Below are 141,191 nucleotides of genomic sequence, written 5' to 3'. Positions count from 1 at the left end.
AATGTAACAAAATGATTTTAAATGACAGTCATACAATAATTAGTAATGTTATTTTCTTGATGGTTATTTAGTTCTAAAACAACAAACAATTTTAAAAAGAGCCCTGCCCTGGCTGGTTTGGCTCAGCGGTCAGAGCATTGGCCTGCAGACCAGAGAGTCCTGGGTTCGGTTCCCGCTAAGGGCATGTACTTTGGTTGCAGTTTGTTCCTGGCCAGCTGGGGTCGTATGTGTGGCCACCAGTAGATGTGTCTCTCTCACATCAATGTTTCTCTCTCTCTCTTCCTCCATCTCTCCCTCCTGCTCTATCTGAACATAAAAACAAAAACAAAAACAAAACTCTGGCTGGTTTGGCTCAGCGATTGGAGCGAAGGCCTGTGGACCAGAGAGTTCCGGGTTCAGTTCCTGCTAAGGGCACGTACCAAAAAAAAAAAAAAAAAAAAAAAAGAAATATCAATGTTCGATATATTTAAATTCAGCAAAATAGTTTATTTAAGAATTAAAATTTTTCACTTATCAAACAGCAATACTACACCTCTTGGCTGGGAAGTGTGCACGATTCGGAACTGTTATGAACTTCCTTTCCAAATACACACACAGAGCTGAGTTCATGTGCATTGGGTGCAAACCGCTTAACTGGAAGTTCTTTGAATTAACTTCTATGTAGGATACAATATTCAATAAAGGGTAAGTAATAAAAATGTGCTAATTTGTAACTTGCCTACGTGTTATTAAAACTCAAATGTAATAGCAGCAATTACTTAGAAGTTAGACCAACAAAAGATTTTTTTCCAAGAGGAGTATTTTATTACGAGCATTATTTAGAATGGCCAATGTGTGGTGTTAATAAAAAACAAATAAACGTTTAGTTTTATTATTGTTTTAAAATTATCTAGAGACAATTGCCTGCACACAGGGGGACAACTCTCATGGGCACACACTTGACACGTCTTCATAGCCACGGACTTGGATGTTTCCTTTGAAAATTTTCATCTTAGTTGGGGCTCTCACTTTTGAATTTCAAATATACTGTATCTTTGAGCTTTATTCAAAATTACCTATTTAATATTTATCTTTCTATCCATCCATTTAAAATGTGTATATGTGTATACACACACACCTAAATGTATAGTAAAGAGATCATTCTAAAATTTAATATCATGCTATATGGCTTTTAAAAACTTCCCCTTAAGATTTAAAGAGATTTCCAAATTAGTACATAAGGGAAAGTTATCTCATTAGAAATGATTACATGCCCTGGCTGGTTTTGCTCAGCAGTTAGAGCGTCAGCCTGCAGTGCAGAGAGACCGGGGTTCGGTTCCAGCTGGGGGCACGCACCTCGGTTGCAGTTTGTCCCCGGCCCAGGTTGGGGTTGTGTGAGTGGCAGCCACTCGATATGTCTCTTTCACATGGATGTTTCTCTCTCTCACTCTTCCTCCCTCTTCCCCTCCCTCTCTACCTGAAGATAAATGCAAAAAACAAAACAAAACACACACACACACACACACAAAACCGTGGCATTTTATAGTGTCAAAGCACCCTAACTGTTAAGGTAATTTAAAAATTGAAGTGTAACACACATAAAAAAACATATGCAGACTACAATCATTTAAGTGGATGAATTTCTGGAAAGCCAGCCCATTTGTGTAACCATCCCATATGTCAAGCAATAGAAAATATTCAGCACCCCAGAAGCACCCTCGCGTTCCCCTTGCTTTCCCTCAGATGTCACCTCCATCATGACTTCTATCACCGTGGCTTATTTTGCTTGTTTTTTGAGCTTTGCTTAAATGGACTCTTACATTAGGTAGGTGTTTATATCTGACTTTGTGAGATGTATCCATATTGTTGCAGTTTGTCCCTGGCCCTGGCTCATTTTATTTTCTCATTGGTCATACCACCATTCATTTATCCACTCTTCTATTGATAGGTATTTGGGTTGTTTCGGGGGTGATCGTGAATAGTGCAGCTATGCTCAGTCGTAAACCTGTCTGCACGTATTTACAGGTCTGCCGAGGAGGGGATGGCAAGGTGACATGGATTCCATTTCAGACACATCCTCGCCTTGTTTCTACTGTCCGGGGGAAAGCATTGTCTTTTACCACTGAGTCTGATGTGAGCTATAGTTTTTTTTGTAGATACTCTATCAGGATGAGAAAGTTTGCTTCTATTTGTAGTTTGCTGAGTTTTTAATCACGAATGAGTGTTGACTTTTTTCAAATGCTTCTTCTGCAGTTTTTGAAATGATCAGGTGGTTTTTCTCCTTTATTAATGTGGTAAATTACATTGATTGATTCTCAAATCTTAAACCAACTCTTCATTTCTAGTTATAAGCTCTTCTTGGTTAGGATGTATTTTCATCTTTCATATTGCCAGATTTGATTTGCTAATATTGGTTAACAATTTTATATATTTTCATAAGGGGTTTGGTTTATAGTGTCCTCTTCCTGTTGTGTCTTTTTCTGATTTTGATACCAGGGCCTCAGAGAATAAATGAGGAAATATTTCTTTCTTCCTTGTTTCTGAATGTGTCTGTGTACGATGGCTATTATTTATTTCTTAAATGTTTGATAGAAATCACCAGTGAAGTTGTATTTGCCTGGGCAGGTTTTTTTGGGTTTTTTTGGTGAGAGGATTTTTAGATTACAAATTCAAGTTTGTTTGTTTTTTTATCCTCACCCAAAGACATTTTTGCATTTATCTTTAGACAGAGTGGGAGGGAGAGAGGGAGGAAGAGAGAGAGAAACATCGATGTGAGAGAGACACATCGAGTGGCTGCCACTCACACGACCCCAACCGGGGCCGGAGACAAACTGCAACTGAGGTACGTGCCCTTAGCGGGAACCAAACCCGGGACTCTCTGGTCCACGGGCCGATGGTCCAAGTGCTGAGCCAAACCGGCTGGGGCACAAATTCGAGTTCTTGAATAGTTACTAGGCCACTTGTTTTGTGTTTCTTTTTGAGTTATTTTTGGTAATTCATGTCTTTCAAAAATTAGATAATTTCAGCTCGGTTGTTGAATTTCCTGGCGTAAAGTGGTTTACGAGTTGGCAGGATTTTTATGTTCATTTGTGTGAGGGCTAACTGTGCATGCGGTGACGTCACTGACGGCAGGAAGCCACCGTGGTGGTAGTGGTCACACAGGAAATTGACAAACACTACAAATCAAACCTGCCCCTGCCAGAGACAGCTGGTTGACCAGCTCAACACTGTTTTGGTATCTGCTTAATGTCTGTGGGACCTGTGGCTGTATCCCCTTCTCATTCCTGGAATGGATAATTCTTTCTTTTCCTTTTTTTAATCTTTATTGTTGAGAGTATTACAGATGTTCCCCATATTGTCCCCATTGTCCCCCTCCACCCACTTCCTGCCCCACCCCAGGCCTTCACTGCACTATTGTGTGTCCTTGGATTAGGCATAAATGCATGTAAGTTCTTTTGTTGATCTTTTCCCGTCCCCCTCCCCCTGCTCTCTGAGATTCCTCAGTCTGTTCCCTGCTTTCATGTCTCTAGACCTATTTTGTTTGTTTGTTTTTTTCATTAGATTCCACATATGAGTGAGATCATGTGATACTTGTCTTTCTGTGGCTGGCTTATTTCACTTAGCATAATCCTCTCCAGATCCCTCCATGCTGTCTCAAAGGGTAAGACATCCTTCTTTTTTACATCTACATAGTATTCCATTGTGTACATGTACCACAGCTTTTCTATCCACTCATCTACACATGGGCACTTGGGCTGTTCCCAGATCTTAGCTATTGTAAATAGCGTTGCTATGAACATAGGGGTGCGTATATTCTTCCTGATTGGTGTTTTGGGATTCTTAGAGTATATTCCAAGAAGTGGAATCACTGGGTCAAATGGCAGTTTGATTTTTACTTTTTTTGCAATCTCCATATTGTTTTCCATAGTGGCTGCACCAGTCTGCATTGCCACCAGCAGTGTACTAGAGTCCCCTTTCTCCACATCCTCGCCAGCACTTGTTGTTTGATGATTTGTTGATGGCGGCCATTCTGACAGGTGTGAGGCGGTACCCCATTGTCGTTTTAATTTACATCTCTCTGATAATTAGTGACTTTGAGCACTTTTTCATATGTCTCTATGATAATTATTTTCTGGATTACTCGAGCTAGAGGTTTATCAATTTTATTGATCTTATCCAAAGAGCAACTTTTAGTTTCACTTATTTTCTCTATTGTTTGTTTTTTATTCTGTTGTTTTCTGCTCTTTATTATTTCTTTGCTTCTGTTTACTATTATTTTGATTTTTTTTAAGCTTTTAAAAAACACAGTAGCTTAACAGCACAGACTTTAGGTTTTTTATGCTTATGTGCATTTGGTAACCTTGTTAACTTCACTTACTATTCACTTCAATTACTATTGGGGATCAAGTCTGAAACCCGGGCATGTGCCCTGACTGGGAATCAAACTGGGACCTCTCAGTGTATGGGACGATGCTCAGTCCACTGAGCCACACAGGCTGGGCATCATATATTTCAATTCTTCTATCATTTAGTTATTTTCATTCCTTATATTTCTGTATAGGATCTCCAGAGCAATGTCGATAGAAGTGGGGGCAGCAGGATTTTTGTCGTCTTTTCCATATCAGAGGGAAAGGATAGGGTGATGATAACTTATAATTTTTATACCCACCTTTTTTAAAAAAAAAATCCAAGAATGAAAGTTTATTTCTAGGAATTTTTAAAAATTATTTTTATTGATTTTTGAGAGAGAGGAAGGAAGAGGGAGAGAGAGAGAGAAACATTGATGTGAGAGCCAAACATTGATCGGCTGCCTCCTGCACACCCCCTACTGGGGATTGAACTGGCAACCTTTCGGTACACAGGACAACGCCCAACCAACTGAGCCACACTGGCTAGGGCTAAGAATTTTTTTTAATTAGGAAAAGATGTTGAAGTCTATAAAGTGATAATATCGTTTTCTGCATATTGTGAAAAAGTAGTGAGTCAAGTCGTTAAATTTTCAAATATTAAACCATCCCTACATTTTTGAAATTATCTGTGGTTATGATATCTGTATCATTTTTATAAATCACTTGATTCATTGTGCTTACGTTTTTGTCTAGGTTTTTGGCATCTATCTTCGTGAGCGGAACTGATCTGTGATTTTCCATTCTTGTTATGTCTTTAGCAAGAGATTATGTTGGTCTCATAAAATTAGTTGGGAAGTATTCCCACTTTTTTATTCTCTAGAAAAGTCTGTGTTATATTGACATCACTTCCCACTTAAATATTTTAAATAACTCATCAGAGAAATTGTACGTGACTGGACATTTCTTTTTGGGACGATTTTAAATGAAAAAAATAATGTCAAAATATTTATAGACTAGTCACATTTTTCATTTCTTCTTGCGTCAGTTTTGAAAAGTTGTATTTTTCTAGGGCTTTGGACATTTCATCTAAAACATTCAAATGCTTTGGACAATGGTGTTTATACGAGTCCACAGGATCTTAAGGGTGCCCAGTTTCTAGTTCTAAATTGGTCATTGATTCTCTTTGTTTCTTGACTGATTTTTCTGAATGTTTATCAATTTTCATAATTTTTTCACAGGAATAATTTTTGTCTTTGTTAATTTTCTCTGTTACACATTTGTCTTCTTTTTCATTTATTTCTGCTCTTCTTTCTTGGCTGTGTCTTGCATTTGTCTTTCAGCCTTTCCATCTTCTGTAAGGACCGTATATTTCCCTGTAGTCACAGCTTTAGTTCTGTATCATTTTTTTTAATCCTCACCTGAGGATATTTTACCATTTATCCCCAGATAGAGTGGGGGGAGAGAGAGGGAGAGAGAGAGAAACATCGATGTGAGAGGGACACATCGACTGGCTGCCTCCAGCACGACCCCGACCAGGGCCGGGGATGAACTTCAACCGAGGTACGTGCCCTTGACCAGAATCAAACCCGCGATTCATTGTTCTGTGGGCCAACTCTCTACTTCTGAGCCAAACTGGCCAGGGCCTGTATCACTTTTTTTCTAATTTATTTTATTGAATTTATTGGGGTGACACTGGCCAATAAATTATGTGTTTCAGGTGTACAATCCTACAAATACATCTAATTTAAATCTTATAATAATCATGTGAAATGTGTACTATTTTTATTTTCCCCAATTTACAGATGAGAAAACTAGGGTAGTTCTGTATCATTTTTTTATATGTTATATTTTATTATCATTTTATTAAAAGTTCTTCTAATTTGTATTTTGATTTATTCTCGACCAAGTGGTTATTAGCAGTATTTTGCTTCAATTCCAAATACTGGGAGATTTTAGGGGTGGGTTTCCTTTTGTTGTTGGTTTCTGGCTTAACTCCCCGTGGTCCCAGAACAGAGTCTGAAGGATTTCAACCTTTTCCGATTTGGTTGACTATTGCTTTATGACCCAGCCTATGGCCCTGATGTCTTAAAATTAGAACAACAACAAAAACAAAAAAAACTTTATCTAAATGTTTTAGTTGTTCTTGACAGGCACGTTGGTCTCTTGGAGGCTCCTCTGTCCTAATTGAAAGCAGAATTCCAAGCATCACCTGTTACCCACTCTCCTATTGATAAAAAAAATGTCGTTAATTTCCAGTGCTCTGTGATATTAAAAAATCCTGCAATGGACATCCTTATAACTACCTTTGTTACTTTTTTTATCCTCACCCGAGGTGATTTTTCCATTTTTTGTTCAGATAGAGTGGGAGGGAGAGAGAGGAAGAGAGAGAGAGAAACATCGACGTGAAAGGGACACATCGAGTGGCTGCCACCCTCACGACCCAACCAGTGCCGGGGACACACTGCAACCGAGGTACGTGCCCTTAGCGGAAACCGAACCCGGGTCTCTCTGGACCGCAGGCTGACGTTCTAGCCGCTGAGCCAAACTGGCCAGGGCCCTTTGTTTCTTTTGTGATGCTCTCAGAGAATCAGAAGATCGTAGCATAGTGGTGAAGGGCTTGGGCCCTGAGCTAGAGAGAGAGGGAGAGAGGGAGGTGTTTTCTCTGCTACCTCAACTTCCTTGAGTCCCTTTGCCTCCTCCAAGTTGCTCCCAAACTTGAGTTGTAAGTTGGCCATTCTGGAATCTCCCTTTGCCCTCCGGTCATGCCCACAAAGAGAAGCACTGAATATACTGAGAGATAATGTTTGGTCTGGGGTCTGACGCATCTTCGGGGGTCCTGGAGGCTGCTGAAGAATTGACTTCCATTTCTCCCCCGGGGGCCGAGGCGTTGCTCTCGGGGTCACACTCACTCCTGTTGGAGGTGGGAACAGACTCATCCGAACCAGGTTGGGTTCACAGCGACAAAGCAAGTTTCAGTGACCGGCTGTGGGGGAAACCCTGGGAGGTCCTCTGATGACTGTTAGCCTTCCAATATTAATCTGGAGCCCACAGGAGCCAGCCCTCGCCTGGGCAATGTCCTGAGGGGACCTCACCGTTCAGATCCAGGGGAAGGTTCATTTTATCCCACGAATTCACTCAACAAATAGACATTAAACACAACGCAGTGAAAATCATTTACTCCACAGATATTTATCGTTCTATACCGATCGATCGCTAGTCGTGGTGACACAGCCGCGAGCAAAATAGATTCAACTCTATGCCCTCATGAGCTTATATTCTGGCAGATGAAGGCAGACCAGCCAAAAATAAGTAAAATCTACTACAGGGTGGGGCAAAAGTAGGTTTACAGTTGTGAGTATGCGAAACACAGAATTGATTCTTGTACCATTGGTGACTAATTACTGTATTATTTTCCCTGGGAACAACTGTAAACCTACTTTTGTCCCAGCCATACACTGAGAGCTAATAAGGACTGGGAGGACAGAGCCCAGGCAGAGAGTCAGGGAAGGCCCTGTGACTTCCTACAGTGCCTGATTACTTGACTAACAGTGTCAGACTAACAGAAAAGTTTCGAGAACAGTACAAATAATTTTCAGACTCTCTTTTTTCCCCCTTCTTTATTAATTTTAGAGAAAGAGGAAGGAAGAGAGATAGAAACATCGATGAGAGAGAACATGGATTGGTCGCGTCCTGCATGCCCCGCACTGTGCCCTGCCCGGGAATCGAACCAACGACCTCGTGGTGCATGGGTCGACGCTCAACCACTGAGCCACACCAGCTGGGCCAATTTTCAGGTACTCTTCATCCATACGTCCCAGATGCTCGTCTTTTACTGCGTTTACCTCCCACCCTCACCCCGAACTACTGAAAAGTAAGATGTAAGCACGAGGTCTCTTCACCTCTAAGTATTTCAGGGTCTGAGCTTCCTTAAAACAAGGGTTTCTGTTAGGTAACCGCAGTCAGGGCATCAAAGCCAGGGTATTATCCTTGGTGCAAAACTATTATCTCGAGTATAGTCCTTATTTGGGTTTTGCCAGTTGTCCCTATAAGATGATTTATACTAGACGAAGCCTCACGGTCATCTGCTGTCTCCGTGTGGCATGCTCTTCAGTCTGTCTCCCAGGTCATGGGACATCCGAGGAGCACCGGCCAGTTCTTCTGCAGACGGGGTGTGGATGGCGGCTTACGTTTGGACACAGGTGCTTCTGGCCGGAAACCATGGCAATGGGGTGTGCTCCTCTGTGCGTCGCATAGGGTGCCTGCTGCCAATTGGTCCTATTGCTGGAGATGGTAGCTCGTCATTTGGTTAAGATGACATCTGTCAGGGTTCTCTGATGTAGTCACTTTTTTACCCTTTGTAATGAAAAAGTATCACATGGGAGACGCTTTGAGACTATGTAAATACCCTGCTATGCCTTGAAATTGTATCTGAAAGGGTTAGTGATGTTTTCAAGGGTGAAGGTAAAAGTTTGCAAAAGGCGGAAACTGTGGAAATTGTGTTGCTTGCACGGCCTTTGCTCAGCCTTCTGTTGAGTGTGGATAAGGACTATCTGGATTATCCGCAAGGCAATGGGTCACCCAGCAGATACAGACGAGATGCCAGACCGGCCCTACTGCAAGGTGGACAACGGGCCAGGCAGTGGTCAGCAGGAACTGCCAGAAGATAGAAGTAGAGCATATCACCTACACCCCAACTGCTGTTCGAGGCTGACCCCTTCTCGGCTCGGCCCGCCTGCACACAGGTGCGTGCAATAAAGCCATTTTGCTCTACATCGGCCTTGCGTTGTGGATGTGATCTCCCGCCAGCTCAGACCTTTGAGTATCCACTTAGTTTCAGTACCCATAGATGACTCTTTCCTGGAAAAAAAAAAAAAATTATTGTTATTGCCAAATGGTGACTTGGCATGTCATCCCTTCTCCTTTCTTCTGTAAGGAAGAGTCTGTCGTCTCATGTAGTCACTATTTATGAGTCAGCATGAGCTCACAGATGCTTACTTTATTCTATAGGCTACAATCATGTGTTGTCATTATTTATTTTGATGCTGAAATTGTCCCCCCTTCGCCCACTGGAAGGCCTTTCAATCTGAGCACATCCTTACGTTTGGCCACAGAAGTGGTTCCAAGCTCATCCTGTACTTTCCCTGCCCGGCCCTGGGATCAGTCCCATCCCTTTGAGTGGAGAATGGCATTTGTAAACCAAGATCTTGTCTGTACATGTGCTCATTGCTGCTCAGCCCTGTCAGCAGACAGAGCTAGAAATGTTGCACGCATGCACACACATGCACACACACACACATCCACTCACATTTATATTTATTTCTAAACCTAGCTCTTCTCTCTATTAAAACCTATGAGCTCACACGAATAACTTCTATTCCAAATGAAGCCTCACGATCTGTTTATCTTTCTTCCTTTTTATGTTTGTGACTTTCTTCCTGACAGCAAGAAGCCTGGCCCCTAGGTCCGTGATGATGTTCACATGTTTGCCCCCTAGAAGAGTTTCAGAACGGCACCCCTTCCTCTGCAGAAAGCGAGCCCACTCATTAGAACTCGAGAGTGGCTTGCAGATCGTTTTCTATCGTCTGAGGGCGTGTCTTGCAAACACTGTGGTCACAGTGACTTCTCTCCCTTCAGTGTAGTTATCAATGTGTTTGAAATAGAGCTCTGTCCTCTGTAATCTCATTGAGGTCCCCTCTCCCATCCTTCCTGATTTTCTTTTCTTTTCTTTTTTTTTTTGAGTATGTACAACATTAACATGGTCAGGATTACACAAAACAGAGTCAGGAAAGTCGTATTCCACCGCCACCCTCTCCCTCCATCCTTCCCACCCCCTTCTCACCCCCTTCTCACCCAAGCCCTGAAGGCAACTGTTAGGGACCGAAGTGCGTTCCTTGCAAATCCGTATGCTGAAGCCCTGACCCCGAGGGCCTCCGAGTGGGGCTGTGTTTGCAGCGAGGGTCTGTAATTAAGGGGGGCCCTAATCCAATCTGACTGGTACTCTCTCAAAAGAGGAGACTAGATCACAGACAAGCACAGGGAGAAGGCAGCCGTCTGCAAGCCAAGGAGAGAGGCCTCAGGAGAAGCCAGCCCTGCCCGCACACTGATCTCGACCTTCTAGCCTCCAGAACTGTGAGAAAAACAGTTTCAGTTGCTAAGTCCCCTGCTCTGTGGTACTTTGTTATGCAGCCCGAGCCAAGTGATACAGTAACCAGTCTCCCTAGCCCCTGACTTATCTTTCCCGATGCTCTCCATTCAAATGAGATGTATGCACATTTTAATTTTTATTTATTTATTAAATTTTTTTTCTTTATTGATTTTTTAGAGAGAGAGGAAGGGAGAGAGAGAGAGAGAGAGAGAGAGAGAGAGAGAGAGAGAGAGATGGAAATATTGATGGGCTGCCTCCTGTATGCCTCCCACTGGGGACTGGACCCACAACCTGGGCACGTGCCCTGTCTGGGAATGGAGCTGGTGACCTCTTGGCTCATGGGTCACCGCTCAACCAGTGAGCCACAACCGGCCAGGCTGCATATTTTTATATTTCTTCTTTTCTTCTATACCAAATGCAATATACTATAGATACTCTTGCACTTTTTTTTTTTTTTTTTACCTGATACTGTACTCCAGAGGTACATTAATTGCTGAGTCATAAGTTGACCAAGCATTCCTGGTCATTTCTAGTAACTTGTCTAAGAGTTTCACTCAGTGTTCATGAGGGATAGAGGTCTGTGATGTCTTCTCCTGTGACCTCCTCGTTAGATCCTGGCTTCACCGTGACTTGTCCTCGTGAACTGGGTTGGGAAGTGTTCCCTCTTTCTCTAGTTCCTGGAAGTAGTATGCAATTGGTATGATGTCTTCCTTAACTGTTTGGAAAGATTCACCAATGAATTCATCTGTGTGGGGAGGGCGAGGAAAGAGGAGGGGAGGAAGTTTTCACATTACAGATTCCATCTTTAACAGACATGACTGTTAGGATTTTCTTTTTCTTCTTATGTAACTTTTTTTTTTTTAATCCTCACCCGAGGATATTTTTCCATTTATTTTCAGATAGAGTGGGAGGGAGAGACAGAGAGAGAGAAACATCGATGTGAGAGAGACACATCATTTAGTTGCCTCCCGTATGATCCCGACCGGGGCTTGAACTGCAACAGAGGTACCTGCCCTTGACTGGAATCGAACCCGGATGTCTTTCATTAATGGCCGAAGCTCCAACTGCTGAGCCAAACCAGCCAGGGCGCTTCTTATGTAACTTTTAACAAGTTGTATTTTTCAAGGAATTAGTCCATTTCCTCTAAGTTTTCAGTATTTTAATGTCAAGTAGGCTGGACCAGGAGGGCCTCACTGAGAAGGCAGTATAGGAGCAGAGAGCTGAAGGAGGGGAGAAGCACGTCACACAGGATCTCAGGGAAGAGGGCAGCAGAGAGAGGGGGAACAGAAGGTGCAAAGGCCCTGAGCCTACATGTGCCTGGTGTGTTGAAGAACAATAAGCAGGGTAGTGGAGAGTGAGAGCGAGAGCAGAGACCTGAAGAAGGGGAGGAAGCACGTCAAAGGTCAGACTGACCACTGAGAATAGGGTCAAGTATGGGAAAGGGAAGACCAGACAGGAGGCTCTCGGTCCAGGGAGGTGGCAGTGGACGTGGTGGGAACTGGTCACATCTGGAAAGACATTTAGGGTAGAATCAGTAGGCTGCACTGACAGACTGGACGTCAGGTGTGGGAGACAGCAAGGCCAGGGAGAACTCTAAGGGTTCTAGCCTCAGCCAGACCATGTGCTAAGTTAGGGAGCATTGTGGCAGGGGCAGGTTTTAGGAGAGAGTTCAGAACTCGACTTTGGAGAGGTATTATTGGTTTACTTTAGGCACCCAGTGTTAGGTTGAGCAGGTGGTTGGGTACATAGAAGCAGAGTTCAGGGGTGAGGATATAAATTTGGAAGTCACTGGCATATTGGTAGCATTTAAAGCCACTTGAGAGGTTGAGATCAAGAAATGAGTGACAGCCCTGGCCAGTTTGGCTCAGCGGTTAGAGCATCAGCCTGCGGTCTGGAGAGACCTGGGTTTGGTTCCTGCTAAGGGCACGTACTTTGGTTGCAGTTTGTCCCCGGCCCTGGTTGGTCGTGCGGGTGGCAGCCACTCGATGTGTCCCTTCACGTCGATGTTTCTCTCTCTCTCTCCCTTCCTTTCTCTCCCTCCCGCTCTATCTGTACAAAAAATGGAAAAATATCCTTGGGTGAGGATTAAAAAAAAAAAAAGAAAAAAAAGAAACGAATGACAACAAATTGGTATCCTATGTCCAGAGACTGAGGGATGAAGAGAGTGGAGAAGAGCTTGCTAACTGGTGAGATGGGAAGAAACAGCCAGGGGCGTGCAGCCCCCTCAAAGCCCCCCGAGGAGGAGGGCGTGCTCAGCGGGGTCACAGGCTGGTAGGGCTGAGTGCCAACCATTGGATTTAGCTACACGGAGGTCACTGGGCACCTTGACAAGAACTTATGGATGGAGCTGGAGAACCAATGCTGATGAACAGGCTTCTAGAAGACATGGGAAGTCCGTCATTCGTCTGAGTGCCCAGAATTTGCTCTTCTTGGAGAAATGGGGTGGCCTGGAGATGTGGGAAAACTATAGAGTGCTGTAATCAAAGCCACTAATATTAGAGCCATTTTGTCCGTGCTTAAGATGTGTCAATGCTGTGGCATTCTGGGGACTCAGAGGTGGAGACACCGCTCTTGCCCCCACGGCTCAGCAGCGACAGGCTTACAGAGCTCTGTGCGCTGTGATGGATGGAGGCCGGGCCCACAGGAGCTCTGCAGAGGGGTCTGGCCTGGCTGAGCTGCCCGGGGACTCCTCCTGGAGGAAGTGTGCTGGCTGAGCCTTCAAGGGACGGTGAAGCGACCTTCAGCCTCAGGGAGCCTTCCAGGGTCTGCCTAGTCCTAGTTTTCTTGCCTTGTTTCTGCAAAACACCCATCGCCATCTCCTTAGGACTCGCTTCATTCTGCTGGGTATTGGTCAAGTACCTGGATTCCATTTATAGGGGTCAGGCACCTTCCACGCCCAGATGCTCAGCTTGGTCCCTTCACCTGCCTCCTCTCCGTGAGTCCTCAGAGGTCCTGCCCGAATTCGCGCTCTCGTGCCTGGACCAAGGCACGGCCCCTTGTTGGCCTCTCCCCTCCCGTATCAACCTCTCCCACCACTTCTTCAGGCTAACTCCAGATGGTCCTACCATGCTGCCCCACCTCTGCCGACACCCCTCAGGGGCTTAGGATCAAGTTCAGTGAAATTAGCCAGGCTCATCTCCTTCCCGTCTTTTTTTTCCTTCCTCCTTCCTTCCCTCCCACCCTCCCTTCCTTCCCTCTCTCTTCTTTTTCCTTCCTCTCTTTTTTCTTGCCCTTTTAATCCTTTCCTTCCTCTTTTTTTTCTCTCTCTCTCTCTGTTCCGTTCATTCTTTTCCTTTTATTAAAAATACTATGAGCCCTGGCCCGTTTGGCTCAGTGGTTGGAGCATCGGCCTGCGGACCAGAGAGTCCCTGGTTCGGTTCCCGCTAGGGCCACGTACCAAAAAAATAAAAATAAAAATAAAAAATAAAAAAAAATAAAAATACTGTGCTATATCTCCGTTTCTCAGCTGAGATCGCGCTGCTTGCTCAGTTGTGGGTTCTGCCGTCCCACCTGGAGAGGAAGCCGGTCACCACCCTCTACGGCAGGCCCCGCCCAGGCGTCTGCGCAGGCGCACAGCCAGCCGCTCTCCAGTTTGTGGACTCGCTGCTGCCATCGCGTCCGTGGACTCACCGGTCCAGGCACCGACCCCTGCAGCTGGGGGTGGAGGTGGCGGCACACAGATGTGTCTGTGGTCAGAGGACAGAGGATGGGGTGGGGGCCGCTGGAGCAGGGGCAGGACTCAATGGTCCCGGAGCGAGAGGACAGAGCGAGTGCCACCAGAAGGAGGTGGTGACAGAGGCAGACTTCCTGGACCAGGGCCCCAAACAAGAAGTGGCAGCTTGTCCCCTGCTGCAGGGACCAAGCAGAGCCCCCAGGCAGAGGCACACGGTGTAAGGACGGCGGCCACCGCGGGCTGGCACTCAGACTGCAGAGACCCACCGTGAGCCGCCAAGGTGGCCGGCTGGGGGTGAGGCGGGCCTCCGGAGGCCCCTGCAGTGGGCCTCAGTTTCTCATCCACGACCGATGGGGCTGAGCCGCCATCCTCAGGGTTCCTGGACTCTAAGTGCTGACCTGGAAGCGTGTCTGTTCCGACCGTTGTGCCAGTCAGGCCCTGGCTGATCAGTGTTTCTGTTGGCCATGCCCAGCGGTGTGCATTGCCTCATGACCCATGACAGCGCGACAGAGCAGCTAAGACACTCCCCTGGCTGCTCCACGAGCCACGTGAGGTCCCTTGGAGAACGGCCCCTCTGCACGGGGAGCCCGCGCGCATCAGGGTGGGGCTGGACAGTGTTCGTTACCAGCTGGACGTCCACTTCCCGGAGTCAGTCCCCGGTTTCTCTAGGACCTGGTGGCCTTCGTGGAGTGGACACCTAGTCCAAGGTGAGGGCTGGCCTCTCGGGCCTCGTGCAGGGCACGCGTGGCAATGATGCGGTGTGGAAGGAGAGAATTGCCCCTTTCTGTTCCTGACAACAGTCCCACCTCACCCGCCATTTCCCTGTCACCCCATGTCGTCCTGGGTGACTGGCAGTCAGGAGCCTTTGCAAGCCTTTGTCAGGCCTAATGGAGACAGAGTCCTGTGATTCCTCAACGGCTAGTTTCTGGTATGATATTGACCGAATGAAAAGGGATTTGGGACTGTTTGGGGTGCAGCCATGGGCCTGGAAGTCAGGTGTCCCCTCCACTGGCCTCAGACTCCCTCGCGAGGTCGGTGGACAGTCGTCTCTCAGTTCCCCCAGCTGCAGAGTCCTCTGTTCCAAACCCATCCATCAAGCGGGAGTGTGAGGGCTTGGGAGCGAAGCTGGGTGTGTCCCATTATCCCACACACCTAGGCACCTTCCGGAGCTCGGAAGTCTCCTTTGATTGGCATGTCAAATGGATGCATTTCTGGACTGGAGGGCCTTCGTCTGTGAACCCCTTCTTCTTAGGAGCTGAGTTGTCACCCCAAATCCTGCCGGCAAGATGCACATCTAGAGGAAGAGCTCCAGGTTACCCCGGAGGCCCCCCCTCCTTGGTGTGGCGGGGGCAGCGCAGACAGAGATGCTTCAGGAATCAGGGAGCCTCCGAGGGTGGAAAAACCCACTGGCTCAGAAGCAGAATCCGAAGTAAGTTATGTAACAAATCAGGTGTGTCCTCACGGTCACAGAGCCACCGTCTCCCTCCCCAAGTGGATTGCTGAAGATATTTCTAGCTAAGGCGCACTCACCCTTTAAGTCAAGGCACAGTCTCCGAGGGACACGCTGTCTTTGCATCTGGTGGCCGCCCGGCGTGGGTCCAGCCCTCCGGTGTTCCAGGAGCTCATGCACATTTCCCAGCCTCCCCTGCAGTTTGGTTGGGTCACATGGCTAGCTGTGGCCCACGGCCGGGGCAGAAGTGCCGTGTGTCACTTCTGGGCTGAGGCAGTTAACAGCCAGTGTGACTTGGCTGTCCCTCTTTCCCTGCTGTGCGCCTGGCGGCCACGAGGTGTGGCGAGAGGGGCCGACGGGCTGCCAACAAGCGAAGCAGAGGGCGGCAGGTAAACTGCGCTTTTCGCGTGCAGACCTCTCCAGTTAGGGGGCACCAGTCGGGGACCGCAGCGCAGCCTGCCCGTCCTGGCTGACGTGCGGGTGCAGACAGGGGTGGTGCCCGCGCCCCTGGCAAACCTGACTCGGGATCCTGACTCAGCCGGGACCGGCTGGGCAGTGCTGGGCAGGTTGCATGACTTGTTTCCTCCTGTAGGATGGGGTACCCATGTCTAAGCCACAGGGTGGGCATGGGGAGGAGTGGGTGTAAGATGTCCAGCCAGTGCCTGGCACCAGGAGGGGTGCAGACCGTGTCAGTTCTCGTCCGGAAGCCCAGCCCATGACTCCATTCCCTCTGGAGGGTCAGCTCTAACAGGGAGACGGACCCTGTTGGCTAAGTTACGTCGACTAGCCATACACGGGGCCGTTGGGTCAAAGTCGCAGACACTTGACTGGGTGTGAACCCAGCACTGCTCAGAAGTGTGAATTCCCTGCTCACTTTCCCACGCTGCACACACAGGACCCAGGCTGCTGAGCCCCCCAGCCGATCCTGCCCCAGCCGAGCTTTCTTACAGGGTGCCTGGGGCGGGGCAGCTTCATTTGCGTGAAGGCTTTGACAGGTGGGGGGCGCGTTGTGGGCAGTGCTTCTCTTATATGCAAGATGGCTTCAGGACAAAGCAGAGAGACCTGCCTTTCATCCACTTCCATTTTCTTTGACACTGTCATTTACGACCATTGCGACAAAGTAGTCAGTTCTTTGTTGCGTCTTGTTTTTTATTCTTTGTTTATTAAACCCCAAAATGAAAATGAAACCCAACCACAAACCGAGCTGACACCTCGGGCGCTGAGGACTGTGAGGGGTGCAGGCCCTTCGGCGTCAGACGCGGAGATGCTTACTCTGGAGGGCTCTGCAGCTTGCATGGAGCCCAGAGCTAGGATGAGAGGTCGGCGTGGGGTCAGGATGGAAGGATGGACCTGTGATTGTCTTGGCCTCGTGACACTCACAGTCCAGTCATTACTGCTCTTTTTGAGGGTGACAAGGAGGACCGACCGTTCTCGTCAACATCCTCTTTGCAAGCACAGAAGCCGTGGGCTGTAGGAAAGGCCTATGGCCTCTGAGCCTCCCGAGGGCAGGGTGCTCCTCTGTGCTGCCCAGCTCTGTGGCTGTGCCTCGCTCATGGCCGGCACATAGCAGGGGCATGTGTTAGGTTCCTGGGGCTGCCGTGACAGGAGGACCACAGAGTGGGTGGCTTGAAACCAGACCTTTACTGTCTCACAGTCTGGAGGCCAGAGTGTGAAATCAAGGTGTCTGCAGGGCCACTCTCTCTCTGAGGGTCCTTCCTGGCCACTTCCAGCTTCTGGTGGCTGCTGGGCATTCTCAGTGTGGCTGGTCTCTGCGTCCTCTCCTTTTCTTAGAAGGACTCAAGTCACATTGGATTAAGGGAGCACCCTCATCCGGTGTGGCCTCACCTTAACTAATCACACCTGCAAAGACCTTGTTCCAACTAAGGTCACACTCACAGGTACAGGGATCAGGACGTCAACATACTTTGGGGGGACACACTTCAATGCACAGCAAAGCGCAATCCATATGTGCTAGGGGAGTGACCAGATGCCGGGGAGCAGAGGCCACTGGAAATGCAGGGGGAGGTGGGCAGACCTAGCGGTGCAGGGGGCTGCATGCCAACGGCGAGGCTTTCGCCCCTCTCTTCTGAGTGCACCCCTGGGGTGCTGCACTGAGGCCAGACCCCAAGCTGAGTCTCGATGAGCCCTGGCGGTGGAGGGCGCGGGTTCCCCCATGGGGCGCATCCGGCCAGGCAGGGGACAGGCCACGGCAGCCGTCACCGGGACTCCACGCCTGGCAGACGCCCATTTGGAACCCCAGGAGAAACCTGGGGAAGATGCGCAGAGCAAGATAAAATAAAACAACTTCCTTTTTTTTTTTAGTTTTATTTTATCCAAGTCAGGATTCCTGATTTAAAACATGCTTGAGTCTGGCTGGTGTGGCTCAGTGGTTGAGCTTTGACCCAACCCATGCACCAAGAGGTCACTGGTTCGATTCCCGGTCAGGGCACATGCCCAGGTGGTGGGCCCGATGCCCAGTGGGGGGCACGCAGGAGGCGGCCATTCAGTGTCCTCTCTCATCGATGTTTCTGTCTCTCTCTCCCTCTCACTTCCTCTCTCTGAAATCAATAAAGGAAAAAAATAAGAAATAAGACCTGCTTGGCCTCATGACTGTGAAGGAGAATGTGGGCACCCTGAGCGGGGTCCGGATTTCTCCACAGCTGTTGGGCGTGGGTGCCAGTGACAAGTGCGCACGCGCAGCTCCAGGCGGGTTGCAAGGGTGCCAGGGGACAGTGTCCTTTGCAGGAAGAATAAGAACCATCCCTGTCGCCTTCCGTGTCCCAGAAGCCTCCATGGTGAATGTATAATTAGGCCCCTGTAATTACCAGTTTGAATCTGCCTAGGACACTAGGGCTCCCACCCCCTAATTTACCTTATAAATTTATTCTGCTAAAAAAGTCGAAAATGTCAGTCTTCTGTGAAAGCTGCACACATGCATTATCCCCGGATGGCAGAGGTGGGAAGGAGGGGGAGCTCCAGGAGGACATTCTTCCCTGCGGGGGTCTAGCAGCCCCCCACTCCGGGTGCACCCGCACAGGGCCCGAGAGGCTGCCGCCTGGGGCCAGTGCCCGGGGGGGCCGGGCTCCACCAGGGTGAAGAGTCCCAGCTCTGTGTCCCTGGCCAGTGGGGAGAGGTGGCATTTAAGACCAGCCCCTTTGGACATTAGAGAGTCTTGCTTGGGGGTGAGCAATTTGAGGGGTTGGAGGCCCCATCACAGAAGGAACGAGGAAGAAAACAAAGCAGCTTCTTTCAAAGGGTCCCATCCAACCCCGCCCTGCAGTCCCATGCGCCCAGGACATCTCTAGGCTGGACACCCCCATGGAACTGTTCGCTCCCTTGATTCTTTTACAAAACTTTATAAAAAATGTGTGGCTAGTCTTTGAGGACATTTATTTTAGGAGGCTTGGGAATAAAGTTCTTTACGAAGTGTCTGGAATCCCATGATGCTAACAGACAGCGGCCATGATTCTGGCAACTCCGTCCAGTCTCTTTTCATAGGTGGTCTGTGTGTCACCCCTCCCCCCCCCCCGCCACCGGCTGGAGTGTGATGACTCTTGGGTCCCCATCTCTGAGATGACGCCTGATAACATACCAGGGGGCTTTGAGCTTTCTCAGTGCCCCGTGCCGGTTGGCAGATGTGTTAGATCCTGGGTGCGGCCTAGCTGACTCGTTCATTGACAACCTGCTACCTGCCGCCCTGGGCACGGAGCAGGCGGACTGCTGTCTGCTGTGAGGCGCTCCGAGCCCAGGGACGTGCTGCAATCCCCCGGCAGCCAGGACCATGCATCTTCCTCTGGGGATTCCCAGAGGCTGGGCTGGTCCCCGGCACACAGTAGGTGCTTCATCGATATTAGTTGAATATGTTTGCAGATGAAGTCTGGGGAGAGTTACTGAAATGGAAGTGCGGAAGAGCATGTCCGAGATGGGGTTGGGTGTGTGTGTCCTTGACCCCAGCATAAGGCTTCCATAATAGTAATAATACTATTTATATTTTATTAAATGCCTACGAGGTGCCAGGCCCTGTGCTGGGGGCTTTTTGATCGACAGTCTGATGCAACCCTCACGACATCTCGGTTGTGATATAGACACTAAGGCGGGAAGCAGCGCATGGAGGCACCGGCTTGTGCGTGTGTGCGCTTGTGTGTGCGTGTGTGTGTGCATGTATTTGTGCCCTGCCTTGCATACTTCACAAGGTTGCTGGAAGGACAAACTCAAGTCAGAGAATAAAAGGTCTTTGTGCTCTGTAACAGTCTGCACCAATTTGGGTTATTTGTCCCAAATTTAAACGGCAGACCCTCTGCCTACCCCGCTGCCTGTCGCACCCCAAGCCCATCGCTTCTGCTCAGCCCCCTCTGAGGCCCGAACTTCTCTATCTTTTCTCCTTCTCCCCCTTTCTCTCCGCCTCAGTTACTGGGCGTCAGAGCTGTGGTCACATTCCCCTGGAGTTTGCTGTCCCAGATGAAAAACCAGCTCTTCTCCTAACCCTCTGTTAGACCTCTTCTCTCTTTTATTCCCCTCTGTCCTCTGTGCCCTGCACTGTCTTTGCCTCTGCAGGTTGGTGGCACCACCACTGGGATCGCCAGTGGCCACAGGGGCCTCGCGGGACGGTGACCGGAGTCCGGGAGAGACGGGGGTGGCGGCTGTCTCCAGGCTGTCTCTGGCCCTGCCCCTTAGCCCCTGCCTTGGGCTTCTGGGCATGACGGTCTTGCTCCTTCCAGGATTAGGTAGGATAAACCTGACAGGGTGTCAGTCCATCTCTCTTTGACCGAGCAGGCCTTGAAGGCCTCGGGGGAACTGTACAGTCCGTGACCAGCACCCCTGCCCCTGCTCCTCTGCTCCCACGGCAGGAGTCCACGGGAGGGCTGACTAGCTGCTCTGGTCCTGGAACTGCGTCATGGACTTCTGCTCCACCTTGCACGTTCCTCGGAGCAGGGATGGTGTGGCCAACGCAGGTGTGTCTGAGTGAGGATCCTGGGCCTACCCACCATCTCTGGGCCTTGGCACCCCACATTGTGCTTGGCACAGAACAGGCACCCCGTCATTGGGTGTTGTTGAGAGAATGAGACGTGGCGACGCTTACGAAGTGATTGCTGGGCATGAGAACTGGGCCGGGCGCCAAGGCTGGCTTCCCACCGCCCAGCCGGCGGCCCGCAGGGAGCGCAGAGCCCAAGAGTGAATGCCCTCTTCCCAAACCCGGACCGCCCAGCCCCCGACGCCAGCGGAGCCCCTGGCTGCTTTCGGTGGCAGGACTTTGCAGGTCAGGGGGAGCACTCTTGGCTGGTGGGGAGGGAGCTGACAATTGGCCTGGCTGTCACCCCTCACAGGCAGGGTGTGGGGGCTGAAGCCCAGCCTCCATGTTTCCTTTTGAAATGACCCTTGCTGGGCACTGTGGTGGCTGCTGAGGCTAATGCACGGCCTGGGAGCCAGCACAGCGGTCCTTGTCCCCTCCAACCCCTCTGCGGGAGCTGCCGCTGGGTTACGGGGTGATCAGGGGCTGTGAGCATCAGTGGCAGGGTCACCGCCAGAGGTCGGGCAGGGCACCGGTGCAGCTAGGGAACGCAGCACCGCCTCGCTATGTCATTAATTACAGGAGGACCCTTGTGGCCACTGCCCAGCCTCATCGGTCGTGTTCAGTCGCAGTGAGAATTGCCCTTCAAGACCTTGGTGGGAAGCAGCAAGTGGAACAACGGAGCTCACCGCGGGAGGACACCACCTTTCCTGAGGGCTTCTGGGGAGAAACCGCCACCTGGCATGAATATTCTAGCTGTGCGGGTCTCCCTGCAGCCCCGTCCGGGGAGTCTGGGGCTGGCCTGTGTTTGCCCTGACGTGGGGACCGTGCCCCTTGGAGATCAGGAGGAGCATGGGAATAAGACAATTCAATAAACTCACAATAAAACATCCACAGCCTTTCATACTTTCTCACTTTCTTTAACTCAATTTATTTTTCATTTTGTGGACAGAGATTTAGTCCGGGTATTAGTTTATGATTTTTTGCTGAAGGAATTACTCAACACACACACATATAAAAAGGAAATATTATTTTTATCATTTATTTTGTGCCATGTATACCATAGGAGAAAAAAACGGAGTGAAATCACTTCAGTACCGCTGTGTTTTTCATTACAAAGTTATTACATATAGAAATTACTCCAAATTATCTGAAATGAATGGAAATTATGAGGTTTAAATTCCCCAGGTTACTGCAGGCACAGCTCTGGAAATTTATTTTGTCATCTTGCTGAACATAATTGCTACAACAAAATTTCTTCCATTTTACAACTGCAGCATAACTTATTTATACCGGTATAGCTGTAATTTTACATCAATAAGTTGCATGGGAAGGAATACACAGGTGGTAATTGAAAACAATAATTTGTACTGAGGTCCAGGTGGAACGGTTGGCTGAGGAAAAGACTCCAGTTACCGTCGGCAACAGCTTTGTGTCACTGTGGCCTCTTCCCATCCGGTTAGCCAACAACCTGCAAAACGTCCAAACACCCTCAATCACGTCCCCAGGCAGCCAGGGCGAGAGCCAGGGCTCGTCCGACTTCCCACCACGGCCTGGGCGTCCTGGTCCAGAAACTGAGGCCACGGGCCCTGGGGGACGAAGGAGGCCCTTGCATCTCTGTGCAGACCCTGTCCTTCCCCTGTCGTGCCTTCCAACCTGCCTCTGGGTTGGGCGCATTTCGGTACCCGGAGCTAATTAAGGTGTTTGATAGATTTCAATTGGAGTATGAGTTCTTGCCAGAAACATCAACAATTCGATTCCCTAAACACGACGCGAAGTGTTAAATCCACTAATGCTTTATACATTACTGTGTTCCTTCCCAGCCGGAATGTGTGGTCTGGGTACAATACCGAAACGGTCCCCAAACAGGCGTCCTCACTCTTCAGTTCTCTAATTGTTCCTGTTAAGCAGATACAAATAATGAAACTGCAGATGCCTGTGCTAAATCCCCACAGCTGATGAATCCACCCATTTGAATCCGGAGATCCAAATTCACATGTAAAAAAATGGACCGTAAATCCACCCTGTTTAGATCGCAGACCATCGGAGACAGGTCAGAGATGGGTGTCCGCTCCTGTCCCCTGTTCCATTTCAGGACCCATGTGGGAGGAAGAGAGACCGAGGGAGAGAGAGGCAAGCAAAAGGGCTTTGTAGCAAGTTCAAATGGAAAGTGTTATTACCACATCCATATTTTAGAAGCCATTGTTGTTTCAAAGATCCCAAAGGCTTAAAATCACAGTGAAATCATTTTTTTTTTAAAGGATCAGATTAAACGAACACACTGTACCAGAATGCACAGCAACCCAGCCTCTCGGTTTCCCTGGGTGATATTAATTATCTTTTGTTGTAGCAAATTGTCTGCCTTGTAAATTGAGCCGAAAGTGTGTCTTCAAGCAGATTCAATGTTTTAATATGTGAATAATGAAACAACTTCTATAACTTCCACGTCCTATCGATCTATGATTCCACCCCCAACAATGTGCCCACCGTTCACGCTGGGTGCTGTGGGGGCTCGTTTGCCGGCTGGCAACCTTCGCCACTGTCTGTTAGAAGAAACACCGCTTAAGTGTTTTCTAGGATACAGCTACCTTTGTTGAATTCACTCGAAAGCATACATGGCTGTTTCTAGAATTACAAAACAACAGATGAGATCTCCCAGAACCCTTTTCTTTTCCAGCTCTGGAAGGCATATCTGCAACAAGGTGTCGGCTGGTCTTTATTTTTACTTTTCAGGAAGCGGCCCCTTGCAGCGTTCTCATTGGCCGTGCCTTCGGGAGGGCGCCGGCCTGGCCTCTGCTTCCCGGAGCCCGACCGCACCGCGCTGTCCTCTGCCATTTCCTCGCTGAGCATCTCAGCACAGACAGGCATTTCCAGGGCCTGGGTTGGGGTGTGGGGGACAGAGCTCGAAACTGAGTCAGGTTCATCTACAACTGCAGCTCAGCATTTACTGAAACTTCCTCCTTCTCAAACTGCTTAAGGATACAAACTAATTAATCCTCACAGTCTCATAAAACCCTTGTTAGAAGGTGATCTTGTTCCCTCCACCCCAGCCCTTCCCGGTTCCTATTACCAGACACCTCATCGCTGCGCAGCTCTGACAGCCGGAGTCAGAACTGAAAATTCCCTTCTGCTTCTCAGTTCTTTCCCCAAACGAACCATTTTAACCTTCTCTTCCCTCGTTGTCTGTGCTCTCAGGAGGGGAGATTGATGGTCGCTGGACCACTGAACTCAAACTGGTGTGTGTGTGTGTGTGTGTGTGTGTGTGGCACATTCAGTCTTACAATTTGGAGACTCAGTGACAAGAGAGAAATCATCAGAGAGACCCTTTCTGTCGATCACCCCCCCTCCCACCCCCCACAGTGCTCTGATCTTTGTGCGCATGGGGGGTGGGATCTGGTGCAGTTGGATAATCTTCATGAACAGTATTTCTCCCAAGTCGACCAACTGGGTGATGCCAGTCCCTACCAAATTTGAAATGATGACTCAACTGAAGAATTAAAATTAGCAAGGCAAGAAAATTCCAAATGAGGTGAGAAAGCTGTAGAAATAGTTCCAGATCCCCTCGTACTGAGCCATTCAATATCATTTCTGATGACAGGGACAGAGCGAGGAACATTCCATGTGGGTGTGAATCTTTTTCATATATGGAGAGCTGGGTTAAGTATTTTTTTTTAAAGGAAAATAATACATGATTCAGAAACAGTGACTTTGGTTTAACCCCTTGCAGGCTGCAGCGGTAAAGGCTGCAGGCAATGGTACCTCTTAGGTCCCCTAGAACTCACTACCTATGCTCCACACAGAAACCTACCCTATCAAGCCCAAGTGCTACAGAAACAAATAAGGTACAAATAGCGTCATGTTTGAACAAAGGCAATGTTGCTAAATTTAGTACCTGCAGAGAACCAACCAAATTGTTGGAAGGTGACCATGCGAACCCCCCTCCAAACCTAGCGAGCACAGCCTTCACTGACTACTTCTGGCATTTAGAAATTTGCTGTAATTTTCAGAAATGATATCAAATAATTCTCGAAGATATGCCAGGAAGCCCAAAAGACCTCTTTTGTCTTTTTATGCTTGGGGATTTGATAGCTCCTAGAGATTCTAGAACTGTAAGGAAGGCGATCAGGCCATCTTGGGAGACTTACTAATATGTACACGAGTCGGATTTGCTTATACCTCCACTGCAGTTTCCTCGAAAGTTAAAACAAGTCAGTCCACCGATCAGATCAATGCATTTTATTTATCTTCATCTTCTCAGTCAATAGCATTTATAGATCCCGAGGAACAGAAATCAGCAGACAGTTCGCTTCTGCATTGGCCCTATATCTGTGACTACGCAAAGACTCACCTCCTCTTTGCACAGATTTTATGCAGAAACGTTGGGAGTTGCCATTTCTTCGGACACTACTCATCTTGATTCTTTCCAATTTTTTTGTAAACACGTAATATAAAATACAACAGCCCAGAAGGCAAAGATAACACTGTAGAATCTAGAGACCCACCTCAGCTAAGAGTTAAGGATGAGAATCCTTCAAAGAATCTGAACAAGAATCCCTGCTTGGGGGCAGGGTGTCAAGGTCTGTTCATCTGCCCCCGCTGCATGGTGTGTTACAGGCAGCATACTGGGAGTCAGAGTCCCCCATGAGATTCATACAAATGCACCCCGATTTAATGAAATGATTTCTGAACTGTTCTATAAAAAAATTTAAAGTGACTGAGAATATGGGGGATTATCTGCTGGAATGCATTGCGAAGCTAGAAAGAGGAGAGCAGGGAAATATTTGTGAGTTCAAAAAGCTTTTTGACATCTGCTTCCCCCCCCTCTTTTTTCTCAGAGATAGTGCAGAAAGTGTGGCATTTCTTTACATCTGATTCTGGTCTGCACAGAGCCTCAGCTCCGGGTCCAGCACACAGTAGGCCTGCTGCAGGTAGGTGCTGAGAAATGAGTGTGAAGTTCTATACTATTCGGGACCACATAAGCACCTGCACTTTTTCCTTTATATTTTCTATGTTAAGCACCTGACCCCCCTCCCCCCCCTTTACTGGGGATGGATTCTAAACAAAGGCTTGGTAGATCAAGTTGTGATGTGTGTGTGTGTGTGTGTGTGTGTACATGTGCGCGTGTGCTGTGACCTTCTCAGAAGGGTACAGGATCCCCTGCCTGCCTGGGATCCTGAGGAAAAGGTAGAGACAGGGCTGTGGCCCCAGCCTCACCACCCTCTTCTCGCCCATCCCGCCTGTTGTCTGGGCATCAAGAGAGTGGAGAAACATTAGTGTGGGCCAGCTGCGGAAGCCGGGCGGGGTCTAGGGAGAGGTCAAGGTCGGCGGAGAGGCGGCTATTGATCCGGCCTGGAACGCGAGACAGGAGCGCAGCAAGACTAAAGGGGGAGCTGTGCGACCAGACATTAACAGCTTTCTGCGCTAATGATGCCCGTGCCAGACGGGCAGAGGGAAAAACAGGAGACTGGAGCGGCAGCTGGGATTGCTCGCAGCCTGCGCCCGGCCGCCTCTCGGGAGAGGAGGAGGAGGAGGAGCAGGAGGAGGAGGAGGAGAAGGAGGAGGAGGAGGAGGGCAAAGGGGCCAGCGCCTCCTCTCCCGGGCCGCCGCGAGGTGGAGCGCGCCGGCGGGCGGTGGCTTGTCCGGCCCTGCGCTGGCCCGCCCGCGCGTCCCTCTTCCCGCCGTCGGGGCAGTGCCGGGCCAATGAGGAAGCGCTTCTCTGTCAGTCGCGGCCCGTGCCGCCCCCTGCCCGCTACTTCCTGCCGGGGGTGGGGCGGAGGGTGCCCCTTCCCCAGACCTCTCCGCCCCGGCGCTCGGGCGGTGGCAGCTGCAGCTGGGGCCCCAGAGCGCCCCATGCAGTTCGCGGAGGGGTCTGTTTCTTGAGGGGGGCTACCCCATTCCCCCCAGTCCCAGACCCTGTTCCCGTCCTTGTAACCAACTCCTGGAGGGCGAGGGTCGACGGTCGGGATTTCGGGCGCCTGAACCCAGGTGGCGCGGCAGTAGGCATGCCGGGGTGATTTGAGTCCAGACCTGCCCCATGCGCTGTGTGACTTGGGCAAAACGCTAACCTTCTCTGGACTTCACAACGCCAGTTCTCAGAAAGAGAACGAAATGCTTTCCCAAATTTAAGAATCTGGGCGAGTTGGGATAGCCGGTTTAAGGTTTTCTCAATAAGTTTATTAAAGGTGCGTGTGGGCATTTTTTCTTACTTAGGCCACTTTTCTGGAAAGATTTTCGCTGTAGGGCGGCGTGCGAGGAGAGGGAGGTGCTTCTAGACTTTGGACCACGTGGAGGTGGGGTGTGGGCTGGGGGTGGTGGGCAGCTGCTTGTAGTACCCGGCGGTGGGGAATGCCGCCTCGCCCCACCCCATCCCCCTCCGTACGCTCGGCCGGCGACCCTGCAGCCCATATGAAAAACTACATGCTAGGGCACATTTTATTTTTATTATTCTTGGGGGCGGGTGGTTTGGGCAGAGAGCTCTTTCTATTCTCGCTAATGGGCGCTGCGCTCTGTTAAGTTGGTACCGTCGCCCCCCCGCCCCCAAGACCTTGGGGGCGAACTAAAACCTGGTGTGCCCCCGAAGGAAAAGGCCCTTAGGGAGGCGGCGCGCCCGGAGGCGTCCCGGCCCAGCCCCTCGCTCCGGTGAGGCCGCAGGAGCCGGGCCTGGGGGCGGGGTGGGGTGGGGTGGGTGCAGCTCCCCTAGCCTGCCAAGCCCAGCCCCGAGCCAGGCCCCGACCCGCCCTGGCCGCCTCCTGGCCCTGGCCAGAGAAACCCTGAGCAGGGAGAGCGCTGCAGCCGCGTGGCGCGCCCAGCCCGGGAGTTCAGGTCATCAAACAGACGAAGTTGGCCTCGGCCTGGGCAGGGAAGGGGGATGTCCACAAGGACCACGGCCTGGGGCCTTGTACCCCGGCCACGGTCAGGCCCCCACCACTCCTCTCGTCCTCGCTGGCTGGAGATCAAACGGGTGATCAGGCAGCTGTGTCCTTCCCAGTCTGACCGGCGATTTCAAGTTCTGCCCTGGGCGGAGGAGCACTGGGGTTGGGGGGGATTTTTTTTTTTTTTCAGGTTGTAGTAATTGTAGGGGGTGGGAGGGAACTGGGGGACCAGAGTATTTTCGCATATCCGGCCATACCTACTTCTGTGTCAGCATGTACAAGTTCCTGCCCCACGTGGAGCACCCCTGCCCCAGTACCCCCCCCCCCCGTTTCCACAGACCCTGGCTTTAGGGGGTGGGGCCCATTTTTTACCTGGAGGAGTTAAAGGGGTGAGGTGGTGGGAGCATAGAGATTTGGGTGAATACTGTTTCCGGAATGGGACTCAAACAAGGTCTCACGTTCCTCCTCCCCCCAAATGTGCTCTTAATTCTCTTCTCTTAGTACTTTTATTTTATCCACTTCGCTCTCCCAGCGTTTGTAATATCAGGATTTATATGAAGATACTTTTCTGGAAGTTTAACCTAGATCTCCCAATAAAACAAAAAGTAAAAACAACCAAGATCCTTTCCAGGGCGATGAAGCAATTGACCATAACCCCCAGTCTTGGTGCCCACCCCAACTCTCTTCCATAGCCCCCCTTCCCACGCAAGTCAGAAAGAGCTTTTGGTGGGTGGGGATTAGCCTTGATACAACTCACACCGCACTCCGCCCCCTTCTCAGGGGGTCCTGCTCCCTGGAGGAGAGGAGGGACAAGAGGATTTTCTTTTATTTTAAAATGTCCGGCCCATCAGCCCCCTGGCCCCCTTTTGCGCTCCCAGTGCACGGGGAAGAGAGTAGTGCAAAAAACGTCTTTTGCACGTGTGACCTGCCTGGACTGCGGGTGTGCACAGGGGCGAGTGTGTGTGTGTGTGTGTGTGTGTGCACGCGCGCGCGCGAGTGCGTGTGTGTGTGTGTGCTTTCTTGTTCTTACAGGGTACAATGTTAAAAAGCCACCGCTAGTCGCCCCCAGTGCTCCGACTCTCTGGGTCTTTTTGTCTCTCTAGTGCAGATTAAACGTCACGTCCGCACTTGAACTTGAATTTTATCCCATTGTACAGAGGCAGCCCCAGCCATAGAGAGACCGAGAGCTCCCAGAGAACCCGGACTCCGCCATCTTCACGTTGCAATCTATAGCTCCCAGTCCGCGCCCGCACCGACCCAGGCGCACTGGGCGAGCCGCCCCTCAGCCCAGCTCCCCCCGGGCCCGCGGCGCCAGGGGAGCGCTGGGGAGCGCTCGCGGGGACCCGGCAGCCTCTCCGGCCGGCGCCAGCCTGCCAGGTGAACTGGGAAGGAGCCGCTCCTGGAGTCCCCCCAGAGCCTCGGAAGGGTCAGTCTCCGAGAAAAAAAAAACAGGCAGCCCGCAGAAAACCCAGAAACAACCGAACCCGGGCAGTTTTACATTGCTTTGGGTTTTTTGAGGGGGCGGGGTGAGGGGGTTCGAGACAAGTCCCCAAGTTTTCTTTGCTTTTTTTTTTTTCGTTTCTTTTTCTTTTATTATTATTATTTTTTATTTGTTTGCATTTTTTTTTCTCCCCCCTTCTCCTGGTAGAAGTGCGCTTTCCACCTACCAGACCCTGAAAGAAAGTGTCAGGAGCCGGTGCAAAATCCGGTTTAAGTCCAAGAAGACATTTGGAAGTCCAGGAGGCCAAGCAGTTTGAAGAAGTGCAAAGGATTTTTTCCTTCTAAAGAATATATTTTTAAAGAAACCAGCCAGTCCGCGGCAAGCAACAGCAGAATTTTTTTTGGCCTCTTTCTCCTATTTTAGATCGAGATTTTTCTTCTCTTTTTCTTTTTGCAAACAAAACAAAAAACAGCATAGAAGAAAGAGCAAAATAAAGAAGAAGAGGAGGAAGAGAGGGCAAGAGAGGAAGGGGGAAAAAAAACAAACAAAAACAAAAACCAAAACAGCAACCCGGGCAGAGAAGGAGGCGCGGCGGCGGCAGCAGCGGCGGCAGCTCGGACCCCCTCCCCCGGCTCCCCCCATCAGAGCAGCTCTCCGGGCGATGCCAGAATAGATGCCGGGGCAATGTCCCGCCGCAAACAGGGCAACCCGCAGCACTTGTCCCAGAGGGAGCTCATCACCCGTAAGTGTCTGCGGCGTGCGCGCGAGGGGCCGGAGGATGGGGCTCCGGGCGCCCGGGGCTGGGGACACCGAGCCGGGCGCAGCCGGACCGGGTGCCGGGGCGGCCCGCGAGCTCTCAGAGGCAGCGGCGTTGGCCCAGAGCATGGTGGGGGGCGGGAGGCCATAGGAAAGTTTCTTTGCAGCGGGGGGAGTCGGGGCGCTGCGCAGTCAGACGCACCCCGGGCTCAGGGGGCTGCGGAGCGGGTGCCCGGCCGGGGAGGGGGCGCGCAGGCTGTAGGAGGTGTGTGTGTGCGCGCGCGAAGCCGGGCTGGACGCTCGCCCCTCCGAGCGGCGTGTGTGGCGGCGGCGGCGCTGGTGGCGGGGTTTGGAGAGGAGGGGGAGGGGGTTGGGGGAGAGGAGGGGGAGGGGGGAGCCGGGAAGTGGGGAAAAGTTGGCGAGCGCGTGGGTCCGCGCTGACGGCGCGGGCGGAGGAGAGCGGGGTGCGCTGAGGACCGGGGGAGACGCGGGTCGATCGGCGGCCGCCAGCTCCGAGTCCCCGGTCGCTGCACCCAGCCGGGCAGGGTTCCGGCCACGCCGGTCTTAGGATTCCGCAGCCGCCTTTCTCGCCACTTCTCTCGCTATTTGCAAAAGAATCCAGCTGCGCGGCTGTTTGCCGGGCTCATGCCCCCCCTCCCCATCTCCCCACCTCCGCTGTCTCCCGGGATGATCTTCTCTTCTTTCCCCCACTCCAAAAAAAAGGTGGGGGGATTTGGGGTTGATGAAAAATCCCCGCCACGGGGTGGGGGGAGGTAGATTGTCAGCTAGGAGTGGGAAACGAGGGATGTACTTGTAAAATAGTAGTAGGGAAAAAAAAAAAAAAGAGGAAAAAAAGGAAAGAAAAGGAGAGAGACCTATCAATCTCTTACCCATCCTTCTAACCCAGTATCTTTCATCTTCTCTATCTAAATAAACAAGGCAGGTCGCAGTGGAAATCCAGCGGCTGAAATCGTGGGATTTCGAGCCAATGGCAGGGCAGGCAAAGTCTGGCAGCGGGGCAGAGGCAGCCGCTTCCAGCGCCCGAGTTGGGCGCATTTCGAGAAGGGAGAAGCGAGCGCGAGCGCCAGGTACGGGCTGGGCCGCGGAGCTCGCCCCGGTGCCCGCACAGTGGCACCGGGAAGGTCGGCTCGCAGCACTGCCGGCCGCTGCTCGCGGCGCGAACGTTGCCCTGCGATCCTTTCTCTCGCGGTGCCTGGGTCGCTGCTGCTTTTTTTTTTTTTTTTTTAATTTATTGCAATAGAAATAAAACATCCTCAGGGTGCCACTGAGACTGCCGGCAGGTTGTGTCCCTGCAATCCTCCGGGCACCTCGTCGGGCTGGGCCGGGCTGCCCGCGCCGAGCGCGCGAGGACTGCGCGCCCAGTGGCTGCCGAGGACTGGCTGCGGGGCGGCCGAGAGCCGAATATTTATGTTATATTTTAAAAAATTTAAATAAATAAATAAATAAATAAATAAATAAATATATAAAGGGGTTCTCTCCTCCCCTGAATACCCAGTATAGGAGCCATCTGCTCGGAGCAGTTGCTGCTGCCGCCTCTCCTTTGTTACAGCAGATACCTTAGTAAGAATTTGTGGATTTATTATTATTTGGGGGGGAGGGTAGCATATAGTAGAGTGGGCTTCGCTTTGGGAGAGGGATGCCTTTGGAGGGAGGGACAAGGACTTCTCTTTTATTTTTCATCATTCTAACACGAAAGAGGACTCACTGGTTGCATTGAAAACAAAATGTTTTGCAACCAGATTTAAGCCTGGTTTGACCCAGGTCCTCCTTTATGCCAGTTGACATTTTGTCCTTTACCAATAATCAATAGCATATCCCCCTCAGCCCCCCACCTTTCTATGGTGGAGTGGTGGTTAGAATGTCTGTACTTGCAGAAGCCTAATTTCTCCAGGAGGCAATTTGCCCCAGATAGCTTCTGTATAATTGCAAGAGTTGTTTTTGAGGAGGGGAAAGTTGGGGGAGGGTTGGGGAAGGGGGAGTCGTGGGGGGTGCATTGCTAAGCTAGCAGCTTCAAAAAAGCAGCCAGGCGTGTTTGCAGTTGTGTGTCAGGGGGAAGAAGCAGGTAGGTTTGCTTGGCTTTTGCTTTCTCCTTTTCTGGCATTCCTGGGACGTCAGGAGAAAGCCCGGACCAGAAGGACTGGTGGCAGCTGGGGGTGGGGGGCGAGGGGTGCCTGGCGCGACATCCTTCCAGGTTTCATTTGTTCTGAGTCTCTTAGTCTTGCTCAGAGCGGTGCTGGGGAACGCCAGCCCTGGAGCAGTGGCAGGGAGGGAAAAGAGAGGCCAAGGAGAAGGGAGTGGGGCCAAGGAAACAAGAGGGCAAAGGGTATCCCGCCTGTCTCTCAGGGCACAGGGAGCCCAAAGCATGTGCAGGGGTTTAAGCAGCGAGAGTGGTCCAACCAGTTTCCAGACAAGGCTATTTATTATAAAAAAGCAGCTGGCTTTTCTGTCTGTCCTGTCACCCGGGAGGTGGGAGAGCAGGCAGGGGAAAGGCAAGAACTGGATGCAGTTTAGACTGCACGGCCTGTGGATGTGTCCCTCCACGAAGATGAAGGAGGTGGGGGTCGAAGGTGCTCTGGGCCCTGGTCAGCAAAATGGGTGCTGTCCCAGGCCCCTCCTGGAGTTCACATTTGAGATTTTAAATGTGAAACAAACCACCTAAAACGTGGTACAGCTTCAGTTGGGTGGCAGCCGGCCGGCCTGGGGAGCAGCAGCCTCGGGTTCTTTAGGGATGATGCAACCTAGGATAACTGATGGTCTGGGAAACACCAAGAGCACAGAAATAGCCTGCATAATCTTGGGGTGGGGGTGGCAGTCGAGGGCTCCATAACGAGCTAGTTACATTTACAGACAGGGCCAGTGAGAAGAGGAGGGAGGTAGGAAAGAGTGGGAGACAGCTGGGGATGAAAACCTGGGCTTCTGGTTTGTTTCAGAATGTTTGACCCAGATGGATGTGGCTTTTCAAACTGGAGGACAGACACAGCTATTAATAAAAACAAACACAAAACAACACAGTGACAATAGTGAAGAGGGGAGGAAGAGGGGCAGGGATGCCCAGGCAGAGGGAAGGGCCAGGAGCCGGCTGTGCCACGCAGGGCGAGTGGAGAAGGGTATGAACACCAGTCCATGAAGGAGCTCGGGCTTTCCGAAGAAAATAAGATGTCCACCGTCAATTAAACCACCCCAGCAAAGGAGATTTTCAGCAGCCCCGCCAACAGGTTTCTTTGGAAGATGAGCAATTTTCCGTACGAATTCACGATTTTGCAAAAACAACTAGAGACTCAAGATTTGACTCCGAAGTTAGGCTGTGTTGATCCCATGGTTGCCTTTAAATTAGGTTTTGCTGTAGCTGTATGTTTTGAAGGTGGCTGTGTTCACAGTGATCTTAACTCTCCAGGGTATAGTAGTGTGTCTCCAGTTGTCCACAGATCTTTCAAAATTGGGCCTCCGATACATTTCAGAAGCTATAGGCCCCTCTTTTTTTGCTAGTTGGTGGGGGGAGTGAAGTTTGTCTCCCTGCTGCACAGAAGGAAACCCCATATCATTAGAAGTGTGATATAAGTCAGCTGTTCTGATTCCACGGGAGAATAAAATGTGTTCATCAAAGGTGTTATGCCAGGCTGATTTTATTCATTTGTAATTCACACCTGAGAGAAAACAGCCGTGAGCATATTTTAACAACCCCTAATATTTTTAAAAGGGTATTCTTTCCTCCCTGAATATTATGTATAGATGCATATGTCTTTTTTCTTATTCTTCCTTTTTTTTTTTTTTTTGAGGGGGAGAGGTTGCTATTTGCCTGTGCTCTGGCCTTGGTGGATTTTTGTCTGGCCTTCAAAATCTTTTATAACAGAAAACGAGTCCTTTCTCAGCTGCTGGAGAGAGTGCTGTTGCTTCGGTGAAACCGGCCTCAGGAACTGGGAGGGAAGCTGAGGACAGAGGGTTGGATGGGATGCTTTGCTGACCCCTCTGCAGGAGCACATTGGGCTTCTTGACTCAAGCCACGGCCAACTTGGGGGGCATTTGACTAGTTAGCATTATGTCTCAGTGAGTTGGAGCAGGCAAAACAGCCCCTTGATAGAAACCAGTTTCTGACTGCGGCGTGCACCAGTTTCCAAACCCTTATCAGAACTGAGCTCTTGGCAGTGCCTTTTCGCTTAGAACGCGGCTTGCTCTAGCCGTCCCTTTTTTCTTTTCATCTCCCTTCTCCATCGCTCTGCAATCTCTGTTGCTTGTTGTGATAAAAGACGTTCCAAAATAAACTTTCAGTTGCATTGGCTTCTGGTTGATGGCAAGGCTGAAGCGCCGAGCCGCGCCTGGCGCCTCTTGGCAGCTAGGGGGCGCTCGGCGTCCGTGTCATGGCTCCGCGCCTTGGCTACAATGGGCTAGGAATGGGCTTCCCTGGGCAGCTCAGGCCCTTTACGTCGCTGCAAAATGTCTTAAGTGTGAAGTTGTAATATCGATTTTCCTGCAGAGATTCGAGCAGGACAAAAATGAGAATATAAGTTTGAGAAATCTATTTTTAAGCGATCAGCATTGATTTACAAGCCCTCACTTGGCGGATGGGGGCATTTTTCTTTTCTTTCTCTTAGAAAACAACACACAATTAAAACGGTTAGTGTTGAATGGTGTGTTTCCCCTGATTAGTCAGTGGTTTTAACTTTCTGAAAATTCCTTTAGGCTGCGGAGGCATTCTTGACCCAGCGAGGGGGTCTGGGGAGAGGGGGCATCATTTTGTCCTTTTCTGGGCTGCCAGTCACAGAGGCAGGAACAGCTGAGATTCCCCTGCTTTGGGGACTTGTGCACCTAAAACAGCTTGATGACTGGAAATCTTTTTAGCTTAGATTTTATAACACTTGGAGTCTCAATTCCATTTATTAGGTAATGTTCCCACTGTACTAAGGGAAATGGCATCATTCCCCAAAGATATAAAATGCCAACTCAAATAACGTGTGAAACTTTGTTTGGAAGGAGGGTATGCGTGCTAGACTCAGTGTTGCTGGTACCTTTCACCCCAAACGGCTTCCAATGGATGGCTTTTAATGAGACTATTTTCCCCTCCTCGTGCTGGGGAATGTGTGTGCTTTTGATCACAGGATTTCTGGATCTGTAATGTCTTCTTCTTCAAGTTCAAGAAATCTGGAGACAGCACAGTTAACCCTCAGTCTTGCGCTTGAGTTCAATGTATGGGCAGAAGAGGTTACCCTGCGACGGGAGAGTGTGCTTTATTCTAACCTGAAAGAGAAATAAATTAGGTCAGACAAAAGCTGAGCGCTGTCATCAGCTGGAGGAGCCTTCCCTCTTCAGTGCAGAGGGCTGGCGATTTATCTGATGATTTCTCTCCTTCATTTAATGTTTGAATTGAGCCAGTTGTACGCACGTCACGGCAGCGGGCTCGTTTGACAACTCGGAGACGAAGCGGCACTGTCACCTGGCCGCCTTGGGCTGGGCAGTGGCCTCTGGCCTGCAGGAAACCGTTAAAAACATTTACTTTAGAAATCCCCAGTCCTGTGCCTTGGAACTTGGGGGAGTTCCACAAGCTGTATCTAAGCACAGACCACAGATAGGACAAGCTTAAAAAATATATACATAGAGATAGGTAGATGGGGGAGGGTAACGATGAGGTACTTGACCTTTGAGGACTGTCTCCTGCATCTTCTAGGGCTCAAGGAAGGACCCTGTGGCTCTCCGGTTAGGTCCTGCCTTTAGCTGAAACTCTCCGAGGACTTTGGCTTCCAGGTTTAATGCTGTGTCACATTTGAGAGGACAAGGAAAAATAAATGCTCTTTGGGGACCGTGCCCTGCTCCGCACGGTCAAGTTATTGATGCGGCTGAGCATCCTTCTCTGAAGGGACTGGTGGCTGTAGGGACACTGACATGTTTTTTAATGGGGAGAGGGCACAGGAGAATACCGGCAATGAATGAACGTGTCACCCGGCTGCGCTGGGTATGGCTTTGTCACTTCGAAGCATTCTTTATTTACTGACGATCCGGCCTGGAAGTCCTGTGTGTTCTGTGCTCCCCGCTCCCACAAATCTCTCTTTCCCAGGGAGCCAAACGTCATGGAGATCTACTCCCGTTCTTCCCCTCCCCAAGAAGAGCCGAGTGTTGACGGCCTCCCCTGAGCGCTGGTTTTCCCAAGGCGTGTATAAAAAGTGCTGGGACCAGGCTATTTGGAGCCACGTGAAGGCCCAGGGACACACTTCTTGCACGAGCCAGTGAGGGGGGCCAGGGGAACAGTGTCGTTTTTACTGGCGGGAGTGACACCAGATAGGAGGTTTGATTAATGGTGCTACCTTCATGGGGACTTTTGGTCGGCATTTTGACACATGCGAGTCTTTTGTGCAGTTGGTGAAATTCAAGAAATGCATTCTTTTTTTTTTTCCTTTTTCTGTTTCTGAGGCCGCCGACTATCTGCTTGGGTGCTGAATTAGGGAGGCCGTGCTATTTTACTATAATGGAAGCCCAGCCCACACAAAATTAAGTAACTTCAAAGATGAAAAAACAAACAAACCCTGTTTTACATAACTTTTTTATGACCCCCCCCCCTTCCACTGAACTGCTGACATACAAATACATTTGTTCCCATTCTAATGAGTTCGCCACTACAACGACGCAGAAAGACAGGCAGAAAGTTGAATGCCAGTGTTATTGTCATGTTTCTGGGCTTCGGAAAGGGAGGTGCTGCGAAGGAAAAGGGGGGGGGTGTCTCGTGTAAGTGTCGACCGTGGACATGAGGTGTGGGGGGCAGCCCTGCTCTTGTGAGGGAGGGGTCACCCCCAGAAGGTCCTGTGGCTGTGGGCTTGCAGTCCCGGCCCTCCTGCTTGGCCCCTTTGAGACAGCACAGTATTTGCTAAAACAAACCTCTTCACTTGGCCGCAAACAGTGCTTGACATCACAGCCTCTGAGCCCTGTTGTGGCTCTGGAGATGTGAGGCATTTGCACTTTTATAGGATCTTCTGAGTGTGTTTAGAACGATTGCTATACATTGTGGTAAATCTTGTTGTTTTTTTTTTTTTTTTTCCAAATGACTTTTATGTATGAAAACGTAGGTCATACGTTTTCATACATAAAAGTCATTTGGAAAAATGGCTCTGTTCTTCGGTATTGTGGACTTGATTTTTTTTTTTTTTTTTTGGTTAGTAACCTTTTAGTAGTGGACGGGGTCTGTGAAGACACCTGGATGCTGTTTTCCTTATTCATTTGGTCCTTCCTTTCTCTGCCTTTGAGACCGGCCTCCTGAGCTCAGTTGTGGGGTTCTGGAGAGGTGCATGTGGTGGGGGGAGGGGGGAGGGGGACGGAGTCTGTAGAGCCAGTGGCGGTCTTTTCCAGGGAGCTGGTTGGGATACGCGGAAGTGTCCTGGCACCTGGCGGGGGTGTGCGGGACCTCGTGTATGTCATGCGCCCTCACATGCTCACACGAGCCCGTCTGGACCTGCCCCCGAGCTGTGTGGCTGAGGCTCTTCCTGCACCCCAACCTCTTCTTGATGAGGAATCCTGACCTCTGGAATGCAGGCCAGGCCCAGGCCTTTCTCCGTGCCAGCCAGCCGCCCCCTGGTCATTTTCCGGGGACGGGAAAGCCACATGGCAGATGAGGTTGTGGCAGCCTCTTCCGGCCCGGTCAGAATCTTGAAAATTTCACGTTGGGATGTGTGCTGCGGTTGGTGCGGGGCAGAGGGGGCCTCATGGTGGGAAGGGGTGAGGGTCCCGGTGTGCACTGGTGTGGTCCCTACAGAAATGGGAAGACGGTAGGGAGATGGCCCTTGAGGGTCTCAGGGAGGAGCAGGGCCTGGACCATTAGCCCTGCGACACCTGGAACAGGTGGATGCCTCAGACCTTTTCGCAAGAGGGCAGGTGGTCAGGGGAGAGAGCCCATCAGCAGGACGTGTCCTGCTTCGGACCCACCCGGCTGTGCCCTCCCAGGGTCCAGCAACAGCCCCCAGCCTTGCTGGCTGCAGGAGTTTGGTGGGCACCTGGGCTGGGACCCGGATTTCGGCCCCCACCCTCAGATGTGTCCTAACCCTCATGGCCCTGTGGGGACAGCCTTCCGAAGGCATGCCTGGCTGGGCTGCCGGTCCCCTCCGATCTCCGCCTGCTCGGCCGGGCACTTCATCATTCCCTGTGTTCGGAGAACTTCATAAAGCCTCTTGTGCCTTAAAGCGTCATCTAGTCATAGATTATTTTCTTCACCAAGAATTGATTCCTTCTTTCTCCCATCCCCCTCCCTCCTTCCCTCTCCTCCCCATGGTTGTTATTTTCTCTTGGATCCAATAAATTAAAAATTGATGGCAGCTCAGAAAGTGTCGTGCTCTGTCGAGTGCGTGTGTTGGGTGCGTGTGTCGGTTGCGTTTCCGCGTCGCCTGGAGTCCCGGCCCCTCCCCGAATGTTCTCGGGAGGGAACGGAGCCCTCCCTCCGCAGATACTGGTAACCGTGGCGGGGGTCGTCTTCGCAGGAAGCAGGTGGAAAGTCTCCACTCGGATGCAAAGCTGAGTGGATGGATCCAGCGCAGTTCTTGTAAACGCGGGGACACATCATGATGGCGTCCGTGGACATCGGTGGCACACGGTTTTATGATCCTGGCACCTCTTCCCCTACATCCTTCCCTCCTTGGCCCCCTGGCCCCCACCTCTGAAACAATAATTCTGTGTATGTTTCTCCCGGACTGTGGCTCAGCCATGGAAGACAGAGATTTGGGTTTGAATCACTGCAGGGTGAGGGGAACACGGCTGTGTGCTCTGTGTGCTGCTCTGCTCTGGGGACAGCAGGCGCCGGCCTCGCGGCTGGAATTCCCTGCAGGGCAGGTGCAGGGGCAGTTGTTAGAGATGGACTGGGCAGGGTGGGCCCAGGGTGGGGGGGAGGGCTACGTGAAGGGACAGATCACTGGCCAGGTAAGGCCCTGCTAAGCCTGTGCAGCTGTTAGGGCCTGTAGGCTGCCTGGCCGGGCCCGTGTTAACCAAGTCTTTCCATTTCTGTCTTCTGCCCAAATTCCTTTGCAGCTGAGCTGAGGCACGGCCGAGTTTTTCATAGGATCAAGTGCTTCCCGTGCACTTAACAACGGTGTCCATTATTATTTGTGAATCCTGATTTCATTGCTTCTAAATGCATTTACCAGCTGGGAGGAGGCCCAGCCTTGTAAATAAAATGTGGTTTTGTTGTAAAAGAAAATTAATGTGTGTGTGTGTGTAAATATATATTTGTCCGTGCACTTTAGGGTTTAACATTTCAGGATCCACTCCAGTCTGCTAATGTGACTTTGGGACAATCAAACATTGTAGCAATCTCTCCACCTCCTTTCGCCCATGATAGTGAGGGCAGCAGTGTTTTCTAGGGCGGCCCGACACGGGGAACTTTCCACGATAGCACGCGTCCCCCAGAGGGAAGTCCTCACCTTCGCCTTCTTTATGTGACGCCTGAGTTTGCCAGACGAGGCGGGGAGCTGGTCTGCAGGGCCTGGGTATTGGGAAAGCTGATTCTGTCTGGATGTATCTTTTCTCTTTCCTGGTGCTCGCTCGTCTCTGGGTGGCAGTTTGGACTGCTGTGCCGGCCACGCACAGGCTGCTTCTGAGGATGTGCCGAGCTGTGCGGCTCCGTGCCCACAGGACAGAGGAAGCAGGGCTCGGGGGGGCCAGGCTCGGCCTCCCTTTGCCCTTCTCTGAGCGTGGCCAAGTGGCTCTTTCTCCTTTTATTTCTCCCATCAGTGATACAGTTCTCAGAAGGGACACACACATGCACTCCACACACCCAGCTTGGTATCCGCCTGCCAGCGGAAATGAAACCACAGCCTGACTTTGGGGGTGTCTCCCAAAGCCTTGGGTGTGAGCTTTTAAGGCTCGGCAAGCTGTCTTGGTCCACCCGCTCCGACCCAAACGTTTGACAGTTTGGGGGTGGGGGTGCCTCTACTGTCTGAACGTTGGGGGTGCCGTTGCCACCGTCCTGGGAGGTGTCTCTTGCAGCAGGCCCCACACCCCAGTAGGTGGGGGAGAGGAAATCCCGTTCTTGGGGCTGGATGAATGCCCTGTTCATCTGGAGTTTTACTTTCAACACTGAAGTGGGGGGGTTCTGGTGGATGTTTCTTTGCCTCCTGGCCTCCCTTGGAGGCAGTGAGGCGGATCCGGGGTCCGGAGGTGGAGGGGGCATTCAGAGCTGCCCGTGGGGCACCAACAGGGCCTGGCTGCCCAGGTTGGTTGGCGGTGAGGGACCTGGAGGCGGAACCGTGAGCTGCAGCACAATGACCGGCGTGGGATACTTTCAAACTCGGTTACTGGGGCTCGCCATGAGGAAAGGGAGAAGGCCGAGGCTGTTCAACCGAGGAGGGCTTAGCAGATGTTACAAAAAAAAAAAAGGAGGAGGACAGGGACGAAGAGCGGGTGCAGGGTCCTTAGCAAGAGATGGAAGGGAGAGGGAGGCACGCTTGCAAAGGAGCCCACGTGACCCTGGCGAACTTTCAGATCAGTCTTTGTTTCCTTCGAATTATAACATGAATTTGCAATGATGTAGCTTCAAACCCCGCAGCAGAGAGGAGGTGTTTAGGCGTCCTAGAACTCCTGGCACGGGAGAGCCAGCCACCAGGCTGCAAAAGTTCACGGCGAGCAAAGCGACACACGACGAGGAAAGGAAGCCAAAGGCGACATTAGACAACAGAAGACGCCCCCTCGCCCTCAGAAAGGATGATGGGGCCGGGAAGGGGCTGGGGCCGCTGTGGCCGTGGTTTATTTGTACCCAGTGGCCCCTTGACAGGGCAGCACGCCCAGCCTGCCCAGGAGAGGCCCTGACACGAGGCTGGGTACCGTCCCCTTCGCAGCGCAGAACTCACCCATTCCATTTGAATTCTCAATTTCATTTGGTCTTTTTATTTTATTTTTTTTTGCTTTTCGGCTCATTTCTTTTGTGCCTCTTTCTTCTTCTTCTTTTTTTTTTTTGGTAACAAAACAATATTTTGACACCCTCCTCCCATTATTAGACTTTCTCCTCTAGAAACGGCACACGTAGGTACGTCCCTCTGTTTCTGAAGAAGTGTTTTAGCAGCCCTCCTGGCTCTGAAGTTACGTATACGTCATTGGTAATTAAAGGTGTGAGCTTTTCAATATAAACAGTATTGCTCAATGCTAGATCGTTAAAGGGAGAGAGACTCGGGATAATTACCTTTCCCGCCCCGACCGAGCGGTGCGCAGGGATCCCGTCCCCCCAGAACCGCCGTTCAGTGGGAGGGCTGTGATTACATCCTCACCATGGCAAAGCGTCTTTGCATAAAATAAATTGGTAAATTAATTATGGAGCATTGTCCTCCAACTCCTTTTTAAGTAAACTCGGATTTCTTCTTAAAGTGTAATGAATGGTTTCTCGTACCTTCTCGGTTCTCTCTGCTGGAGGGAAGCAGACCGCAGATTCAGGGCTCCCTCATCCGCGGATCCGCGGGTGTTTTTGCATGACCACCTTTCAGATGCGTGTCTGCAGTGCAGTCATCGAAGGCCCTGTCTGCTTTGCTAGAACCCCAGGCAGGACCTCAGATGCCAGTCTTCCTTCTCAGCAACACCTCCCTGTGGCCCTACATGCTCCTAGTTCATACGTGTTCTGTGTCGTGTGCCGACTACTGTAGCTTCGTTCCTACACATGGACTCTCGCAGGCCCCGCAGAAGCCCGTGTTCAGAAAATACAGAGCTGTGATTTATGTGTAATATGTAAGATGCCGCAGGATTTTTCCTTAAATTATCTGTTCTTTGGCTCTGGCCCGCCAGTAACTTCACTGCCACGGAATGTGTTTTTTTCCCCTTCTTCCTTCTCTCTGTTCTCTCTGCGGTTTTCACCATCTTCTCCCAAACACCACACAACTTAAAATTTACCTGCCTCCTCGGGTGTCCGACATCTGAACACCCCAACACTTGTGCCTCGGATTCACTCAGACCCGGAGGGAAGACGCAACCCCTTGTCCTGGTCCCTGATTTATGACGCCTTGTCTGCGGCCGGGCCTCCCAGTCTCCCCGGGGGGCTTGCTGCTTTTTGAGGCATTTATTAGCTTCAGAATGTTTGGGTCCTGTGCCCCTTACAAAACAGGAAGGGTATGGGCTGCTAAAGAAATGGGAACGTGGACAACCCATTGGAAGTGTGGTTTGTCATCTGCCAAGAAATGCTTTTGGAGTCTGGGGAATTTTTTTCCTTTTCTTTTTCTGGGAGTGAGAGTCAAGCCCAAATGCAAAAAAGGACAGAGGTGCCCGGGCCGGTTTGGCTCAGCGGTTAGAATGTCGGCCTGCTGACCAAAGGGTTGCGGGTTTGATTCCTGGTCAAGGGCACGTACCTGGGTTGCAGGTTCAATCCCTGGTCCCGGTCAGGGGTCGTCCGGGAGGCAACCAGTCCACGTGTCTGTCTTACAACGATGTTTCTCGCCCTCTCTCTCTTTCCCCCTCCAATGGAAAATATATCCTTGGGCGAGGACACGCACACAAAAAAAGACAGAGGTGATTGATGAGTGTTGGGAAACCTACAAAGTAGTGGAGGTCTGACCAGGTGCCTCCTGGCGCCAGCTACCCCTCTCAGCTGGCAGACCGCAGGGTCCCTTTGCTGCGTTGTTCCTTCCGAGACGAAGTCACTTGCTCTCTGAGCATGTGGGCTTCCTTCTCTCGGCAGGCCTGGGCCTCTGGTGGTGCCCAGGTCTCTGTGTTCTCGTCTGGTGTTCAACCAGGTCTCAGGCGCAGGAATGCACGTTGGACCTGGCGTGAATGGGGAAGGCACGAATGGAAGGTGGAGGCGAGGCCAGACGGCTCTGCTCGTCCTTCTCGGCCTTGGCTGCCCATCGGCATCACCTGGGACCCTCAAGAGCAACAACCTGGTGTCTGGATCCCGGGGGTCACTGGCCTGGGCATGGAGGTTTCCCAAGCGCCCCAGGGCATTCTCCGATGTTTGAGAGTCCTGTCTCTATCGGATCCCGCCGTGTCCGGGATGCTGAGTCTCTTGTGGCACCAGGATGTGTGATGTGTATGTGAACACGTGTGTTTGTATGCTGGGGGGTGGGTATTGGCAGAGAAGAAACTAGGATGCAGGAAGGTCAGCCCTGCTTGAGCCACCACCTCAGGGAGCCGTGGCATTGCTCCCGGAGCCTCCGTTCGGCCACCTGCCGCCCACACTCGGGGTGGTGACCCCCTGCCTCCAGGAGTCCTGGGGAGGACAGTGGACTCTGGCGTCCTGCAGCGGAGGGGCCCGCCTCTAGGTGGGGAAGGGTTGGAATGCACAACGGGTGCTTGCGATTGCCTAAGCCCACCTCTGTCTTCTCTGCCCCCCTCTCCTTTCTCTCTGCAGCGGAGGCTGACCATGTGGAGGCTGCCATCCTTGAAGAAGACGAGGGTCTGGAGATAGAGGAGCCCAGCGGCCTGGGGCTGTTGGTGGGTGGCCCCGACCCTGACCTGCTCACCTGTGGACAGTGTCAGATGAACTTTCCCCTGGGGGACATCCTGGTTTTTATAGAGCACAAGAAGAAGCAGTGTGGCGGCGCCCTGGGAGCCTGCTATGACAAAGGCCTGGACAAGGGCAGCCCGCCGCCGTCCTCACGCTGCGAGCTCAGGAAAGTGTCCGAGCCGGTGGAGATCGGGATTCAAGTCACTCCCGATGAAGATGACCACCTGCTCTCGCCCACGAAAGGCATTTGCCCCAAGCAGGAGAACACTGCAGGTATGGAGCGTTGCACTCGCCTGGCCGCCGCAGGAGCCGCCTCCTGTGTCCCGTGCCCGCCGTCACCCCTCGATGCCCTGGGTGTCAGTGCTGGGATGCTCGGGAGCTACCCGGATGGCCTCTGGGCCACCCGCCAGGCTGGCCCTTTCTGAGGGCCCACCGTCCAGGTGACCCTCAGGAGGAGCCAGACCCGGGGTTCAGGGCGGCCAGACTGGCTGATGGTTGCCTTGCTTTTGGCAATGGGGCGCTGCACAGGTGTGGCCTAATGCACAGGTGGCCAGGAGTACAGAACGGGAATCGGGAAGTCTGGCTGGCCCCACGGTGCTGTGGTTCATGGCTTAGTCTCTGGCTCTGGGGCCGGGGAGCCTTGGGTTGGAATCCATGCTTCCCAGGGGGGCCCGGGCCGTTCCTCACCTGTGCAGCGGAGCCTGTGACACCTCCTTCGGTAGGGCTGTTGTGAGCTTGTGGGACAGCCGTGGGTGGTCCCTGGAAGGCACTCATGAAAGCGATCACTTGTTCTCTTCCTCTCCTCTCTCTGGCCTCAGTTTCCCACCTGTGCAAAGAGGCTCCTTCTGACACTGCCTGGTCCTTAGGCGCAGGTCTGGGGAAGGGCTTGTGGCACTTGCTGGAGCACTGAGCCCTTGGGGAAGGCGCCCATGCCCTTCGGCATGCCCGGGTGGCCGGCCACCTGGACCACGGGTCCTCACCACCTGACGGACAGGGCTTTCCTCCTCCAGCCGGTGTGCTCACCAGAGTGTGGCTGCACTGCGTCCCTCCAGGCCACGCCACGGCCTGCCAGGTCCTCTTCTGCGGAGCCCGGGCTCTGTGCAAAGCAGAGTGCTTGCCTCTGGGTCATCCTCCTGAGCCCGGGGCCTTGTGTACGAAGGAGGGCTCTGGCCCGCCTGTGTGCCCCGGAGGGCAGCCTGTCCCACAGCAAGATGGCCTCAGAGGGTGTGCAGACGAGGGTTCACATGCGGACTTTGGACAAGTCGCTACTGCGCCCCTGCCTCAGTGTCCCCACCTGTCAGCAGGGAGTGATCACACTGGCAAGCCTGCCTGCGGGCTAAATGGGCAGCGGCTCCAGAATGCTTTGCCAGTGGAACCTCTCTTTCGGGAGGTCCCCTCTGTGCTGCGGTTTGCAAGTAGGTGTAGGTGGCCGGCTGGGAAAATGTGCGGATCCTTCTCCACTGTGTTTTGGTCATGGAAGCTAGCGGGGATACCGGAGGGGCTGAGGCGTTGGTGTTCCTTGGATGGTGAGCCTGGGGAGCCAGGGCCCCCTACTCCCAGGAGTGGGATGGATGGGCATGGGCAGAGACCCATCAGGAGGCAGTGGGTAGGGTAATACAACAAGCCCAGCTTCTCTGTAGCAGCTCTGTGATGGTGGGCCTCACTTTGCCAATCTGTAAAATGGGATCAGTGAGCTCTCTCCTGTGGGGAGACTGTGGTGGTTTGCACTGGGGACACTGTGTGGGCCTTGCCTCCGGTGGACGTCCCGTCCTAGCACGAGAGCTCCCACACGCCTAAGGCACCAAGGGCTTTGAGTGAATGTCTCAGGCCAGGGTCGCGCGAACCCTGCTTTCTGAGTTCTGTGCGGATCTGAGTGACACTCCCTTCGGTGAGGTCGGGGCCATCAAACGAGAAAGGTGCTGGGTCCCTTTTGTCTGTATCGTTGGGGTCCCCACCCTTTCTTTTCATCTTCAGACGCCCGAGGATTGTTTTCATCAGCAGTACAAGCGCCTGGCAGCCGCGCACACGGGCCTTTCAGGGCGGCTTCTGCTTTGGCCAGAAACCTACCTGGGTCCGCCTTTCCCGGCGAAGGTGTTTCCCAGTGAGCGGCCGCCCGCGGGGCCCCCCACCCCCGTTTTGAGTGTGATACTACGGGCAGCCTCTGGTGTTTGTATCTTATGTGGACGGGGGATATTCTTGGCCTTTTCCGTTCAGCACAGGGCGAGTGGCTTTCTCCGTTCTCGACGTAATCTGTAAGGTAGCCCCTTCGAAGTCCAAAGAGATGTGTTTGTTCAAAGAATTTAAAACGTTATTCTAATCAGAGGCACAGAACAGTCCCCATGTCATGTCCGCGGACGACGGACGTCCCATCACCATCCTCTCTCGTGTGTCCCCTTCTCCCTCCCCCTGCCCACTTTGACACCAACTTTTTTTTTCCCATTATTATTATTATTTAATAAAAAGGAAAGATGAGAGAATAGAACTTCAGGGGCTCAAATGTATAAAGTAATTTAATATGGTGGGAGCATTAATTATTTTAGCTTAATTGAATTCTGAGGACTGCAGCGGTTGCATTTTTGTAGACAAGCCCTGTTTATTATTTCTCTGTGTAGATTAACAGTAAAGGAAACACAGATAACGTTCAGTTATTTATTGTAAAATAAATGTGTCAATTCATGTGTAAAGCAAGCTGCTCAAAGATAATTGAGTCTTTATATTTTAAGAGGGCGACTAGGAATCACAGGGCTTCTCCGCCCGGGCTCCCGGAACCCCGCGCGGCTGCTGCCCAGGCCCCTGGCACCGCGGCCGCGCCCAGGCCTCTCCTGGTCCTGCTTCCAGCCGGGGAGGGGATGCTCCAGCTCTTCTGTGGCCCGCAGTCCCCAGGGTTGGTGGCTGTTAATTCTTGGGACCTCGCCTCTGGCCTGCCCGTTCGAGGTGAGGTGCCCGTGGTGGCCAGGAGGGCCATGCCTTTCCAGGATTGTCCCCTTCCCTGCTGGGTGCTTCTGGAAGCTGTGCTCCAGAGTGGGTGGGCAGGGCTGGCCTGCACATGTTTGGGGTCCCTTCCACCCTTGTGGGCGCTCCCAGGGCGAGAGCTGAGCTGGGATTCTGTCAGTCTTCACACGAGGGTTGGCCCCCAGATTGACCCTTTCCTTAGGACAGTAATTCTGGAGATGGGTATGAGAGGAGTAGTTATTAGTCCTGTTTTTTTAATGATAGAGAACTAGGAGAATGGAAGGAGGAAGTTCCTGAAGCTCTGTCTCCTAAGGGCATTCGTTCATTTAGCCGCTGAGCGCCTCCTGCCCCTCCTTTGCCTCCTGCCCCTCCTTTGCCTCAGGCAGCCCCCCTGGCCCTCCCGGTGCCGAGTCCTGGCCCGCGGGGGTGGGAGGATGGCCGTCAGGGCTGCTGTTCTGTCCCCCGTGAGGAACTGGGCCTGAGGAGGGCGGCCGTGCCCCCGCCCTTGCTGTGTGTAGCTACAGGCCCAGGCCCTGCTCCCTGAGCGTCAGCTGTGGGCGAGGAGGTCTGTGGGGCTGGTGTCCCATCTGGGGATGGGTGGAGTTGGTCAGAGGCAGGCATCCGATTCTGGTACGTGTCCGTCTGTGTCGAGGTTCTTTCCGTTTCTTCTGACCCTTCCTACAGTCTCCCTGCGTCTGTGCGGTTTCTAGTGGTGGAGCCCACCCATCGAGGGGAGATGGGAGACCTGGGAGGGCCCACCAGGGGCTCCCAGGGTTTGCACAGAGCAGGAGTCTCTGAGCTGTTATCTGCTGTGGGCATTTCGAGGAGGGGCAAGGAGAAAAAGGGGGTTTAGGGGAGTATGGTGCTTGTGGCCTGCTGCCTGGAAAAGGACCCAGCCCAAATGTGTGGCACCCTGCTGCCTGCCGGCCTCGGGTGGCGAGACTGGACCTGCTAAGCTGCAGTTCCAGACATACCTGACAGTAATTGTGACGTCAGGTGACGTGTACTGCAAACGTGAGCACCCTCCCCTTCCCGAGCTCCGTCACTCCCTGGTGTCAGTGGGTCTCCCTGGACCGGTGGGTACTGAGAATCCCTCCATCAGAAGCAACTTCAGGGTGTGACTCCCCCCTGCCAGTCCGATTTCCGTCGCGTTCCTGTCCTGCTGCCCTGGGGCCGGTCTCAGAGGCCAGGGAGCCAGGGCGTGGGCGTTGGCCAGCCCAGGACAGGTCGAGTGACTCCTCCCAGCCTCGGTTCCCACGTCTGCGCCTACTTCTCCCTGTTATGCTGAGTCGTCGCAGGGTCCAGCTGGAGGTTAGATGGTGGAGAAGAGGCAGTTCTGAGAAGCCAAGCTCGGGAGGGCGGGGACCCTGCTCCGTAGCAGGAGGGGCTTGCCTTCCTTCCTGAAACCCTTGAAAATTTACCTCGATCTCTCAGCCATGTCCTCGAGATTCCTCCTTAGAGTTCCCATTTTCTGGCCATGGGAGGGGAGGCTCTTGATCACAGGTAATTCCTTCTTGTGTGTCACCACCTCTTCCATAAGCAAATGAAGCCACAATGGAGGAATGAGCCATCAGCTGTCACTCAGAGGTTTGCCTTTTGCCTTTTCTTCCTCCTCCCCCAAACCCCGAATGTCAGATTTCTGGAGCAATGCCGGAGACAGGCAGCGGGTGACAGGAGGTCGCAGGTCCCCCTGGGCTGGAGGTGGCAGGCAGTTCTGGCTGCGGTGGCCCTGCACGCCCATAAGTCTTCATCTGGGACCCTGAAGGGCCAGGGGTGCAGCCGGGCTGGGGGCGGCTCATGTCGCAGGCAGGGTACAGACGGGGTCTGGTTTGGGGTCCCAGTGACCCACTACTGGACAAAATGCGCTGGAGAAAAGAGGGCTTCTCATCAGTCGAAGGATTTACATGCTGCTCTGAGACGGTTCATTTCAGACTTTAAAAAATAAAATAAATGCAAAAAAGAAAAAAAAAAAAAGAATATTAGCTTGGCCAGTGGCAGAAACTCAATAACTTGCTTGTGCTGGGAACTCGAGATAAACTCACTCGCAGGTTGTCTTGAAAAACTTGCATTTGATATATTTAGAGTTGTTATTTTCCCTCCAAATTAAGATTGGTTAAATCCATGTGTGTTGTGGCATGGATTATCTTTTTCTATTATTAAATCGTGACAGCTAATTATTAGCTCTGTCTACACCACGGGAGAGTGGAGTGTTCTGTCTGAGGGATGTGGCCCCCAGCTCGGCCTGGGGTGCCAGGTGTTGCGGGGCTGACCCCAGAGCTTGGGCAGGGCTGATGGGTGGTGGGCAGGAGGGGGCCTGCCTGCTAACCCACACTGTGCTAGGTGCTTTTCTTGAGTTATCTCACCTTGAAATAGATAGCAACTTTGAAATAGACATTTCTAACTCTGCTTTAAACTGGGGTTCAGAGAGGTTAAGGGACTTTCCCAAGGTCACACAGCAAGGTGGAGTCAGACCTGGGCCTGCCTGGCTTCCTCGGATCACACAGAGTATGGAGGCATTTAGGGAGAAGCCGGGAGAGCCGCTGGAGGCAGGCACTCCCTCCTGACTCCTTCCAGGTGGTCCTCGAAGCGGGTTCCCGGTGTGACCCTTGTCACTGTGGCCAAGAGCCTTCAGGCTCCCAGAGACCTCGGCCCACACACAGTCTTTGCACTTCCTGGTGGAGGTTTCGGAGAGGCGGAGGCCGGAAGGCGAGCAGTAGAAGGTGACTTCAGACAGACCTGGCCGGGGTTTTGGTTTGTCAGTGACTTGTCCGACCGTCGGCGCTCCAAGTCTCAGTTTCCTGTCAAAGGGAGATGCTCTTTTATTTTTCAGGCTTGTTATGAGGTTTGATGTAGACAATGTATGCCTGTCCTAGGTCCCTGTCACCCGTGGGATGCAATGTGGGGTTCTGGTCTCCTGACCGGGCCGGAAGGACCTCATTGCCACCCCCACGAAAGGCCTTGTCTGAGCTGGTACCAGCAGGACTGAGCCAGACCCCAGTGATGTTGAGTCAGGACAGGTGACCTTTCGCCACACCAGGCTGCCCGGCCCTGCAGCTCGAGACTGAGCAGAACTCTGGTGTCCTCACCTGCTGTCCTCAGCCTGAGAATCGCTGTCCCGCCGGCCTGGGAGGCCGGAGACCGTAGCTCTGACCTGTGCGAACAGCGCCCGCAGCTGCAGAATGTGACTGTAACACGGGGTTGTGGTGGAAAGCGTACTGGTCAGCTAAAGGGTCCTTCTTTTCTTTTTTCTTCTGGTTTGGGGCCTTAGGACCTGTGATTTAGGTAGGTCGTTCCTATTCGGGAAAGAGGAGGGGAGGAAGGAGGACGGAGCGAGGAGGGCACCTGGGCTCCCGTGCCCAGAACCTAACCCACAGTCAGCCTGTTACTATTATTATTAGGGTTTTTATTTGACAGTAAATAGTCAGCAGTTGACTTAAGTGTTTTATTAGGCAGTTGACAGCTTTTTTTCCTTTGCTAATTTTCATGCTTGACTAATGTATACCCCCCAGCTCCAGAATCTCAGGAAGCCCCGGCAATGAGGCAGCCCGGCCGGCACCTGTGTGCTTGGGTTCATCTCGTCACTGAGGAAACAGAAAGATTGAGCTTTGCATATTAGGATTTTTTTATTCAACACACACTTTTACTTTTTTATTTTAATTTTTTAAAAATTCCTCACCCGAGGATACTTTTTCCATTTATCATCAGGTAGAGTGGGAGGGAGGGAGAGAGTGACAGAGAGAAACATCGACGTGATAGAGCCACATCAACTGGTTGCCTCCTGCATGACCTGACCAGACCGGGTACGAACCACAACCGAGGTATGTGCCCTTGACTGGAATCGAACCTGTGACTCATTGGTCTGGGGGCCCACGCTCTAACCGCTGAGCCAAACCGGCCAGGGCTTAACACATACTTTTAGAGTTTACTATGTGCCAGTCAGTGTTTGAAGGGCTTTACAAATCTTAATGAATTTAACTCTCCTAACAACCTATGAGGTAGATGCTAGTATTAACCCCACTTTGCAGAATTGGAAACTGAAGCACAGAGATGTTCAGTCACTTGCCCATGGTCACACAGCCGGTGAATAGGGGCCCCGGGTGTTACCTCTGTAGTCACACTCTTCTCTGTGGTGAGGTGCTGCTGCCTCGGTCATATTTCTGCCTAGTCCCCATCCTCTGTCTCCTCCCCACAAAGGCGGCAGATCAGATACTACTTTCATTTTATAGATGAGGAAACCGAGTCACAGCGGTTAAGCACCTGTACCATCAACCTATGAGTGAGCTGCACGGTTGTGCCTAGAAACTAGGCTGCCGACTTCTGGCCGGTGACCTTCAGAGTGGCCCTGGGTCTGCACTGGGTCACCTCCATGGATGGGATGGTGTGGTTCTTTCCACTGTCGCGGGCTCCTGCTCCCAGCCAGGCAGCAAGTGATCTCCAGTCTGCGGGTCAAGCTCCGTGATGGGACCTGGGCACTAGTGTGGGGGAAAAGAATCGGGACAGCGGGCCTCCACCTGTCCTGCGTGCGTCTGTGGGTTTCGTGTCATCTGCCGTTTGTGCCAAGCCCATCTTTAGGAGCCCACTCCTGTGCTGCTGGCTTGGGGAGTCACAGGCGGCTGGGCAGGCAGCGTGGACTGATGGACTCAGGCCTAAGACTTGGGAAGGTGACCTTGAGCAGACCCTCCCTCTCTGGGCCCGAGCTTCCTGACCTGCTTTCCAGTAGCTGGGAGAGCCTGGCAGGGGGTGGGGTTTCCATGCCTTCCCGTCTAAATCCCCACCCCGCAGCCCCGCCGCCTTTCCTCATTTGTTACATTTCAGGCTTAAGAAGTAAGTTTCTTTGAAGAAACTGGTGGCTGGAAATGAATACAGGAGGATAAACAGGGTCTCTTCCTGCCCCAAGCGGTGAAGATTCTTCTGGGAGGACGGGGTACACTGTGAGGTTGAGAGTTCCGGCTCAGGGTCCCTTGGGTGCTCAGGCGCTGCCCCAGTGTTGTAGGTGTGGTTTGGCATTTGATTTTTTTTGTTAAGAAGGCCCCCCCGAATTTTATAAACCTCAGCCCCCACGAAATATGGACCCATCCTGGCCCAGGCACTGCTAGGTGGTGGCCAGTGACCTCGGGGGGCGGGGGTGTCAGCCTTCCCTAACTGAACCCAGGGAGGAGCTCCAGATGGCAGGTATGGTCAGGCCGGGAGGCCCCCAGTTGGACCCAGGGGCGGCAAGGCCTCTAGGCCTGATTTTATTTTTTTTCAGTGGGTTTCTTTAGGGCCCTCCAGCTGGTCTGCCGGTTTTGATGCGGAAGGGGTGGGGGTGGCTGAGAGGAGGCGCCTGTGCTGGGGCTGGGGGAGGGCTGTGAGAGGGGAGGCCTGGGAGGGCGCGGTGAGACCCCCTGATGAGAGACAGGTCTGGGAAAGCCAGCCGCAGCTACTGCTGCTCAGAGGGCTCCTTTGGGTGGAAAATAGCAACAAAATGGCCTTTCCTGGGAGCTCAGAAGTCAGAGCAGCGGTTCAGATGGACCACAAAGGCAGGGTGAACTGCCCGGCCCAGGACAGCATTGTTGATCAGGACTGTTGAGCCCCTGTGGCCGAGTCTCTGGGCAGCTTCCAGAGCCTTCAGGTTGCAGTGTGGACACAGCCTGAGGCAGATGAATTAAGACTCAAAGGTGCGAACTCACAATGCAGATTCCTTGGCCTGGCATCCCTAGTGCCCGGACTGTGAGGGTAGCTGTCCAACCCCGCAGTCTCCAGCAAACACAACGCCGCTTTCCTGACTTCCGGAACCAAACGGGTACTTGAAAGCAGTAGGGATAGCACTGGCTTTGTTTCAAAGGCTTTTGGGGGGCAAAGCATGGCATCTGGAGGGTGTACTCCCAATAGATTTTAGGGGTCCTCTCTCCCTTGGGATTGGGGGCGAGGAACTGCCTGTCCTGGACTGTGATGTCTGGGTCTTCCTCTCCCTCAAGGAGAAACAGGGTGGACCTTTGATGACCCCGTCCCACCCCAGCAACTGGCTAAGCCGGCTGAGGTTGGTAGACCCCACAAAACTAAGTTCTCCAAGGAAGCCGGATCATTCTTTCCCTCTCCCACCGCGAGTTCAAAGCCAGCCAATTAAGCAACCTAAACAGTGTGGTCTTCTCACTGCATCATTGACATCATTGGCTTGTAAAACTTTCCCTGCGAAGGAGGCCACTTCATTCGCTGGGGAAAGAAGCCTGTAATTTTCCTGACCTGGCCTTCGCTTTGGAGAGGAGAGGAGAGAGAGAGGAGAGAGAGAGGAGAGGAGAGAGAGAGGAGAGGAGAGAGAGAACTCATTTCCAGAAACAAACGGGCTCAAGCGCGCAAAGGAGGTCCATCCAGTGTGCGGCTCCGCGTCTGGAGCGCGGGGGCCCAGGGCACGGCAGACCACGTGCTGCCGAGGGCTTTGGGGCCTGGGTTGTCGAGTTCTGACTAGGAGTGTGGGGGTGGGGAGATGGACATTAAAATCCTTCCAACTCTGAGACTGAACCTCTTCACCCGCTCCCATGAAACCACCTGCCTCACCACTAATTCAGTTTCCCGAGTGCTCCGACGGTTGCAACTTGTAAGACTCGTTTTGCCCCTGTCCGGATCTCCAGCAACCCCTCCCCCGGCCTGGCCCCTTCTGATCCCCTCCACCGTGCCCACCTCCTGCAAATCATCCCTTCCCCCGCCGCAGGGGGCAGGGACAGAGCTCCTCCTGCCACGCGGGCGGGGGACTTCAGGCCCCGCCCCCTCGGGGGCTCCAAGCTTGGGGTCCATTAGTCTCCCTTCACTGCCAAGCCCAGGCACACAATAGCCTTTGCCGAGGCGCGCGGAGCAGAGCTCAGGCGCAGCGGGGGCGGCCCGCACCTCCCCGGCCCCCTCACCGGAAACGGGCAGACACTCTGGCAACTTGGTGATTGCGCCAGGGGCCTCCCCTGCGGTCCACCGTGCCCCTCCCCTGCCCGCCAGATACCACCCGGGCCTTTGGCTGCGCCTCGCCCCCGCCGGGCGGCCGGCCTCGCCGACTGGCCCGCGGCTCCTCCAGCCTGCGCCCCAGGCGCGCGCCTCTGCGACCATCAGCCACCTCCTTCCTGCTCTCCCGGCCCGACCCGCAGCGCACGTTGATTGTGTCTTCCTGGGGCGGGAGGGCCGAGGGGGCTCCAAGCCCATGCATAATTCGGGGGCTTAATGGGCCAGCTGCCGGAGCGGGGCGGCGAGGGGCGGGCGGAGGCGCAGCTGACCCTGCCCGCCTCTGGCCTCGCGGGGAAGGCGCGCTCCTTTCTTCCTCCAGTGACAGCTCCCCTCCCCCTCTCGGCCCGGGTCCGAGGAAGGCGGGGTGCTGGCGAGTCTCAGGGTTAGCTCAGGGGAAGGGGCTTCCTTCGTGCATCCGTTCAACTTTTGCTTTGGGAGGCAGGAGGCGTGCAGTGAATCGGATCCGTCCCTGAAGGAGCCGGGGGAGTTGGAATGCAGGTTTCCTGGGAGCACTCTACTGTCCCAGAGTCTTTTTTCCGAGCCCGGTACCCCGACGGTCCCCCAGTCGGTCTCCCGCCCCTCGGCGGCCCCCTGCCGGCCCCCCGCCCCGCTACGGCCCGCGGAGCTCGCCCCTGGCCCCGGGCCAGCCCCCTTCCCCGGCAGCCGGCGGAGATGGATGGAGGCGGAGATCCAAGGTCAAGGGCGGGGAGCCGGCGGTCCTGGGGCCCCTTTGTGCGCGCAGGCGGCCCCTCCTCCACCCGCCGCCCCCTCCTCCACCCGCCGCCCCCTCCACGGCTCCTGGGCGCGCTCCCGGGCTAGTGACCGTCCCAGGCCTGGGGAACTGCATTTCAGGACCTCGAAAACTCCTGCCAGTGGCCTCCTCCCCGAAACCGCCGCGTGCGAGGGGCGAGGCTCCTTGCTGGGGTGGCGGTCCTGGGTCCTGGGGGTGCCCGGGATCTCCTCTCGTACTGCCGCCAAAGGACTGAAGGGTTGCGCCTCCTTCCCCAGCTCACGTTGGCGGGACAGAGCCAGGCAGGTCTCCGGATCCAGATGAGGCCCGGTGGGAAGGAGCCTCTAAGTTCCCTCGGGCATTTTTCACCCAGTCAGGGCAACAGCCCTGCCCAGAAGTGGAGTTCGCTCCCCGCTCCCTCCGGCAGGAGAGGGAGCCTGCTTTTCTAGAGGGAATTCCTGGGGCTGGGATTTCAAACACACGAGTACAAAAGTGTTTTCCCCATTGTGTGGGAATGGAACCCTCCACTAGAGTGGGACCCAAAGCCTCATGGAATTACAGGAAATTAATGTCAGCCCTTCCTCCAGCCCACTTCTTTGACAATGCCCTCCTTCCAAGAGAATTTGTATGCAAATGGCCACCTCGCTAAGAGTCTCTATTTTTGCTTCTTAAAAATTGGCCTCCAATTGTTTAAAGCACTCCAACCAGCCCTTAAAGACCCAGAAAAGCAGGGGTTGGACTCCCGATGTATTTACCACAAAGCTCTGAAGGAAACATTCAAACATTTTCCCAAAGCTGTTACTCTGGAAATAAAAAATGTATGCTATTTGGCTGTAGAAGATTAAAAGTTTACCTTCCCTGTGACAGCTTTTCTAGGCTAGAATTGGAACCACGTCTCTTATTTTTCATTATTCAGAAATTTGCTGCAGCAAGAGTCAAGATAATTTCTAAAAATGCCCATACATATCTCTCTATGATTTGGGCTGGCCCAGATCATAACAGGACACTGGGTTTTCGGTGCTCTCAAAGGTATGATATTTTGTAACCAATGCCTTGTGGCATTTTGAGTAAGAGTTGGTCTTTAAAAACATCTCCGATTTAGTTAACCTGAGCTTCAAGCAGCTAGCTTTTCTGTTGGAGAACTCTGAAGGTATTTGTCAATTTACTTTTTTGAAAGGCCTGTGGAAAAGGTAACAAATTCAACACTTGGGAACTCAAAACTACTGGCAGCCCTGGACAGGAAGGTTTTCATATCTGCCTGAACTTGCTGGTCGATTTCTCAGACGTCCATTTATAACAGTTCCAACAAGATAGAATCTGCCTTTGAATATCTGTAAATACGGGTAAAGATCACAATCCAGCTCTCATAATGGTCCAGGACTGAAAAGGCAGATCCCCGTGTTTGATTCGTATTTATGTTACTGGATTCCTTCAGAGAAAGGAAGATAAAACACTGGTCACGTGTGTATTCGAGGGGCCCCATCCTAGGTCCCTGCAGTTTCTTTGGAAGGATGTACCTCTCAGGATTTGGGGAGACGAGGTGTGTGAATGGGCAGTTGTTCAGGTTTTGCCTGGAAGACAGGTAACATGTGGTTGGCTGACTTAATGGCTGTTACACAGAGGAGGAGGCCAACTTGTCTATGTTTTCTTTATTTTGATGATTCAACGGTGATAAAAATTGCTGGTGATTTCTTCCTCTAGTTTTAGGTTAAGGTTGGGGGCAGGGAGAAACCTTTGTCTGGTTCCTTGGGAGGCACACACTTGGTGTCCACGGGGCAGGGTAGGCTGCCTGGAGGTGTGTGGTTTTGAGCTGTGACAAGTCTGCAGGGCACAGGTGGCTTGCTTTGCTTTGTTCTCAAGCCCTGTGTGAGAGAGAGGCTTGGGAATGGGGGACTTTGTCAGCTGCATCATGTTGAAATAAACACCAATGGAACTGGTAGGCAGAGGGATCCCAGGGAGGCCTCCTTTGGAGGTGTGGGTAAGCATCTTCAATTTTATTACTCTGAGAAATCTAGATGTTCTTATAGGATTTTTCTAGAAGCATGGCCTCTCAGAGCAGCACCTGAGCCCCAGTGACACCTCCGATTAGTGTTGGTTGTTGCTGGAGCACAAGAGGCCACCTCAGTGTTGAAGCACCAATTCGAGGTGTGGGCTCACACTGCCAGGCTCAGTATGTTTGTTCCTCAACGGCCCAGAGCAAACCAGCTCATCTTAGGTCCTTCGTCTGTCAAATGGCGATCTCCAGTTGTGTCCGCTCCTGTCACCGTCCAGGTGTCGGAACAAACCCTTCCCTAGGAGTGGAGTAAGTGTTGGTTTCAAAGACATAAAAGAATAGACTGTCATTGTTCTGTCCCATCATTGTTCAGTCCCCGGAGGGTAGGGTGACTGGTTTGCAAAAGGGCAAAAAGTCACATAGCTACTGGTATAGCAGTCATGTTCGAGGTAAGGGGAAAAATGAGGGGATTTCGGGGGGCAAGGAAGGGGGAGGACCTGAATTTTCAGTGTAGTGACCTAATACAAATAGGAAATGCTTCTCCCCCATTCCCATTCATTTTGGGGGACTGGCGCCCCAGCTCCTTCTTTAGGGACTGCCATGTAACTCAGAACCCTAACACAGACGGGGTTGCTGTCACCCTTGACCTGAACATATCAGAAACGGTGTCTTTCCTGACATTTGGTGTCGGCTCCAGAACCAGAGGACTTGAGCACGGAGTGCAGATGTGGGTTGGGGCGGAATGCATACAGCAGGTGGCCTTTAAGTGCACAGTCTTGCTCACTGCAAGTGAGGGAGCAGCTCGGTACAGGCTGGTGAGGAAATTCTCGTTTCGCTTTTGCCGCCGCCTCTCGAAGCTCACAGAAATTGGCATTTGTGCCCACAGAGCACACAGCTGGCCGCTTTGAAATGGTCCCTTCACTGGGGAAATGAGAGGCCCCAAGTGTCCTGCTGGGGCTCGCTCTTACTGTTTTGTTGTTGTTTTTCTTTCGAAGAGGCTTGGATTCTTTCCCCCCCCCAGCAAATGCTGAGTGACCCGAATTGGAGTTTTAATAGGAGTCACCTGTAGCGGGGCCCAGGCCCTATGGTTTAGACATGCTACTTAGAAAACACAGATGCTTGCTTTATGTATTTCGTGGGTTCACCCCGGTAGGGCCAAGACCTCCAGCTCGAGCTTGGGGGTGAGGGTGGGGGAGTGTGGCCCTCTGCCTTCTCCATGGGGGACTCCGGGGAGCCCTTGTTCCCTGGCATCGGAGCTGCAGTGGGGTGGGGGGCACGGCAGGTCCGCACAGCCTGCGTTGGTGCCGGCTCGGAGCCAGGGGCTGTCTGGTGTTTAATTGAATACAGATTTCAGTCAGCTCCATGTGGGCATGTCAGGATAGGCAGGGAAGGCAGGGATCGTTCCCCTTCTCCCCCAGGTCCAGCCTTACACACTCGGACCCCCCAGCTGAGGGCCCTCCACGCCTGTCCCCCCACCCAGCCAACGTGGTTTGTAAAGAAGGGAGGTGGGCGCCACAATTGTGCACCGCCCACGTAAACACTGTTTGTATGAACTGGGTCTTCTCTCTTTTGTTAGTGGCAGCTCGTTAATTAACCAGCAGATTAGTGCAGCCTTCTTGGACACATGCATGTATTTGGGGGCAGAAGATTGTCGCTCTCCTAAAACTATGAACAGAACCGTGCAGGAAGTCCTTGTCGCTGCCACCTCTTCTCCCGGTGCGGCGTCCCTTCCCATCCCCTCCTCCCCAGCCTTCCCCTTCACCCGAGTGGGCTTCTCGTCGGTGGAGGACAGACACGTTAAACACAGCTAAATAAATCATGTTTACGCTTGGCGTTCTTGGTAGTGAAGAATCTGTTGGCTGTTTTTACTTCCTTATTTCTCAGCATTTGCTTCCTACCTGTTTTTGAGCTCATGCCCAGAAATAGTAGTTTTGTCAAATGAGGGTATAATGCCAGCCAGCCTCTCTCACTGCCAAGGAAGCTGCTGCATTTTGCAAAACAGAGTGACGTTTTTTAGTGACACTGATGTTTTTTTTTTTTTCCTCCCCTAAAGAAATTAGGATGTAGAATAAGGTTATGAAAATGCATGTAGGAAAGAAAGAAGAAAAATCCCCCACCCCGTCACCCCCGACGTACAGGGACACGCAGGGAGCAGGCTTGGAGACAGGGCTCAGTCTGCCTGCGCTTGGCAGCTCCCAGGGCAGGGCGCAGCCGCAGACCAGGGGGGCTGCTCTGCCTCGGCCGAGAGCTGGGTCAGGCTCCTTCCTCTCAGCCCCAAGACTTAATTTTCTCTGCCGTCTTGGATGAGGTGGTGCGAAGATTGTTTCTCTTATTTCTGGTGGGTGTTGTGTCTGTTCCGTGTCCGAGCCTCCTGAGCAGTGCTCGCTGGATTCCTCCTCTGACTAGTTAGATTCTAGTCGCACCTGGGGTGTGGATGATGCTGGGATCCAGCCCCACCATCCTGTATATAAAGAACAGCCAGGGAGGTGTCCCTTTCTCCGCCTTGTTATCTGCCACATTGTTTTGGGGTATCTGGAAAGTCATTGTCATGATGGGGTGCTGGGGGGAGAATGACAGCCCAATAGAGCCTGCAGGTTAAAAAAAAAATTTTTTTTAAAAAAATGGTTTCGGAAACAAATACACAGCAAGGCGGGGTGCCCCTGCCAGGAGGCGGGGTGCTCCTGCCAGGAGGCGAGGCTGGACTCAGCCCGAGGCTTGCAGGGAGCGGCCAGGTTTCTGCAGGGAATTCGGTCCGAGGTCCAGCACGCAGCTGTTGCAGAGACAGCCGCGGGAAGGAGGTGCCAGGACAGCGGAGCCGCGCGTGATTCTCCCCAGTTTCGAATGGGAGTGCTCTGCAGTGGAAATGCTGCTTCCCGGGGGGCCGCTCCCGTTCCGTAATCACAGTCAGCAGCGGCCTAGCGGCGTGGGCAGCGTGGCTGGACGGCGGCGGAAGGGGCAGTGGCACGGGTGTCACCGCGCCAACGGTCTTTATTAAATGAACCCCGCAAAGTGTTAATTTTTACAAATTTTGTTGTGCACACACGGTACGTCACCGTTGGTGCGCGAGGAGATGAAAATGGATTTCACGGGAGAAAATAAGCCAAGCAGGTGCCTGCCAGACTGCTCCCTTGGAGGAACATGTGTGCTGTTGGTCGTCCGGGGCTACCTGTGCGCAAAGGAAGGCTGGCGACGTGTGTATTAAATGCCATCTACATACAGAGGACGCGCTTCAAGGAGCCACTTTGCTGGGAGTGATTACAGACAGGCCTGTTCGGTGTTTCATTGTCAGTGACATTTCATTGGGCTTGGACACATGGAGAGGCCATAGAAAGATGTCGTGCTTATGTGATGCAGAGCATCGAATCTCCATATCCTGTATGTCTGTCGGTAAAAGGTAAAACGAAATGAAAAGGAAAAAAAAAGAAAAGAATCAACAAAATCCAGGGGAGTTTTTTTTTTTTTTTTAATAGTAAGAGAAACCAATTGCCTATAACTGTAATACATGCAACTGAAAACAAACAAACAAAAATGTATTTAAGCTATAGCAGAGTCCCCTTTGCTACAGTTTGATTTCTTTTTCCTTCCTTTCTTTTTTAAACTCTTACTAACCAAGTTAAAATTCTGTTCCACCTTCACCGAGGAGCCCTGCTGGGCCTGGGGTTGCATGTTCCCTTACTGCCCAGGTACCACTTTATGGTCTGATCTTTAAAAAAAGGGGGTGATGCTGACTCCCTCAATTCCCTCCCCCCTGCACCTGGAATTGTAGCCCCTTCTCCTCGCTGCTCCTGCCCAGTAGCCTCCTGGCTGGGCACTCCGTGCCGTGGTGTTCTGTTTACTGGCTGGGCGTCGTTATTTTCTCTCTGAATTCTCCGAGATTCTCAGGGTTCAGACTTCCTCCTTCTGTTTATGCTCTCTGTGTGCATGGCGGCTGAGCCAAAGCAGTGCTGGGGTCTGTGGGACCTGAGAACCACAGCTTCCTGAACTCAGCCGTTTTTAAACGTGTTGCATGGAGGACCTGATTTTTAACAAGTGTCAGGAGTCAGCATTTCCGGGTCATTCATTCCTCAGCTGTCAGGCACCGTGGATGCTGATGGGAAAGAAAAATGTGGAGTCATCTCCAGGTTTATTTCCTCCTGTGATATGTGACTTCAGTCTTGACTGTGGTCTCTACGCCCCCCCCCCCCCCCGCAACAACGGGGAAATGGGAACGTGTCTAAGGGACGCCTGGTCAGGCTGGTCACTGGAGTCGGGCCACTAAGCTCCATCCAGAAAGGGGCCGTGGGTTCCTGACTCCCACGTCCCAGGTTCTTCGTGCCTGGAACCCAGCTTTTTACTTTAGTTTATAGGTGGCACTTTTCATCCAGGGACGCGTCACGAAGATGTGTGTAGTCTAGTGTTTGTGGGTCCCGATGCAGCCTAAGAGAAGATTATCGGAGGAGCTTGGACAAGTTGTTTTAGGGCAGAAGCTGCTGAAGACTGAAGCAGATCAGAAGGCCTGGATTGAGGGAAAAAGGGGGACATCCTCTGCTAGGCTTTTGCCGGTGACATTCAGAGAATCTGTCACCTCCGGTTTGTCCTGGGGATGCAAGCAGGCACTGTGACATGTCCACATTGCTGATGTGTGTGTGTGTGTGTGTACACGCTGTGCACACATGTATGATCTCTGTGTAATAGATGTGCAAGCACAAGGTTTTCTAACTAGGGAAACGCATGGTTTCACCTTCCGTTGCCCTTAGGCCTGCCCATTCCAGGATCGGCCCCCAGTTCCATGGCCCCCTGCTGAGGTCACCCCAGAGGACGCATCTGTCTCCTGTGGGTGTCCCGAAGCCAGGGTGCAAAGACCTCAGCGTCTGGCTGGAGTATAAGGGGTGCTGTGCATTTGCATTCCAGCAGTTCAGAGAGCTCCGGGGGTTTCCCCGAAAGCCCAGCACAAGAAGAGAGTGGAAGGGTCCTGTGTTCCCTGCAGGCGTAAGCTTAGGGTTGGAGTGGTCGGCTTCCTCCACCTCCCCGAGTAGTTCACTGAGGATGGTTCGGGCACCCTGCCTCCCAGCAGCGCCTGAAATGCTGCTACCTCACTGGGAAAGGCCACAGAGGGGTGGGGAATTTGAGATATAACCTCACCCTCCCTGGCTCAGGGTGCAGAGGGGACCTGCTGCCCCAGGGTATCTCAGCAGCTCGCTTCTTGAGGAAATTGGGGTTGGCAGCCATGGACACAGGTGCTTTGGGACCTCGTGAGGGGGTGTGCCTGCACTCCTGCTTCTGATGGCACGACGCAGCTGCCGGGGAGGACATTCTCATCCCTGCTGGAAGGAAGAAGACAGGTTTTGGAGGTGGTGTTGGGGGAGCATGATTGTTCTCGCCTCGCCCTTTTCTGGGATGCATTAAATGACAGCATGCAGGGGAGCAAAAATAGTTGAGGCGGTGATTCACCGGTGACAGATATCAGGGTGCACAGGAGGGGAGGTGCCCAGAGGAAGGGGCCTGGCTCACCGTGCTGGGAGGGGTGTGCTTCTTACCTCCTTTCAGTGGCCACGGCTTCTCCAGAAGGTGGACTGTGGGGGTCCCCAGGTGGTCATGTGGAAGCCCATCTCTCCTCTACCCTCCCTCTGTGCCCCCACCCCCAGCGGGCCTCTCTAAGCCCAGCCAGGCCCAGGTGGTGAGGGGAGCCCATGAGCGCCTTCCCTGCATCAGAACCCCGCTCCCAGCCCCTGAAAGGGCTGTGGGTCAGCAGGCAGCCCAGGAAAGGCTGAATGTGGGTTTGAATTGTGTTCGTGTCTCCCATGTAATGACCGTGAAGGAGCTCTTTAATCATAGCTCTCTGTGCAAGCTCTCTGAGACCCCAGCCCCCCTTCCTGTTGCTCCTCTTCTAAAGGACACTTACACATGTGCCCCCCAACTCCAGCCCAAGGCAGCCAGGGACCCAGAGACCGTGATGGGTGCCTGACTTAGAATGGGAAGTGGGAAGTGGGACTTGGGGAGTCCTAGCTCCCCATGGAGGACTTCTTGGTCCCTCAAATGCTCCGGTGCCAGGCAGCACACCACGTCCCCTCTGGGCCTGCCCTGGGGCCCTCGTCCTGGCAGGTTTCCACGGTGACTTGTGGGGTTCACTTAAATGCTTGCATTCCCTTTCTGCTTTGTTTTATTATTATATATATTTTTATAATGAAACGAAAAACAAGTTCGCGTCTTTGCCAGTCCCCAGACCTTGGTAAATTAAAAACCAAGGAAAAAGACATGAAATAATACCTGTGGAGTGAAGGAATTTATTATTTGAGTAACCCCCCCTTCTCCCACGAGACCCGGGCAGCTCTGAAATTGCGTAACAAAGAAGGTGCCTTAGAATCTTCTGTTCCTGCTGTCTCGGCCACGCCCCTGCCCCTCCCCCCTCTCCCCCAAAAGCCTGAGAGACAGATGATGGTTAGGGCTAGGACCTGTCTGGTGAGCACCTATGCTGGCTCCTTTAAGGTGAAATTCCACTTCTTTCAAATAGGAAATTGCCAAAATGGATGTCATCGTCTGCTAATTAGATGTATTTTAACTGTGGGATCATTTTACCAACTAGTACTGTTATTATGTGCTTCCGTGTGAACCGCGCTGGAGCTGCTAAAACCGGAGCCTGCGGCCCTGGCAGACGGCTCCAGGAGCTGGGCCGTGGATGTTCTCCTTGGTGGCAGCTGGTCCCCGGGTGGTTGGCCCAGAGATGGCCAGGCCAGACCTCTCGCCGAAGTTCGAGCCCTGAAGCTTCTTGACACGTGCCCCCTTTTCCCCTGCGACCACCTTCTTTATGTGCTGAGCTCTTCAAATGGGGGACCCCCCAAATCACACCCTTCTCCCTCTAGCGGTCACCATCCCCCCTAGAAGCAACAAATGACCACATGTTTTGAGTGTGCCCACCCCAAACAGGCCGGCCTTGGGTTTTCAAACCCAGCTGGCTTCCCTCTCTCTCCTCTCTCAAGCAAACCGGAAAAAGAGTCCCAATTTCCCGTCAGGTGGGGGGGAGGTGGGCTGGAATCGGGATAATGATGCTTAAATGTGAGCCATGCCTTTGACTTCGTCTGATTTCTCTCTCTCTCCTCTCTTCCTGCCCCACCCCCTTAATACATAGCATTTTTATCATCCTTAAGATAAAGTAGCTGGCAAAATATTTAAGCGATCCGAAAGAAATGTTTTTATTTGCCCGCGTGCGAATTGGGTTATCTGCCTATCTTGTTTATGAAATTTGAGGCTGCCTTTCCTGCAGTCTGCTCGACTCTCAAATCTTTCCCGGCTCCCATTTCCATATTTCTGCGTGCATGTTCTTTGTTAATCACTTGGCAAGCGCTTATTTGAATATTAAAAATTTCTTTAATCATCAAAGGCAGGAGCACAGTCTCATGAATATTCATATTTTTCCCCCTCCTCATTACCCCGCAGTAAAAGCCAAACAGCCATCAATCGCCCTCATTACAGGCTCTGGCGTTTTGATTGGCTGCCGGCTGCCCAGAGCTTTTTATTTTTTTATTTTTTCCCTTCTCCTATGAGCTGTCTTGTACCTGCCAACAGCCCCCCCCCCAAAAAAAAAATCAACAATGCAAGAATAAATTTCTCTGGTTGAAAAACAACTTTGCAAACTTGTCAAACAGTCCTTGTGGCTTGCTGCTGCCAAAGCGGCCACCAGCACTACCTGCGCCCCTAAATAAAAACCCAGGAAAAAAAAAAGGGGGGGGGAGTGGAGAGGAAAAATTAAATAAATAAATAAAGAGGGAGAAACTTGAGCCTCGGCGATGAATATTTGTCAAGAGAGTTGACGTAAGTTTCATTTGCATAATGACTTTGTACTTCTGCATTAATAAAATTTGCATATGAAGCCATGTTAATTACTCCTGATCATGCTTTTTGCATTCATGCATAGTAATTTTCTCCGACTTGTGAGAATTAATGTCTTGGCATGGGGGGAGGGGGCGCGGGGATTGTCAGGTTTCCTTGCCAGTGGCCCTCACTCACAGGCGCTGGCTCCCTGTCTGTCTGTCGCCCTCCTGGATCTATGACTCATTTTTGCACTAACAGTAGGAGTTCTTGGCTTTAAAAAATGTATCAATTGAAAGGCACCGGTAGGGGGAAAATATACATCTGCACAGTGTATTCCAGACCTCCTCTCCTGGCTGGGCGTCTGCAACCCTCCCCGGTGGGAGGGGACGCCCGAGGATTCAGCCTTGGGAAAGGCTCGCATTCCCCTCAAAACCAGGCTGGGCCTTTGCCAGGCGGGTTTTTGTGTCTACACGTCGGTGGGTGTGTGCGTGTTTGCGGGGGAAGTGCGCATGCGCGAGGCATGAAGCGGGCGGGGGGGAGGTGGGGCCCTCCTGGATGGAAACAGACCCCCTCGGGATGGATGCACCGAAAATTACCTTACACCCCGGTCTGGAGCTTCCGAAACGTTTTGGGGGGTCTTCTGCTTGGGCTTTCTGGCGGCACCTCTTTGTAGGGATGCACACTCACAGTGAGAGTCTGACCCCGCGTGGTCCGGGCACCTGGCCCCGGTGTCCTCACCTGCGAGGGGCGGGGCCGTGGTCCTGTGGTCCGAGGGAGGCTGCGGGCGTAATGAGATGCTGTACGTCGGCGCCGATCCTTTCTCTCTCCCTGATGAAAGCGAACTGCCCCCGTAGGCAGGCCAGCCAGCCAGGGGCTTGTTTTTAAGCCACCTGGATCCCGGTAGAGCTGGAATGGCGTCTCGGCGTCCCTCTGCCACATACCGGGCGCACGTGCGTCCCTTCCCGGTCCAGAGGGGCCCCAGACCGCCAAGGAAAGTGGTTTCTGCAGGAGGGGCCTGCGGGGCTTCTTAGGGTGCCTTTCTCGGGGGGTGCTAGGAAGAGTCCCAGAGTGGGAAGTGAATGATGGTGAGCAGTTACTGAGTGAGTGCTGGGGGCTCAGAGAGCGTGACTGGCCTGGGTCACACGGCCAGAAACGGCAGAGGAGACCTTGCAACCCAAGCCTCTGGCTCCCAGGCTGTGCCTGTCTGAGCTCCGGGTGTCCTGTGTGTGCACCTCTGGTCACAGGGTCTGAGGTGCTCCGGCCCGTGTGCTGGGTTCCCTGGCAGACACCCCCTCCTGGAGAAGGAGCAGGAGCTGGGAGGTGGCCTGGGACAGGCACTGAGGCCAGACACAGTCCTCACCTTGGCCTTTAAAATAAAACTCAAGATTCTTAGAACATAAAATTCACCGCTTTAACCATTTAAGGTGTGCACGCAGTGGTTTTGAGTATATTCACACTGGCAGGCAGCTGTCACCACTGTCTAACGCCAGGACATTTTCATCCTTCCCAAAGAAACCCCTGCCCCTGAGCCCTCCCGCGCCCACTCCTCCGGCCCCTCATCTGTGGCTGTCTCTGGGTTCGCCTGTTCTGGACTCTTCCTCACATGCAGCACACAGTAGGTGGCCCCTCCCAGCACCCTGGGCTTGGGCATCGCTCCAGGCGAGGATTTCTGGAGCTGCCCCTTGGGGCAGGCTGAAGATGCTCCAGCTGGGGACCTCGTCCCGAGCAGAGGGTCCTCTGCAGGCAGTTTAGGACTGGAAGCCTCACCCTTGCTGGCCCCTCCCCTGTCTCCACTGAGCCCACTCTGGAGCAGGTGGACTTCAGCAAGGTGAGAATTCCTAATGAGGTGTGGAAGCCCCCCCAGGGCAGCCTAGCTCCCTGCCCCTCCCTGAGTTGGGATGACTTTACCTTTACAGACTCTGGCCTAAGCCTGACCTTTCCAGAAGGTGTGGCTGGACCTCCCCTGTGGTCTTTCCTTCCAGCCATGGGGACACAGGTTCTGCTCAGTTCTGGCTTGGACAGTGTCACCAGGCCTGGGGGCTCTGTTGGTTTTCTCAGCCCTGGTAAATGCTGGTGATTGTGTTGTGGCTTCACCCAGAACCTGGGCGCCCACCCAGATTTGCTCTTTTGCAACCTCCGATGGCCTGACTGAGCCCACAGACCCTCAGGTCCCCTTATCCCCCACAGCGCTCCCTTTCAGGATCCTGGGGCGCCCTGGTCACTCCACCCCAGCTGCAGCCTCAGGGGGAAGCAGGACACATCCAGGCTTTGGAGACACAACTGGGTTCAAGTTCCAAACCTCCCTGAGCCTCAGTCTCCCCCCGTGGGATGGGGATGCTCTTCTCTGCCGAGCAGGTTGGTTGTGATAGGTGTTCAGCACAAAGCCGCTGTCACAGTCATGGATGATCAAGAGCCTTTTGGGGTCTGTAGGCAAGGCCTCCAGAGTGGACAGGGTCAGACGTGCAGTGTCCAGGATGTTCAGTTAAGGAGGCAGGTAACACTGGTCTCAAGTGTTGACCTTCCTTGGGGCCTGCCTTCATTCTGGGGCCTTGCCTTCTGCTCAGCATCTGTGGCTGGAACTGCTTATGGGGCCCTTGGCCACGCCCTTCCTGGGCTTTGGGCTCAGAAACATCTCGAGCCCTGGTCCTAGCCCTGTAGGAGGTCTTCCTTGGCCCAGAGGAGCCCAAGGGGTTGGTGTTAGTTTTGGCCTCCTGGCAGGACATTGGCATGTCTTCTCAAATGCCCTGATGCCCCCAATCCTGGGTAACAGGCAAAGAACCTCGGTTCTGGAGCCAGGCAGCCAGGGTTTTGGTGGGGCTGACTGCTGGTGTGTGCAGCTTTCTGCGGTCACATCATCAGTTTCCTGGTCTGTGCAATGGGTGCTGGGAGCCCCGCCCCATGGCATGTTGGGAAACTCACTCAAGGTGAACACTGGCTCCTGGCTCACAGTGGGTTTTCGGGGCCATGTGGCTCTTCTGGTTGGAGGATCCCGCATGGGGCCGTGGAGTGGGCAGGTTGCCTCCTGCAGACCTGTGTGGGGTGGTGAGCAGCATCGGGTGGCCTCCCTGGCAGAGCCGGCCCAGGGCCCAGCTGCCTGTCCTCTTGTTGATGTTTTCTTTTTGTCTTTCTGATGCTTCCCGGCTCAATTATTTACCCAGGGAATTTGGGCTTCTTCACTTGTGGTTTTGGCAAGGGCTTCACACAAATGTTTTGCCCTGGTGGTCTCTTAGCCATTTAAGATAAACGGCCAAATCAAATGCAGGCCATGCCGGGGAGCTGAGCCCTGGCCCTGCATCGTGGCCGTCAGACCCAGGAGGCATTAGGAGGGGCACTGGGCAGTGCCAGGGTTTTCTTGGAGGTTGGGGGGCATTCAAAGCCTTCTGAAAGGCCTTGGGTTGCTGAGGAGGACCGCGGCCGGAGAGAGGCACCAGCTGGCCGTTCGCCAGGCTGGAGGTTAACCAACCAGTGCCCTGGCACTCCGAGGTGGACTGGAGGTCCCCAGGCCTATGCAAACAGCCCATCCTGATAGAGCAAACAGTGGTGGCCTGGGGTTTCCCAGAGGGGGGTGGTCCGGATTTTTGGGAACAGATGCCCAAATGGAGCCTGCTCCGAAACACCTCAGAAGCCCCCTCCTGGGGGGGCCTACCTGGGAGTGGGTACCCTGACAGCTCCCTGCATTAGGCCCCAGGGATGGGAGTCTGGCCCCAGGACAGCCCAGCCTGGCAGCTGTGGAAGCGGCATCCCTCAGGCCCTTGCCTGTGCCCCAGTGGTCTTCCTGCAGGGCCTGGCACCCTGGACGGGCGGCCTGCAGCCCTCTGCCCCGGGCCCCTGTTCCGCACCCTGAGCCCCGTGTACAGTCCAGGGCCCGACTGACCAGTCTTTTCTATTGTTTTTTCTCCAGGGCCGTGCAGGCCTGCCCAGCTGCCCGCGATGGCCCCCATAGCTGCCTCCTCCTCCCACCCTCACACATCCGTCATCACCTCACCTCTGCGCGCCCTGGGCGCTCTGCCGCCCTGCTTCCCCCTGCCGTGCTGCAGCGCGCGCCCCGTCTCGGGCGACGGCGCTCAGGGTGAGGGTCACACGGAGGCTCCTTTTGGATGTCAGTGTCAGTTGTCAGGTAACAGACGCCGCGGTGGGGGGCGGGCTCCCGGGGGGGCGGGGTGCGCCCCGGCAGAGCTAGCGGCTGCCTCTCCCAGGTGGGCTGGGGCCAGGTGGGAACCCAGGGGGGCCGTGCAGCCCCTGCCCCCAAAGGCATTTTTTTGGGGGGGGAAGTGGTGAAAAATGCCGACAGAACTGAGCATCAGTGCCCTGGTCCCATGGGTCAGGAGGTCCCCCATGCCTTCACCCATTCTGAGAGTCTCCCAGAATGCAGCCCCCAGCCTCCACATTTCATCTCTTTGGGCTGTTTAGCTAAAGCTTAATTGGATAACGCTTAACATCTGAGGTTTTCTTCTGCCCTCGCCACTGCCACCCCTCCCCCGCCCCAGCCACTGCCCCGCCCCCAGGCATGACCCGGAGAAGATTCCGTGGTTGCTGTCTGTGTACACTGCCGAGCGTCCAAAACGCGTCTCTCTGCGAGAATGTGTTGCCCATTGACTGAGGAAGAAAAGCACTCTAAAGGAGCCTTTCGGGGACGACGAAGCCTTGTGGGGTGTGTTGGGGGGCTGGGGCGGAGCTCTGTGTTCACCTGAGGGGCTGAGCACCTACTGTGTGCCTGGCTTTCAGTTGAGGTGACTGCCCGTTTTACAGGTGGGCACACATGGGCAGTGAATGACTCAACTTGGCCACCGTTGCCTCCCCCCACTCTGTCCCCAGAAAAACCCCAATTCCTTCTCTGGCCTGGGGCGCCTGGAATTGGCGGGCAGGGCCTCTCCTGCTCAGGGTCTTGGTGTGAAGAGGCCGCAGCAGCCAGGATGCCGACTTGGACGGTGAAAGGAGAATGGATTTTACTGGGCAGGGTTTGCTTTTAGTGGAAACAGTCCCAAAGGAGGGCCCTGTTGTGGCCACAGCTCCGTAGGGGGTCACAGGCAGCCCCAGCTCCATGGTCTTGCTGCTGGTGGGGTAGCCTGCGACCTTTAGCATCCCACTGTGACAGACGGTGTCGTCATAGGTACCGGGCTTGTGCCTTGAATGCACAAGGCCAAGATGACATCGCCTGGGAGGGGGTCACACAGCAGCCAGGTCGGCCCGGTGTCCAGGGGGACGGGGGCTCCTGTCCCGGCGCCGCAGGTCTGTGCTGTGATCCCTGCTCGCTGAGCAGTGGGTGCCTGCCCTGCCCTCCTGGCTTCCTGTAGTTAGTGCTGCAGCCCTGCAGCCACTCAGGGGGGCCGAGCTATCGAAGATCAGCCCCAGTGTTTGTGACTGGACTCGGTCAAGTTCTGCGGTGCAGAAACACGATATCCCCGGCGCTCGGGGCTTTGCTTAACCCTCTGCTGGCTCTGGGTCTTCTAGAAGCCACTGTGCCGTGTGGGAGCAGTTCCATCCCCATTTTACAGATGGCGACATCAAGGCTCGGGCAGGCTGAGTGGCTGGGCCAAGGTTAGGGACCTAGAATTTGTCATCGTGATGTCTCCTGGCAAGGCCACCCTCTTACAGCTAAGCCACATGCCTCGGCCTCCGTCCAGGGGACGTTCCTCACACACCCACTCTCAGCCACAGTGCCACCTGCTTCCTTTTAGGGACCGTGTATTGAGGGCCTGCTGTCCGCTGCCTTGTGCTTGGCATTCTGTGTGCATTCTTGAGTTTAATCCTCACAGCGACCTTAGGAGGTAGGTTCACTCCCTACTTTGCAGATGAGAGAATGAGGCTCAGAGGCACTGAGGCGTCCTGGCTCTCAGGCGTCCATCCATTCACTCATCCATCCGTCCACCAGGAGCCATTTCTTGGGCACCTAGTTTGCATGCACGGCAACCAAGGCAGAGTCAGGTGCATGGGGCCCTGCCCTCAGGCAGCTTGCAGTCTGGGGGGAGGAGTGGGCAGGGGACCTGTACGTTAGGAGGACCCTTCGGAGGGGAAGGAGGAGCAGAGGTGGGATTTGATCCTGGGGCGGTCATCCAGCACCTGTTTCATCTTTGGCATTGGCTCCTCGTTTTGGAGGCCTTCTTGATTTTTTGTTGTTTTGTTTTGTTAATGCTCACCCGAGGATATTTTGCCATTGGTTTTTAGATAGAGTGGAAGGAAGGGAAGGAGAGAGGGAGGGAGAGAGAGAGAGAGAGAGAGAAACATCAGTGTGAGAGAGACACATCTTTTGGTTGCCTCCCACATGACCCTGGCCAGGGCCTGGAATCGAACTTGCGACCCTTTGGGCTGATGCTCTAACCGTTGAGCCAAATGGGCCAGGGTGCCTTCTTGGGTTTTATAACTTGATGCTACGAGGACCCAGAGCCCGGGAGCAGTCCCCATACTTGTTGGCGGTGTGTGTCTGTGCCTGGGGTCCCTGGGACCTCTCCTCCTGATTTTTTCGGGGGCTTGCTCTCAGCCTCTGGCGCTCCACCCTGATTCTTAGCACTACCCCCTTTCATCACTGGGTCCCCATTAATCAGCCAGCGCCAGGTCATGCCACCATATTGTCCGACCAAGTTCAACCTGAAAACATCCTAGTCCAGTGATGTTTGTCCCTTGCAGCTTCTGACCCCAGCGCCGGGCTGTCTGCTTAAGTGTGTTTGGTTCCTGTTTAAGTAGTAGTTGGGGTGGAGTTGTTACATTGCCAGTTACCCGGTAGGAAGAAGCAGGCTCCGTGCAGGTGGGGAAGGGCCTCGTCCTCACTTTGTCTTGACCCTTTTTGGATCAGGACGCACTGAACCCATCTCTTCAAATTAACACGGAAAACCCCGGTGTGACGGCGTTTTGCACGGGTTAATTGCATGCTCACAACGCATTCACGGTTATTTATAGAAGGGTGAGAGTTTGTGGGGGAGAACACCACACAGGTATGCGTGCTTCTCGGGCTGGTAGCACCCCAAATAGCCCCACCTTCCGGGACCCTGACCCAGACCTCCTCCTCGTGGTCAAGGTGGGAGAAGGGACTGCTGACCCCTGCTCACCCATTGCTTTTCGACTCGGCCGAAAGAATGGGCAGCTGAGTTCAGGCCCTTCCTAGAAAGTGACTTCATCGGCTACCCATGGAGTCCGGAGGCTTGGGCTGTGGTCCTGGCCCTTAGTGTACCTGGCTGGTGACCTTGACCAAGTCCTTCTCCCACCTCTGGGTCTGTTTCCCCTTCTACAAAAACACACACATGCATATGTATCTGTGATATATATATGTAACATTAAAAAATTGTGTTGGTCTGTTTTGATTATGGAGTTACTAGGGATGACCGGACATGGGGCTTGGCTAGGGTCCCCAGGGCAGGGTGAGCTGTTTGGAGAAGTTTGAAAACCACTGGGCTTTGGCCTGAACACTTCCCCGTCCTGAGGCTTCTAGGATTCAGAGGCAGGCATCAGAGTGTATCAGACTCTGGGGTGAAGGCTGCTTTGTCCTGTATGACTGTGTGACCTTGGAGAAGTAATTTCCCTCCCTCTTCCTCAGTCTCCCCACTGATAACGGGGGTAATGCTAGTGCATGTTTTGAAGGGTTGTTCTGAGGACCGAATGAGGTCACACACCAGGGCTGAGAAAAGCACGCAGGGCTGAGCCCTGTAGACATCACGGTTCGTGTGTGAGCAGAATGGGTTTCAAGAACATCACGCCATCCGTGTCACTACTGTGTGGACTGTCGCTTCAGGCTGGCTCCTGAGTGCCCGTTCTGAAAGGCATCTAACCTCTCGGGTGGCTCAGATCACTTTCCAGCCTTGGGAGGTAGGAAAGGAAGCTGGAGACTTGACTGCAGAGCCCAAACCCGCAAATGATCAGCAGCCACATTGATTAATACGTGAGCTTGGTGACGTTCAAGGTCTCGTGCAAGAACACACCGGTCCCCAGCTCGGGGAAGTGGAAATGTTTGGATTTAATAGAAGGAGTCAGCTGCTGTCATTAGTATCTGCTGAAATCACTGGGCAATCCTGTAAAGTTAAATTCAATTTACTTTTCTACAGAAATTGTGCTTGCTGTGTTATTTAACTAGTCTGGGGTTTCTTGGCTTGGGTTAAAGGGACAATAAAGATAAAAGAATACCTGTAAGTAAATAGTAGGGTTTAACAGTAGACTCTATCGTTTTCTCCTCCTTCAATTATATCCCAGTGTGCATTTTGTGTTGGTTTTTATAACCGGAGCCGTCCAATGGGACGCCGTGGATTAGACCACCCTCGCTGGGGAGGCTTGGTGCAATTAATACAGTCTGTCTGGAAAGTGGCCTTATTTCTGGAAGTTTTATGTTAATGATATGGTCTGTGCTTTGCACATTTCATACCAGAACAAGAAGCAAGCTGTAGTTTCATTCTGGACTGGGTTTGATTAACACCGGAGGATCAGTGGGAAGCCGAGGGTCGCTGCGGCCGAGGTGGCAGCGCCCCAGGCCCCCGCCGGTGCACCGCCCCGATTCTCGTGCAGGGGTGCAGAGGTGCCCCAGTGGGGTGTGAGAGCCTCCATGGAGACTCTGGAGGGAGGGGTGAGTATGCGCTGAAGAGGAGGAGGCGTGTGGCTGAGCGTGTGTGGACAGAAGCGCTCCGGCGGGGAAGGTTCCAGACACGCTCTTGACTTCCCTTTGCCACATCGCGTTTGTAGCTGGGTCTTTCTGGGCCAGCTGGTCCCGGGGTCAATGGCGGTTGGCTCGCTGTTGGAAAAGGGCTCTCAGGGGAGTTATTAAAAATTTAGAGTCATCTGTATGCCTTGTGATGTCTGCATCACCCAAAGGGCCGGAGGTCCAACAGATGCCCCCCAAGGGGGAGTTCTGCACGCCAGCCCCTGGACTCTGTCTGCTTCTGGGATCACACCACCCCGGACTGCCTGCCCTTAGAACCCCAGTCGGTGAACGTGCTGGGAGAAGCCATGGAGCGCTGCAAGGCCCCCTGGGTGGAGGGAGCCACCTCTGCGGCTGGTGGAGGTGGCCAAAGGCTTCAGGGCGTGGGTACACTCCAGCAAAGTCCCCTGCCTGCCAGGGCCTGGGAGTTACATCTCCAGCATCAGTGGGGGCTGACTGCTGGGGAGTGGGGGCGGGGCAGCTGGGGGAGGGGTGGCTGCTGCCCAGTGTGGGGCCGGGGCACCTACCAGTGTGACTGTCCTTAGATAAAAGGGTTCCCAGCAATGTCCAGACGGAGACCGCGGCCAGGCCAGATTCTACCCCGCTCCGTGAGCCGCCCCTTCAGACGTTCCGAAGGCAGAGCTAAATCAAAGAATTCTGCTCAAATCCGTACAAGATGTTGCTGTTTTTCCTGCTCTGACAGGAGAGGCATTTGGAAGTGCAGTTTCTTTCTTTCTTTCTTTTCTTTTTTTTTTTTTTTTTATAGCTGTCTTAAAAAGGAGTTTGGCTGTTTAGCACAGCTGGTGCTCATTACATTATGCACTGGCAATAAAATAGCATGTGTAATTAATTTTTAATGCAGCCTGGATGCAGCCCTTTAAAGCAGTTAGTGGATGTGAAGAACCAGCACTGGCCACCGACACCAGAGCGCTCAGGGCCAGGCCGCCACGTTCTGCAGCTTTGAAGGGAACCCGAAAGTGGCCGGGGTGGCCGGTGCCTCCACGTGGAGCCCCGCGGCCCAGGACCGGCTTCACCGCAGTGGCCTGAAGGCTTGAACTAGGCTTTAATGATCTAGGATCGGGGAGCCCTGGAGGGATGGTCTCATCCAGCCCTTTCATTATCTAGATGGGGAAACTGAGGCAGAGAGTGGGGGAGAGGCCACAAGACGTGTGCGGCTGAGCCGACCTGGATCACATTCCTCAGGCGCTGCCCACTAGACAACACTGCCCTGCTTGGTTCTTACTGAAAACTGGAGGAGACGCACTGCCCTGCTGAGACCACGCGGCAGTGCCGGTGCGTGGAGCAGCCTCGCACGTGCGGCCTCCTGGACCCCCGTCTAGCCGTCTGCTGTCGGAACACGCTTCCAGGCGGCCTCGGTGTGAGACAGTGGGGGCTGGGCTGTGATTGCTGGCCGCCCCATCTCTTCTCGGGGCTCCGCGGCCGGCATTCCTGTTTGACACGGGGTGTCATTGTGGACACATTTGGTGGAAGCGCCGCAGGCCTTGCGGATGCTCCAGAGAGGGGACCGTGCGTGGCTCGGGCAGGGGTGACTGTGACCCCGGCTAGCCACCGCCTTTCTTCAAGCCTCAGTTTCCTTACCTGTGAAATGAGGCCACTAGAACTCCCTGCTCATCATCCCCACGCTGGAGGGTCCACTGACCGGCCGCCAGCTTGCGGTGGCCACAGTTGGTCACCAGCATGGGACAGCAGAGCAGAGGGAAGTGTGAGGGGCAGGAAGGGGGAAGCTGGTGTTGGGAAGCCTCGAGTCCCACGTGCTCCCATGACAGCTTGGCCGGGGAGGTTGGCTTGGTGTGAACGGGGAGGGAGGACCCACGGCATCCCGCTCCGTGATTTCCTTCTGTGTGTCAGCGGTGTCCGAGGCACCTGCTCCGTGATTTCCTACTGTGTGTCAGCCGTGTCCGAGGCACCTGCTCCGGGATTTCCTACTGTGTGTCAGCGGTGTCCGAGGCACCTGCTCCGTGATTTCCTACTGTGTGTCAGCGGTGTCCGAGGCACCTGCTCTGTGATTTCCTACTGTGTGTCAGCGGTGTCCGAGGCACCTGCTCCGTGATTTCCTACTGTGTGTCAGCGGTGTCCGAGGCACCTGCTCCGTGATTTCCTACTGTGTGTCAGCGGTGTCCGAGGCACCTGCTCCGTGATTTCCTACTGTGTGTCAGCGGTGTCTGAGGCACCTGCTCCGTGATTTCCTTCTGTGTGTCAGCGGTGTCCGAGGCACCTGCTCCGTGATTTCCTACTGTGTGTCAGCCGTGTCCGAGGCACCTCGCGCTTTGCCCAGGCACCTCATCCTCAGATCGCCCCTACGACGAGGGAGCTCCCCACCTTTTGCTTATGAGGATCCTGGGGCTCAGAGAGGCCAGCAACGTGCCTGGTGTCACACAGGACACAAGCGGCAGGACTGAGGTTAGGACTCAGGTCTGGCTGGCCCTGGAGGCATGCTTGAAGCTCTGCCCCTGCCTTCCTGTTGGGCAGCGTGGCGGCTCAGATGGGGACCACAGAAATGCCGCTGGTGCTGGGAAACCAGACCACACTGAGACATGGCCTGGGCGGGTCCCCCAGCTCGTCCTTCCCCGGCCATGCTGGTGCTGGATCCCGGGCTAGACGCGGGGCTCACGGCGGCGGCGGCTGCACAGCAGACGTGAGACCCACGTCCTGTGATGCCGTCCTTGACTTAAGACAAACGGAAGGACTGGGCTTATGGGATCTGGGAGGACCTGGGGTGCAGGGGGGTTTCCTGCTGGGGAAGGTGGGGCTGGATGGAGATGGGGGCAGGCTTCTTCAGTGCCTGGGTCAGTGACAGATGCCGATGTGGGCTGCTAGGAGGCTGTCCTGCCAGCCCAACCAGCTTCCACCAGCCCTGGCTGGCCCCCCAGGGCTCCGAGGTGTTGATGACTCAGGGGGACACAGTAACTGACCCTCCGACAACCAGAGGGGAGTTTTGACATTGAAGGAGAGGTCTTGGGCGTGGGAGAAGATTTTCTCATCACAGCGCCCTCAAATTAGATGTCTGGGGTCAGGCTGGGAGTCAGGGACTTGGCAGCTGGCCCCACTCCAGCCTCCACCGGTCCACCCATGGCCCTGTCTCCGTCTTCCCAGCGCCTGGGCAGCCCCGGCCTTCTAGGTGCCCAGGAGGCGCTGGTGGCCGGTGACGACTCAGAGAGGCCATGCCCCCGTCTGCGAGGGACAGCAGAACGGGGCGACGGAATGCCGTTCACGCCTCTTCGTTTTTGCACACCGTCCCCTAGAAACAAGTTCTCTTCGCGCGAGGGACCAGCTGCTCTTGTCCTTGAAGCTTGAGGTGTTACCTCTGTCGTTTTTGTTGGTGGGGGAACAAAATGTACTTGCCTTTTCAAACCCGAGGGCTGGGCGGGGCGGAGGGGCTGTGTACCGTGCATATTTCACAATCAGACCCGAAGAGTCTAAACCATGAAATATCGTTTATCCAAACATAATCAAGGCTGGCCAATTCGATCCAGAAAGCGGTGGGAAGAAACCTTGGGTGCAGGGGTCCCGCTGGGTGGGGTTCCCCGTGCAGCCTGCCCCCTGAGGGCACGACCGCCTGCCCGGCTGTTCAGCCCTCTCCTTGGGAGGTGCTTAGTCGTCACCGAGAGCCGGGGGGTGGCGTGTGACCACCGTGTGGGGTCAGTAGGGCTGGAAGCATCAACCATGCTTTCCTCTCCTGTTAGAGCCCTTCTTCTACTTAGCAGTGAAGCCACCAGGCCACCATCAGGCCACTATTTCTGTGTCCCCACTGTGCGCCAGGCTCTGCAGGGGTCTTTTCAGACATGTAAGCTCCCCAGAAGCTTCTCTCCTGTAACCTGTAGTCCCCGGAGAGAAGACAGAGAAGTGAGGCGAGTTGCCGGCAATGGCTCAGCTTGTAGATGGCAGAGGTGGGATTCGAACTCGGGTCTCCTGGGGTCCGGGGGCCACAGTCTGCTACTCTCCTGGCTTTCTGACTCCCAGGCTGCCCTCCCGCTGGCCTACCTGGCAGGTGTGAGGGAGCAGCCCGGAGGGGGGAGCCAGCTGGTGGATCCCAGAGCAGCACCGGGCTGGCCAGGCTCAGGAGGATACGAAGGCCTGCGTTTGATGACTTCCGCGAAAGGGTTCAGAGGGCTGGGACTTCTCCAAGGAGGTTAATGCAGAAACGGAGCCACTACCTGCAGAGACAGGGACAGTTGGAATCTTTTCATATGTCTGGACATTTTAAAATGACTGCCTTGGTTAATGAGCGGTGAGGACGACTGTAGGAGGAGCCCACCGGGCCACGGGCGGAGGTAACCAGTCCTTCCTGCCGCGGGCTCCCTTTTCGAACGGCTCCTTGCATTTCATGAACAAGCACCTCATTTTATTCTTGATTTCATAGTAAAAGAAGCCATTGCTTGCGGGCCTACTGTGCGCCATGGCCTCTGTCTGCATCATCTCCACTGATTCTCACGATGGCACAAGGATATGCCCCCTGGAATGGTTTTCTTATTATGGTAAACTACACAAAACATAAAAGTGGCCCTTTGGAACGTGTTTAGGTGTCCGGTCAGCGGCACTGTGTTCAGGCGCATCGTTCTGGCCAGAACCACTTGTCATCACAAACTGAAACTGTCCCCCCTAAGCACGGACTCCCCACTCCTGCTGCCCCCCAGCCCACAGCCACCATCTACTTTCTGTCGCTGTCAGTTCGACTCCTCGGGGTCCCCCGTCGAGGTGGAACCACACCACGCAGTCTGTCCTTCCGTGTCTGGCTCACTGCACCGGCGTGTCCTCCCGGTCGGTCCATGTGGCAGTGTGTGAAAGGGTCTCCTTCCTCTGGAGGCTGGCTGATACCCGCTGTGCGGGTGGTCTGCCTGTTGTCCTCTCATCCTGTGGCGGATACTCGGCCGGTCCACCTCTTGGTGATTGTGAGTAATGTTGCTGTGAGCACGTACACGCGGTGGTTGGAGACCCCGCTTTGAGCGATTCGGGGTTTATACGCAGAAGAGAAATTGCTGGACCGTATGGCCCTTCTCTGGGTAACTCATCGAGGAACTGCCCCGTCTTCCACCGTGGCTACACCATGTTCCGGCCCCACCAGCAGTGCACAAGGGTCCCCGTTTGTTCTTAAGGACCCCGGGTCTTAGGGATGTGGACAACAATCGGCCTGAGTTAAGTGGTTAATACCCCTGAAGGTCTGGACTGGAACCAACTCCCCTGGGCTTCAGGCTCGGTGCCTGTAGCCACGGCCCTGGGCACCTCCTTCAGTACCTTTATTTTTTTTAATGTTTTTATTGATTTTTTTTTTTTTTTTTTTTTTTTTAGAGAGAGAGAGGGAGAGAGAAACATCGTCGTGCGAGAGTAACATCAATCGGCTGCCTCCTACACGCCCCCTACCTGGGGATCAAGCCTGGAACTCAGGCATGTGCCCTGACTCGAATCAAACCAGTGACCTCTCGGTCCACGGGAGGATGCTCAACCACTGAGCCACACCAGCTGGGCAACCTCCTTCAATGCCTTTTGTGTGAGGGTCTCTAATCCCATGGCGGCCCTGTCTCCCAGGACGGCTGGTTTTCATCCATCAGCCAAGCGTTTCACTAGCTTGGGTGTTTGGGGAAGAAAACGCTGCACATGGACAATTTTCACTTTCTTCTCTGCTGTGTCCTCAGGGCGCTGATTTGGGTTCGGGTTGGAGAAGGAGCCGTGCGTGTGGAGGGGGGACAGCGGGGATGGAGGTGGAGCTGGCTGGTCCTGAGGCCCGCCCCACCCCTCTCGAGCCTCTCGGGGTCTTCCCGTCGCTTGGGCATCATCATGCCGGCCTGCCTTCCCTGACTGGGCTGGGAGGGACTGAGGGTGCCTTCCTGTGCCTGCAGTTCCGATGGGGCACTGCGGTGCGTTGTTGAAGGGGACAGCACCTGTGGGGCTGCCCTGGGGTATGTGGGGCTGTGATTTCTCTCTGTGGTCCTGTATGGCTCCCTAGGGCTGTCCTAGCAAATGACCACAGGCTGGGTGGCTCCAGACGATGGAAATGTGCCATCTCACAGCTCTGGAGGCCACAGGTACGAACTCCAGGCGTGGGCAGGGCTGCACTCCTGCAGCCCCAGGGAGCACCCTGTCCTGCCTCTTCCAGCGCCTGGTGGCCCAGGTGGTCCGGGGCTGTGGCCGCTTTTCTCTGGCCTCTGCCTCTGTGGCTGCGTGTCCACCTCCTCAGGGTCCCTCTTCTCCTCCCCTGGACAATTAAAAGGACAACTGTCCTTGGGTTTAGTGCCCATCTGGATAATCTAGGATGATCTCACCCCAGATCCTGGTCTTAATTACATCCGCAGTGTCTGTCTTTCCGAAGAAGGTCACAGTCACAGATTCGAAGCATTTGGTTACGGACATTTTATTTTGAGGGCCACCTTTCAGCCACGACACACTCCTTGCCGGATTGTGGGCCCCTGCAGGGCAGGATCCCCGGTTTGGTGTTCTTTATGAACTCCCGAGGTCTGGGACAGGTCAGGCCCATGTGGGGAGTTTCCCAAATGTGTGCTGGGCTGAACCGGGAGATGGTCACCATGTGTCCCTCCCCCAAGGATTCTGTGATTCTCAGATGCGGCCGCCTGTGGGGAGTGCCCAGACCACCATGGTTTATGGAAGGTTGTGTGGCCCCCAGTCCTGCCCCGTGCCAAGTCAGAACACAATTATTAACACAGAGTGGGGTGGCTTTTGAAAAAAAAAAAAAAAATCCGTGGTGATTATTATGAGAAAAAATTAGCAGAGTTGAGTAGGAGCTAAAAATAGCCGGACACATACTTGCCCATAATCTTTTTTTTTTTTTAAGAAAATGTAATTATTTTTGTAAACTGACTCTGAGAAGCCAGGAGTATTTTTAGTCTGCATCTTCCAAGATGCTGAGCCGGAAGAGCAGCTTGGGGCCCACTGGAGTGTGTGCCACCGAGTCGGGCTGCACGGGCCTGCGGAGTGGAGGTCAGGAGCCAGGCCTGGGCTCCAGCCTGCTGCACGTGTATTTGATGGGGGGTAAGCCCCAAGAAGCCTGACCGTGGCCTCCGTGGGTACTGGCGGCCTGGGGTGTCCCTGCCACGCCTGATCGGGCTGGTAGCCTTGGAAGGACTGTAGCTGCTTCCGCTCAGGAGCCGGGAGGGCTGGGGCTCCCCACCCCCCGCCACCCCGGGAAACTGGCCTGACCCGCCTTCCCTGCCATGAGCCGGGTCTGAGTAGACCTGTAAGAAACAACCAGGATTTGAGGGAAAACATTCCATGGCTTTTTCACGGGGAGCCAAACATTGCCTCATGTAATTTTCTCCCTGGTTTTTCCCATTGCCTCTGCCAGGGTCCTTGGGCCTGGCACAGACCCCATAATGAAAGGCCTCGTGCATTTGTGCATTTATATGTGAGTGTGTGTATTTGTGTGTGCGTGCATATATGTGTTTGTGTTTATATGTGAGTGTATAGTATTTGTGTGCATGTGTAGGTGTGTGTGAAGATGCATGTGTATATATTTGTGTATATGTATATATGTATTTGCATGTGTGTATATGTGGTATGTGTGTATATGTGAGTGCATATATTTGTGTGCATGTGCATATGTGTATGTGTGAATGTGTGAGTGTGCATATGTATATGTGTATGCATATGTATGTGTGTATGTGTGCATGTACACGTGCACATATGCCCATGTATGCATGCACATGTATGTGTGTGGTGACATGGGGGAACTGTGTCAGCACAGAATGCCCCCACCCCCCACCGCTGGGTGTTTAAGGCTAAGGCACTGCTGATGATTTCCCCCGGAACTCTGCCATTCTTCCTGTGTGTCTGTGTGCGCCATCATGTTTCAGCGCCCAGACCCCTGAGGCCTTTGAGGGTGCTTCTCTCTCTGGGGATGAACTTGCCTTCTCAGTACTTTATGGGGAGCTCCTGACCCCCAGTCCTGTGTTGCCTTACCCCGGCCCCCAGGAATGTGTGCTGGGGGAACTCCAGCTTTGGAGATGGGCTGCTGGGTTCAAAGCCTGGCTCTGACTTCTCTGAGCTCTTTGACCTTGGCGAGTGACCTCGTCTTTATGAGCCTCAGTTTCCTGGTCTGTAAAGGAGGGTGCAGCGACGCAGTGGGATGGGCAGCCGTGGCAGTGGGTTTCATTCTCAACATCCCTCGCCCCAGTGCGCGAGGAAGGCGCAGGTGTGGACACGGAGGCGGTCTGAATTCAGAGCCCGGAGCGCTTTGCTGGACTTGGGAACCTTCCCTTCCACTGGGCCCCTCCAGCAGCAGCCCGCGTGTGGACGGTGGTCAAGGGCGGCAGGTATTCCTGTAATAGTTTTACTGTTGTTATAATGATAATTATTACCATCACAGTCATCATCATTGCCATTTCCCTGGGTGGAGGTGTCCCAGCGTCCACATGGCTTTCTCCACAGTGGCCGAGTCCCACTCCATGACATCTCGGGTTTCTGGGCCCTTTTCCTCCTTGGGATGGGACAGGCGTTCTTATGTTGCATCCCTCGCCCCCTCTGCCTCGTCTCCCTTCCTCCCTTTGGGCTTGCGTATGTTTGAGGTCTCACATAGTCTTTCTCTTCTAATTGAGATAATGAACACAGTATTTCCAGAACCGCTGCACTAAAAGTCAAGTGCAAAGTGATGGTTTTCATTTGTTGTCCTCTCTCTCCCTCTTAATATGCACCTCTTTATGGAGGGATTGGCTGAAAGCAAACAGCTAATAACCTATGGATTTATGGAGCCAGCGCGAGCAGGCTTAATAAGCTTTTATACCTGGAACCGGCATTCTGTCCCTTTAAGTTGAAACTCCAACTTGGTATTTCACAGAGCCTGGTTTCATTTATGCTGGAGCCAGACTTACTATGTGAGAGCCGTCCGCATGCTGGAATTAGTCTTAAGCTTGCTTCTGTGGCGTTGCCAAATTCCATGTTTGTGTTTTATTTAGAATTCTCTTCGCGGCCAGCCGATTCTGTTCCGGCACACAGGCGCTGTTGCGCCCCACGGAGAAAATAAGCAAGCTTGCGTTTTCTTTGGCAGAGGCCGCGGCCACAATAGACTGCGGCCTCCGAAACATTTTTTAAAAGCTATTTTAACCCATAACAGATGCATAAAGTCGGCACAGGCATGCCAGTTTTCTTAGTTTTAATTAAAAAATAATTACAGTCTAATGGGATGTTAGCGACACATTTGGATGAATGGTGGGTGACATTATCTGCAACTTATAAATGAGTGCCTCTCCGCTGGCCAGAGCAGGGGCGGGGGCCGAGTCGAGGAGGTGGTCTGGATAGCTGTTCCTCCCTGTCGGGCGGGGGCAGGGGTGGCGGGCCTGGGCATGGTGGGGTCTTGTGGAAGCCTTGGGGAGTGGTGTGCAGCACTCAGCAGGGACATCCCCCTGTGGCCGGCCAGGTGACAGAGCTGCCAGGATTCGGCCTCGGTAACTGAGGACATCCTCCACCCAGCGTGCTCCATGGGAAATTGTCCCCTGTGGGGCTCTTCGGTGGCGTGATGGCGGGGCGGCGGTACCCAGATGCCATGGCCTCAGCCAGCACCTGCTTCTTGTCCCCTATGATTCCTTCTCCCCTTCAGGAGCCACCCACCAGCTAGAAGCCCTGGGGACCTGCTGGGGGCCATGTTAATAAGAGGGTACAGCTGAGGTGAAGAAGAGGCAGAAAAACAGCAGCTGGCCAGGTACTGCTGTTTGCAAGGAGTCTGTACCCCAGAAGCTCACCCTGGCGTCAGCTTTTAAGTAAAACTTGACACTCATTGGAGTCAGAGTGGGGTGGGCTGGGAAGGGCTCAGGGCAGGGATGTGGACATGGCTCACTGTGCCAGGAGGGAGGGCTCAGTCAGGGGTGGGTGTTCCTGGGTTATCCGTGATGTCTCAGCATGGAGGTAGGGAACAGGACCTCCACTAATGAGGCCTTTGGGGGTGGCGACAGCTTGTTGTGACCTCTGAGCCCTGGTTCTGTCAGCCCCTCTGGGGGTGAGGACTTGGCCTTGGACACAGGGAGGACTCAGCGTCCTGGGGCTCAGCTCCCAGAAGCCAGTTCTGCTAGGAGGCGACGCCAGAGGGTTGGGATGCGAGGCCGTCCCTCTGTCAGAGGTGCTGGGAGCTACGTCATCCGACAGGGATCAGGAGGGAGGTGCCCGGCCCAGCTGTGCCCGTGGGCCCTTCGTGCTGGTGGACAGCCTCTGTGCTGCCCACACACATTGCAGTGTTGCCCATGTGCTCCGGGTGGGCACGACCCCGAGCAGGGCTCCACAGACCGGAGGGACTGGCCTCGGGCCACCAGCTGAGTTAGGACCTGCCTGGCCGTCCTGAGACCCCGCACTTTCTCTTGAGACCTCATGCTCTGCCCAGGCCCACGGAGGACCCGTCCTGTGGACCAGGGGCAGGCCCCGGGGCTTTTATTTCTACCTTTGGGGTGGTGGTCCTTATGGTTGTTGGTGGTGTCAAGTGAGTGTTTCTTAGACAATGTTTCCCTGAGCCCGGATTCCTCAGAAGTGAAAATTAAGTTCCTCTATTAAAAACATGAGTCATACCAGCCCAGATGAGAGTCGTTTTGGCGTTCCTCGAATTTTTGGAAGGGAAACATGGCATTCCTGCTAATCCTTTCAATTATACCTTATTGCTGAATAATCCACCGGCAACCCTCTGCAGTCCCGTTCCAGGGCAGGCTGTTCTCGCAGCACCCCAGAGGGCGAGCTCGGGCTGCGCCGGCCCCTCCGTGGGCTCCCCGGTCGGCAGAGCCTGGCTGCCCGGCGCCTCGCGGCGAATCGGACTCCCTCCCGAGGTCTCGGGTACCTAATTGCTGCACGTGATTAGTGTCCAGTGGAAAAGGCTCCATGTCTGTCTGCTCATGTGGATTTGGAGCAGACGAGAGTGGGCTGAGGTGTGTGCCTGGCCCTGGCCCAGAACCCCGGGTCCCTTCTCCCTGGGGGGTTTCCCGCTCAGGTGAGGGTGCAGACAGGCTAGGTGTTGTCCCCTGAAAGAAACTGGTCTGGACATTAGCTGTTACTATCTTCCTCCCAGAAGCCTCCCATGACCAAGGCCCGGTGTGCAGGGAGGTGTCTCTGGGGGGAGGGGCAGACCCAGCGGCTTCTGTCTGAAGGCCATGCTTTGGAGGAAAGCATGGGGGGGGGGGTGCGGGGGAGCTCAGTGAGGCAGGGTCAACCCCTTGGCTGTGGTGTCAGTACTGCACTGTGGGCACCACAGGGCGCTGGGTGAGCTGACCTTTGGCCCCAGATGCAGCTTGCAGGGGCAGGGAAGGGGGGGTGTCCTCTGGGAAGTGTCTGCTCAGACCAGGGGAAACTGCATATTTAAGAAATATGAGATCTGAGGCTTTGCACGACGCAGCCGTCTGACCAACCCGGCGGGGACCCAGCTCCCCGGCTTTGGGCGTGCCGCTGGACTTCGAAATGTAGTCTTTCCCTTCTCTCACTCGGCAGGGTGCTCCAGCCCGCCACCGGTCAGGTTAACCCCTGGGGAGGGGAGCACAGATGTGGGGGGCCCGCCCCCGGGGACGTCTGCTCCCAGGATGGGAGGGCTCTCATGTTTGGAATCGGATACAAAGTGTGGTTTCTGAGTTTGGAACTTTCCAGTTGTTTTGGGGATGTGTGTGGAGGAGTGGGGGTGAGCAGGGGTTCAAGTTCATTTACTTCTATGAAGTTGAAGTTTCCTCCTTTGCGGAGGAAGAAGAAAGAGCCCCTGAGGAGGATGAGAAGCACAGGCTGGACGAGCAGGGTTTGTCTACTCATGAATTTCCCAGAAAATAAATAAGGGTTTAGAACAGAAGAACCAGCAGTGGGGGCCCTGGAGTGTGGGGAGGAGTTTGATGAGAACCTCTGGGTAGGAGATGGGGAGTCAGAGCCATCGGACCCTTACATCTGCCGGTGCATTTGTGTCAAGGAGAGCAGGTGTTGCCCTGGGGAGAAGGGCGACAGACTTGACTATCTGGAAGGAGGGGTGTGTGTATGTGCATGTGTGCACATGCATGCATGCAGATACATGTACCATATGTGTGTATACATCTGTGTGCATACACTTGTGTGAATATGCATATACTCCATGTGTGCATGCATCTGTGTGCATACGTTTGTGTGAATGTGCATACACTCCATGTGTGCATACATCAGTGTGCCTATGTTTATGTGAATGTGCATATACTCCATGTGTGCATGCATCGGTGTGCATACGTTTGCATGCATGTATGTATGTGCATGCATGTACATGAGCAGGGCTCCCACCCTCTGTTCTGCGGACCGGGCTCCATGGCCAGTTGCTCTGTGGTGCTTTGTGAAGGGCCATGGAGCAGGTGCACAGGACTGGGAAGCAGTGAGGCACCCAAAGGACCCCCAGTGCATGACTGCAGGCTCTCTTGAGGATCCAGCCCTTACTCTCCCAAGCACACAGTGGCCGCCCTGATGCTACTTCCGAGGCAGAGCTGGGTGGGCTGGGAGCCCTGCTGGGAGCCACCAGGCCTGAGCTCACCCAGCCCTGTGCCTCCATCTCGGAGCTTGGCTTCCTCACTCGGAAAGGAGATGATGGTGTTACCGGTGGTTAGTGCAGGGCCTGACGTGTGGAGGGCCCCGCAACGGGAGCTATGACTGGTCTTATTATGACAGTAGTGGTCACTGTAGGCAGAAGGGAAGGTGCCTTCTCCATGGTGTTCCTAGGGGTCTACAGCACCACATGAGCTGAGGGGTGGTGATGAGCGCTGGGGTCCCGCCTCAGGATCCTCTGTGTCCTAAGTGTGGAGCCCTCAGGCTGAGAGTCTCAGTCACCCCGTTCGCTGCTCTGTGGGGCTGCTGTATTCCCTGGATGTGGCTTCCGGAGACCTCCTTGTCCCCAGCTCTGCCCGCAGCCTGTTTGCTTGAGCCAGCGGGAGCCCTGCACTGTGCCGGCTCCCTGATTTTGCTGGGCTACATCTCTCTCTGTCCCGAGTGGTGCTCTGTACCCTCGCCAGGGGTCCAGACCTCAGGATGTCGGTTTCTTGGTCCTGGGCGTGAGCTGCTTGGGCTCCTTTGGGAGCCTGTTTCAGGCCCAGAACAAAGGGGCTGGAGCCCGGGAGGTGGCTCGCTGAGTAGAGGCTTCTTCTCGGTTATTTCTCCCTGGAGACAATCTTCTCAGTAAACACCTCTGTCCTCAGGATGGGCTGGAAAACTCGTGGCTAACAAAGCCCAGAGAATCATGGAAATTCTGGGCAAGTCCTTTTCCTCCCCTTCCTGGTTTTGACCATTCTTTTTTGTCCCAGTTTTCTTATTTACTGCAGTGCATGTTCCATCTTTTTTTTGTTTGTTTCTCCCAGAACGAATGGGATGCTGTTGCCCAGAGATGGGCTAGGGTAGCAAGGGCGCCTCCGTTGCTCCTTCTGTACCGTGGCAGACATCACCAGTCGATCCCAGCGCCTCTGTCCTCTGGGCCCAGCCCGACACCTCAAGCCGAGGCAGCCACTACTAATCGATCATGCAGGCCCGGAAGTTGACATTTCATTTCCACCCTGGCATGACTTCCCCCGAGGAAGTGGTAGGAGAGGCGGCTCCGCATGACATGTTCCCCAGCCATTGAGGAGGGTGCTTGGGTCCTTCTAGGTCATTGAACCCCTGGGGGAATCGGGGGACCTCGACTTTGGTGTTGGAGTTGTAGAAATGATTGTAAAGACGACGGCTGCCCTGTGAGGGCTCCTGGGTGCCAGGCCGGCCTCTGGGGTAGACGGCGTTTATTTGGAGGCTGAGATGCAGAGAAGACAGATACCGCTCTGGCCTGAGGTCATGGCCTTAGAAAGAGGCAGACGGAGGGTTGGCCTGGTCCGGAGGGTTGGCCTGGCCCGTCAGGGCTCTCACCTCCTCCTTGCTCGTTGGGGTCCTGCCCCGGTCCCCCACTGCGGTCTTCTGGCTTGGCCGCCTGAGTGTGGGCCTGGCCGGCTCCCAGGGACCTGTGTTCTCGGCGCCTGGCAGGGTCACTGGGAGCTGTGAACGGTGGCGCGGGGTGGTGGCTGCCCGTTTCCCTCCCTGCTGGCCCGGGCTGGGCTTGCTCCGTCACGTGGCCTGCGTGGTCCCCGTGGGATTCCACCCCGGGGCCGCGGCCTGCTCTCTGGTCGCCTGAGAATTCCCACTGATGTCAGCGGAGGCCCTGTGTTTTGATCAACAACAAGTGAGTTTGGGTCCAGTAGGAATGTGAGCTCGCCAGGAGGAGAGAGTTGAGGTGGGAGCTTGGCCCCGCCACAGGCCCCTCAGTCCTCGGTCTTCCCCACGGCTCCCTGAGTCAGGATGGCCACTCCCAGACAGGAAACTGAGGCTCCGAAGGTCAAGGTCCGCCTCCAGAACCGCACAGCTCCAAGCAGAGCCGGAGGGTGGTGCCAGGTCCCCGAGGCACCGGCCCTGCTTCCCCTCCCTCTGGACGGGGGGAAGTACGCTGCTCCGTTCCGCGCAGCAGTCAGAGCCCGGTCTGCTGTCCTCTGCTGTCCCCGTGCTCAGTCCCTGTCCCCGCAGCCGCGCCCTCCGCTCTCGGCGCTCGCTGTTCCCACGTCCACGCTGGTCTTGACCCGGCTGCAGGATATGTGCGTGTCTTGTGTGCCCCCCCCCCCCCCGCCTGGACCTCTTGTGACCTCTGCTTCCCTGATATAAGCACCTGCCCCGCCCACTGAAGGGGCCTGATGTCCGGGGGGCGCCAGCGTGGCTCTTCTTCCAGGGAATACACCTTCACATCCACCCTCTTGCTCCTTGACCCTCTGCTCTGCCCTGGACAGGAGGGAGGCAGCCAGCATTATGAAGTCCCAGCCAAAGGGCACCGGAAACCCCTTTCCTCTCTTTAAGGGCACCCCACACTTTTCAGTGGGGTGGGGTGACCCTTTTCTGACTGTGGGAGACCCCGAGAGGCTAGGGTTCAGTATCAGCTAGAGCCCACCAACGGCCTGTGCGCAGCGGCCTGCAGACTCCACGGAGGTGAGGTGAGGGTTCGCGGGGGGCAGCCCCTTGTCCGCACTTGGAATGGGGGCGCTGTGAAGTCCCAGGGCCTGTGGCTGTGGCCTGGCTGATCCCCAGGCTGTTCCATAGGGGGAGGGGTGGCAGGCTGAGTAAGCTCAAGGTCAGACTGCATGACTGAAGGGTGAGACTAGATCTTCCAGCTCCCGGTGTCCCTTGGGGACTGTCCCTCCTCACCACAGCAGTCACGGCCTCTGGGCCTCTGGACTCACCTCCCCGAGCGGCGGGCGCACACCACCACCAGCCAGGCCTCCGGTCTTAGCTTCCACTGATGAAGCCCGTTCCGAGCCCGCCTGTCATTCACCTCCTCTTGAAGGCTGCTGCGGCCATGTGGGTTTGGGCCGGAGCGCAGGAAGCCTCTGCAACTCACGCAGGTCCTCCCGCGCGCACGCGGCTCATTTCCAGGCGGAGCTGTGGGTCACAGCGTGGCCAGGGCTGGTTGTTACAGTGGGGGGCTGAGCTCAGCCCTGTGGCTCCTTCCTGGGACCCTGGGTACCTCTGCCCAGCAAGTCCTTTGGTTTCTCTGGGCACGGGGATCTTGTTTACTCCGTAGCACCTCCGGGGAGAACTCCCTCAGCAGCACGGTGTACACCCCTGGGCCGAGCTGGTCACGGGGGCCCTTCTCGTGTGGAGCAGGAGGGCCCCCAGGGCATGGGTCGTACTTGGCGTGTGTCTCTGGGTCTCAGCATCCAGTGCCGGCCTCAGTACCCAGGAGGGGTCTGGGTGATTGAGGGTGTCTTTCTTGCCCACCAGAAGCAGGTGGGGCCCGAAAATTGCCCAGCTTCCTGCCGGAATTCCAGGTCGGGAGGACTCAGCTGGAGGGAGTTTCAGCTGGACAGGAAGCAATGGGGGTGGCCCTTGGCCCAGGGGAATTCTGGGACTGGGGTCTGCAAAGGCTTATCAGATGCAGAGGGGTCCCTGGGCTACAGCAGAATCCTGCCCCCATGCTCTTTTTCTTTATTATTTGTAGTGTAACTGCTTCCACAATAAAGGAATCTGGTCTCTTAACTACACTGGTAACAGAAGCATTAAAACGGTGGTGGAAGAACGGGAGTCATACGGTTAAGGGATGAAAAGGTGGTTCCAGTCACCTGCACTGCAGTGGAGCCGGAAGTTAGCACTGAGCTTCCCAGTAGCCTTGGCAAAAAGGGAAATATGGTGGATTCTGATTTGCTTATAAAAGAAAGAGTAATAGCCCTGGCTCAGCGGTTAGAGCGTCGGCCCACGGACCAGAGAGACCTAGGTTTGGTTCCCACCAAGGGCACGTACCTTGGTTGCGGTTTGTTCCCGGCCCCGGCTGGGGTCGTGTGGGTGGCAGCCACTTGATGTGTCTCTCTCACATCCATGTTTCTCTCTTTCTCTCTCTTCCTTCCTCTCTCCCTCCCGCTCTGTCTGAAGATAAAATGCAAAAGTGTCCTTGGGTGAGGATAAAAACAAAAAAGAAAGAGTAATAGTTCAGGATAGAGAGATTTTTGCATCAGCCTCAAACCTGGGAGACTTCCTCTCGTTTTTTAGATGTAATAGGGCCTTTCTTTACCTTAGATGAAGGGCCAGACAGTAAATATTTTACACTCTGTGGTCCAAATGATTTCTGTTGCGACTGCTCAACTCTACCATTGCCAAGCAAGAGCCTGTGTAGACAATGCATATAAAATGGGTGTGACTGTTGTGTCAATAAAACTTTATTTACAAAAAACAGGTGCCTGGCCCTGGCCGGTTTGGCTCAGCGGTTAGAGCGTCGGCCTGTGGTCTAGAGAGACCCGGGTTCGGTTCCCGCTAAGGGAACGTACCTCGGTTGCAGTTTGTCCCCGGCCCTGGTTGGGTCGTGCAAGTGGCAGCCACTCAATGTGTCCCTTCACGTCGATGTTTCTCTCCCTCCCACTCTATCTGTACAAAAAATGGGAAAATGTCCTCTGGTGAGGGTAAAAAAACCCCAAAGAACAGGCGCCTGTCCATGGCCAGTAGTTTGTGGATTTCCAGAAAAGGAGCTGTAAATATCATACTGGCAGATCACTGCAATATTAGCTCACAAAAAGTGCAGACATCTTGTATTGACCCTGGTAGACGTTGAAGGTGGAGGGTCTGGGCCTCTTATTCTGCATCCCCAGACCTCATTCTGCCCATTTGTCCCTGGAGAGAGACAGAGAGTCTGGTCAAGGCGGCCACTGGGTTAGGTGTTCCCGTCCCCCAAACCTCAGCCTTCAGGTGGGAAGACAGGACTGGCCCGTGGGCCGCCTTCCTGGGAGACCTCCTGATCCAGGCCGTCCCTTTGGGGTTGACCGTCCCTCAGCAGCTTGGTTCTGCAAGGGACGGTATTTGAAGCGAGGCCTCGGCTGGTTTTATTGCTCCACAGTGGTTAAGAACTGAACTGTTCTTGGGACAGAGAGGTGTGCTGCTATTTTAATTGTCAGAGGTAAACTATGGGAATAAGAAATTTCGTGAATTTTGCTCATTACCTCTTATTTTTCTTGACTTACTCCCAACCTCATTCCACAAGGACCGCAGAAGGGGGACCGCAGCGATGTGCGTGGGAGCTCCTGTCTGGTACTCGGTACAGGCAGGGGGGGCCCGGACCCGGGAGCTGCGGGGGACCCGCCTTTCCTGAGTGGTCAGTGTAGCCAGTACCTTGCACCTTGGCCGCATTTAACTAAGAGTTGTCAGAAGTGGGGGTGCGGCCTTTGGGAGACTTCCCAGCTGTAGAAAACATGGGTGAGGGCACCGGAGAGGAGGGGTTCTCCAAGGGCCCCTCTGGCCCTGCTGTCTCCGTTTAGGGTGTCCCTGGATGCTTATTTTCAGGGTCTGGGGGACTCTGGCCACACCACCATGAAGAATTGACCATCTCTACCAACTCCAGAATTTTCTCAGCTGCCCAGGGGGTCGTACTGTGCCTTCAAGGCCCTGTTTCATTTTGTGCCCCGTCCCCACTGCTGTGAATGACCACGGTTCATTAGGTAGTGGTCACTCATCCTCCTTTCCAAAGCAATGTCACTGCAGATGCGTGATCTGAACACCTGCCCGCAGGTGAGCTGGAGCCTGGCCCACCTGTCCTGTCTTAGGTCCTCCTTGAAAGTGCAGCGGCAGGTGCGGCTGTCACGTCAAGGGTGCTTAAATGAAGGGCCAACCGAAGCAACTGTTTCCCTTCACCCATGTGGCCTTACTGTGGGTGAATTCATGCATTTCTTCAGGTTTTTAACTTCTTGTTGTTGCTAATCCTCCACTGAGGACATTTTTCATTGATTTTTAGAGAGAGTGGAAGGGAGGGAGGGAAGGAGAAAGAGAGGCAGGGAGGGAGAAACATTGATGTGAGAGAGACACATCAGTTGGTTGCCTCCCATGCGCACCCTGCCCAGGGCCGGGGATTGAAATTGCAACCCAAGTACGTGCCCTTGACCAGGAATCAAACCCACGACCCTTTGGTCTGTGGGCTGATGCTCTACCCACCAGCTAGGGCAGGTTTTTAACATTTATTTTTATCCTTACCTGAGGATATGTTTATTGATTTGAGAGAGAGAGAGACATTGATGTGAGAGACATCAATCCGTTACCTCCATGTGCCCCGAGTGGGGATGGAACCTGCAACCTAGGTATGTGCCCTGACCAGGAATCAAACCCACAACCTTCCGGGGTATGGGGTGATGCTCCAACTAACTGAGCCAGCTGGCCGTGCAACATTTCTAATATTTTTGAACAAGCAGCACCCCTCACAGCGACCTTCAGGGACCCCAGGATGGAGCCAGGATGCTGGAGCTTGGTTTCTCTGAAGCGTCCCATCCACCGTTTGGGCTCAAGCTGCACTCCGCCTGTGTGCAGGGAAGGAGGACAGTTCACGGTGACGGAGAAGCTTCTAGACTCCTGGCGGGCACGTCTTGGCGCCCAGCTCCCAGCTGCTCATCACTGGCCCTGGAGTGCAGATTCACTCAGTGCCTGTGGGGTGAGCAGCTGGGGGTCGCTGTGGGGCATTGCAGGACGTCTGTGGAGCAGTGCCTTGGGGAAGGAGCTGCCTACTGTGCACTGCTGGGTGAAATGCCAGGGCCCGGGCACCACGCATTCTGAGTCTCCCACCGGCCTCCCTCCCCTCCCGGCTGCGCTGACGGGTGAAGTGCTTTGTCAGTGCAGACGGGGAGGGCTCAGGACTCGGGTACAGGTCAGCGGGTGCCTCAGCCTCTGTGCCCATGCCAGGGACAGAGCGACACCTTTATTCCAGACTCCTAGGAAGTGGGCAGCCCCAGGTTCACCAGGGCCACCATGTACACTGTCTGCAACAACCACCCAGTTGTCACAACCATGCAGTGACTGTCCTTCTTTAGCTGCCTGCCCACCTCTGTCATCATGTCCCAGATGGCCTTTTACATTCCAAGGCCGAGGTCTGACCGAGCGGGGTCCCGGAAGGCCCGGGCTCTGGGGGCTGGGCAGGAGCGGAGGTGGTGAGACCACAGGGAGGGGGCCTTTATGTGGCCCCCGGGACCTCTCTGCAGTGCCTGCTGGCTGGAGGGTGAGGATGCAAGGGGCTGGGTGCTGCAGAGGGACTTGGTAGGCCCCGAGAGGCAGAGGTGGTTGCTTCCTCCTGTACCTCCAGGTGTGTGTGGGGGTCCCCTTCATAGCTGCACCCCCCGCCCAGCACGGAGCCTAGCACAGGAGACCCGTGCGGTAAACCCATTCGTGAAACCGAAGAGCAAAGAAGACAGCGACGGAAGGAGCGAACGCACCGACGGAGGAATGCGCTCCTGGGAGGCAGGGACCTTGCCAGGATCCGCTCAGCGCCTGGCACAGGGTAGGGCCGAGGACATGCTGTTCAACCACTGAGCTCACAGAACCCACTTTGAACCCGCCTTTAAGAAATGAAAGCCTGGACAGGACTCCTGGTTCTGCCCGTCACGGACACGCAGCCAGCATCCCTGCTGCTGGACAGGTGTCTGTGGTCAGGTGAGAACTTCTCATCACAGAAGGGTCCCCTGTCCTGAGATTGTGCCTGTGGAGACGGAATTTACCGGCGGGGACCTGAGCCAGGTGGGGACCTTCCTCTGGCTGGTGCTGTTCCCCGGGCTGGCGAGGCAGCAGGGGCAGAAGGGGGCTGGGGGCTGGGGACGCTCCTTCTTGACTCCCAGCCTCCGTGTCTTCCCCCAGCAAGGGGGAGTTCACTGAAGGAACAGTGGAAGGGCCCAGCCTGGTGCCTGGACATGCTGGGGGCCTGGAAGACCAGCTGCCGTGTGTTCTGCCCAAGGGGGCTGAGGGCTGAGCAGCCGAGGATGAGGACAAGTGGGCCCCACTCATGTCTCCATGGACATGGCGTCCCAGTGGTCACCCCGGATTCTTGGTGGGGCGGGAAGTGGTCTGGCCTGCCGCCCTCCCCAGAGAGACCCAGGCCCAGAGAGGGGAAGGGTCTTTTTCGGGTCACTCAGCAGGGGCGGAGCTGAGTTAGGCCCAGGCTTCATTCCATCCAGCTGCCTCGTTGGCCTTCGTGACGCTGGGGTCACACCAGATTGCCCTGCAACCCGGAGGGCCGGGGGCCGGGCCCCAGGGCCAAGAGGCGGCCTCTCTGGTGTCCCCAGGGCTCTAGAAGGATGTAGGCCCTGCCTTGGCCAGGGCGAGCCCACAGTGGCCTCTTCCTTTCTCTCAAGCTTGCGGTCTGAATACTTGCGTCCCCCCAAATTTATACCTTCATTCCTAACTCCCAGGGTGACGGTGTTAGGCGGCGGGTCTTTGGGAGGCGATTAGGTCACGGGGACGGGTGCCCTTATACAAGAGGCCCCAGGAAGCTCCTGTCCCCTCTGCTTCGTGAGGGCACAGTAAGGAGTCGACGCCTGTGAATTAGAAAGCAGGTCCTCACCCGACTTCGAACCTGCAGGCACCTTGACCTTGGACTCAGCCTCCGGAACCGCGAGCACGTCTCGTCGGTAGGACCCGGCCCGGGGTGCTCTGTCCGCCGTCTGGACGGACTGGGCAGGGCTTCGGAGGGAGCGGCTGGGCCTTTCCCGGGGACTCCACAGCTCACTTCCGGCTGATCCCCAGGTGCCGGCCTGGCCCCCGCTCTGATCGGAACACGGCTCACTTGGTGAGCTGAGGAGGGAGTGTCTGTCCCGTCTGGCGTGGATCAGAAAGGAACGCCCAGGCTCCCACCGTATACAGAGCTTTCAAAGCGAACACAAGCGACCGGGTGTCTAGAAGGGCAGCGTGTCTGGCTGATGCTGTCGACACAGTCCTGTCGCTGATCGAGGCCCCCAGCCCTGTTCTAGGCTCCAGGTTGCAGAGACACAGGTCAGTCCCTGGAGGTCACCAGGTCGCAGTGAGCTGCACCGAGGGGTGGTCAGGGGAGGCCGGGAGCTCTGGAAGGGGTTCTGAGCCTGGGTGTGAAGGAGGCAGACATTCGCTGGGGTACAGAGGATGGAGGGCCAGTAATGTCAGGTGCCTAGGAGAGGGTGCAGAGCGGGTGCAGCAGGCCCCCGGCAGCAGATAAAATTGAGCACAGGTGCCAGTCTTGTGTGGGGGAGGGGGACGGCCGCCCTGTAGTGGGAGACTGAGGGCTCCCGGCTGTGTGACCTTGGAGAAGTCACTTCACCTCTCTGAACCTTCGTCCATAAACTGGAGGAAGCACCCCAGGGGGACGATGATGATGGTGGTGGTGTCTCACCAGGTTGTTGCAAGGCTTAACTCGGGGCCTAGATTTGAGCATGCCTCGTACAGGGGACAGTGGCCCTGCCACCATTCACACCCCCAATCAAAGGAACCCCTCCAGTGTTTATGTGGCAGCTTTTCAACCTCTGATCAGTCTTTGACGGTGGTTTTCCCGGCATTTGTACAGTGTCTCGCTTTGGCGTCCAGGGGCAGGACTCCCTGGCCAGTGGCTTTCTTCCCAGGGGAAATATTTGCCTGGCCGTCGGCCACTTTGGGGACACTGGGTGATCTGTGATGTGAATCCTGCCCTCAGGAAAATGCTGGGGCCCTGGAAGGTTGGGGTGGCATGTGTCCACTCTCCTACCCGCCTCGGTGCAACCCCCACACCAGGTCTGGCTGTGCCCACTTGCCCATGACGGCCACGGCTGTGTGGGAGGAGGCAGGCCCGAGGGCTGCGGAGGCCCTGACCCTGGCTGGTGGGCCCCGGAGGCCGCTTCGCATTCGCTTTGGGTGAGCTGGTGTTGACCGAGGGCCGCTGTGCCAGCCCTGGAGCAGTGCCCAGCCCAGGACTCCCTGCTTCGCCTTCCATTCTGGGTTTGCCCAGAAGCGGCCGTGCCAGCCTCCTGCTCTGTGCCAGGGGCAGCTGTCCCTGGTGCGTGTGGCCCAGGCCTTGGAGCAGGCATTTGTAGGGGAGTCAAGAGCCCTGGCTGGAGGGTGGGCCATGTGAACACAGATGCCCCGACCCCAGTGTCACGGTCAAGGTGGCTTCCCTGGGCCCGGGGGGGAGGGGGTCCTCCATTTCTTGGGGGAGAAGACAAAGTACCATGGTCTCCAGAGCACGTCAGTGCTTTGCCCCAGTGGCTGATGTGCCCGAGTCTCACCACCACCCACCTTTCAGCTCTGACTGTGGCACGGGCCTTGCAGTGCCGGGCGCCTGCCGGGCTGTCGCTTTCTGAGCAGGGGTGACAAACGCCCCAAATGGGGTTTCAGCCCAGGCCCCTCCCCTGCCCACCGGGCCTGGGCTGGGGATCAGGGCCGTGGGCGGGCTCTCTTCCCCACTCCGTGGACCCCTGTGGCACCCACATTGCTAAGCACTCAAGGGGGGCCTACTGGGGTCTGGCCGCTTTCGCCTGCGGTGTGTTGATAAGATCGTCAGAAAACAAGAGGACAGGCGTCCCCGTCGCAGGGAGTCTGGCGCCTCGAGAAGCAGAGGGATGGAGAAGTCAGGGGGAGCTCTTTCACAAGAAATAGACTCTCATGTCTTGGGATTTGGGGAGAGAGAGCAGGCAAAGGATTTTTTTCCCTTCCCAGGCACTCTGTATTATTAAGACACTCTGTCTTATAAGGGATGTTGGATAATTAATCCTGTGGCGAGGCAATAGCAACAAGCCTGCGAATATATTTAAATAATGAGGAAGCGCTTGAACGTGGACCTGGGAAATCGTTGCGGGCCGGTGGCGTGATGGAGAGAGGATCTGGATTTATTGAAATGTGCTTCTCCCCTGCGGAGGGTGGGCTTTTCTTTTGTGTGGGCACACCCACACGGGCACACACGTGTACACACGTGTGTGCGTGCACACAGAGCACGTAGCCAGAGCCCCGCTGTCCCTCCCTTTGCAGCCGGAAAGGATCAATAATGCCTTGTGGTTGCGCTCCCCAAACCACTTGGGATGGTGTGATTTTGTTTCCGCCGAGGGCGCTCCTCCTGGCCCCTCAGAAACAAGCGGGGATGGGGGGTGGCCCTCTCCCCAAATATCTGGGCGCCGCACAGATTCTCGCTCAGCAGCTGAGACTATCGACAGCCATCAGAATTCCGCGGCTGTGGAAACTTCGCCCCTAATTGAACTGGGAAAGGTAAACCCAGATTCAGGGCTCGCATGCTGTGATTGCAATAATTTAATTTAGCTATTTAACCTGTAATTCAGTGGTATTTATTAAGAAGCATGGGAGAAAATGAGGCCATTAGGAGCCAGAGATGAATACATTGAAATGAAAATGAACACTTCTAACTGCCAGTTGACCTCCGGTTTGTAGCAGTTTTTATTAGGCTGGTCACGGTAATTACCAGGACGTGAATCAGGGAGGAAAGTGAATAATTCCGTAATGAACATTTTTATTCATTATCTTGCATTTTCAGGACACGGACAAGTAGCGCGCAAAAGTGTTGGCGACGTCCTCTTTGTGTTTGTTTTTTACTATACGATTGTTTGTGGACGGTGGCCCCGTGCAGAGCATCGCGCGTGGGGAGGGAGCTGGCGTCGGGGCAGCTGGAGAGGGGCGCACGGGCGTGTCATCGGCACTGGGCCTGCTTCTGGGGTGCACTGGGGAGTAGCTGTCCAGACACAGAAGGTGTCAGGCCGGCCAGCGCAGCCCGAGAGCTTTCCCCCAAATCATCCATGAGACGGAGAGCTTTCTTTGAGGTGTGCTGACCGGGGTGGGGTCAACCAGGTGCTCTCGGGGCCCTGTTAGGGTGAGCCTAGGGCCAGCCGTGAAGTGGGGCAGTGGTTGGAGGGCGGGGCACAGCAGGGAACTTGTAGCCGGGCCCTTCTTACCCTCGGACCCAAGGATTCTACTGCCAGGGCTCCATATACTTTTTTTTTTTTCTTTATTGATTTTAGAGAGAGAGGAAGGGAGGAGAGAGAGATAGAAACATTGATGAGAGAGAACATCGATTGGCCACCTCCTGCATGCCCCGCACTGGGAATCGGGGCCACAACCTGGGCATGTGCCCTGACCGGGAATCGAACCAGCGACATTTTGGTGCATGGGTCAACACTCAGCCACTGAGCCACACCGGCTGGGCCAGGGCTCCATCCTGAAGGCTAACCAGGGATGCGCAGAGAAGCAGGTGCACATGCACATTGTCCTTGCAACGGTGGGAAGTTTTGGAAGCAAGTCGATTCCAACAGGAGGAGAATAGTCAGGTCACCAGGGTCCCAGCCGTGTGATGGAACATCACCAGGAGATTAAAATAAGATTTCGTGGTGTTTCTAGGGCTGTGGGGAAACACTCCCAGTGACTGTCAAGAGAGAAAAGCCCAAACCAACAGTGTAGACTGACCGTTAGAGTTCCATCAGTAGTCTGTGCGTGCCTGTCTGGGTCCACAGCAGGGGTGCCGAAAGCAAACACCAAAATCTTAGCGCAAGTTACTTGGATGGTTTCTGTTTTCTTCATATCCTGGTCGGTACCTGTGAAGTTTTCTACAAGAAGACAGTGTTCCTTTAAACATCAGAAGACGCAAGGAATATTGATTTCAGAAGTTGTCACTCCTGCCGATTGGAGAGTGAAGCTTCTAGCCCAGGCACCCTCCAGTGGGCTGTGCCAAGCTTGTGGTTTCATTAGCTCCTCCTTACGTTTCCCAGAAAACCATTCAGCCCTGAGATGTAACAGGGGATACGAGCTGCAAACGCTCCCGTCAGCCCGCTGTGATGGATGGCTTCCCAGCACGGAACGCCGGAGTCCCTTCGCGGGCATCTTCATTTCTTGGCTTTATTTCCATTCTCTGCTTGTTGGTCCAAACTGGGAACCAGGGTCCGGGTGGGCCCCAGACCCTCCCCCTCTGGGGCTGTGGGATGCATGGTCCAAAAGGGGGACCTTTGCTGTGGGCATCTGTTGAGGTGACGGCCTCCGTCTCTCCATGTTCCCCACTCCAGCTGCCTGCGGTCATTTCCATTCCGATAGAGACATAGAAAGGACTTTCTATTCACGCAGCTCGAAAGAGCGAGCCGTGTGTGTGTGTTGTCAGAAGAACCTTATTAGATTCTCAGATGATATTCCCCCGCCCCACAGGGTCTTCATTTCCTCCCTGGGGTGCCCCTCCCTCACCCCCGGATACCCACAGTCACGTCGTGGAGGCTTGCCTCCTGGAAAAAAATTATTCTCTTTCCAATTTTTAATTTTCCAACTTCACTCATTCTCTTTATTAAGTGCACTGTGGTTATTGGAGAGAAAGAAATAAAAGGGCAGCTTAGCCCTGAATTCAGAGTCTGCACCTGCTTTGCATACTGACTGGGACTGGCTGGCACGAAGGGGCCGGGGGTTCTTCGGGCCCCGAGGTGGAGCCTGGCACACGCTGGGCCCTCTGCAGATGTGCCCGTCTGCCACGGCCCTCTTCTCACTCGTCTGCTGTCTGTTTCCAACCTGCTGCCACCAGCTGTAGTCCTACCCCGTGCCCTTAACGCCATGACTGCTGGTCAGGCTGGGGGGATCAGAGAGACATCCGTTCGACATCTGGTTCGGAATCGGGGGCCTAGGTGTACATCCAGATGTGAGAGTCAAGTTCACGAGGTCGTGCGTGCGAAACCTTTGGCCAAGGTCCATCTCACGGTAGACTGTGGGTGAATGATCCTTCTGCGGCCTCCAGCCCCTGAGATCTTACCATGATCAGCATGATGATCACAACACCCGCCTAACCCTTGAGGACTCAGTGTCGCCTCGGATGTGACAATGCCTGGCGTGTGCCCAGTGCCCAGTGCCGGAGCTCAGTTCTCAGGGTGTCTGATGTGGCCTCGTGAGCATTTAGATTTTTTAGCTCAGATGAGTGCACATGCTTGCTGCACCCAGAGCTTCTTCCTCCTTGGTCAGGAACCCCAAGATCCTGTTTCTGGTTCCCCCTCCCACAGGTCCAAAGCGTTCTCTTTGCCTAGGCATGGTCCCCCAGAGTGCAGCTGACCCCACTGAACCTCTGAGGCTGTGGTCCCTGGGCACCTTGGGAGCATTTGTAGAAATAGCTGCAGATGGCGACTGGTCAGGGGGATGGGTTTCTGCAAAGAGAGGGCCTTTCTGGAAAAGCTGTGATCTGGGACCTTTTGCTGCAGGCCTGTGGGTGGCCACGGTTGTTGGAGAGGAGGGAGCTGTGCCTTTGCCAAGCTGGCTGGCTGGCATGGCCAGGGCAGGGAAGGGAGATGCCAGGGCACTTAAGTCTTCATGTTGGGCGAGCAGCTAGGATACCCCACTCCCTGTTTTTTAAGACCTGGAAGAGGGTGTCTCGCCACTGCGACCCAGTTGCCGCCGGGAGCAGAAAGCAGCGACCATGCTCCTGTGGAGGAACTCTGGAACCTGTCCTCTGCCTGGTTGCTTGGTTACAAGATCATCTGTCAACAGCTCCCGAGAAGGGGGCTTGGCTGGGAGACGCGGGAGGGGGAGTTGAGAGAGAGTCTGCTGTTGGGAATGCAGTGAGTACATTTGATCATATCTAATTCCCATTTATATTAAGCTGGACAGCCCCACTGCCCAGCTGCCCTCTCGAAGCCTCGGACCGCTGGGGTTTTTTTGATGCATGAATGAAGACTGGGAAGTGGGCCAGGACTTGGCTCATGGGCTTCTTCATCATTTATTAGCTTCTAGTTTTAATTGTTTCCCGACTTCTTTCCAGATATTTATCTAGGAAGAAATGTCAGTTCTCACTGCGCCGTGCAGACGCGCGGGGCGGGCGCCGGCTACAGAATTCTAACGGCTCTTCTGGGTGGCGGGCGGAGGGGCGTTGCAGTGTCGTCCAGCAGGTGTTGGTAGGGTACCTACTATGTGTTGGATGGTGGCACATGGTGTAGGGCTACGGGGATGGATGGGAAGCCTGTCACCCCTGGGGGGTTGCTATCACAACGAAACTTATTTACATTCATTAAAAATTTTTTTACTTAATTTATTTTTGTTACAGATGTTTCTCCTTTTTCCCCCTATTGAAACGCTCCTCCCGTTCCCCTCTCCCCCCCCAGCACTGTTGTCTGTGTCCATTGGTTATGTTTATATGCATAAATTCTTTGGTTTATCTTCCCTCCCCCCCACATCCCCTCCTCTGAAGTTTGTCAGTCTGAACCCTATTTCTATGTCTCTGGGTCTATTTTGTTCATCACCTTATTTTATTCATTATATTCCACAAATAAGTGAGATCATGAGATACTTGTCTTTCTCTGACTGGCTTCTTTCGCTTAGCCTAATACTCTCCAGGTCCCTCCATGTGGTCTCAAAGGATAAGAGATCTCTCTTTCTTTCAGCTGCATAGTACTCCATTGTGTACATGTACCACAGCTTTTTTTATCCACTCATCTATTTGAGCACCATCTGGGCTACAGACCCTGAATGGGTCTGAGCTGTGTGGCCTCGGGCAGATTGCTTTATCTCTCTCAGCCCTGGATTCTCCCTTTGGAATCCGAGGTGATGAACCTAGCAGGGTTTAGTGAAGATGTGCTGAGATCCTCCACAAGGGCTTGACAGGGGCAAGCGGTGGTTTTGTGGGTGCTGTGTCTCAGGGAAGTGTCCTGGGTCTTGGGGTGAGGGGAGGTGTGTGTGGGGGATCGAGGACAGGACGTTGGGCTGGGAACTGTAGGCTGTGGGTGTGTCATGTGCTTTCTGTGTTCGTCTCATCTGTGACACGGGGGTCATGGAGGAGCCTCATGAGGACGTGTGGGGAATGTCAGGGGGGACACTGCTGGTTCTCTTCTTTTCATTCCAGAAGGAGCCACGGTTCAGAGTGGACACCCTGCATTGGTGCTTGTGGTGTGTTTGGCAAGGGGACTCAGAGGGCTGGGTCAGGAACCAGGGTTTGGCTCACTCAACATGTGTGTGACTTTGGGAAGGCCTTTCTTCATGCTGGGCAGCCTCAGTTTCCACATCTGGCTCTGTGGGAGGGCTGGACAACCTGGCTTGTTGCAGGCCCTTTGTCCCACGATTAGGGTGGCCTTAGGCAAACCGAGTTCCTCCGGGCAGGGTCGCATCTGCGAGCTGAGGGGTTGCCGCAGGGTGAACCGCCACCTGCTGACCGTGCCTGGGGGTCTTTGGCTTCCTGGGGGGTTGCCGACACTGAGGGCAGTCCTCCTGGATACGATGACAGGCCTGGGCCTGGGCTCCTTCACCTCGGACAGGCCCTCGGACGGCCACGCGAACTCTTTGAATCTCCCTTTTCTCCCTGAAAGGCACAGAGTCATTAGCTTCCTCTTGGCGTCATTGTGCAGAGAGGGAATGTCACACTGAAGGACAGAGTCAGAGAAGTTGAGTGCCTTGCCCTTGGTCACCCAGCTGAGAACCGCTGTGTTGATGCAAGTTGGGGATAAAAGCCCAGAGTGTCTAGTCCACTGCTCAGGCACAGGGGGCCACACCGGACGACGTCCCGAGTGGCCCAGAGGACAGAAGGCTGGAGCGCTGGCCCTGCTTGCTGGTCCCCAGGCTGGAGTGATTGTCCAGAAACTCAGCTCCGTGGCACACTGGTCCCACCGGCCTGCGTGAGTTTCCACAGCCCGTGCAGCCCAGTGGGGTTTCGGTCATTCATTGTCACGTCTGCTGCTGGGGACATCCTGGGGCTTGAAGGTCGGAGGACAGGTGCCCTGTGGGGCAGCCCTGCCATTGACCCTGAGCTTTCCCGACTTTGCTGCTTCTCCGTCAAGTTTGGGAGAATGTGGTGAGGACCAGAGGCTCCGTGTACAGGGAATGCGCGTTCCTCACGGACTTCCCATTTTCTTGGGGACTCCTTGAATCGACCGTTTGTGGGGCCATAAAGATGGGCAGAAGCCATCAAAGACCATTGCGCCCTTTTCAGGTCGACAAGCGTTGTGGCCAGTGAAATGGCTGGTTGCCCTCAAGAATGGAGTTGAGGTGACTGTTTGGAAGGGGGAAATAACAAAACGCTTTGATTTGTCAGCGAATTTCTTGAAGGTGAGGTTAAAACCTCATTGTAGATTTGGGGCTTTAAAAGATAGATCCCTTCAGAACTTTGGCCAAAATGATTTGAAACAAAATAGCCCCAGACTTGATTAAAACATGGTGATAGCAAGCTCTGTTCCCGGTCTGCACCCCAACTTCTGTGAGCGGGGGGCGGGTTTGTAGTGTGTGTGTGGGACTCTTGTGTCTTCACTCACTCACCCTTATTATGTTAGATTTGGGCTTAATCACTTATTTTATTTCTTGAAAGGGAAGCATTTTTACAGACGAGAGTGGTCAGAGGATTGGGGGGAGTCGCCCCTCTGCAGCCAGATTCTCGGTGCTCTAGCATGTTGTGCCAAGTCGATGGTTATTATTTGCCCAGAAAATAATGTTCTGTTTTTTTTTTTTAACTTGCTTTTAACATCCTGCCCTTGGCATCTGTTTAGGCATTGTGGATGGACGGAGCCTGTGTTCTGACAATGGGTTAAAACAAGCACTTATTGAAAAGCATTCTCTACTTAATTACATTTCCTTCTTCTGGAAGCTATTTTAATTTTTTTTTTTTATAATCACATGTTAATTGTGTATTAGCGGGGCCTTTCTGATTAGTTGAAAACATAATGAAACCTTTGTAAACAACACAGAGAGAAAGAAAGAGGAACGTGTGAAGCAGACAGTGGGGATGAGGCGTTCCCTAGGAGGCCGAAATAACTCCACTCCTTGATGCCAGGGAGGGGCGGAAATTGTACCTGGAAGTCCCTTTTTGAGTGACAACTCCTCTAATAGGGAGGGCGGGACCACAGCTACTAATCAGTGAAGGAGAGAGCTGGCCTCATGCATGGTCCCTCTCCTCTCTCTCCCTCCTAGCCCCACCCTGCTGTCCTTCCTTCATTCATTTCTTTGTTCATTCACCTACCCACTCATTCATTCACTCACTCATTCACATCCTCACCAATGCACAGCTTCCTCCACTGAGCGCTGTCTGGATGCAGGGTGCTCCCCAGGCATGCTGTGGGCCCTCAGTGAAGGTATTCGCCCCATCTGCTCAGAGCTGAGCTCCCCACTCTGCTCAGCCAAGGCTAGGAGCAGGAGAATCTGGCAGCCCCAGGACCCAGCCCCCGGGTGCTTCTGAAGTCCCGGGTCCCTTCCCGTCCAACCTTCCTGGTTCTGGCAGAAGGAGGGGGAGGGGCCTTGGGCTGGGCCTGGGAGTGTGCCTTGGGGGTTGGCAGGCTCGAGAGCCGGCCGCTGTCCCCAGGACATGCCGGCATTGTTTCCTTTTCCGCCTTTGAGCAGCTTTCCTGCAAGCAGCCCCCCGTGTACGACCCCGTTGTGGGGAGAAGGCCCCCGAAAGCCCTGCCCCGCTCCCCATTCCCAGGACTGGCCTGACAGGAGCTGGCCCTTTCCAGGCTGTTATTAGGGAAGCGTGGCTGGGGCGCGTACAATGAAAGCGCTACTGTGTGCAGAGCGCCAGGTTCGCCCTGCGCGCTCCGAGGACACCCGCCAAGAGGCATTGTGAACGGCCGGCCGCCAAGCCAAACACGCGCACCGGCCGGTGGAGCCAGCTCACTCCTGCAAATAGGGGAAAAATTGACTTTCTGATTTGGAGTGTTTCTACAACTAAGAAGGATCACTCCAGTGATTGTTCTAAAAATATTCTGCAGGAGGCACGTTCTCCAAGGCCCCGGGATTCTGAGCGGTCCTTAATTGTACTTTTTATGTCATCTCTCCGGATCGTGCTGGAAAAGAAATGTACTCAGGCTTGCGTGGTCATCCTCCCCGCGGCCCCCTCCCCCACCTCCCCCCACAGACGTGTTGCTGCAGCATGAGAGCGGCATACGCAGCAGAAATTGTATTTTTATCTCTCTGACTTCAGGAAGTATGTTTTGGGTTTTCGTCTCCTGCAGCTGCTGTTGCAGGGCTCACATCTGAGCAGCCAATCTAGGGCAGCCCTGCACTCCGTGCATTGGTGCCGGAGCCCAGTCTGCAGGGAGGTGTCCTGGGGGTGGTCGCTGGGGGGGGGGGGGGTGGGGGCGGTATGGCTGCAGTTAATGCTCCTCCTCCCCGTACCTGCTCAGGCTGGTATCCCCTGCTCGGCTCCCCTGGAGCCCGGCTCCACAGCTCCGGGCAACTCTGGAATTCAAAAGATTTCTATAGTGATGAAGTTGACTGGGATTCCACAATTTGTTTATTGCCAAAAGTAAATGATGTCAACCCCTCCTCCTCCCCCTGTTTTTCAGATTCTCTCCACCCTCCATCTCAACTCTGCCTCCTCCCCTTCTCCATGTCTGCCTTACCCCCAACTCCCAACTTTTCTCTTCCTGTTCTGCAGGCTGGAGCTGAGGTACCCACGAGAGAGCCCAGCCTGGTGCAGCCCCGGTACTCAGCATCGGGGCTGGATGGTTCTTTGTGTGCCATGTGGAACACACCCCTGCCTCTGTGCCTGCTAGGTGCCCGTCGCACCCCCTCCCAGGCGTGGCGATCAAAAATGTCTTAAGACATGGCCAAAGGTCTCCGGGAGGGGCAAGAGTCCTCAGTTGAGAACCACTGGTCTAGCCTCCCCCCCACCCCCTCAACTGACAACCAGAATAAGACCCGGAGAATATTAATATTAGCCTCTATTTTTAGGTTGACAAATAACCAATAATAACAGGGTGGAATCAAAGGACTTGGAAGTGGAGACTGAATCCCCAGTGTTGAATTTTTGCCCCTAAAGTGTATTCTAAAAAGAAGTCTCAGGACTGTCCCGGTTCGAGGGTTGACCAGGTGTGGCCGATGGGTGGGGACCTGTCTGTTATAGGTGGGGCTGTGGCCAGAGCCTGCACCCTACCAATAATCAAGCAGTTTTTCTCAAAAACATTTCCTAAGCTGGCTCTGGCCGGTTTGGCTCAGCAGTTAGTCAGTCAGCCCGCGGACCGGAGAGCCTCGGGTTCAGTTCCCACGAAGGGCATGTACCTTGGTTGCAGTTTGTCCCCGGCCTTGGTTGGGGTTGTGTGGGTGGCGACCACTTCATGTCGACGTTTCTCTCTCTTCCTCCCTCTCTCCCTCCCGCTCTATCTGAAGATAAATGTAAAAGTGTCCTTGGGTGAGGATTAAAAAAACAAAAAAACCTTTCCTAGGCTGAGTTTATAAAACAGATCTGCTAGAATTAGGTAACTGACGGTCTTATTAGTGAATGGACAGTTTGGAGGAATTCGCCAGTGTTTTGGGCAATGTATGCTAAGACTTTCTCAGTTTTATCTTCCTTCCTTCCTTCCTTCCTTCCTTCCTTCCTTCCTTCCTTCCTTCCTTCCTTCCTTCCTTCCTTCCTTCCTTCCTTCCTCCTCCCTCCTCCTCCCTCCCTCCCTCCCTCCCTCCCTCCCTGTCTTCCTTCCTTTTTCTCTCTCCCTTTTTTTTTTTTTTAGTACGTGCCCCTAGCGGAAACCGAACCGGGGACTCTCTGGTTTTCAGGCCGATGCTCCAACCTCTGAGCCAAACCGGCCAGGGCCCCCTAGAGATTTTTTACCCCGTGTGAGGGATGGGACCTAGCCTGCTTACAGGCAAGCACCTCATTTTGATGACATATGCTATAACCATTTACTAGAATTATATTCTGTGGCTTTAAATGTTGACTCATTACTGCGGCACCCAACAGGGTCAGGTGCCAAGTGTCATTTCATCCATCTGCAAACCCATCTTCGAGAAATCTAGAATCAGGTGGTCAGCAGTTTTGTGCTGGGCTTTCTTGGAACGCCGTGTGGCCAAGTATGTGCGTGGCAGGGTGAGAGCGATTTCCTGGGCTCAGCCAGAACCCAGGCCTCTGCCGGCTTCTCTCGCCAGCTGGCCGGCCCCGCGGCCTCGAGGGGCTGCGGCCACTCGGAACTCACAGGGCTCCACTGCCCCCGGGCCTGGCTTCTCCGCTTCATGTCCTCCAGGGCAAGCTCCAGGCCCGGTCCGGTCCCGAGCCTCCGGGTCCAGGTCCTGCAGTCCGCTGGGCTGCAGCGCCCCAGCCCCCACGCCTCCCTGAGCTGTCCCCACCTCTTTTGTTACCAGCGCAGTGTCCTGCCCCTTGGCTGCTGTTGCTTCCATCGGCCCTCGGGGCTGGGTGGGCAGTGCCCTGAGAACCAGCTGGCGCCGTCGCTGTGGGCCAGGGCCAGGACCCACTGAGCCGCCCAGCCACCTACTGGGCTCACTGGTGTTTGGAGGGGGGACCGTGTTGTGAGCATGGGTGTGATTCTCTCCTCACCACTCCGTGTGCGTGTGCCAGGGCACGCGCGCGCACACACACACCTGCATTTTGTATGAACCTGGATGGGGTGGGGATGCTAGGTTTCTATTTCCTGTGACCTGCCCTGGCTGTTGGAACATCTCCGAATGCTCTGATTTTCTAGTCACCGGGCAGCCTGGCCACGTGTCGGGCCCGGCAGCTCCGACGCGGAGCCGGCCTGGCGAGGATGACCATCTCCGGCTGGGCGGCTGGAGGAAGCTGGCACCGCGAAGGAGGCACCGGGCGCGAGTGCCGCAGGTTTTTCATATGGAAATGTGAAATAATGGGGTGATTAAATAGAGCTGTATATTAAAGTACATCTGACATTAGAATTACCATAATGTGCTGTAGCCTCGGGCTGAGTACTTTATTTGCCATCTGCGTAGGCCCCAAATCCCCCGGGGAAGCGCTAAAATATTCTGAATAAACTCAGCTCGAGTTCTTATTGAGAGTAAAATACCATTTGTGGCACGTCGTATTGATTCGTCTTAATTGTGGTGCCGAAAAGAACATTCACTCGCTGATGACTTTTGTGCTTGGTGACAAGCTGGCTGGAGTTACTCCGCCGCTGCAGTTGGTTAACCTGGGCGGGCCAGGCGGGCACCTCGGCTCTGAGCAGGAGATGTGCCACCGCGGGCACAGCTGGGGCTCCCTGCCAGCTCCCCCTCCCCCGCTCTCCTGGGGGGCACCCACTGGGGGCGTGGGAGACTCATGCTGGGCCCCTCCCCGCCTGGCTTCCTCTCCCCAGCCCTGACCCTCTGGGGTTGCCCGGAGGGGCCATGGCCTCCGTCTCAGCCCTTGGTTGCACTGATTGCTATGCAATTTTAAGAAAGAAAAAAATTAGAAATGAAAAGGAAAAAAAAAAAAATCCCACCCATCCTGGCAACCCAGGCTCGGTTGTTCCCTGGCTGGTGGCAGTGGGACCTGGGAGTGGTCCCTGCAGCCCTGGGGGAGAGTGTTCGTGTGGTGCATTACAGATAAATGAGTCATCGGCAGGGAAACACTCGGCAAATCCAGACAGCGCGCCCCCATTCACAAGGTCCGGTTTTCACCCGGTAATTGCCTATCATTATCCACAATTTAAATATTCAAACATTCTCCACAAAGCTTGGGCTAGCATGTTTTTATTACAAATTCAGAACAAGGGAATAACCTTTAACTTCAGAGACAAATGAGACACATTTACAAGTGCATGTCTGCTGTTTTCTTGTGTTTTATCAATCCCCGCGGACCGGAACACTTTGGCTGCAATGCCACTCAGAACAATATACATATATTACTACTTGTTTGTGGTGCGTCCGTAACGAGTCCCCTTTGCATTAGCAAACCTATAGCACTCGGGTGGAGGCGCTCCATAACGTCAATTATCTCCTCCGAGCTAAACGTACACTCCATTAACACGAGATTTACTGCCCCTGCAATACTTCTTGGGGTGGAATGTGGAGATTTGTGTGGATTTAAGGAAGGGAAGGGCGGAGGCCTGTCCACGCAGGGAGTCGTGACCGATGGAGGAGGCAGACTTCCTGTGTCGGCCAGCAGGCGTGCGTGAGGCCCACGGGGTGGGGGTGTGTGTACACGACGGCACACGCACTGCAGCCCTCTCTTGCTCTTCTTGTCTGTTTATTTCTCATTTCACTCCATTTTCCCATTAAATGATAAGGTGGTTGGCTCTGTGCTTCCCTTTCATGTTCTCTGCTATATTCCTGTCCCCAGAGTCCTAGAATCCTTTCAGAAAACCCTGTATTTGGGGGACTGGGGTGAGGGGAGCATAACCTCCATAACCCACTGGAAAAGGTAGGCCCTTTTCAGGGATGTCAACAGATAGGTTTCAGGGACTTTGATGGTGCATTCGTCTGTTCCGGGAGGACATATTATTTCCAGCAGATCTGAGTGTGTTGTGCAAAGGGGGAAACTTGACAAAGATGATCTGGAGAAACGGGTCTAGTTTTCTGAGAATGTCGTACAAGAGTTATCACACTGAAAGCCGCCCCGTGGGTTCTGCCCCTGGCTCCCCGATCTCAGTGGCAAACACTGCCGTTCTCACCCTGCCCCTGAAGTAACCCCACGGTCAGCAGTGTTGCTTTGTTTCAGCCTGAATTGCACACCTGGTCCGACCACAGAACTGAGCAGTTGAAATCGAGACTGAGGAAATCTGGGGTTGCATGGCGCCTGCAGCTGCAGTTCAGTTTTAATATTTGCCTGTGTCACTGAGAGCCTGGACCAGCCCGTTCCTGAAGGTGTCTTCCTAGGGGTTAGGATGAGAGGCTGGATGGAACCATGGAACTACTGGAGAGGGTAATTGAGAAGCCACCGTGCAGGGCAGTGATCCTCGTAGATTGGATTTTAGGATCCCGCTGTGTGTTTGCCACCCCCTGGTTTCATTTCTTTACACTTGGTCCTTTCACCGTTTGGGAAGAGTGGGTCTGGTCTGAAACAAAGCTCTCCACGGGGTTCACCGACCTCCTTCTGTCGTACCGAGATTTTGTCATACAGAACAGTTGATGACTTAAGTAGTCTTGAGTGTGGGCTTGAAAAAATTCGTTAAAAAAAAATTTTTTTTTTACTACTGTGCTAGAATTGACAGCAGTGGAATTTGATCTGTACCCAGTGGAGTCTCTTTGCAAGATTCCAGAGCCTCCTCAGATTCATCCCATATCCCCTTCTCAATTCCACCCACCTCCATGCTCTGTTCATGCAGATCCCCCTGCCAGGCATGCCCTTTCTCTGAGTGGCAGACCCGCTCCCTGAACTGAGTTCCCCGGTCTCAGGCTCAGAAAACCTGCCGATCCTCTCAGGCTGTTGGTTTCTCCTTCCTCTGGGTCCTAGGCCATGTGGCACACCCTTTGCTAGTGAGCTGCTGGCCTGAGCTCTCACTCGCTGTTTTTGGGCTCATTAGCCTCTTGCCCTAGACCGAAGGCTTCACGAGAGCAGACGCTCATTTCCGCGTCCCTGCGTTCTGCACAGGGCCTGGCACAGAGCAGACGCTTCCTGTGTTTGTGGAGTAAAGGATGGAAGCGGGGAGGTGCACAGGTGTGAATGGAGTGGAGGAGGTCCTTTGGCTGCAACAGTGTGCTGGTTTCTGGGGTGCCCATGTGTGTGACCTTGGCTGTTGTCTTGGTTCGCTTCCTGGCATTTTTTAGGAGAAGTGTAAGAGTCCGGACAGCAGGGCAGCTTCTTCACATGAATGTTTAGCCCTGAGCGTGGAGATGCGTGTGGGTGAGCGAGGGCAGCCTTGTGGGGGGCACCCTGTGAACGAGCAGGGGCTGCATCGGACGCAAGCACCCCTCGCGGAATTCTTGTAGGGGTGTGCCTCCCTGCGTGCACCTCCAGTTCCCCTCTCCAGCCTCACCCTGCAGCACACGGAACTGGCTGTTCTGTGCAGCCCCGGCGTCCTGGCCCCTTGAGTGTGCTCGAGCCGGGCTCTCCACCCCGCATTTGCTCCTTGATCTGGGCAGATGCTGTTCTCCCTGTGTCTGGCGTGACCTCCTCCCCAGTGTCTCCTGCCTGCCTCTGCCCAGGTGCTTGAAGTCACTCAGCAGGTTCTTCTCTGCCTGAGAATCCTTTGCGTCCACAGCTTTCCCACCCTGCTCCTGACCTGACCTGTGGCCTCCTGGCAGGGCGGGGTCACGGCTAGTGCCTCTGCTGCAACTAGCACCCAGCGCACAGGGACGGGATGGACGAATGATGAAAGAATGAATGAGAAAGGCACGTCTCTGGAGCATGTGGGACGAGATTAGTTCTCCTTGGGTCACCCACTCCCAGGAACGCCTTTTTGCTTGAAGCGGGATTCGGGGTGTTCCTGTGCCCAGCTGGCAGTGTGGGGGTGGCAGGGCTTTCTTCCGGAGAGGCTCAGTGAAGGCCGAGGGCCCGGTCCCCCCACCTGAGCTGACTCCAGGCATCGGAAGCTCAGGGTTCACCTCCACCTCCCGGACGCCGTTGGGGCGGGTGGGCTGTGCACAGCCACCGTGACGCTGAGCGAGCTTCCTCACTGCGTAAGGCCCCTTTACTCTCCGCAAGGGACACGGCCTCTCCGGCAGAGCCTGCAGGTGTCCATGGCGCGGCTGGGGCGATTGTCCCGGCTGGTGCAGGCCCCTCCGCGGGGCCCCCTGTGGCGGTTTGCCCTTCCAGTGGAGGGCACAGACTCGGACCCAGCCCTGGGCTCAGACCAGGTTGTGTGACCCAGGCCCCTCTCTTAACCATGATGAGCCTTTGTTTCTTTTGTCTACAAAATCTGGATTAAAACCCATTTGACAAAGTCCACCTGAGATGCCAACGCTGGCACGTGTCGGTTGGATGTGAGTTGAACACACCAAAGGCCGGGGCCAAGTGGACAGTACGCGTGGTGATTGGTGTTCAGCAGCATTCCCAGAATGCCTGGGAGCAGGGGGGTAGGCCTGGTCCGGGTCTAAGGAGATGCTTTTCGGGTAGAGAAGGAAAGGCAGGGCTCCAGGCTTTGGGATGGCAGGTGCACAGCCCAGAGGAGAGGACCGGGGTGGGGCGTGGCTGGTGCAGAGGTGGGCAGCGAGTCTGGCCGGACCCCGAAGGCTGAGTGCCCAGGCTTCCTCCAGGGCAGCAGGTGCCCTTAGCTCTATGATTCGGGAAGATCACCAACCTGCTGCCCACTCGGCCGAGAGCAGCTTAAAGGTGGGCAGTAGCTCTGACTTGGTGTCTTCGTCTGTCTGGAGTCACCTGGGATCCCGGCATGCTCCGGGGGTTGGCATGCGAGCTGTTGGGAACCTGGGCACGGCGGGTCGGGCTGGCCTCACCTGGATGGCAGACTGTGGAGTGGGGCAGTTCACCCAGGCCTGGGCAGACATTCTTGTCCTGATGGTGATGACTTCAGTGATGCAGACCAGGGGAAGCAGCCAGAACACACTATTAACACAGATCACTGACATTTCTGAAGGACATGACCTGGTGGCCCGCGTCCCAGCCCTGGACTAGAGCAGATCGAGCCCTGTCTTCAGGGAACTTGGAATCCAGCCCAGACAATCGATTTCGAGCAAATAACTCAAGGCCCATAATGTGGCCTTGAGCAACTTACGGTCTCCGAGTGTCCTTTACTGCTCCCGTAAGTGGCTGCTGTGTGAGGAATTATCCGGAGGACGGGGCGGGTGACGCAGGGGAGAGCCGGTGTGAGGCAGGTCTAGACCCTCACCCTACCCCGCAGGCCCTCGCGTGCTGCCTCCCTGCACCTTGCACTGCTCCCCGGCAGCACTTCTCACTGAACAGGGGGGGAGGGTGAGCAGGTAGGTGTCCCGTGCACCTGGAATGTGAGCTGCATCTCTAGCTGCCAGCAGAGCCCTGTTTGCTCAATGCATGAATGAAAGGCAGGCGTGGTCATTGCCTCAGTGAGACACGCGCTGCTACCTGGTGTATTCAGCACTGTCCGCCCGGGTTCCACATAGGCACTGGGATCCAGGGCCAGCAAAGAGGCAGAGGCACAACCTACATGGCAATGGCTCTCTGGAGCGCAGGGTTGAAGGGGAGTCTGAGCGTGGAGGGAGTGTGCGGAGATGGATTGGTGATGTCTGCCACAGGCACGGGTGGAGGGGCGTGGCGCTGTCGGGTGGAGGGGCGTGGCGCTGTCGGGTGGAGTTCAGTACTTCATCACCAGGGAGAATGCTTATTAGTCATAACAGTGCTACCCCTGCTCCCCAGCAGCAGCAGCAGCAGCACCCAACAAAGTGCATCTATTACTTGTCCTTGAGATAAGCGTGATTTCACCGAGTTACTATAATCCAAAACTACACATCTACACGTTTTAGTTAGCACATGGGCCAGAAGCAAAGGTTAAATACTGAGGCACACACAGCTACGCCATACCCCAGCCAGGTCCCTGGGCTTGGAGGGCCCTAGGTCTGCACATTTTTTTCTCTCAACTAGGCTTTTATGAGTACCTACAGCATAATGCTCAGAAGCATAGCCAGCGGCGTAGCCTCCGGTGAACCATTCTTCTCTGATCCTCAATGCTCATCTGTGAAATGGTGCCTTGCTGGGAATCGAACCCGTGGCCTCTTGGTGCATGGAGTCGACGCTCAACCACTGGGCCACATCGGCTGGGCAGTTTTTAAGCTTTCTAAGAAGAGGTCTACACATCTAAGGGAGAAGAGTGATGATAATGATCATTTTGGAGCTGTGGAGACAAGTGATGTTAGCTGTCATAGATTCTCAGGACTGGGTGGTGGGTCAGAGAATCTGGCCCTTTCTTTGGGCACTGGGCACCCTGAATTCCAGAGAGGGGATGGGCCTGCCAAAGGGGACCCCGGGATCCAGCTTCCTGCTCCTGACCTGGCTGCTTGGCATCTCATGGCCCCTCCCCAGGTGCGGAGTGGCATGTTGTCCCCTGCGGCTCACTCATGCTATGAAAGGTCTCCCCTCCAGGGGCCAGGCCTGTGGGGGACCAGACTGGGTCCCATCAAAGGACAGTCGGTGCCCTTCACACAGTGCAGCAGGAGAATCTCTCTCGGCTGTTGTCATTGCAAAACAGGCCCTGACAAGTGTAAAGGGAGTGATCCGTCCCTGGGTGGGGCTGTGTGCCGGGAGGCAGATGAAGCCCGAGGAGGGGCGAGGACCTGCCCCTGCTGGCTGGGGGCCTCCGCTGCTCTAGCTTCATCCCGTGCCAGCAGGAACACAGTCCTTGCCTGGCCTCCCGAGCCCGTGCGAGCAGCAGGGAATGGCCAGTGCTTGCCCGAGTGCCAAGCCAACTGTAAAGTGCTGTGCACGCTGGAGGGGGCCAGGAGCCATTGCTTACATCCCCCCGGAGGGATTCTCATTTTTGCCTCCAGCTTTTGGAGGACAGCATCTGCATATGACCCAGGCCCTGCCTGAGCTGGGAGGTGGTGTCTCCTTGCTCCCTTTGAGCAGCAAGGAACCCCTGTCTCCTGCAGGCGGGGCGCCCTTCCCCCAGGACCTTGCAGCTCAGGAGACCGGCGAGACTCGTGCTCAGTGAGGGCTCTTCACTGAATAACAGCTCGAGTAAAGGTGTGTTTGTTAGCGAACATTCCTGATAACTTTACTGGCATTATTAGCGTCACCAGCAAAACGAGGAGGAAATTATGTAAATGCTCATTTAAAGAAAACTTAGCAGAGGGAGAGGAGCTTTCATTGGAGGAGTCCAGTTGCGTGTTCGTTTCCAAGCGTCCCAATAAAAAATGATGTTTCCTCTCCATTTGCAAGTTTCTGCTTCCCTGGAACCTAGTGTATGAGGTGGGCTGCGTTAGAATTCCTCCAGGGTTCCATTACGCAGAAAGGCACCCTTGAATCACCCAGTGCGAGGTCCGAGATGGACGACAGAAGATGGAATTATGCAAAGCCCAAACCAAGGCGTCTTCCTGGCGGCGTGCACTTTTATAGGGTGTGTCCACGTACAGGGTTGTACTTGGTCCCCCCAGGTGTATCGTTCCCATTCTTCCAATGAGGAAATCGAGGCTCAGAGAGCTTAAGGACTTGCTTGACTTCACGCTGCTCGGAAGATGGAGGCAGAGGTGTGAACCCATGCTGCTGTCTCATCCCGGAGGTTACGGGGAGGGCTTTGAACTTGAGAAAAACACCAGAGGCTCCCTATAGAGCCAGCGGAGCAGAGAAGATCCGTGGTGGATCTTAAAAATGTCTGAGGAAGGAGGGAGGGAGGAAGCAGCCGAGGAAGGAGGCGGGCCGTCGGCTCTGTCGTCAAGCCTGATTTAGCACTCAGATGCAGCTGACATTTTTAGGTCTGTAGGCCAAGTTTCATGTTGCCGGGTACGTCGCTTCAAAATAACCTCAGCATCAACCCAGCAGTGTGGAACCTCAGCGGCCTGGTGGGATGGGTCCTGCCCGGGCCACCGGTGAAGTCCTCACCTCGTGGAGCCTCCAGCTGACCTCTGGGCAGGTGGCCTGAGCTCAGGACGGCGTGACCGCGGGGACACCTCGGGTCCCGGGAAGTGGAGGGTCTTCCGCGGCATTTACAGACGAGCCGGCCATGACCGCGCGCCGCGGGTGTAAAATATTTAGCAAGTTTCGGAATAGAAAAATGTTCCGAGTGGCTCTCAAAGACTTCCTGACATGGTTTGGTTCTTAAAAGTGAGCAGCTCCAGTGCTCAAGGCGACTTCAAGGCAAGTGATAATAGGGAAATGAACATTTCATTAAAAAAAGAAGGGGGGGTCTTGTCTAGGGAGGGCCGGGAGGGCTGCAAGCGTTTTAAAGACTCGGAAGCTGGCAGATCCTGGGAAGGCCTTGCCTACAGCAACCGTTGCCGTCTGGAGGAGGGGAGTCCAGGAACCAGAGCGATTTCGGGGTGCAGGAAGAGAGCTCAGCCCGGCATGACCAGTGGCCCAGCAACCCGATTGGAGGGTTACTCCTGATGGCGAATTGCGGGCAGGAACTCCCTCCCTAGGCCGCTCCCAGCGACAGATTTACCAGTGTCTGCCCCTCTTATTCTTAAACCAGAAGTGGAAACATCTGAGCTGCTTGGAACATGTCGCTACACGTTTCCCAGCAGCTGCCATTTTGAGTTTATCTTTAAAAAATGTTTTAACCGGCCATTTCGACGGCGAGCAGCCTTTCTTCCCGGCCCGCCGGGGGTTCTGAAGTTGCTGTTGCTAGCCACATTCCTCCCCGGCGATAGAACCGTCTAGAAAATGCATGGCCATCAGTAGGAGAAACAGGAAGTGCTCTGGAGATACTCAAGGAAATGAAGATGATGAAAAAGGAGACAGGTGGCGGGGGGAGGGGGTTCGACTGAAAAACACAGGCCAGAGCGGCTGTGCCCGGACCCGGGGAGCCAGCCTGGCTGAACCCGGGTGACGGACGGAAGCGTTCTTTCAGGGGAAGATCTATGGCCTTGTGGGAAGTGGCACTTCATTTGTGTTACTAGCTCCTGTGTCAGAAAGGGACTTTTATGTATCTGCTTCTTATTTATTACTTATTTATTCTGCCTTGCTCCAGAAGAGGGTTTGAGGAGGATCCATGAGTATGGCTCCTGGCCAGCTCTCTCGTGAGACTGACAGAGTCGAGTTCTGTTTCCCACGTACATTAACTACTAAGCCGAGGACGGGAGTGGTACCCCGAGGAAGCAGCACTTTCTCTGCTGGCTGAGTGGCATGCAGGAAGGGAGGGCTGGGTGCTAGGGAGGCCCTGGGAGGCCCCCCTTGCTGCTTTCCAGGTGGGGAAAATCCCCCTTGGGCCCCAGCGTGAGGAACTGAATCACCCAGCGCACTGGGAGAAGGAAATTACCCAGACACCCTGGAGAAAGAAAACCATCTCACTCGGAAGTTCTCCTTGAGCAGTTTATAAAAGCCAGGTGAAGCCGAACTTCAGAGTTCTTTTTCTGTTTGTCTGCCCTATCCAGTCGTCTCCTCACCAAACACGCAGATACGGCAGAAGAGACAAGAGGGAATTGAGCCCCATGGGGCACCAAACCAGTAAAGCGTGCCTGGGTTTCTGGACGTGGGTGTTGTGGCCCGTTGGTTCTGTGGTCTGGCAGAACCGACACCCTGCCCCCTGGATGGCGTGCTTTTCTGTGACATCGCACACACTGCTGGGCTCGGGAGGCCCCAGCCTCGCGGAATTTACGGCGTTGGGCCCCGAATCATTTGGTTTTTACTGCTAAGGGTGCAACCCTCCAGAAATATAATTCATAGGTGGAAAATAAAAAATAAAAAATCTCTGTACGGGATTTCAGAAGTCCTTCAGCGGATCAGGGAGAGGCTGCGATGGGGGACTGGCTATACCTCGAATCCGTACTGATACTGGTTATGGTCCCCGGGAAGTTTGTGGCTCCCGTGCTTTATCCGTGTTAAGGTCTTCCGGGTACAGGGAGTTTGAGAACACAAAAGGGTTCTTCCCGACTGCGGCTGTGATGTCTTGTTCCCTCTTCCTTCCTGGCCAACCAGCTCGTCTGATGGTGGAGGGCAGGGCCTGCCCGCACCCGTCCCGTGTATGTACAGCACGAGGAAAAGCAGCTTCACCCGCAGGTGGAAGAGGGCAGCCGCAAGACGGGTTCTGGCTGAAACGTTCAGCCTCCATTTTGTGACTGCCCCCGTGACAGACCAGACCTTGACATTTTGGCTCAGTGCCATCAGTGTCTCCATGGGTTGCACCCAATGTCACCGGAGCCAGTTAGTAACAAATCCATGCTTGCCGCCATTGATCCTGACTGCTCCGGTGGACTTGACGTCCTTTCACTCAGTTAACATTCTGGCAAAGGGGTTCATGCAGGCCAGTGGCCCCCACCCCTCCCCTTCCTGGGGAGTCTGTGGAGGCCGGATCCCACACAGTGGTCAGCGAGTGTGCGTGAGGCCGTGATGGGGCAGCTGTCACACAGCAGTGATCTTCATAACACGCCAAATTCCTGTTTGTACACATCCATGTTGGAATGTTGACAGTGTTTTCTGCATGGATGCTGATATGTGAAACCCTAGAATGTCCTGTAGCTAAAATCCTAAATGATGCAGCCATTTCTCTTAACAAGTGTTTGCAAGGTGATTCAGCTTGACTTGCATTGCTAGAACTTCCTTGGGGCAAATACTGTCTCATGGTGATTCTCAAAGGGGTGGGGAGCGGCTCTCGTATGCAATCCAAGCTTGATACCATTCCTGTTATTGGAATCCGACATTCTCACAAACACATCTCACCTGGTTTCTGAGCTGTTGGGACTAAGGATACCTTTTCTTTAGGGGTGAGAACTGAGGCCTACAGAATTGGATTAACAGGGGTCCGGCAGCCCGCCTGGGTTTTGCCAGGGCCGCCACAGCCGGCTGCTTCTGCCCCCAGCCGGCCAGAGACACAGGGCCTGGCCCGAGGGTGTGCCACACTTCTTGCATGGGCCTTTCAGGGATGCGCCTCCAGGTCAGTGGCCCCGCGGTAGGCACGCCCTGTGCCGCTTCTCACGCTCTCTTCTCTGCCTTTCTGTCCGTGTGTCTCCCCAGGTAAAGATGAGCCTTCCAGCTACATTTGCACAACATGCAAGCAGCCCTTCAACAGCGCGTGGTTCCTGCTGCAGCACGCGCAGAACACGCACGGCTTCCGCATCTACCTGGAGCCCGGGCCCGCCAGCAGCTCCCTCACGCCGCGGCTCACCATCCCGCCGCCGCTGGGGCCCGAGGCCGTGGCCCAGTCCCCGCTCATGAATTTCCTGGGTGACAGCAACCCCTTCAACCTGCTGCGCATGACGGGCCCCATCCTGCGGGACCACCCGGGCTTCGGCGAGGGCCGCCTGCCTGGCACGCCGCCGCTCTTCAGTCCGCCGCCACGCCACCACCTGGACCCGCACCGCCTCAGTGCCGAGGAGATGGGGCTTGTCGCCCAGCACCCCAGTGCCTTTGACCGAGTCATGCGCCTGAATCCCATAGCCATCGACTCTCCCGCCATGGACTTTTCGCGGCGGCTCCGTGAGCTGGCGGGCAACAGCTCCACGCCGCCTCCCGTGTCGCCAGGCCGCAGTAACCCTATGCACCGGCTCCTGAACCCCTTCCAGCCCAGCCCCAAGTCCCCGTTCCTGAGCACGCCGCCGCTGCCGCCCATGCCCCCAGGCAGCACGCCCCCGCCGCAGCCGCCCACCAAGAGCAAGTCGTGCGAGTTCTGCGGCAAGACCTTCAAGTTCCAGAGCAATCTCATCGTGCACCGGCGCAGCCACACGGGCGAGAAGCCCTACAAGTGCCAGTTGTGCGACCACGCGTGCTCGCAGGCCAGCAAGCTCAAGCGCCACATGAAGACACACATGCACAAGGCCGGCTCGCTGACCGGCCGCTCCGACGACGGCCTCTCCGCCGCCAGCTCCCCGGAGCCCGGCACCAGCGAGCTGGCCGGCGAGGGCCTCAAAGCGGGTGGCGACTTCCGCCACCACGAGAGCGACCCGTCGCTGGGCCACGAGCCCGAGGAGGAGGACGAGGAGGAGGAGGAAGAGGAGGAGGAGCTGCTGCTGGAGAACGAAAGCCGGCCAGACTCGAGCTTCAGCATGGACTCGGAGCTGAGCCGCAACCGGGAGAACGGCGGCGGTGGGGTGGCCGGGGTGCCGGGTGCGGGCGGCGTGGGCGGCGCGGCCAAGGCGCTGGCCGACGAGAAGGCACTGGTGCTGGGCAAGGTCATGGAGAACGTGGGCCTGGGCGCGCTGCCGCAGTACAGCGACCTGCTGGCCGAAAAGCAGAAGCGTGGAGCCTTCCTGAAGCGCGCAGCGGGCGGTGGTGACACGGGTGACGACGATGACGCGGGCGGCTGCGGCGATGCCGGCCCGGGCGCGGTCAACGGGCGCGGAGGTGGCTTCGCGCCGGGCGCCGAGCCCTTCCCGGGCCTCTTCCCGCGCAAGCCGGCGCCGCTGCCCAGCCCCGGGCTCAACAGCGCGGCCAAGCGCATCAAGGTGGAGAAGGACCTGGAGCTGCCGCCCGCCGCGCTCATCCCGTCGGAGAACGTGTACTCGCAGTGGCTGGTGGGCTACGCGGCGTCGCGGCACTTCATGAAGGACCCCTTCCTGGGCTTCACGGACGCGCGCCAGTCGCCCTTCGCCACGTCGTCGGAGCACTCGTCCGAGAACGGCAGCCTGCGCTTCTCCACGCCGCCCGGGGACCTGCTGGACGGCGGCCTGTCGGGTCGCAGCGGCACCGCCAGCGGCGGCAGCACGCCGCACCTGGGTGGCCCCGGCCCAGGGCGGCCGAGCTCCAAGGAGGGCCGCCGCAGCGACACGTGCGAGTACTGCGGCAAGGTGTTCAAGAACTGCAGCAATCTGACGGTACACCGGCGGAGCCACACCGGCGAGCGGCCTTACAAGTGCGAGCTGTGCAACTACGCGTGCGCGCAGAGCAGCAAGCTCACGCGCCACATGAAGACGCACGGGCAGATCGGCAAGGAGGTGTACCGCTGCGACATCTGCCAAATGCCCTTCAGCGTCTACAGCACCCTGGAGAAACACATGAAAAAGTGGCACGGCGAGCACTTGCTGACTAACGACGTCAAAATCGAGCAGGCCGAGAGGAGCTAAGCGCGCGGGCTGGGCACCCGCACCTGTACAGTGGAACCATTGCCAAGAATGCTGACCTGACACTTGCCTCCGTGTCACCGCCATCGAGCTCTCCGCGTGTCCCTGGGGCCCGGGGAAGGCGGCCCTCCAATCTAACCTGTGTCTGCGAAGTCCTATGGAAACCCGAGGGTTGTTAAGGCAGTCAAAATTGTGGAGCCTTTTAACTGTGCAATAATTTCTGTATTTATTGGGTTTTGTAATTTTTTTGGCATGTGCAGGTACTTTTTATTATTATTCTTTCTGTTTAAATTCCTTTAAAAGATTTTGTTGGGTATCCATCCCTTCTTCATATATATTTTTTTTAAAAAAACCCAGTAGTAGCCTGAGCAATGACCTGCAGTAACGTAGAGGGGAAGCATATCTTTTAAATTATAATTTGGGAGGGAGGGCGCTGCTTTTTTGAAATTTAAGCTAAGCATGTGTAATTTCTTGTGAAGAAGCCAACCCTTAAATGACTTTTAAAGTTGTTTACTTTTTTTAATTCCTTTTTTTGTCCTGAAATAAAAAGTGGCATGCGTTTTGGTTTTTTGTTTTTTTTTTTAATTTTGTTTTTTGGGGGTTTTTTTTTGGGGGGTGTACAGCGGATAACAATCTTTAAAGTTGTAGCACTTTGTTTCCTAATTGGAGTGGAGATGTAGCACTGATGATGTCCTGAGTAACAGAGGCCTTTTCTGTGTTGATTTCAACCTCTCCATTCATTACTTGAGGTGAACTGGGAGTGGTGGGGGAGAGGTCCGGGAAAACTCAGCACTGCCAGAGAAACAGGAGTTTTTGAGGGCTGCGGGAGGGGACATGGCCCCAGAGGATGCTAACGTTCTGCATTACCAGCAGATACTATCCCCTCGGTGAAATGTGGGTGTGCCCTGGGATGCCATCTTGGCTGTTGGCTGTAGAACAGGCTAAAACAGGCTGAGGGTGCTTTTGTGGGTTGATGGTGGTGGTCTGCAGCCACACGGAAAGGAAGAAACTAGTGACGTTTCAAACCAGGCGGCTTCTGGCTTGACAGCTTCTCTCTCTATCACCCCCACTACAAAAATCCCAGGTCCTAGGTTGCTACACGTGATCATTGTTGGTCATTTCTCAAGCAGACAAGTGCCCTGATGGTGACTAGAGGGAAGTTAGTGTTATTTCACGCACACTGATGACATTGCATATGGACAGGGGGAGAATCTTGTGAATTTCTGTTCCCTCTACTGGAAAAGCAGGGGAAGAGTTCCATCTGAACATGCTCAGCGCTGCTTCCCATTTTTTCTTTTCTTTTTTTCTTTTTTGCATTCCCATTAGGTTGGAAGGTACTAAACTTGTGCTGTCGAGATTAGATGTTTGGATTTTGTTGACCCGCACTTTAAAGCTTTTGTTTGCATTTAAATTCAATGGCTTCTAAACAAGAAATTGCAGCATATCCTCGTCTTTGGCCCAGAGGTGGGTTAAACTGTAAGGGACGGCTGAGATTGAGTGTCAGTGTTGCTAAGCGTGGCATTCACAATACTGGCACTATAAAGAACGACATAAAATAATAATTTATTGGACAGTTTCTCTACTGCCATTCGATTTGATGTGAGTGCCTTGAAAACTGATCTTCCTATTTCAGTCTCTTGAGACAAATGCAAAACTTTTTTTTTTTGAAATGAAAAGACTTTTTAAAAAAAATAAAACAAGAAAAGTACATTCTTTAGACACAAACAAAGCCACATTTACTTTAGATAAATTTTTTAAAATCCTGGTTGAAGATAGAGGACATGAAAATGCCATAAGACCCAATCAAATGAAGAAATAAACCCAGCACAACCTTGGACATCCATTATTAGCTGAATGATCCTCAGCCCCTTTTTGTTTGAGGGACAACGCTGCTTAGATGTGGAGTGGAGGTGATTTACTGCTGAATTAAAACTCAAGTGACAAGTTACAAGTTGATATCGTTGAATGAAAAAACAAACAATTCAGGAACAACGGCTAATTTTTTTTTTTCCTAAAGTTAAATTTAGTGCACTCTGTCTTAAAAATACGTTTACAGTATTGGATACATACAAGGGTAAAGAAATTGTGTGTATGTGTGTTGGAGAGATCATTTTTTTTTTTCAAAGTTTGCTTAATAGGTTATTAAAAAATGCCACAGTGGCTGCGTGTATATTGTTTTCTTTTGGTGACGGGGTTTTAGTATATATTATATATATTAAAATTTCTTGATTACTGTAAAAGTGGACCAGTATTTGTAATAATCGAGAATGCCTGGGCATTTTACAAAACGAAAAAAACAAAAAACACAAAAAAAAAAAACAAAAAAAACTTTTTTCTTTTCCTTGAAAATGTTGGAGTAAAATTTAAATGGTGGGTCTATAAATTTGTTCTTGTCACAGTAACTGTAAAGTCGGAGTTTTAGTAAATTTTTTTCTGCCTTGGGTGTTGAATTTTTATTTCGAAAAAATGTATAGAAACTTGTATTTGGGGATTAAAAGGGGATTGCTACACCATGTAGAAAAAGTATGTAGAAAAAAAAGTGCTTAATATTGTTATTGCTTTGCAGAAAAAAAAAAATCATTTCTGACCTGTACTTATTTTTCTGTTCCCACGCCCCTCTGGAATGGATATATTGGTTGGTTCATATGATGTAAGGCATTTGCTGTATTTTTACTGGAGCTTGTAATTTTTTAACTGTAAGCTTGTCCTTTTAAAGGGATTTAATGTACCTTTTTGTTAGTGAATTTGGAAATAAAAAGAAAAAAAAAAACACAAAAACAAACAGGCTGCCATAATATATTTTTTTAATTTGGCAGGATAAAATATTGCAAAAAAAAAAAAAATTTGTATGTTAAGTCCTATTGTACAGGAGAAAAAGGGTTGTTTGACAACCTTTGAGGGAAACAAAAGGAGTAGTGAAATGCTTTGGTTCACAAGCATTTGAGTTGTGCGTGTTTTTGGGCAGTGCTGGGTGGGCTTCCCTCTGAATGCCCCACTTTGCACCGGGGCCCCCTGGTGCGCCACAGCAGACCGGATGGGAAGCCTTGATTTGTGTGGAGTGGAGAAAAAATCAGTTTTTGTAAAGATGTCGGTAACATTTCACAGAGTCCTCCCCTTCTCTGAGGCCATCTGGAAGATGTCAGCTGTAGAGAGAGTGAGCGGGTATCTTCCTTCTCTTCTGTCCCCACCCCGGCGGTCACCACCACCACCACCACCTCTCCCGCCCTTAAGAGCAGAAAGAAATGCAAACCGAGCTTTCTCTAGTCCTTGACCAAACGGGAAACAACACAGTGTAATGCAAGGAGCTGGCCTAGCAGCCAGGCACAGGTGACGTGATCTGCTGTAGAGACCAGCAAACTGGATTCCAGGGGGTCTCCATCGCAGCCAGGACCTTTCGTTGCTTGGAGAGTGTTGGCCTGCTGTCTTTCCTGCTCTGCTGCTTTTCTGTCCGAAAGCGACATTCCGTCCGTTTCCGATGCCTGGGCCTGGGATGAATCGGTGCCTTCCATACCTCTCTCTCCCTCGTGTTCCCCGTCATCCTCCAGCCTCTGTGGGTCCTTTATCGTTTTCATTTCAATTTAATTTATTTTCTTTCTCCCTCTCTGTCCCTTCCCTCCTCTTTTTTTTTTTATAAAGCCAAGTAGCTTTAAGATTATAAAGTGGTAGTTTTTTTGGATGAGGGAATAATACATTAAAAAAAAAAAAACCCACAAAAAAACCTATATCAGGAAGCCATTTTTTATTTCAGGAACTGTAAGAAACCATTATTTCAGGTTATGAAAGTATAACCAAGCATCCTTGGGGGCAATTCTTTACCAAATGCAGAAGTGTTTCTTCTGGGAGCTTCTCTGTTTAGTATGCTCTTGCCTCCTTGCTCCTTACCTTTGCAAAGTGAGAGGACAGTGGGAGGGAAGCTGAGACCTCCGGTTCTTGCCTGCTTGACCCCAGGCCCGTGGGCTGCCCGGTGAAGGCATGGCGAGCCTCCCGGGTGATCCTCCTGTAGTTATAAACATAGCCAGCTCTTACCAGCTCACCCCAAGTCACCAGAATGCCAGGACTAAGCCATCCCAAAGCACAAAGCTGGTGTCTCCGTCCACCAACGGCAGAGAAAAGGGTGTTGCCTCTCTTTCGTGTTCAAAAAGCCAACCCGGCGGCGGATGACCCGTTGGGAGAGGCCCCAGCCTGGGCCACCCAGCCGACCTCAGGCCGGTTTCCACACTGCCACAACTTTGTTCAGAGTTGCCCCCAATTGGAACCTGCCACCTGCCATTAGAGGGTCTTCCATGGGGAGAGGAGGAGGCTGACCTGTAATGCAAATGTGACTTGTCAAGGAGATCAGCCTTCTGTCCCGGTCCCCAGTGACAGCCAGGCGAAGGTTGTGTTGAACCCCGAGATTTTGGTGCTCTTTGTACCTCAGCCCTGCAAAGCAAAGTTACCTTGATTTCAGTTGTTTGCATTTGTATTGGCAAGGCGAACTATTTTTATTACCTTTTCTATTACTTATTGTATGAGCTTTTGTTGTTTACTTGGAGGTTCTGTCTTTTACTACGAGTTTGAACTATTTATTGCTTGGTATTTGTGCCCCGTTTAAGAAATGGGGCACTTTTTTTTAATTATGGATAAAATGTTGAGATGACAGGAGGTCATTTCAATATGGCTTAGTAAACTATTTATTGTTCCTTTTATTCTCTGTACAAGAGTTTGGGCCTCTTTTTCCCTTGACGTCACGATGTTGAGTTCCGCATGTCTGTCATTTCACCTGTACGCTTGTTCAAAGCCAAGTTTGTTCTGGTTTCAAGTTATACAAATAAATTGGACATTTAACTTGATCTCCAAATCTTGTCCTTTTCTGTGTCTTTTCCGGGTGGGGGATGGACAGCTTACTCCCAAGGGTGACTTGAAGGGCTTTCTCCATTTTCCTCGCGACCCGAACCCTCAGGCCCAGATCTGCGGAGACAGGAAATGCTGGCGGGAGAGGTACAGTCCTGGTCACTTGCCCCGTGAGCCCGTGTGACCGAGCAGTGTCCCGGCTACGCGGTGGACACCTGGGAGCTTTGAACAACCTCAGCGCCAGGCCTCCCCCTTGTCTGGTCTCTAGCAGAGCCCTGGAGGGGGATCAGGCGTCGTGTTTTCGGAAGCGGTCCGGGAGATTCTCACCTGCAGCCAAGTTTGCAAACACTGGTTCAGAGGAAACCGCCGAGAAGGACGAGTCTCAGGTCTAGTTTAGTTCAGCTGACTTGTTTGGAACATCTAGTGGGAGCCACCGGGCGAGGCCTCGAGGGTCAGGCGTGAAGGAGACAGAGGCCTTAAATGTCCCTGTGCCCTTAACCAGGTCCCCTTGGGTGAAGTGAGGCTGTTGGGCTAGATAGTATCCCTGACCATTGTAAGTTTTTTTTTTTTTATTCCTCACCCAGGATACTTCTCTATTTATCATCAGATAGAGTGGGAGGGAGGGAGAGCGACAGAGACAGAGAGAAACATTGATGTGATAGAGCCACATGGACTGGTTGCCTTCTGCACGACCCCGACCAGGGCCGGGGATGAACCACAACCGAGGTACGTGACCTTGACCAGAATCGAACCCATGACTCGTTGGTCTGAGGGCCGATGCTCTAACAGCCAAGCCAAACCGGCCAGGGCCCATTATGAGTTTTAATACATCCCATAGGAGGACTGCCTTCCCGTCCATGTTCTCGATGTTCACAGATCTGGGGCGACGTTCTTCAGGGGTAATGTCACCGATGCAGACAGGAAGCAAAGTCCTTCCGAAAGAAATTGCCTTTCACTCGGTTGTTCTCAATCCTGGGCCCGGAGCAGCTGGCAGGATGCTGGTGGAAGACGGCGGTGTTCTGTTGGGTTTCGGCCACTTGGGCACGAAGGTACCTTTGGTTTTCTCCCTGTGCGTGAGAGACCCCACTCCTGAGTGCAAAGAGAGCAAAGACCCACAGGGTTCTTGGCCACTCTTTCTTCTTTCCCCTTCCCACAGAGAACATTCCACTCAAGCCACTTTCTGCAAATTCACAGGGTACCAAACATGAACTAGGTGCCAAATGGGGCAGCCCAAGAACCTTGGCAAGGAGACCTTGCAAAAAGAGACACCACCAAGCCGTGCTCGCTAAGATGTTTTGTGGGTTCTGCTCACAGAGATGAGAGGAGAAACCCGGGCAACCTGTCCCTCTGTCCTGCCGTCACACCAAACAAGTCCCCATTCTCCAAGGCCATGTTTAACCACTGGAGGACAAGAAGTGGAATCCGAACTCCAGCACCAAAAATAGAGTTGATGCCGTTCAGGGAAGACCCGCTCTGCGTACTAGGGGCTTAAGGAATAAGGATTTCCTGAGAGGAATTCTCTTCTGTTTCCTAGCTGGCTTTGTTTTTTTTTATCCTCACCCGAGGACATTTTTCCATTTTTGTTCAGATAGAGTGGGAGGGAGGGAGAGAGAGAGAGAGAGAGAGAGAGAGAAAGGAACATCGATGGGAAAGGGACACATTGAGTGGCTGCCTCCCACATGACCCAACCAAGGCTGGGGATGAATTGCAACCGAGGTACGTGCCCTTGACCGGAATCGAACCCATGACTCATTGGTCCGCGGGCCGACGCTCTAACCGCTGAGTCAAAGCGGCCAGGGCTCCTTACCTGGCTTGAAAAAGCAGGTGTGTGAGCCTTTGTGGTTTTCCCCACCCAGAAAACTGCGCACAAGGCAGAACTGAAGTGCTCTGCTGCCCTCTGATTGGAACACACAGGGAGGTGCTCATCTGGGGGACTCCCCACCTTCGGGCTGGGAACAAACATCTAGACTGAGTATTCAAAATGGCGTGGGACGAGTGTGTGAACACTAGCGAATGAACGCCTGCCATTCACACGTGCAGCCTGTCTCTTCCCGCTGTCCTAAGGCCACATTTGGGGCAAAGGAGAGGCTCAGTGCAGTTCTCACCATGATCTCATCAGTGATTCTGACTTCAGGTCAGTCCTTTCCCTGGTCAGGGCCTCAGTTTCCCCATCTGTTTCATGGAGAGTGCAGGTGATCTCACGGACTCAGTCTGCCTTCAAGTAGTTGCACCCCGGTGAGAGTGTCCCATGGGAACGACATAACAAAACTCGATGGGAATGTTAATGTCAGAAATGTCCCCTCTTCGTGTGACAAAAATCGGGGTGAGAAATGAGTTCTCGAACACAAAGTCCCATGTTTTTGCTGATTGTAACTTGAGGGTCTTCAGCCACCTGGCAAATCACAGGGTGTCCACCTTTCCTGAACAGCCCTGGTCATGGCCGGGCTGCTCCAGCAACGAAAGCCCGAAAACGTGGCCTTCTGTTTTGGAGATAAAACTAGAGGAATAGAACTTTTTAAATGTTAATGTGATGAAATGTATAATGAAACTCATGTACCTTTTAAACCAAGCAGGATGGAAATTCTGCCTTTCTTGTGTGCAGGGGAAGCTGTAGTCATTAATTACCTGCACTGTGTAACCTTCAAAACAATCTTATAGGATTCTAGTTACAGACCATTCAGCGTGCTCTGAAGGTGTCAAAACACGTTGAGCTCAGGAGTCTATTTAATTCTGCAAGTGAAGGCCGAGCTGGGTGTCAGGGTCGGACACACAGGGACGTCTTGAGCCTGGTCTTTGATCTCAGGGGCCTCTTTGTTCAATAAGAGAAATGCCTGATGGAAAAAAGACTGCAGGATGGGGTCTCATGGGTGGTGAGAGAACCCTGGAGATGGAGCAGTTGATCAGCTGGGGAGAGGGTTGATTAGGGAATTCTGCTGCTCCTTGAAAGATGAATAAAGATTCACCCAGAAGCCCTGGCCAGTTTGGCTCAGCGGTTAGAGCGTCGGCCTGCGGTCCGGAGAGACCCGGGTTCGGTTCCCGCTAAGGGCACGTACTTCGGTTGCAGTTTGTCCCTGGCCCTGGTTGGTCGTGCGGGTGGCAGCCACTCGATGTGTCCCTTCACGTCGATGTTTCTCTCTCTCTCTCTCCCTTCCTCTCTCTCCCTCCCACTCTATCTGTACAAAAAATGGAAAAATATCCTCGGGTGAGGATAAAAAATAAATTTAAAAAAAAAAAAAAAGATTCACTCAGAAGATGAGGACAGGTGTGGGAGGAATGGCATGTCTTGCAGAGGGTATGACCTGGGAAAATGCATGCATGTTGGAAAAGCACAGTGAGGCCCACGGAGAAACAGAATCCTAGAGTTGGCTTGTACTCTTAAAGATCGTCTAGAACAACCCCACCTGATATAGGATCCTCTCCCAAAATCTAACATATAGCACATTCATCCATCCACCCATCCACCCATCCATCCATCCATCCATCCATCCATCCATCCATCCATCCATCCACCTATCCATCCATCCATCCATCCATCCATCCATCCATCCATCCATCCACCTATCCATCCATCCATCCATCCATCCATCCATCCATCCATCCATCCACCTATCCATCCATCCATCCATCCATCCATCCATCCATCCATCCATCCACCTATCCATCCATCCATCCATCCACCTATCCATCCATCCATCCATCCATCCATCCACCTATCCATCAATCCATCCATCCATCCACCCACCCACCTACCCATCCATCCACCCATGTATCCATCCATTCATTTATCTATTCATTCATAAGTTGTTCATTTAATAAACATTTATCAAAAGCCTATGCTGTGTTACGGACTCTGCTAGGAAGTTACAGATCAATAAGACTTACCTCTGCCTTCCAGGAATTTACCTTTTGGTGGGCAGGGTGGGACATACATCTATACATTCAATTCTTTATTCCGTTAACTACCCTGGAGTTTCTACTGAGTGCCCCACACTCCTGTGTCCTGGAGTTCATACCCTGGAATGATTCCCGATCAGCTGCAGAGGCAGTGAGTGAACAGACAATAGGGTTCTGTCTTTTGGATGGGAGCACCGGATCCAGCAGGAGGCGGGAGGAGACAGTCATGCCCTTCACTGTAGGTTAGGAAACCCAATCCTCGCCCCATTGTGCTCTGCCACAGTCCAGGCTGTCTGCCTTACTATGGTTTATTTCTCATAGGCTGTAATGAAAACACACTTGTGTTTCTGTGATCTTTTTTAACTTAAAATTTTAAGGCTGAGACTTGTCCAATTTAGGACACATACCAGGATGTGAACCCAGGGGTCCTGATCAGTGGAAGTGAGTGGTCACTTCCCCTGTCCAATTCCAAGATGTGATAATGATGCTGGCGTGTTACTCGTGGGACAGGACACATGAAACTTTTTTTTCTTTTCTCTAAATGCACTGAAGGCTGAAGTTTCCAAAGAGTGGGTCCGTCTTCCAGCAAAGCTAGGTACTGAGAGTCAGATGGTGCCCCTTCCCCCTCCTTCCTCCCTTCCATTGACAGGTTGGTACTAAGCATCTACTCTGTGTCCTATGGCGCAGTGTGGAATCCACCGGGCAGATCCAAGGAGGTAGTAAGGGAAAGAAAGAAACTAATGAGTAAACGGCAGGAGACACCCCCAGACTCCCCACCACCTTCAGCACTCAGCATGAACCAGCCCCTTCATATAATGGAGGTATAATCGAGGGTTCAGTTTTGTTACCAGTCATATTTCAACCACATGCCCTATTTCCTTTAGAGAGCTCGGGGGTAATGTGTCTCAAGGGCCTGTTTGATCTGACCATGCCATTCTCAGAAACTGTAGTCAGTGTACGAGTTTAGCAACTCCTGGAGAGGGGAGGGGCTTATATGCCTAGACATGGTCACATCAACATTTCATTTTATTCTTTATAAACAACTCGCACCCTTCCTCATTTCATCATGTTCTGTGGAGGCCAATAGGAAACATAGCAAAATATAAGTAAGCAGTAAAAACCAGGACTAGAGAGATGGAAAGACGGAGTAAGATACATGCATCTACGTAAAAATATGGACAAAGGCAGCAGGCCATATGCTTCGACACGTAGATCATGCATTTGAGTCTGAGCTTCTTGGTGGCCAAAGGGACAAAAGAAACAGACATGCAGCTGATTAGTCACGGAAGCGGCCACTGTTTTCGACAAGGAAGGAGCGAATGAATGCAAAAGAGTTTGTTCATTATGGGATGTCTAACACGAGGAGGCTGGAGACTCGGGTAATAGTAGGAAAACTGTATCTGAGATCACGTGAACTTGGAAAAGAACAGAAAACGTTCATATGTATGATTCCGAATTGTCAAGTGAAATGTGCATGCAGATACCGATGCACGGCTGATGTGGATGCTCATGGGGACCTCCTGTTACCTTCGCCCGTTTCAGGAAGACAGTCCTTGTTGCCTCTGCAACGGAAATGCTCGTGTGGACCGTGTGTTTGCTCTCACAAAGCCGTTCGCTGTAGCTAATGATTTTCCAGGACAGGTGAAGGCTCTGCATGGAGCCACCCCTGGACAATAGGGAAATGTCTGCACAGCCCCTAACCTGGCACGAATCACAACAGAAGAAAGCTTGTCTTTCCTGATTCGCCTCTGAGATAATGTCTCTTCCAGACAGTCATCCCGAGGAGGCTGTAATTCACTCACAGATTTAACCACAAAGATGTTCACTGTCGCTCTATTTACAACAGCAAAAACTGGCAATAATGCACAATAATGTGGGATTGGATCCGTAAGTGCTGGGGCATCCATATGATGGAATATAATGCAGGTGTCAAAAATAATGCTATTGGGTCCGGCCGGTGTGGCTTAGTGGTTGAGCATCGACCCCTGCACCAAGAGGTCGCTGGTTTAATTCCTAGTCAGGGCACATGCCCAGGTTATGTGCCAAATCCTCAGTGGGGGGCATGCAGGAGGTGGCCAATCAATGTTCTCTCTCATCAATGTTTCTATCTCTCTCTCTAAAAAATCAATAAGGAAAAAAAATAATACTATTGGAGCAATTCAGTGCATTGGAGAGATGTGGACGATGGCACACTAAGTTTTGAAATAAGCACACTACAGGGTCTGTTACCCACTTGTGATTTCATGAAGACACAGATGAATGAGAACAAGGGCTGGGAACATGCGTGGGAAGGATACAGGAGGCTGATTCTGCATTTCCGTGGACACGCCTGGCTGCGTGTGGAGGGTGGACTGCCGTGGCAGAGGTGAAACGGGCTGGAGAAGGAGGGAAGAGGGTGTGTTGGATCAAATCGAAAGGGGTGAGGTGGTCAACAGAGGTCAGAGTCAGGATCCCTTTGGGAAATGGAAGGGAGCCACTAGGACTTGGTGATGGATTGAGTGTGGGTGTGGAAGAAAGAGGGTGAGTCATAGATGGTGAGTTTTTTAACCCGAGGAATGGGGCGAATAGCCATGTCCTGACCTAGGGTAAGAGCACAGATGAGGGAGGGTGAGGGGTGGGGGAAGGGATCAGGGTTCTCTCTGCCATGGGAAGCTAGAGATGCCTGTTAGTCAAATGCTGATAATACCTCTCTCAGCAGGTTGTCAAGGGAAGTCAGGGGTAGATATCTGCCAAGCAACAGCACCGTGTGGTCTCTGACAGCCCGCAGCTCAGCCCTGCTGCTTGTGAGCTGTGGGATCTCAGTCCAGCCACTTACCCTGGTTGGGCCTCGTTTCTTCATCTGTAAAATGGGGATAACAACAGTGCCCACCTGCTGTGGACGAAATGTTGGTGTCCCCCCAGATTTATCTGTTGAAGGCCCCTCTCCCCAGTGTGATGGTATTTGGAGTTGAGGCCTCCCTTCCATGGACAAGGAATTGGGGTCCATGAGGTCACGCGGGTGGGGCCCTCCCGCGAGACTCGTGTCTTTGTAAGAAGAGGACCCACCCCAGAACTGCTCTCAGGACCCACCCCGAGTGCACAGAGACACGGCCCTGTGTGCACACAGTGAGACAGTGGCCACGCGAGCCGAGTGAGGCACTCAGAATGAAACTCACCTTGCCAGCCCCTTGACCTGGGATTTCAGCCTCTAGAACTGTGAGAAAATAAATTTCTGCTGTTCAAGCCCCTCCCCCTCACTCTGTAGTATTTTGTTCTGGCAGCCGAGCTGACACTACCTCCCAGAGCTGTGGCGAGGGTTCACTTCACCACCACTTGTGACCGTACCTCCGTGTCCAGCGGGCCACCCCTCGGGAGACGCTGAGCAACAATACTTAAAGTCCGTCCTCCAAGGACAGCACTTGGTTCTCACCCAAGTTTCAGCATGTCCACCAGGAAGGATAGCCCACGGGACCATCTGGTGTCTCACCTTCTCTGCTCTGCCCACGTCAACACTTAGAACAAGGTTCGCTGAGATGTTACATTGTCACCTGCCGTCAGTGGTCATTCCTGGGGCTGGCTGCAGACAGGATCACTGCCACCTCGCCACTCTCTAACCGTGGCCAATGAAAACAAACAAACGTCGGTGAAGGCCTTTTCCGCTGCGTTGTGCGACACACATCGTGTGGTCTGAGTCCTCTGAGCCCAGCAGCTCTATGGTCTTGCTCAGCTCCCTCCATTATTTCGCGTTTTCTCACGTTTCAAGGACCCTCATGGATCTGACTCCCCGGAGGTTTGTGGTTTCAGATTGTGAGTTCATCCTCGTGAGTTTCCCCTCTGGGCGAGTCTGATGAGTTCTGGTGATAAAAAAGGTCCTTCAGAGCATTTCATGGCTGCTTCTGCAGCAGCTCAGGGCCGTCAGCTGTTCTAGAAAGGGAGGGTAGACCCGGGTCCCGCACACGCTCGGCCCCGGGCAGGCCACACTTCTTCCTGCTGCCCAGCGGGCGCTCAGCTCTTGTCCTGCTTTGGCTGATGGTCGCAACTCTTCAAAATCCAGGCTTCGTGCAAGAGGGTCCGTTCCAGGCGCCCAGCCTCACATGGACTGATGCTAGGACTCGAGTTGGTTCCTGTTTCACTGGTGGGTCTGAAACCCATGAGCTGCGGAGTCGGCCCTGCCCACTCTGGCCCCTATTTCTCCTGCTTCGGGGATTGCCTCTCTTCTGAGTTCACGCACACACACTCACAGTATATATAACTCTATACCATATAACCAGATACTATATAACTTTATACTTTATATACTATATAAATATATACTATATAAATATACAATTATATGCAACTAGTTACATGTGTAACTATACTTGCAGAGTTCTATATTTATACAACTAAACTATATTGTTGTGCACACACATTTTTCATATATATAGTTAAATATGGGTGTGGGTACAGCAGTATAACAAGATAACAAGTGTTGGACGTTTTTTCGTCTGGAAGTCGTAGCCATGATTTCTAGCATGGGGAAAAAATGTATCTCTTGATAAGTTGGTGTGTTTCATCTTGTATTTGAACCACGTAATGTAATCACGTGACTTGTTGCATTTCCCTTTTTGCCACAACTGCCGGGAAGCTCAGTGTTAAATTAATGTTTTGTCAGAGCATCCCTGTTAGTTTGAGATTTTTAAAAAGCATTTCTCCTTCGAGACGATTTTTTATTTTCTTTTTTGACAGCCTAATTGCATACGTGATCTCACAGTAAGCTCCCCAATACATTTTAGAAGATGGGAGGGTAGAGGATTAAATAGACAACTCCCTCCACCCACGAAGCTGTCCTAGGACCCTCTGCCCACGCTGCTCTCCCCAGACTCCGCCGTGCCTGTCTCTGATCCGTCAGGGTGCCTCGTGACGGCTCTGGCGTTGCCACGTTGAGCGTTGAGAAGGCTGGTATTGTTCTTTGTCTTCTTACGGACTTGGAAACTTTAGTGCAGTGAAAAGAACATGGATTTAGAATTGAATGCGCTCAGGAACCTCAGCTCTGCCTCTTACCAGCTAAAGGCCTGACATCTGTGCTTTCTCAGCCTTGGTTTCCTTCTCCTGTAGTCCGGGGCACCGTCTGCACATTGCAGAGCAGATTCGAGGATCCGACAGGAAGATGTAGACAGGCAGCTGGGACATGGCGGGCGCCCGGCTATGTTCCATTTGCTTTCCTTTCCTTTTCCACTGAGCTCCCAGGTTCCTAGCTAGCCCTCCCCGCCCCCGCCAGCCTCTGTGCTCCCTGCCTCCTACCCACACCCACCTGCACTGTGCAGAGGACCCAGCAGCCTGTCCTGTCACTTGTCTTGCCACGTTTGGGTTGGACTTAGCGAAGGCTCTCTCCATCCCGCCCCCCTACCATGTGTGCGCCTCGGGGGAGTCTTGCCTGGCACAGCCACAGAGACACCCACTTGGCACAGTCCTGAGTGCCTGGCAGCTGGGCAGGGGGTGGCTGACATGTGGGGAGGGGGCCAGCTTCGGAGGTGGGGTGCTGATCCGGCCTGGTCTGCTCCTCCCTTGGGGGAGGGGTTGCAAGGCTTGGCAGGTGGGAGCAACTCATGTGGCATGGTCTCCCTCTGCTTCCTCCTCTCTCTCCGTCCACTCTGTCTGTCTGTCTCCGAGTCTCCCTGGCCTCTCTCTGGCCACTTTCTCCATCTCTCCTATGTTCTTGTGTGTCCACTCCTTCCTGCCTCTGGCACCCCCTCCCCTGCACTGTGCACCCCGGGCTGCTGTGAGCACCAATCCGGGCAGACGCTGCGTCTCCCAGCCAGCACCCACCTGGGTCACTCTGACAAGGTGACCTGCTGCCTCTGGAGAAAGGCCACAGGCTCCTTGACGACATGGAGCCCCAAGACCTCGTTAGTCTGGTAGTTCCCACACTTTCACTGGGAGAAGACTCATCCGTCAGCTTCTTGAACAGATTCCCCGTTCCAGGCTCAGAGGTTCTGAGTCAGCAGGTCTGGGGCGTGGCCTGGAATACGCTTTATAAACACTTATTCTGAGAAAGCCCAATGTCGGGGTTGCTGGGGTTTCCTGGGCCACACGCAGGATGCCCCGTGTGGGTCCAGTGATGCTCGTGTCCAGAGCCCGCCTGTCCCTCCCTATCCACGTCAGCTCCGGCCTCTGGCTGGGTGTCCACTCTCTTTCTGGACAGTTGCGTCACTTCCCAGTCTGTCTGTTCTCTGCGAGCTGGGTGGCCACGCCCTCCCAGCATGATTGTGGGGATTAATGAGGTGACACACCAGGAAAAGCTCCCGAGAGCTTTCAGTCCTGGACATAAAGTCCGAAAGGGTGGGTGTATTACATAAAAAACCAAGTGAATGATGGCGATCCCCCAGTCCAGCTCATCCTCCTCAGAGCACCCCTCAGATGACCCCGCCTGTCCCCGGGGACACTGCAAGCCCTTCCCGACTTCTTTTCCCCATGCTGTCCCCTTCTTTGGGAATACTTATCCCCTCCTATCCAAACCCTGGACACGTGTTGTTCAAGGTCCCCTCCTGCCCCATCTCCTGGACTTCCACACCCCAGCCTAGGTAGGGCTGTCTCACCCCTGGGCACTTTTGCAGCACAATCTCGGTGGTTTTTAGCAGCAGGGCGGAGCCAGGGGGGCTAATGAGTGAAGAAAGGGAAATGTCCCCTTGTGCTCAGTGAGGGGACAGAACTCCAGGGAGCCGGCTGCCCCGCCCTCAGCATGGCAGGGAGGAGTTTCATGCCAGGAACAAGAGTACAGGTGACAGGCACCTCTTTTGCCATGAAACCCACCTTCTCTGAGCCCCCTCAGCTGATAGGACGTTTTGGGGTTCATCTGTCTAGCCACCACCTTCATTCTGGGTTCCCACAGCAACAGTCCTCATGGGTCACTTGGTTTCAGCCTCAGGGGGGCTCTGGAGGCAGACCCCCCGGGTTGGAGTCCCACTCAGCCTCCTCCTATATGTGTGACCACTCGTGTGTCAGTTTCCTCATCTGTAAACTGGCTAACAAGAGAACCCAGTTGTGGCGATGATTAGATTAGATACGGGGTGCCTAGTGCTTCCGAGGGGTCCAGGTAAGTGCTCTGCCAGCATCAGCCCACCCGTCAGGGTAACGCATGCTCACTGCCAAAACTGTCTCAGAATGCCCGGGGCCGGGGGGAGTGAGGTTTATTTCTTGCCAATGTCACAGCCCGTGGAGTGATGGACAGCGTTCTGGGTGGTGCTTCGGGGATCCCAGGCCAGCTTCCCTCACGTTTCATCAGCCTGCAGTGGACCATGTGGCTGTTCCTGAACCAGTTCCTCGGCCAGAAGAAAGCCCTGGGCCAACTGGCTCAGTCCTAGTTTCTAAACCAAGCCGGGTGGCAAGGGGCCCAGGATTGGAATGGGGGGGGGCAAGCCAGTCCCTCCCGGACCCGGGGCTGCATCGGGGAAGGTGGAAGGGGGTTGCGGAGAAACCACAGAGCCCCCAGCATGTCCTGCCCATGCTGGGCCCCCTGCTGGGCACCGAGGTGCTGATCTGTCTTGGGGCTGGTCCCTGTGGAAACCATGCCTGCCAAGGAGCAAGTCTGAGAACCTGGCACACAGAGGGTCAGAGGCGAGGCCCTCGGATGGGCAGCCGAGTGGTACAGGATCGCCACGCACGTCCCCGGGGCCTCAGGAACCTGGCTGGTGACCGCTCTGACCTTTTAGATGACCGGTCATCTCAGATATCCAAAGGGGCAATGATAAGTCTGCCTTGCCCGCTGTTCCCCGCTCCCTCCCGGATTCCTAGCTGCCCGGTCCATCCCCTCCCCCGCCCTCCCTACCCTCCCTCCGCTAGGCTTCCAGGGGCCTTTCCCTAGTTTTCTCCTCTCAGGAACACAGAGCGCTCTATCTATCTATCTATCTATCTATCTATCTATCTATCTATCTATCCATCCATCCATCCACTTAGCCAGAGGTGCCGGGGCATTTAGCAGTTACCAATGATCAACAGTACCTCTGGCAAACAAGCAATAAATTTCAACTGCAATTTGTCTGTGAATTGTGACCTTTACATGATGTATTTGATTTTGCTCCAGAAGTTGAACTTCTTTGTCATCCGAGTTTGATTCATATTTTAATTTTTTAAAAAGCAAATGGCCTGTATAACACGTTGCAACATTCAGCTGATTGTAAATGCTATTTGGGTTGCCGTCAATAGGTTGAATTTATGCCGTTGGAGCCGCGCAGGGGGCCCCCCGGCCTCTTTGCCTGCCCCTGACATTTGAATACTCCGTAGTTTTCTTAATGCTGCATGGTTTTTTAAAAAAGTTAGAATAACGCATGCCAGTGCCTTTTGAGGATGCCTCTTTAACCCAAGATGCAGCTCATCTTCCCATGGAAAAGGGGCTCCACGCTGCACCCCTCCCCCGCCCCGACCGGTGCACTACTTGTGTTAATTACCTCGGGAAGGCAGAGTGGCTCAGAAGCAATCATCTTTGTTTGTTAACGCACCCCAGCTAGGCCGCCGCTCCCCATAAATAAAACATCACGGAGATGGCGACGCCCTGTGCGCGGGGCACGGGCTGTCCCCAGGCAGCGGGGTCTGCTGCGAGGGGCCGGCAGGCAGGATCGGCTCCTCCGCAGTCCCCCCACGCCACCCCGCTTGACCGCGTCTGCGTCCCCGGGACGCGGACTGTTTCCCCTCTAACTTAAATTTTAAGTTAGGCTTGTAACTACGCAGGGGCAGCTGCCGGGAAGGGGCCCGAGTGGACCAGCAGGGTGCCAAGCTGTGGCCAGGGGTTTAGCAGGCAGGATCGTGGGAGTATCAGAAGCGACCTTCAGACAGTCACGCATTTATTTATTCATGCCAATGCCTGGTTCCACACACAGAGGCAAAGAAGGGAGAGGAAAACAAAAAGAGATGGCTGATAAGAAATGCATTTAATAAATTAAAACTATATAATTAATAAGTTGAGATTAGAATGAATATCGATTTGAATAGATACAAGAATGAAAATACTCAAGGCACAAGGTTCTAATGTTTGATTTGCAGGTCGGGCTGGGAGCTTCCTGGCTGTCAAAGAGCAAAGGATACAGTGAGTAGCATCATCAGGGTGGGAAGCAGAGTGTTTCCTCCATCAGTCTGGACGCAGTGTCTGCCATGGACCCCCTGTGGAGTTCTGCGTCTCCATGTGTGGTCCACGGCAGGAGGCCAGGGGAGCCTGGAAGGTCACAAAGTGGTTGAAAACGCACATTCGGAGTCCAGTTCTTCGTGGTGAAGGATGCACAGCCCTACTTACTTTTGTTTTGTATGACTGAAGTCTACTTAATACTTAAAACTCCCTGAGTTATTTAAAGTTACCAAACATACTTTTCATAAATGAAATTTAGTGCATTTCCTGGAGTTCACTAAGGGCTTTATTTGATCAATCCACCAGGAAGTCTGTCTTCCTGATCATATTGCAACATTCCTGTAGATCAAAATGTGTAGGTAAAGAGTTGAGATGTCTTTACTATTGGGTAAGGACTTAGTTTTTCACGAACTATGAACGTGGTCTTGAATTTACATGGTTCTCAAAGGTTTCTGGTCTCATATGGGTAAATGTATTGGTAGAATAACTTTTAGGTTTACATTTTTTTTCTTGGTAATTGCTTTGGAAAATGGAATGGGGAAGGTAATGAACTGCAGGATCATTTGCTCCACCCAAGTGGGCCGCAGACAAAAGAGTCGAGAATCACGGATCAGAAGGACCGCGATAAGCCTCAACAGCATATCCGCGGCAGTGTAATTCATGAAGTGGATTTAATAATCTTAAATGCCTATGTACCTAATAACAACTTTAAACGATATGTAGCAAAACTGATAAAACGAAAATGAGAAACAGGCCAACCCACAATCACAGCTGGAGATGACAATGGTACGCTCTTGATACTTGGTAGGGCAAATAGTCAGAAAATGAGAAAAAGATGGAGAAGACATCACCATCCACCATCGCTATCAACTCACACGACCCAGCTGACATTCACAGAACACTCCAACAAAGGCAGAATGCACATTGTTTTTAAGAGCAAAGGAACAGTCACCAAGACAGACCATAGTCTGGACTATAAAAACAAGTCTTAATAAATTTCAGTGGTTAGAAATTATAAAAATATGTTCCCTGACCACAAGTAGAACTAAGCTAGAAGTCAATAACAAAAAGATCCAGGAACTTCCCCAAAATATTTGGAAAGTAAACATCATACTTTTTCATGATTCATGCATCAGAGATGAAATCACAAGGAACATTTAAAAATATTTTGAAGTGCATGAAAATGTAAACAAAATATCAAAAATTTGTGGGACGTAACTGAACAATGCTTAAAAATAAATTCATAGCCCAAATTCAGGGCTTCGGATCAGTGATATATAATCTACTTTAAAATATATATATATATATTATTGATTTTTTTAGAAAGAGAGGAAAAGAGAGAGAGAAAGAAACATTGATGTGAGAGAGAAACATCGATGGGCTGCCTCCTGCATGCCCCCTACTGGGGATGGAGCCCACAACCCAGGGAATGTGTCCTGACAGGGAATCAAACAGGGACCTCTCAGTCCATGGGGTGACGCTCAATCCACTGAGCCACACCACCCGGGCATGTAGTCTTCTATTTTAAAAAATTAGAAAAAAATAGAGCAAAGTTAACCCAAAATAATAATAAAAGGAATAATAAAGATAGAGCAGGAAGCATTAAAATAGAAAAGAGAAAAATAATAGAGAAAATTAGTAAAACCAAAATCCAGTGTTTTGAAAGATTAATAAAATTGGCTAATCTCTAGCTGGACTGATTAGGAAAAACAGAGAGAAAACTCAAATTACTGACATCAAGAATGAAAGATATCACTACATGGCCGATCAATATTAAAATAATAATAAGATAATACTGTTAACACCTTTATGCCAATAAATCTCACAGCTCACATAAAATGGAAAAGTACCTTGAAATAAACTACCAAAGCTCATTCAAGAAAAAATAAAGAGCCCAAATAGTTCTATATTAAAGAAATTAAATTTTGTAGTTAAAGACTTTCCTACAAAAATCAAACAAAAAACTCTCCAGGCTCAGTTTTCTAGAATTCTAGAAAACTCTAGAATTCACTGGTGAATTCTAGCAACCATATAAGAAATACACTATTTGTACACCAACTCTTTCTGCAAATAGGAGGAAGGAATAATCTAACTTATTTTATGAGGCTGGCATGACCCTGATATCTGAACCATACAAAATAAAGTCTCTTTCTTGTGGTAGGAGGTAAGGGTTGTGGTTCAATTTTTTTTTTTTCACTTGGATGTCCAGTTGTTATTATAAGAAAAGAAGACTACAGATTAATATTCCTCTTGGACATCTTGGACATAAGTCCTTAATGAAATTTTAGCCAATTAATCCAGTAATATGTAAAGTGATAATACATCATGACCAAGTGAGTTTTATTCCAGAAATTAAAAAAAAATCAATTAATGTCATTTATCATGTTAACAGACTAAAATGAAAAATCATATGATCATCTCAATAGACGCAGAAAATGTATTTGACAAAATTCAATACCTAGTAGTGACTAAAATTCTCAGCAAACTAGTTATAGAAAGGAGCTTCCTAAATTCACAAGAGCTGACAGCCCTAATGGTGAAAAATTGAAAGCTTTCCCCTTAGATCAGCAACAACGCAATATCTGCATTTACCACACCTACTCATTATTACATGCAAGGTCCTAGACAATGCCATAAGGTAAGAAAAATAAGTAAAAGGGGTACAAATTGGAAAGGAAGAAGTAAGTCTCTTTCTAGGCAACATTATCTTCTATGTAGAAAACTCCCAAGAATTAACAAAAGAGCTAGTAGAACCAAACCTTAGTTTAGTAAGGTTGCAGAATACAAGGTTAACGTACAACAGTCAATTATATTTCTATATAGTACTGATGAATAACTCATTTGAATTTGAAAAGAAGTGTCATTTACAATGATCAAAAAAAGAAATGTCAAGGGACAAAGTGAACAAAATATGTGTGCTATATACTGAACACTGCAAAACATTGCTGAGAGACATGAAATAAAATTCAAATAAATGAAGAGGTGTACTTCATTAGGTCAGCAGATTCAATATTAATTATCCTTACATTAATCTATATATTCAGAGAACCTCAATTGAAACCCCAGCAGGATTTCTTCCAATAGAAATTGATAAGCTGATTCTAACATTTATTTAGAAATACGAAGGGCCTGGAATAGCCTAAATAATTTTTTAAATGCGGGAGTAGTCACATGACCTGATGTCAGGACTTCCTGTAAAGGTACAATAATCCAGACGGTTGCTATGGGCATCAAGGCAGATTTATAGATCAGTGGAATAGAATTATGGAGTCCAGAAACATTACCATACACCCACGTTCACTTCATTTTTGACTATGGTCCCAAGGCAACTCAATGAACAATTGGATATCCAAATGAAAAAGATGAACCTTCCCCCTCTCCTCCTACTACAAAAATATTAACTCAAAATGGATCATAGGCTTAAGTGTAAGAGCTGAAATGATAAAACTTATAAAGAGCCCTGGCCGGTTTGGCTCAGCGGTTGGAGTGTGGGCCTGCAGACCAGAGATTCCCGGGTTTGGTTCCCGCTGGGGGTACGTACCAAAAAAAACAAAAACAAAAACAAAAAAACCCCCAAAACTTATAAAGAAAACATAGGAGAAAATATTCATTACCTTGTTTTAATTAGGCAAAGATTTAAAAAACAAAACATACATGAATAAAAAAAAAAAGAAAAAAACATAAAACAGTCAGTGAATTTCAAACGTAAAGTGAATTTCAAATGTAAAGCGGACTGATAAACCTCAGAGGGAAGGGGAAGAAGGTGGAAAGATATAAACGAATGAACTTAGATGCATATATGCACAACCAATGGACACAGACAAGAGTGTAGGAAAGGCGGGGGTGGGGCGGGGGCGCAGGGCAGGAGCAGGGAGGAGGGAGCAAGAGGGGAATAAAGAAGGAACATCTGGCCCTGGCCGGTTTGGCTCAGCGGTTAGAGCGTCGGCCTGCGGTCCACAGAGACCCGGGTTCGGTTCCCGCTAAGGGCATGTACTTTGGTTGCAGTTGGTCCCTGGCCCTGGTAGGGTCATAGGGGTGGCAGCCACTCGATGTGTCCCTTTCACGTCGATGTTTCTCTCTCTTCCTCTCTCTCCCTCCCGCTCTATCTGAATAAAAAAATGGAAAAATGTCCTCGGGTGAGGATAAAAAAAAAAAGAAGGAACATCTGTAATATCTACAACAATAAAGACAAATTGGAAAAAAAAAGATTCCATTAAGGAAAGGAAAAGGTAAGCCATAGATTGGGAGGTAATATTTGCAAAATATACATCTACTAAATAACTGGTATCCAGATTATAAAAAGAGAACTCTTACGACTTCACAAAAGGCAAACAACACCATAAAAACAGGACAAAAGATTCGAACGTTCACGCTGTGCCGGAGAAGCTAAGAGAAGATCCGTGAATGCCAACCACGCGTGTGAAAAGATGATCAGGATCATCAGTCATGCAGGAAATGCAAATTAAAAACAGAATGAGGTACCACTCCACCTTGACTGTAATCCTCAAGTTAAAACAGACAGGCAAGCCCTGGCCGGTTTGGCTCAGCGGTTAGAGCATCAGCCTGCGGTCTAGGGAGACCCGGGTTCGGTTCCCGCTAAGGGCATGTACCGCGGTTGCAGTTTGTCCCCGGCCCTGGTTGGTCGTGCGGGTGGCAGCCACTCGATGTGTCCCTTTCACGTCGATGTTTCTCTCTCTCTCTTCCTCTCTCTCCCTCCCACTCTGAACAAAAAATGGAAAAATATCCTCGGGTGAGGATAAAAAAAAAAAAAAGACAGGCAATAACAAGTGCAAATAAGAATAAGGAGCCCCTGGAATGCTCATCCACTTCAGGTGGGAGTGCAATTAGTAACTAGCTTCAGCCCGGCCG

At 53.2% G+C, this 141,191-nt stretch overlaps 1 protein-coding gene across 2 annotated transcripts; it reads left to right on the top strand.

Annotated features, from left to right (window-relative positions):
• The first annotated feature begins 28,830 nt into the window (after positions 1-28,830).
• On the top strand, positions 28,831-120,266 carry BCL11B (BAF chromatin remodeling complex subunit BCL11B). 2 transcript variants are annotated; one of them, XM_036257409.1, is made up of 4 exons: positions 28,831-29,659; positions 42,983-43,351; positions 67,409-67,624; positions 116,481-120,266. In XM_036257409.1, the coding sequence occupies exons 1-4, from the start codon at positions 29,602-29,604 to the stop codon at positions 118,523-118,525; spliced, it is 2,688 nt and encodes an 895-aa protein (XP_036113302.1). In that variant the 5' UTR covers positions 28,831-29,601; the 3' UTR covers positions 118,526-120,266. The 2 variants fall into 2 exon arrangements, with proteins under 2 accessions (XP_036113302.1, XP_036113313.1); XM_036257420.1 differs by lacking the exon at positions 67,409-67,624.
• Positions 120,267-141,191: the final 20,925 nt, after the last annotated feature.

Source organism: Molossus molossus, unplaced genomic scaffold (assembly GCF_014108415.1).
Source record: "Molossus molossus isolate mMolMol1 unplaced genomic scaffold, mMolMol1.p scaffold_m16_p_1, whole genome shotgun sequence".
NCBI classification, from domain to species: domain Eukaryota; kingdom Metazoa; phylum Chordata; class Mammalia; order Chiroptera; family Molossidae; genus Molossus; species Molossus molossus.
Note: the sequence above shows the minus strand (reverse complement) of the source record. Positions and strands in the feature narration are given on the sequence as shown.

Excerpts from the sequence above, each read along its gene's own strand:
- BCL11B (XM_036257409.1), top strand. The coding sequence starts at position 29,602 with ATGTCCCGCCGCAAACAGGGCAACCCGCAGCACTTGTCCCAGAGGGAG. Across the intron at positions 29,660-42,982 it reads CCAGAGGGAGCTCATCACCC|CGGAGGCTGACCATGTGGAG; the intron begins GTAAGTGTCTGC and ends TTCTCTCTGCAG. Across the intron at positions 43,352-67,408 it reads CAAGCAGGAGAACACTGCAG|GGCCGTGCAGGCCTGCCCAG; the intron begins GTATGGAGCGTT and ends TTTTTTCTCCAG.